Genomic DNA, 144179 nt, shown 5'->3' with positions numbered 1-144179 from the left:
AATTAAAAGTATTTTGAAGAAAAGCTAAAAAATAAAATAGTTTGAGATTGGCAGCGTTCCATGGCCTGAGAATTGCTTTGCCGTCCTCATCTTCTAAGTGGTATGCCTTCTTGCCAGCTAATCCGACCACTTTGTAGGGTCCTTCTCAATTAGGCCCTAACTTGCCATCTCCTAGTACTAAGGTGTTTCCCATTACTCTGCGCAGCACCCAATCTCCGATCTTGAATTGCCTTGGATGCACTGTTTTGTTGTATTTCTTGGATAACTCTTGTTAGTATGAGGCAATGTGAATCAGTGCTTTTTCTCTTCTTTCTTCGGCGATGTCAAGCTCCAATGCTATGGCTTCTCCATTCAAGTCTGGATCAAAATTTTCGCCTCTAATTGTGGGGAGGCCAACTTCCAGTGGGATTACTGCTTCCATGCCGTAGGCTAAGGAGAATGGTGTTTCTCCTGTTGATCGTCGAGGTGTGGTGCGGTAAGCCCATAAAACATGAAGAAGTTCATCCGCCCATTTGCCTTTTGCCTTTTCTAACCTTTTCTTCAGTCCGTCCAAGACAACCTTGTTTGATGCTTCTGCTTGGCCACTTGCTTGAGGATATACTGGTGTAGAATTGTAGAACTCTATCTTGTATTCTTCACAAAAGCCTCTAAAGATTCTGCCATCAAACTGGGTGCCGTTGTCTGATATTAGGGCTTTAGGTATGCCGAATCGAGTAATGATATTCTGCCAGATGAACTTCTTCACATCTTTTTCTTTGATTGATGCCAATGCTTCTGCTTCCACCCACTTTGTGAAGTAGTCTGTTGCTGCGAGAAAGAACTTCCTGTTTCCGGGCGCTGTTGGAAGTGGTCCTACTATGTCCAAGCCCCACATTGCAAAGGGACATGGGCTGGTCAATGGTAGGAGTTCTCTGGCCGGCTAATGAATTTGGTGTGCGAACTTTTGACATTTCTCGTAGGCTAACGATCAGTATCCTTGTGAAATGGCTCTGTAGGCTAACGATCTTCCTCCTTGGTGGCTTCCGCACACCCCTTCGTGTATTTCGAACAAGAATGCGTCTACTTTACTGGGGTGGACACACTTTAGATAAGGTCCTGAGAATGACTTTTTGTATAATGCTATAGATGGGGAGAGCCAAAATCGCTGTGACTTTGTTCGATTTTTGTTGGCTTCTTTCTTGTCTTCCAGTAAGACGCCGTCTTTTAAAAACAGTATGATGGGATCCATCCATGAGGGGCCTAATTCGGCGCAACACACTTCTTCTACTTCAGGATCCTCAATGCTTGGTCTTGGTAGGTAGTCAATTAGTAGTGGGTGAGGGATGGATGTATCTGCCATTGACGCAAAGCCTGCTAGTTCGTCTGCTCTGCTGTTTTCTTCCCTGCCAATCTGTTCTATCCTTACTATTTCAAATTTCTTGATCTCTGTTCTGACTAATTCTTGGTACTTGGCCATCCTGTCATCCTTTGCTTCATAGTCGCCAGAAATTTGGTTTGCCACCAACTGTGAGTCGCTGTAGATTATTAGTTCGGTGGCCTTCATGTAGAATGCTGATTTGAGTCCGGCAAGAAGTGCTTCATACTCCGCTTCGTTGTTTGATGCTGGGAAGCCAAGGTTGATTGCTTGCTCCACAACCCGGCCGTCTGGTGAAATGAGGACTATGCCAAATCCTGCACCATGCCGGTTGGATGCACCATTCACAAAGAGCTTCCACACCTCTCCAACAAACAACTTCCAGCAAGTGAAGGGGTCAGATGATGTCGTGGGATCAAGAATGTTGCTGGTGTTTTCTTCAAGGTCCATGCTTGTTGTCTGCCCCTCGCTATCTGATTGTACCAAGTTTTTATTTGTTGGTGAGTCTTGGCTTGGTGTAGTATGGTTTGCTTCTTCCTTGCTGTCTTTACTCTGGTCTACCATGGGGTCTGACTGAGTATACTGCATCAGGGGTTGCGCTATTCCGGCGTCAACTTCTGTCCCCAGTTCGGTTGTGTCAGTCAAGTTGACTGGGCAGATATGATGACTTCCTGGGGTAAATTCTGTGACAAAGTCTGCCAAAGCTTGGGTCTTTATCGCGGTTCTGGGTTGGAACTTGATGTCGAATTGTCCCAATTCTACTGCCCATTTCAAGATTCGCCCAGAAAAGTTTACCCTCTCAAACAAAGCTTTTAATGGGAAAGCTGTGAGGACGACTATGGTGTGGGCGTGAAAGTAGTGCGATAACTTTCTTAAGGCCATCATCAAGGCCAATGCCAGTTTTTCCAGTGGCAAGTACCTTGTTTCGGCACCCAGTAATGTCTTGCTGACATAATAGATGGGCAGATGTTGGATTCCGTCCGCACGGACCAACACTGCGCTAATCGGGTGCTGAGAGACCGCCAGGTACAGGAAGAGTTCTTCTCCAGGTATTGGGGTGACCAGCAGTGGTGGAGAAGACATGTATTCTTTCAAGCTTTCTAGAGCGCGGTCGCATTCTTCGTCCCACTCGAACTTGGCTTTTAACGCTTGAAAAAATGGTCGTAGTCTGTCTGACGATCGGCTAATGAATCGGTTGAGTGCAGCAGCCATGCCGGTGAGATGTTGTACTTCTTTTACTGAATTAGGTCTCTCCAGATCCTGAATAGCCTTGATCTGGGAAGGGTCTGCCTCAATACCCTGATTGGTCACTAGGAAGCCCAGGAATTTGCCAAATCCTACACCGAATGCGCACTTGGATGCATTCAGAATCTGGAACATCTCACCTAGGTCCCTTAGATGGTCATTCTTATCCTTGCTCTTGACCACCATTTCATCAATGTAAGCTTCCATTGTTTTGCCTAACAATGGTTCAAACATCTTGGTGACCATCCGTTGGAATGTTGCCCCTGCATTTTTTAGGCCAAAGGACATGACCTTGTAGCAATACAGTCCTCTTGGAGTTGTAAAGGAAGTGACCTCCTGGTCTGGTTCGTACATGGCGATCTGATGGTAACCTCTGTACGCATCAAGAAAGCTAAGTTGGTTGTGCCCCACCGTTAGGTCTACCAATTGATCTATCCGTGGTAGGGAAAAGCTGTCCTTTGGGCATGCTTTGTTGACTGTCTTGTAGTCGACGCAAACACCATTCTTTTTTGGTACCACAACTGTGTTGGAAATCCATCTGGGGTAATGAACCTCTCTAATTGCTCCTGCCTCCAGCAGGTTTCCCACTTCTTCTGCCACTATTTCGGCGTGGTGGAGTGCTGACCTGCGAGTGCGCTGAATGATTGGTCTGGCGGATTGGTGGACATTGAGTTGGTGACAGATGAAGTTTGGATCGATGCTTGGCATGTCGTATGGTGTCCAGGCCAATACTTCGATGTTAGAGGTCAGGAATTCCAAGACCTCTAATCTCTCAGTGCTGGACAACGATGAACCAAGCAAAAAGAACTTATCCGGGTTCTTATCATCTATCTCTACCTTTACCAAGTCTTCCACCGCTTTTTGGTCAGCTGCTTTGCCAACATCTGCAAACAGTTCATTGTTCTCAGGTTCTTCCACCGAATGTACATATCCCTTGGCAGCGCGGGTGTCATTAACCGTGACGAAGCACTGTTTGGACATAATTTGGTCTCCAAAGACCTCTTCAATTAGACCGACTTCATTGGGGAACCGCATTACTTGATGGTAGGATGACGCTACAGATCGCATGGCATGCAGCCATGTTCTTCCCAAGATTATGTTGTAAGTGGAAGGGACTTTTAACACCTAAAACTCCACTTGTTTTGTCACACTTCCTGCCTTGACTGGAAGAATGATTTTGTCGACTGGCCATTCTGGCATTGAGTTGAATCCGATCAGGGGGGATACAGCCGGTGCCAGGTCTTTGTCCTCAAATTTCAGTTGTTTGAAGGTGTCGTAGTACATTATCTCACACGAGCTACCTTGGTCTATCAGAATTCGCTTGACGTCATAGTCCTTGATACGGAGGGTGACGACCAGTGCATCGTTGTGGGGGCAATATATTCTTTCCAAGTCCTTGTCTGAAAAAGACATGACGTCCGTGGCCTCTGTTCTCCCCTTTTTGATGGTAGGTTGGGCACTTAGTACCTCCCTTAAGTGCTCAGCCTTCTTGATCGATCCTCTGAGCTCGCATACACGCTCAGGTTCGAATACCCCATGTATCACATTGATCACACCTTGAGGTAGGGCGTCAATTGGCATTCCATTGGGGTTATTGTGGTCCTGGGGGACTGGTTGCGTCCCTCCTTCAATGTATTTATCCAAGTGACCGGCTGCCACCAACTCCTCCAGATGCTGTCTAAATGGCATACAATTTTCAGTGCGGTGCCCATTTTCTTTGTGGAAGGTGCATCGTGACCTTTCGTCGTAGTCTTTATGTGCTTCTCCTAGCTTAGCTGGCCATCTGACGAAAGGTTTATCGCGTATTTCACTCAGAATCCGGTAGATCGGTTTCTTGAATACCGTGGTTATGGCAGTGCGGACTCTCAACCATCATTTATCTTGGTCCTCTCCGTTGTCTCGCCTACCTCGTTCGTTTTTGTTCGGACGTTCTACCGCGTTGATCTTTGCTGTGGTCTTCTTATCTGGTACTGCGGTCGTGCCAGATTTTGTTTTGGCACGGGCACCATCCTCTTCCACCTTGATGTGCTGATGCACTCTTTCCATCAAGGCTTCCATGGTGAGGGGCGGTATCATGGTGATTGAGTCCCTTAGTCTATTTCCGACTGGAAGGCCTCTTTTGTACTGTGCAATAGCGAGATTAGTGGGGCAGTCCCCAATCTGGTTGAATGTCTCCCAGTAGCGACTATTGTAGGATCTTAGTGTTTCCTTTTCGCCCATGTCGATGGAGAGTAACTGGTCAATCTCCACCGAGGTTTTGGTGTTCGTTCTGAACCTTGTGACGAACGCCTCCGCCAATTGTGCCCAGGAGGCCATGCTGCCTTCGGAAAATTTTTCGAACCAAGTCAAGCCTAGGTCACCAAGGCTTGATGGGAAAAGGATGCACATCAAAGCCTCGTTTCGCCGATATACCGCCATAATCTGGCGGAAGTGGCTTAGGTGTATATAGGGGTTCGTCTTCCCCTCGTACGTGGTGAATTTGGGTTGAAGGAAACCTGAAGGAATGGACGCGTTTTCAATTACCGGAACGAACGATGATGTCTGCAGCCTTACTAATGCTTTGTCCGTTGGTTCGTAGGCAGAGCGTGGCAACGGCATTCCGACCTCAACGCTTCCATACGTCCGAGGAGCCAACCACTGAAGGGCAGATACCCTGCGAGGGTTGCGTGCCCTAGTATCCTCCTTCCGTCGTGCCTTTTCTTCCAACATGTTCCGCAAATCGGATGATCTTGGTAACTCTGTCTGCCTGGATGATGTCTGGTGCGAGCACGAGGGTCGATAGGTACTTCCCTCTGTGTAAGACCTCAATGATCTCGTTCTCTCAGACCTGGAGAAACGAGTTCTGGAGGCTCTGGAATGAGTATCCCCTGTCCTGAGGCTTCTACTCTCTACTTGTGATTGTGTGGAATGCCTTTCATGATCTTCTGAGCGGCGAGGGGGCGTCTTGCTTTTGCGCCCCTCTCCTGTCGCCACTCCTTTTCCCTTCATCTGGCGCTTCAAGGCCTCCATGTCCGCCGTCATCTTCCTTATTAATTCATCTTGCTCTTTAACGCGGTCCTCTAGAACTTGAGGATCAATCCTCTTCCTTTATCTGTCAGGACTTCGTGAACGAGAGTGACGGGGGCTGTTAGTCCGCCTCCTCCCCCTTGTATCCCTCCTGGGATTCTGTCGCTGCGGCTCTAAGTCCGTCATGGGAGGGATAGAAGGTAGGCCTTCATGTCTTGCACCCCCCTCTGGTGTTTGTCCGTCAATGGCGGACTGCGGCAAATCTTCGTTGTGTGCCATTGCTTCTAAAGAGGAAAAGCTTGATCAAGAGGTTTTGTTCTTGTCTGAATTCCCACAGACGGCGCCAATTGTACGGGAAAGAAATAAACCTTCTCGTATAATCCTGTTGATCAAGTCCGTGTTCCTCCAAACGTTGTCGCTTTACTCCCTGAAAACACAAACGTGAGCTAACCGGCGGGTGTGTGTGCCAGAAACCCCTCCGATGCCTAAATCAGCAAAATAGACAAGTAGAAAAAAGCTCTGTGTATTCAGGAATCAAAGTTGTGTTACCTCTCCATAGGTGATGTTGGTGAGCTTTTATAGGTTCCGTATGGCACAATCCAAGTAGGACTCTTACTCCTCCATGTAGAGTCCTCCTAGGATTCATACTCCTAAAAGATAATGCCTATCCTTCAACACCCCCCTCACTGTTTAAACCAAGTGAGATGGTTTTACCATGGTCGGACTCCAATGTGGCCGAGGTACGCATGGCTATGCTTAGCCGTAGAACAGACCGAACTATCTTTAGTTTGGTTCATCCTTTTATTGCCCTTACCTCAGTTCCTCCTGTACAACCCGTGGTAGGTCTAAACGGAGCTAACTTTTAGCAAGGTTTAGACCGAGCTACCATACTGCGCCATAACCGGTATAAGTTTTAGTATGGTGACCGAGTTAACCTCCTTGGGACCGGAGTAACTTTACATCTCTCTTGGGCCGGAGTAACTTCATGACCTTTTTACTCAGCCCTTCGCATTGTGGCCCATAACGGCCCATTACCCAGCTCGGCCCAATTTTCATATAAATTACCCTCTCAATAAGATAATGAAATTGTTACACTATTAGAAGCGAGAATGCCTGTGTGATTATGTATGGTTCAAGAGTACGGTCATATAGTACTCTATAGTAGTATGATTGATGGAGAATATGAAATATTAATTATTTGTGTTAAGTAATTAAGAAATATGAGATGGCATAATAAATGATAATTGATGAAAAAATTTGATCACATGATACTCCAGAACTATTATATAATTTTCCCTGAAATAGAAGTGTCCACTGATAATTTATGTAGGGTGCAAGCCATTTACGGAATAAAACTGTTCACAAACATAATTTTAAGAATAAATTACACTTTGTCTCTTTATATTTGGTCACTTTTTTACTTGAGCTCTTAAAATTTATTTTTTTTCACTTTAACCTTTCATATTTGGAGTTTTTCTCAGTTTACTCTTAAAATTAATTTCTTTTAAAAATTAAACAAAAAATGACACATTGACAATCACGTGATATAAAAATATTTTATTATATATAATTCACATTTCTGACAAAAATTTAAAACATAATATAATCATATATATTTTTTATGTTATGTTACAGTTATTATGACATTTTCTATCTAATTTTGAACAGAAATTAACTTTAAGATTAAATTGGAAAAACCTTGAAACATAAATGAGAAAAATAAATCTTAAAAGGTCAAAATAAAAAAGTGATCAAATATAAAAAGGTCGAAGTATAATTTATCCTAATTGTAATACAAAAATTTGAATAGAACAATTTTGCAATAATATTTTTTAATGTTGTCAACGTCACTAATACTATTAGTATTATTACATTTTGAAAAATTTTTAGAACTCTAAAAGAAGAGTTTTAAAAAAGTTTTAATTTATCTTTTCTTCCCCTATGATTTGTCTTTTATAGAGTTTCATTTAGAGCTCTATACGCCGCGGCCACCACCATGATTTCTACCATTATCATCACTATAGCCATTGTCATCATAGGCATCACTATTATTTTCACTATCACCACCACAGTTGTTACTACCATGAAGTGCATCACTACTACTACAACCATCTGTCTAACACCACCACAACAACTGTGACTATGAGTTACCAGAACACAACTACACCACCACCATTACCAACACTGGAATATTTTGAAAAGTTGATAAAAAGTTAACTTTTTGATTTTTTAACTTTTTTGACAAAAAAATTAATATTTTTGGCTAAAATAGCCAACTTTTTGGCTAAAAGTAGCTAAAAAATCAAAAAAATTAATTTTTTTAACATCTTCCCAAAACACTCCACTATCACCAACACCAATATAAATAGTATAAGAGAAAAATCCATGAATTAGTAAACTTTAAATTTCAACTTCTTTTGCGTATTAAAAAACAACTTGACTAAAGTTGGGCACTTAAAATTATGTAAATATTAAACAGTTTCACATATTTTTTTTTTTTATAAATGACTACCAACGCCGATCATTAGTAACTCGAAACTCAAGTTTCCTAGAACGCCATTCTTCAAAATCGCAACACCTAGGCGCTCTCGTCCTCGTCAAGGATGGTTCGATCTCTTCAACCAACGAACAACATTCGATTGCAACAAAACTAACTTTTGAGCATTGTTTGGCAACAACCTTAACTCCCGATTTTCGTATCGAACAGCGAAGAAACGAAAGACTTTTCAACCTCGGAAGGTTGGTTGCTATGGCGGTTGCAGAGTCCTTGTCCAATGTAAAACTATTGACGTGGATGTGGAGGCTTTCGAGCTTGTTACAGTGTTTACCAAGTTGTCTGATAATGTCTATGCTGAAACCGCCATCGATTGGACCGATGATCAACAATTTGAGATGGGTCCAGTGAGTGATCGCCATTGTAAAGCTTGTTCCTGCTATTTTGCTTGTGTTGCTCAGGGAGATCATGGTGAGCCCTGGTGTTCTGTAACATATATCAATCACAATCATGTAAAGAATTTATTTAAGAAAAAATAAATAATATATGCAATAATAAGAGCTACTTGATACCAAATCCCCCTAATCAATATATACATATGAAATTCAGCATAATGATTCAATTAGCCGGTGATAGAAGGTTGTCTGACTTCGTTAGTAATTTTTTTTTTTTTTATAAAAATGTGTAAAAAAAGTAATAGAATTTTTTTTTTTTTTTTTTTTTTTGACTCAAAATGAAAGATGCTAGATGTGGATCTCACACCCATGTCACACATGTAGTAAAAATTTTAGACTCTCTAATAATACTCTGTCAAAATAGGCCATATTACTGTTGGCAATGTTATGAAAATAAAGAGAAACTGAGAGAGAGAATATATCTCTGTATATTTCAATAATTAATATGAGTGAATATAAGACTCCTTTATATAGGCGAAGGAGAAGCTAATATGGTATAATGCACAAATATGATAATGTCTAATATGGTAATATAGATATATGGTAAATATGATAAATAGAATATATAGTTACTATATTTAGCACCCCTCTCAACCTCAAGTAGGGGTACCAACTTGAGTTTGGAGAGATAAACTAAAATATAAAATAAAATGAAAGGCAAATAGTGTGGCACCTTGAGCGTTTACTTAAAAATATTTATAGTTATATATAATTGTGAGTGTATGTAATAATATATTATTAAATAAATAATAATAAATACATAATCTAATTTGGCATTAAATTATTAAATATGAGATTAATTAGGGATTATTATTTGAGGCCAAATTAACAAAAATATGAAATTATAATACTAGTTGGGCCAAATTAGAATTAAAGATAGTAAATAAATAAATATAAAAATAAGAGTAAATAAATGATAATATTGATAACAATAATAATAAAAATAACAACAATAATAAAAATAATAATAATAGTGGGTGTGGTAGTAACATAAATAATTAATTTTCTGTTGGTATACAATAAAGTGTAATTTAATTAGGGATTACTTTATTTATATAATTATGCAAGAAAACTGGGCAAAAAGTATAATTACTACAGGGCAAAAGTGTAATTAGCACAAACATTCACTAAAATAAGTATAAATCAATGGTTAGTAATGAGCAAATCCAAGGTGAGTTATGAGCAAATCCAAAGGAGGATTCAAGCTGGCCACGTGTTAGCCTGATGATGTTTTTACCTCCCTATAAATAGGAAGGAGTTGATCAAATTTGTGGGAAGAAAAGGAAAGGAAAAAGGGGCACGTAAGTTACTGAAAGTAGGAAACTTATAGTAAGAAGGTTGTGATAGTGGAAAGTAAGGCTAAGGGTCAATATTAAGGTGAGTTATATTATACCTTGAGTTACCATAATATATTTTACGAATGTTTTGACTTACTATAATTTATTTTATATAAGTTATGTTTTATAAATTATATTAATATTTTAAATTACGCGAGTTATTTTCTAAACTCTATTTGTTTAAAATGAAACTCATAGATATGTTTGTTTAAATTTTAGTATATATTTGAGTATGACCTTATAAATAATAATGTTTTGTAAGTACCACCACGGAAGTCTCATGTCTTGGAGGACATAAATAACCATTGGCCTCTGTTTGACCACTTTGTGGTCCTCTGTTTGTCATGGATCCATTGACCTCTGTTCTGACTGTTATTTCTGTGATCACTATTCTGTTCTATTCTGTACCGTGGTTATGGTTATTTATTTATATAATTTCTATATTTCAATTTTTGTCACTTAAATGATTTATTCACCAAATTGAGTTATGTAAATATTTTGGCCTAACTAACTATCCATGGTTATTTTATATTCTCTATACTCTTGGTATAATATTTCTCATTCTACTATGTGCTTATAGCTGTTACAATTTCAGGTGACGAGATGTAAGGGAAATCCATAGTCTCACGTAATGGAACCTGCATGAGGATTGATGTTGAACCATTATTTTGTCTTTTTTTTTTATATATATATTTTTGCTCCCTTTTGTTTCTACTCAGGGCCGGACATTGAATAATAAAATAATAAAAATCCTATAAATGTATTTTCTCTTATTAAAATAGTAAAATTGAGTAATTTCTTGTTTAATTATTTTTAGTTCCGCTTGCGCAGTTTAATTTGCTATGAATAGAATAGGTTAGTAAGTTGCGATTCCAACCCTATGTCCCTGGAGTTGGGTCGTGACAAATAGATTGCAAAGTCCGAACGGGAGCACAATGACACTTGAGATAGATCAGAGACTGGAGCTAATGTCCGGAGACAGTTTAAGTGTCATGTCTATGTCGGACCGTTGTAGAGACTAGATGTTGAACCATCAAGCGTGGCACACACATAACTTTATGATGTGGTGTTGAACGATGATGGAAACAGATGATTAAGTGCGCCAGGGAGCGACTTGGATGATGCGCCAAGGGGCGGCTTGGATGGTGCGCCAAGGGGAGGCTTTGGTGGTGCGCCAAGGAGACGGCTTAAAAAATGCGCCAAAAGGAGGCAACTTAGAGAGTACACCAATGGGGCGGCTTATAGAGTGCGCTAAAAGGAAGCGGCTTAAAGAATGCGCCAGGGAGTGGCTTAAAGAGTGTGCTAGGGAGGGACTTAGAGAGCGAGCTAGAGGGGGCGGCTTAGGTGGTTCTCATGGTATATCAGCATGCTCACCATGATATAGGGGGTGGTTTAGAGAGTGCACCAGGGAGCGACTTAGAGAGTGAACCGAGGGGGCGGCTTAGGTGGTTCACATGGTATATCACCATGCTGACCATGATATAGGGCTTAGGTGGTTCAGATGGTATGTCACTATACTCACCATGATATAGGGATAATATCCTCCCTCAAACTCAAATAGGTTTAAAGATAGAAACCTATATGAGGTTGAAACAGAAGGAAAGACAAAGTGGAGCAGAAATACACAAAAAAGAGAATTGCGGGTAAAAAAAAAAAATGATAGAGATATTTGTGATAAGAATAAACAGCGGACAAAAGGAAGAGACCACCACAAAGCGATACTAACAGGAAAATATGACAGTGGAATAGGTTGAGGTCCGGCGGGCGGCCAAGGCAAGGCGGTAAAGTGAAATTATTAGGTACTTAACCTAACTTTGATATCATGTTATGAGAATAAAGAGAAACTAAGAGAGAAAAAAAGAGAATATAACTCTGTATATTTCAATAATTAATATGAGTGAATACAAGACTCCTTTATATAGGAGAAGGAAAAGCTAATATGGTAATGCAGAATATGGTTATGCCTAATATGATAATATAGATATATGATAAGTATGATAAATAGAATATATAGTTACTATATTTAATAGGCAAGAAGGCAAAGGTTTTTTTTGCTATTTTTTTTTATGGATTTTTCCATTTTTTTTATAAAGAGATTTAGATGTTCCTGTCATTAAAATTTTAAGAATTTATTTTAGCCATGGTAAAAAAAAAAAAAAAAAAAAAGGAAAAGAAGATGAATCTTGTTATAAAACGTATTTTTATTTTTATAGATTAAAAATACTCAAAAAATGACTTAAAAGAATGTAGTCAAAAAGAGTATATATATTGTCAATTTAAAAGGTAATATGGTATAATTTAAAATTATTACAATTTAGAAATAGATAATGTATTCAAAACTATGCCTATTGAAAATTATTACAATTTATTTGAGTCGAGTAATACTATTCAAATTTAGTTTGATATAATTTAACTTATGAGGTATGCGTACGGATACAAATATTGATATTGGTATAATACGAGTATGTCAATATATAAAACAAGTAAGATATGGATACGATTTGATACGTTTGTAAACAAAATATTTATTTTTAATTTGAAATAGTGTAAAAATTGATTAAATGTTTAAATTCAACCTACAATTAACATTTAATGTCAAAAGTAAAAGTATAAACTAAAATTAAATGTCATTATATCAAATAATTTACAAACCACAACTTAATTTTAAAATCATACTAAGTATAAAATTAAAAATAAAAAAGATATTCGGTGAAAAGAATTTTATCTCTATAGTAGAAGAAACTACTGTTCAATTGGGATATATATTAAGTACGTTTGGGTACATCAAAAATTAATAAGAAAAAATTTAGATACATATTTCGTATACTAAGTATGTATATAATAAAATACCACACTCTAATCAAATGATGAAAAAATTTCATGATGCATTTCATGATATTTTTTTCATGATCCCTAATATTATTCATTTAATTTTCTTGAAGTTAAGTTTAAGTTTAACTTTATTGAATTCAATAGTCAGTCTCGAATGAATTTTAACCTATACTATTCAAGATGATCTAAATAAATATATTTTTTAAATTTTTATAAAAAGATGTGAAAAAAATAGAGGGATGATATAATCAAAAAAAGAAAAAATAAATAAAAAGTGAACACCCAATGTTAGAAAATAAAAAAGAAAAAAAAGAAGGTACACCTCTCTGCAATGTATGGAAGAATTCTATCAGAAACATGAAAGGAAGAAGGAAGCAAGAGTTGCCGAAGAGACTGACTCCAACCCTTTGCTGGGGTACCATATGCTTCGTTGCCTTGGAAAATACTTTGAATTAGTTTCATCGCTCTGATCTCCGTCTTCCAATACTCATCAACATCAGCAGGAGAAGAAGGCGGGCCTAATTTATCAGAAAACACTTCAAACTGTTGCAAATCAAAAAAATTCTGGTTCCAAAACATGACCTCCCAACATGCAAACCGCCATGAACGACATACCCACGACACACTCGAGCTCAAGTGCTCAATACATGTATTTCTGAATATTTTTGTGAGAATATTATGATCCATGTCACCCCATCCCCATGGAGAGCGTGGCTTCGTCACAATATCCATTGAATTCTTGTGTGTATGTATGTGAAAAGCATATATATATATATACATATATATGAATTATTGGTTGCTAAGTAGTCCTGACTATTATGCTAGTCTTCTACCAGAGTTCTACTTCTTGGTTTTTAGTATTTCATATGGAGTTGAATTCTATGTCACTAACTTCTTCTGTCCTAATATACTTCTCACCGTCATCTAAGAATCTCTAAACGCTTCTTTTATCTTAATACACTTCTATTCTAACTGTAAGATTATATGATAATTTGGAAACACAAGACTGTACAGATTAGGCCTATTTTTTTACAAAAAAGGGAAAAGAGTTAACACTTTGTTGCTAGAAAACAATTTTTGACGGAAAAACATTTTACAAAAAATATTTTCTGTTATGTTTGGTTGTGTTCTTTAAAATTAATGTATTAGTTGTTGTGTTAGTGGTAGGCCGGTGGTGGGATGATACCGTGGTAGCAAGCGGTTGTGGTAGGCATTGGTAAGGCTTAAGTTCAAAAAATATTTATTCAAATAAGTTTATTTTCTTTTGATTTTTATTTTTCTCTACCCGACACTAGAAATTAGAGAAAATATTTCCCACCTAAACAAATAGATTATTAAAAGAGTACAAAAAAGGTAGCCTAAAATTTATTTAAAAAAGAGATGTGTAGTATAGATTTAAACTAATGCGGATGACACTCAAAATCAATCTAATTTATGAATTTTACTTTATTGAATTTTTAATAATTTTTTTAAGCTCTTCAACATTGTTTTCAAACATATATAGTTTAATTCTTATTAATGGACTCAATAATGAGTACGTTTGATAATTCAATTTAATACTTAAAAATTGAATGTCAAAAGTATAGATATATAGTATATTTTTTATAATCACAATTTGTATGACTTAAAATCTCATGCACCGATCACTGAATATATGCTTCATGTGTTTAAAAAGTAGGTCATCGCATATACCGCTTGGTCAAGCTCAGTATGTACAAACACTTGGATGATAAGTTGATAACCAAACAAGCACTAACTACAATAATTTATAACAACAATGATTCATTCCACTAAAAACATCACCACTAATAGCACTAATGCATTAAAAAAGTAAAAAAAAATAAAAAAAAATACAACTCCAAGACCAAAACATCACATCATTAATGGCGGGACCCACTGCCACCTAATTAGTGGGAGCACTAATTAGTGCTCCCAAGCATTTTTCAATTTATAATTTATCTCCACACATGTTTTACATATATACATTTGACAAGTATCCATGTTTAGCAAATTCAAAATATTCAAATACAGTATGTTGGAACATTGGCCGGGTTATAGACGAAAGGTCTAACTGTGTGAGAATAACCTGATGGGTGATTGTAACCGAACTTGACACCTGAACTTCCCTCTCCCAGACTCGTGCAGTGTTCATGGAAGCTGCTGATAGGTCGTGCCAGGCAAGCATCCCAACGATCGCTTTCTGGCATTGTCTCTGCCACTGTGTACACCCCTTTGGAGTTTGTGAACGCCTGATAATTAAGAACTTCCCCGGATTTTGTTATGCAAAGAACAGCCACCTCAGCACCTGCACAAGAAGAACAACCAAAACTTCAGACAATATGCACCATAATACTTATTTATTTATTTGCTTCCAAATCTAACAGTATTGTTTTTCAGATAACATTTCATCGAAGAAATAATAGTCTCCATTTTGTTTTCCCAACGCAACTGAAGGCACAAGCCAACAACAACCATAATGTCAAACACATGACAAATAGCAGAGTAATCAGCAAAACATGTTTTCGAATAGGTGTAGAAAATTAATTATAAAATACCATAGAAAATTAATCATTATAGTACAGTAGTCACCAAAAGAGCTTGCTTGGTTCTAATTTTTCCAAAACACTTTTCAAAAAATTCTACTTTATTATTTTTCGAATTTTTTTATTTTTACTGAATTTTTTTTAATATTTTAAGCAATTTTTTTACTTTTTAGACACACCTAACATAAATACATCTAAAAAGTAAAAAAATATAAAAAAAATCTTTTAAAAATTCACTAAACACCAAAAATACAAAAAAAAAAAATACAAGAATTCAGTACATTTTTGTATTTCTATATATTTATTAATATTTTAAAATATTTTTTCACAAATTTTTTACTTTTTAGATACATTTAAGTAAGGTGCATCTAAAAAAGTAAAAAAAATGTTTAAAATTTTAAAAATATTCACTAAAAACAAAAAAATACGAAAACTAAAAAATTCAATTTTCAAAAAATTTAATCCAGAAAACTCAAACCAAACATACTGATTGGGATTCTACACAAGCAACAATTTGGGTTCCTTTCAAATCTCATGGAACAATATCAAATGTGAAGGGTATTTCTGGTTGTTCTTCCAATTATTATTATTTTTTAAAATTTTCCAGAAAATTTGTTTAGGAACTGTTTCCGAAAACAACAATCATTTTTAGGAAACATCAAAAGTTCTTGAATTTTTTAAAACTATTTTCGCATAATAATAAAAATGATGGGAGTTCGACTATTTTTGAAAAAGAAACGAAAAACAAAAACAAAAACACAACCAGACAGGCTATTAGTTTCTTCGTGCTCACCAATGCATTAACTAGATAAGAAGAAGCTTAATATTCCACATCAAACACAACATAGAGCCATGGCAAATTACAACTGGAAGGAAGTGGGCCGTAAGTGTCCATTACGCAGAAGGAGAGCCAAAGTGGTAGTAGAAGTAAAAGTGCATAATCCCCGATTTTGGAAAGACCTAAGAACCAGAGCACCTTAAGGATATCGATGTTAATGTATAAGCAAATCTTTTGTTTTTCAAAAATTAATTGAATTTTTACTTATGTCAATTTGAAAAATCATTAACCATACAATCCTCTCACTTAATCAAGAAAAAAAAGTTACAAGGAGGCTCTAGACAACAGCCCTTGGAGTTGGGGGCAATGAAATGATCCAAATCCCAGAGTGTGAATAAAGAATGGGGTTCAATTCAATCTACATAGGCTTCTAGACAAATAAGTGCCATTAGAAATTTAGAGTGCAGTCTTGGGTTTGTGATGAAAATGCAGCGTTTGCTTACGCCAAAACAATACAAAGACCTCAACTTCTGTAATGTAAATATTTTATTGCTTCAGTTCAACCCACATTAGGAGATGTAATAGGCTGATCATTTACATTTAAAATGAAAAATAAATGTTATTAAAAGTCAATCCTAAATGAAACCCCTGATTGGGGGTAGCAATTGAAAATTGAGTATGTGTGCAAAAAAAAAGATCAGTTCTTTACAATTACAGCACAGCGAGTAAAACCCAACATAGATATGGAGGTTACTTATAAAGATTATCATAAATCGCAACCAAAATCGTAAAATTAAAACAAATTAATGATAACATCAAAATCAAGGTCATTTTTTCCTATCATCATAATCAGTTCAATTATCTAATTCATCATGCTCACAAAACCCCTTTATCACAAGCCTCCCACATAAAGATACATGAATTGAGTAATCAATCAGCAGAAATCAGGTATTTTGATGGAGAGAGAGAGAGAGAGGAGTGACCTTGTAAAACATGATCTTCGGGGCCGATAGAAGAATCACCACAGAGATCACAGATGACTCTGCCATTGATTTCACCCGTCCAAGCTCTCACGCCACAAATCATCATCATCATCATCATGAGGATCGTATAGAGAAAAAGCGACACTGAAACTTTCTTCGACGACGACTCCATAGCTGCGCTTCCTTCACCACGCACTCTAGAGCTCCAGTCCAGCTTCTTCCACGAATTTATCCTAACCGGTAACAGGAAGTACCCGTAATATATCTTTAGATAAATTACAAATACACCCTAAAGTTTGATTAAAATACGAATCGCCCTTGTAATTTTAGAAATTATGATTTCTAATTTCATAACAAATTACCCTTTTTATTAATAAATCATCAAGTCAATTAATAATTTTTAATGATGTTAGAAATATGTTTTAATTAATAATTTGAATAATGCTATATGTACCAATTAAAATACATACTAGTGTACTAACAGATGATTTGGCTTCATTTGTCTGGTTTTAGGTATTTGTAACTTGTATAATAAATGTGATCAATAATAATATCATAACACTAGTTGGTATATTAGTGTGTACACTAATTGGTGCATATAGCACCACCGTAATAATTTAGGTAATTTTATTATTGTATAGGAAAACAATTATGAATTTTATTTTTTAGTTAATTCTTTTAAATAAAAATATTAACAAAGAGATATTTATAATTTTCTAAATCACAGGGGATAATTTATACTTTAAACAAATTTCATAGATGTATTTGTAATTTACTCTATTTATTCTATACATAAATTCTACAATAAACAAATTTAATTTTCATCATGCAGCCACTTAATCAAAAAAAAATATTGATGGATAAATCTGGATCCGAAACTTTCCCATTGGGGATAATAGCCTAAAAGATATTTGGTAAGAATATGTAAACACCTTCACTTAAATTTAAATTTGATAGATAAACAAATTAAAAGTAAGTTCTAATAACTTGTATCATGATTGAAAAAAAAATGCAATCAAAATAAACAGGTAGCACTCTTGCTAGAATTGCCAAGATGAATGTCATACTCGCCGACATCAAGTTCGGATCCTCTCCTTGAGGCCCCTTCTCCACATCCTGCTTGCAACGGCTCAAATCCAACAGTTGAGATTAAAAAAAAAAAAAAAATTTGTAATTTTGGTCGCTCTCCCGCCCAAACAAAAACACATCTCAAAGGTTATACAGATACAGAGCTTTCTCACACAGCACTCAGCACACACCCTTTCTCCTCCGTCGAACCCATCCTCACCGGCGGCGACCCACTGTTGATACAGATTCTGTCTGCTTCGCTGCTACGTTCTTCTCTTCCACCTCACCGAACCGTTCGCTGCTACGACCCAATCTCGACGCCGTTGCAGACCCGACGACGGAGAAACACTCTCGATGCCGTTACAGATTCTGTGTACTTAGAAAAAAACAGGGGTCTTTTATTCTGTAGTTGAAGTTGATTTGTAAATTTCTCTTTTTCTAATTTGTTTTCTTCCTTTCAAAATTTAGAGTTATTAAACAATCCTGGAATTTGAATTCTAATTATTCAGACGAAAACTTGGCCCCTTAATTTACAGAATAGAATGTTTTTTTAGCCTAAAGTTCAAATCTTTTTTGTCCAAAGAAATTATTTCTCTGGAAACAAACGAAGGTTTTTGATTATTAGCTGAGGTTGATTTGTGAATTTTTCTTTTCTAGTCCATTTTTTTTTTCCTTTCAAAAATTTATGAAAATTTGGTCCACTGGACTTGCTGTGGTTGTGAAACTCGCAATTTTGTTGTCAAGCCTGCAATTGGTCTTTGGGATTAGATTTGTGATTGATAGGAAGGAATGCTTCTCACACAAGGTTGAATACGATGGTTGTTTTTGGAATGAAGGATCAATAACTTGCTCAAAATGCAATGGTTTTGGATCTTTGTGATCAATTTTTGGTTCATAGAACAAGGCGTTGAAATTAGTTGTTTGTCGCAGCTGATGCATGTGATTGTTCATTGTGATCAATTTTTGGTTTATAGATCCGTCAAGAACAAGGTGATCAGGTATATCAGGAGTTGATATTAGTTGCCCGATGTTGGCAGTTTTCCTGCCAACAAACATGGATATGACTTTTGTAATTTTGTTTTCAGAATCTGTTTTCTAAAAATAATAAAAGCTAATTTGGTGAAAATAAACACTTAAAAATGCCTTATTAAAAATATTCTTGCACCCAAATAAAATGTAGTACAAAATTTTTTTATTTTTTTTTATTACCAAATTAGTTTCAATGTTTTTCAGATTCTGAAAACAAAATCAAATAATTGAATAGGATTTGTTTAAAAAAAAAAAAAAAGGTCCAAGAGAACGCATGAACCAAAAACCACTCCACTAATCAAATAAGTAAGACATGAGATGAGAACGAAAAAGAAAATCATAGAATAGTACAAGGCAGAGACAACAAACCAATAACCAAAGCTTCACATGATAATCCACCAAATCAGTACATATACATACAATAATGTAGTTTTACAACACATAAAATGGATTCAAGCAGCACCCATCATCAATCTACAGCTTCTAAAATGTGGTGGGAATACTATGAACATGTTCTTTTACTGAAGCTCTTGCTCAGGGAAATAGCCTTAAGATTCAGCATCCGGGGCTTGCATGCAGCAAAACCATTTTTTTTGCAAATCAGTTCGTCTTCCATATTAGCAAATAATAAGAAAACAAATAGCCCAACAATAACGTTCAGATGTTTCTTTTGTGTGCTTCAGAAGAACGTGACGACTCTGGTTTGCCAAGTACACAGAATCTGTAACGGCGTCGAGAGTGTTTCTCCGTCGTCGGATCTGCAACGGCGTTGAGATTGGGTCGCCGCCGGTATTGGGTCGCCGGTGAGGGTGGGTTCGACGGAGAAGAAGGAATGAGTGTGTTTTTGTGAGTGTGATTAGAAAGCAAAATCTGTATAGGCTCTGTTCTGTCTTTGGGCAGGAAAATGAAAATGAAAATTCACTTCTTTTTTTTTTCTTTTTTTAATGGTCGTTGGATCTGCAACGGCTGAGCCAGTAGGAAATGAAGGAAAGGGCCTCAAGGAGAGGATCCAGACTCGCCGACATCACCCAACAAAATCCATAGATTGAATTTTTTTTGATGAGTTATATTTTTATTAAAATTTAATGAAAATTTAAAAATAATAAAAATTGAAGAGAATTTTGTAATATAAAATTATTAAAACGTGTTTTAGTATATATACATGTCCATTGATTGATTAGGCCAATATGCACCCCTAAAAGCATCTCCAACGTTGTATTTTTTATTATATTAAATTTGAGTAAAATTTTAAGTAAAAAATTTATCTGATATCACTTACTCCAAAGAAGGATTTTGAATTTTCATCAAAATACAGGTCGATCGGGTGTACGACCGGCCAGTGTAATTTTTTTCACAAATTTTTACAAAGAGGTGGTCATCTGGTCGGACATCTGACTGGTCGTCTGATGGTGAAAATACAACCGCTATGAATAGTAAATTGATGAAAGCTCCCAGCTATCCTCAAGTTGGTGAAAGATTTAACATATCCTCGATTTGATGCTTTCTGGTGAAATGATTGGAGCAGCAAAAATGACCTTTTTCATCAAATTTAAATTTGATGAAACAATAGGTGAAACATTGGAGATGGTCTAATAGCAAATCAACTGGTAAATCTCATTATCCTTCTTACATCTTATAGCTGCATTGATTTTTTATTTTTTATTTATAAAAAATTTGACAAAAAAATTAAGAATTAAAGTGATTCATATGAAATGAAAATCAAATTTTTATAAAAAGTTAATAAAATAATTGGAGATGCTGACAAGAGAATTCAATTAAATGATTTTTTTAAAAAAAATTATTTTCATTAAGTAAGGTGCAAATTGTACGGGAAAGAAATAAACCTTCTCGTATAATCCTGTTGATCAAGTCCGCGTTCCTCCAAACGTTGTCGCTGTACTCCCTGAAAATACAAACGTGAGCTAACCGGCGAGTGTGTGCCGGAAACCCCTCCGATGCCTAAGTCAGCAAAATAGACGAGTAGACAAAAGCTCTGTGTATTCAGGAGTCAAAGTCGTGTTACCTCTCCATAGGTGATGTTGTGAGCTTTTATAGGTTCCGCGTGGCACAATCCTGGTAGGAATTTTACTCCTCCATGTAGAGTCCTCCTAGGATTTATACTCCTGAAAGATAATGCTTATCCTTCAACACTCCCCTCACTGCATAAACCAAGTGAGATGGTTTTACCATGGTCAGACTTCAACATGACCGAGGTAAGCATGGCTATGCTAAGCCGCAGATTAGGCCGAGATAACATTAGCTCGGCACTTCCATTCATTGCTCTTACCTTGGCTCTTCTTAGTGCTAACCACGGTATGTCTAGACCGGAATAACCAATACTCTGGTCCAAACCGGCATAACTTTTGCGAGTGACGACCGAACTACCGTAAGCTCTTTGGGACCGGAGTAACTTCAGGTCTCTCGCGAACCGGAGTAACTTTACACCTCCCTTAAGCCGGAGTAACTTTATACCTCTCTTTAGCCGGAGTAACTTTATGGCCTTTTTACTCAGCCCTTCGCACTATGGCCCATAACGGCCCATTACCCAGCTCGACCCAATTTTCATATAAATTACCCTCTCAATTGCCCCTTAATTCCATCTGCGCAGCATGATAGGGATTACCTGTCCCCAGCCGGGCTAAAAAAGTTTCTGCCTTTTCAGCCAAACTAAACCCCTTTAGTCTTTCCAGCTGAGTTAAAAACTCTTAAGCTCTTCAGCCGAACTAAATTCCATACCGGGCTTAGCTTGTCCGGTCAAAACGTCCCTTCAATCACAGCAATTGAATTGATTCTCATTTCAATGACACGTGGCACGCTCTGATTGGCTAAAGGCAGCTGTCATGCCGCCCTCGTACCTCGCGTAATTTGAACAGTTCCCGCCTTTGTCCCATCGTATCAAAACAAAAACTCTTCATTTTGGATCAAAGCACTGCACTATTCACTTCCTCTTCTCTCTCTCTCGTTCCTGAGCTTCTGAGCTTGCTGAGTTCTTCGATCTGTATTCGAAAAAGCTTCGTGGTTGTGCTGCCGTTTCTCTCATTTTCTCTTATCCTGGTAAGCTTACTCAAACCTGCCTTGTTTTTGTTATTTTTGCTTTTACAATACATGTATTTTGTGTGTTTTTTCAAAACACATTCCCCTCTCTTGTGTAATAAAACTTCTGGCTTGTCACGAATAAACTAAAAAATACTTTCATTGATCCAAAATCATAGTATAACCGAACTAAAAAGTCGTTTGTAGTTGATATTAGTCTAGCCGGACCAACCGACCGAGCTAATTTGCTATATTTGTAGTCCTAACAAGTCAAGCCTTGAAAATCTTAACTACGCCCGAGCTGAATCTAGGGGCTAAACCAGCCTTCCAAGTTCAGACCGAACTAAGAAAGCTGCCCCTTGAGGCTCAGCGGGGCTATCAAACACCTTGTTGGAACCAAGCTAACATAACCATTGCTGAAAACCGAGCTAAGATTCGTAGTTCACATAACCGAGATAGGACTTCATTTATTTTACCTTGATTTCTTTTTAGCACGGTTTATCGATCTGTGCATAATCCCTTTCTTTTTTCACTTTGCAGACTTAGGTTACCAGGCACTCTTTCGTACGCTCGACCGAGCTACTCAGCGTCATTTTTTAACCGAGCTATTACAATAAAATTATACATAACTTAAGAGTAAATGGGTAAATATAGGTTTTTAGTAGAAACACCTGGTGGCCTGGCCGAATTCCGAAGGGAATGTAACATTCCTAACGACGTCCACCTCACTTTAGCCGAACAAGACATCATACATTGGGGAAACCCTGGTTTTGTTCCCTTCACCCTCCTTTCCATTGTAGAAACCGGGCGAAGATTCCCTGTACATCCCTTACTTTGTGAATTCCTTAGGCAAACTAGGATATGCCCAACTCAGCTTTCTATAAACTTATACCGTATAATAAATGGTATAGCCGAGCTAAACCGCCAAGCTGGGATTAACCTCGGCTTAGCCGAACTGTTTCATCAATATTCAATAAGATCAAAAGAAGATGGCTGGGTCTATTATCTAAGGATACGCCGTCGTCGAGAGAAAATAATAACGGACACACCGGATAAAGACCTGAACGACGATGATTTCTTCTGGGTTTCTGGGAACTTCGAGGACCAAGAAGCCCACATTCCTGGTGACCGAATAAAATGGAATAAAGGGACCACCGGGATAATTACCTCGGCTCTATTGCATGTCTCTTTTTATTTCGGTTTCCTGTTCCTAAACCGAACTGACAGTTGTCTTCTTTATGCAGACTCAGCCCATCTCAAGTCACTGTACTGTTATCCTAACCTAAACATACTTCGCGCCGCACTACGGTATCCTGAGAGAAGTTGGTCCAAGCTGCTCAATTTTGAACCGACATACAGATACAGCAGTCAACGAAAAGCCAGAGTGACAGACTTTTTGTTGGAGGCATCGCCTGAACCGGATCCAACCTTGCCACAAATTAACCTGATTCGTACTACTACTGAACAAGAGATGGCGAAAAGGAACAGAGTGAGAGCCCTTCTAACCGAAACACACCCAGCCGAAGTACCACCAACCACCCATACTCACGAAACCGTGGTGGCTCTTCCATTCAACAACCCTCCTCATCTCGCCCCAACAAGCGTGCCCGGACTACCCAAACCGAGCAACGCCTTGTTGACGAAGATGAAACCCTTCTTCCACCAAGCCCTCTACCGAGCCCACAACCAGAGCATTCCGACAGGGCTGGCTCCTCCAAATGGACGCCCAAAATCACTTTTCAAAACTGAGCTATTCAGGACACTGACTCGGTGGTCGCTGAAAAGGATCACATGATGGCATTCAATCTTGCCAGGAGTGTTTGCCTCCCAGCAGACATGGAGCATCACAAAAATTTAACTGAACTAAAAGCCATTCGTTCGGCCACGAAATCCATGGTGCTTGTAAGTAGATTTTTCTGTTGATCTTTCTAATTTGCACAACTTTCATCTCGGTTTGATCACGAGTCTTTCCTTTTTTTGCAAGCCATGCAGAAGAGCCACATCGCCCATAAGCGTGTGCTGGAGCTTCGCAAAACAGCAAGGTAAGCCATGGCCGAAGTTGAAGAAAAGACCACCGAGCTAAAAGAATCCAAACAGAAGACAGCCGAGCTAGAGGCCGAGGTAGCTCGTCTAACCGGACTAGTTACCTCGGCTAATGCTGATAAACAGAAGGCACTGACCGTGATGAAGGATGAGTACCTTCGCGAGCTAGTCAAGCTCGAAGGAAAGAAAAATGCAGAGATTGCCGAGCTAAAAAAGAAGGCGGATGATGCGAATGTTGCAGGTTTCAAGGAGGGGGAGGCCCTCTACATGCGACAATGTGAGGCCGCTAAAGATATTTTCTTTAAATGCAGTTGGAGGGCAGCCGTAGTGCAGCTCGGTTGTGAACCTGAGACCGAGGTCTACAATCCTCCTCAGTACTTCATACCGAGCTCACGGGCGGAGTATGCTGCATCCGCTCAACAACAGTTTCTTGAGGGTTCAGATGATGATGGAACCGAGCCTAACGACACCCCGGTCGTCAATGATCCTGCCGATCAGTTAGCTCGGGCGGAGCCCACAGTGGAAGACCTGACTACTGAGCAATCAACTGATACCGTGCTTCCAACAGAGACCATACTTCCGATCGAAGCCGAGCTCTCGTCTGAAACCGGTCTTCGAATTGATGTTGAAGCTGATCTTGATGCCGAAATAGATGATCTTTTTAACTGATTCTGTACTTTCTTTTCTTGTTGCTTGTTTTCAGTATTTTCTTTTTCCCTTTTGGTCTTGTAACCGGGCTGAGGCCCCTCCTTTGTATTTGCTTTGAATTTGATCAATGAAAATCATCTTTTGTATTCAACACTTATTCCGGTTTTGATCTGTATGCTTGCATTTGTAATGAGTTTTTCGATGAATTCTTTTGCTCCAACTGTTATCTCGGTTTACTTTCCTGTTTGTGCTTACTTTCTAACTGCAACTTGAACGAAACATAATATTTTTCAGCCGAGATAATTTATTTTGGTCTTAGCTGAGCAATCTGACTGACCTTACTAGCCAACCACTCTTTTGCCGATATACTTACTTCGGCTGAAGAGTACCAAGAGTGGTTTAATTCAGTCAATCACTCTTCAGCCTAAACCCTTACTTCAGCTGAAGAGTAATAAGAGTTTAATTCAACCAACCTCTGAGTTGGTTTTGTCCAGCCAACCATTCTTTAGCCGATGTCCTTACTTCGATTAAAGAGTACTAGGAGTTGGTTTAGTCCAGCCAACCACTCTTTAGCCGATGCACTTACTTCGGCTAAAGAGTACTAGAAGTTGGTTTAGTCCAGCCAACCACTCTTTAGCCGATGTCCTCTAACTTCGGCTAAAGAATACTAGGAGTTGGTTTAGTCCAGCCAACCACTCTTTAGCCAATGTCCTTACTTCGGCTAAAGAGTACTAGGAGTTGGTTTAATCCAGCCAACCACTCTTTAGCCAATGTCCTTTTCTTCGACTAAAGAGTACAAGAGTTGGTTTAGTCCAGCCAACCACTCTTTAGCCGATGTCTTTTAACTTCGGCTAAAGAGTACTAGGAGTTGGTTTAGTCTAGCCAACCACTCTTTAGCTGATGTCCTCTTCCTCGACGAAAGAGTACAAGAATTGGTTTAATCCAGCCAACCCTTAAATTGGTTATTTCTGCCAATTTAGAATAAAAGTTTGGTTATTCCGACCTAACGTCCTGCAGCTTGGATCCTTATCCTGGGCTTAGGAGGGGTGTTGATTTTTCCAGCCAACCTTTAGATTGGTTTTTCAGCCAACCTAAAGTAAAGTGTTTGGTTATTCCGTCCAGCAGCCTGGATCCTTATCATGAACTTAGGAGGGGTGTTGGTTTTTCCAGCCAACCTTTAGATTGGTTTTTCCAGCCAACCTAAAGTAAAGTGTTTGGTTATTCCGACCAAACGTCCTGCAGCCTGGATCCTTATCCTTCTTACATCTTATAGCTGCATTGTTTTTTTTATTTTTTATTTATAAAAAATTTGACAAAAAAATTAAGAATTAAAGTGATTCATATGAAATAAAAATCAAATTTTTATAAAAAGTTAATAAAATAATTGGAGATGCTGACAAGAGATTTCACTAAAATGATTTTTTTAAAAAAAAATTATTTTCATTAAGTAAGGTGCAAACCATTTTTATTAAGTTTATTTAACCACCACATTTTCATTGAATTGATAATTAATTATCATTTTTAATAAATTGTTTTGTAACTTTTTTTATTTAATTTATTTGGAACATTATGTGGGTGTTTAGGAAGTGGGTTTTTATGTAGATTTTTTTAGTTGTAGGATATTATTGGATAAAATTTTTTTGGTGTTTGAGAAGATAGTTAGATTTTTTTGTAGTTAGATATGATGTTTGTGAGAGAAAAAGCGAAATGATTATGGAGTTGGATGTGATATTTTGTTTAGATTTATTTTTTTTTATTTTGAAAAAACTTTATCTTTTTGTAAAAAAAGTAAAAAAAAATCCAAAATCAAATCTTGCCAAACACGCCATAAGTATTGAATAAAAAGAAGATATCAAATTCACTACCTTTGGAATAGGATTATCCATGTAGCCGAACAGCCTTCTAAACTTCACCCTTCACTCTCTACATAAACCGCCCATCTCAGGCTTCTCTCTCTCTCTCTCTCTCTCTCTCTTAGGTTTTCTTTGTGTCTTGCTTCTGCCCTACTTTGCGCCGCAACTGCGTGGTTAACCTCAGGTGACCTCTCTCTCTCTTTCTCTCTCTCTCTCTGGTTTTCAGATAAGTCTCAGATTGGTTAGCAAAAAATGTTCCAAAGAAAATAAATGCAAAAGAATTCTAATCTTTAATACATGCCGAGTTGACAAGCCCAATATTCTGCTTCCTTTTCCTATTCTTTTGTTTTTTTTACCTGTTTCACTTCCAATCTTCTAAAGGACTCATTTTGAAAATATGGATTCAGTGCTGATGTTATTTTGTATTTGTTTGCTTGATTTATTTGAGAGAAAAACTGTCAAATAATTTTATCTTATCTCACCTTTTTTTTTTCTCTTTTTTTTAAATCATTACTTTTTCCTTTTTCTAGAATTATGCATTGCATCCCTGTGAGGAATGATATGAAAATTTAAAGTAGTGGACTGATCTCTGTTGATGAGCAACCAATTCTGAGGGATGTTGATATGAATTTACTCTAGTACAAATGATTCTCTTTTATGATTCATTTTCTTCTCATTCAACTTGCATGATTGTCAACTTTTTAAAGGAACTAGTTTTTTTTTTTTCTTGCTTAAGTTTGTCTATTGCTTTTTATTTATTATTGATGGTTTTTTTTTTTTCCTTTGTATTTCTTTCTCAAGCTATTGCATAGGGTGCAACTTGGGTGGGCTCAACTTGAGCAACCCGAGTCTAGTCCGAATTTTTTTTAGGGCTTGGACAATATATTTTTGAATTTGGTACGGGCTTGGGTAAAAATTAAGAAACCCCAATTAAATTTGGACGGGTTTGGGAAAATGCATAAAACAACCCGAGTAATCCAAAACTCAAATTATAGATATATAGATATATAAAAATATTAAATTTACATATAAATTATTAGTAATTACATGATATGGAAGTAATTTAGATTATTAAATTATAGGGTAAATTATAATTTAAACCCCTGTGGTTTACCCCCAAAATATGGAACCCTCTTGTAGTTTCATTTGTAACACTTAAACCCTTAGACTTTATAGCATGTTGTAATTTTTGACGGACGTAACAGAAGTGCACAAAACGACGTCATTTTGTGTACCGCCTGATAAAAAATAGAATAAAATAAAGAAAAAACAAGAAAGGAAGAGAGAGAGAGAGTGAGAGTGAAAGTTAGAGAGAGAGAGAGAGATTGCAACCAAATCCAGTTCTTTCTCAGCTCAACAATGACTTGTCTACTATGAAGCACGGGTACTCCAAAAATAGTGCCGTACGAGTACCGGGTACTTACCGGGTGTGGGTACGCGTACCGGTACGGCGGTACGCGTACCGGGTACGGCAAAAGAGGGTCCGGTACGTTTGGCTTATTCGGGTACGGCATGGGTACGCCACGGGTATGCCATGGGTACGGCGTGGGTACGCCAAGGCCATTTTTTTTTTTTTTTTTTTCCTGCCCTTGCAAATTAGCAATTATTATTATTTTTTTTATTTTTTTTGGTGCCCTTGCAGATTAGTAATTTTGATGTTTCTCTGTTGTCCTGTTTGTCTGTATAAATTGTAGAAGCATATCAACAAATGATTTTAATGTTTTTAAAAAGCAATTTGAACCAAAAAAAATAACAAGGCCTATAAAGGGTAGTTCTGTGTATGACTATGCATTATGCTTTTGCTTTAGATCCTCCTAGAATTTCTTTATAAAATCTTTAATCATAACAAACTTTTAAAGTTTATGCACAAAATATTAAAAATTGATACTGTATTAGTTGATTAGTAGTTGTTGGGAATGATGCAATTTTATGTATTATGCAAATTGCAATTGACAACCTGCACCAATTGAGAATTTTTTTCCTTTATTGTTGGTAATTAACTTTAAATCTTTCTTTGGTCTCCTGTTATTTCTTTGGTCTCACCCTATAAAAATAGCAAATTGATGAGCAAAAAGAAAGATTTTAAAAATAAATTATGATCACAAATTCACAGTGCATAACATATCAAAGTGAGAGATTTCACAAATATTATTTTTAACGCTTAATGGTTTTAAATTATAGGAAAATGAGTAGTTCTTTTTTTAGTTTTGATATTTAATTTTAATTTGTAGGTTGGATCCTTTAATCAAAATTATATTTAAAAAAAAATAAAAAAATATTGGCGTATCGTAGCCGTACCCGTATCGTACTTTTTTTGAGTTTTGCCGAATCGGCGTACCCGCACTCGTACCCGTACCGTACTCGTACCCGCACCCGTGCTTCCTTGCTTGTCTATAATGGCTTCAAGGGTTTTACCAACAACAACAACAACATAAGCCTAAACGGTGTTGCAAAGATCCACAACAATGGTTTCCTCCAACCTCGGCATCGATATCAATGGCATGATCTCCAATGATTCGGTGAGCGCTGGGTATTATGTACAAGGCAATTCGACAATGCAATCAATCAATCTCAAGAGTGGGAACATGATTCAGGGATGGATCAACTACGATTCTGCCAAAAACGAATTGAATGTCTCGTTTTCACTCTCTTCGACAAAACCCAGTTCTTCAATTTTGACATTTCAGATCGATCTGTCTCTGATTTTTGAAGACACCATGTATGTAGGCTTCTTTGCTTCAATAGGTCTGCTAGCGAGCTGTCATTATATACAAGGTTGGAGCTTCAACATGAGTGGACAAGCTCAATCTCTCGATCTATCTTCTCTACGCTCTCTTCCTGGACCCAAACAGAGAGGGCACACTGCACACACACACATAACACTCTCTCTCTCTCTCTCTCTCTCTCTCGGCAATGGGGGTGGAGTGAGGAAGAAGAAACACTCACACCACCACAGATACTCATTTTCCCCCTCCCAGCACAAGGCCATGTGACGGGTGGAGAACAAGTGAGAGACTCACACACACAAATGAGAGACTCACACAAGGTCAAACCAATCCCTCTCTCTCTCCTGTCACAGATAGATACACGCATACACTTGCTCTCTCTACCCACTGGCTAACAAGAAAAACCAACCAACCAACGAACCCATCTCTGAGACCGAGAGTTTCAAAGCCATGAAGTAAGGAGAAAACACAACACACACTCTCTCTCTCTCTCTGCGGGCTGAGTGGTGTTGAGAGTGAAGTGGTAAAAGATATATTTTGTTTAGAGAAAATGTTTAAAGAGAGGGTGGTTCTCGGTGTGCATGGGCAGGGGGCAGTTTTGAAGTCGAAAACAAAACAAACATAGATGGACACAACACTCAGGTTGTTTTGCTTGCTGGTTTGATGGTAATGATCAACACATATATCTTTCTCTCTCTAAACTCTCCGCCTCATGAGAGTAGGCTTCTCGGCCTCACTTCAGACCCGAGCTTCCTTCCCTTCAACTACGTTAGAGTTTCGAGGAACTGTGAGGGGATGATGATGATGAAGAATGTCGCTACCTTAACCATCATTTGCATGTCTACTGCGCCATGCTTGTGCTTGCTCTTGATTTGATTTTAATGTCAAATTCAAACTTTCACTCTCTTCCTTTTCTGTTTTTTCTTTTTCTTATTTTATTTTTAGGCTAATGTTGTTGTTGTTGGTAAAATCCTTGAAGCCATTGTAGACAAGCCATTGTTGAGCTGAGAAAGAACTGGGATTGGTTTCAATCTCTCTCTCTCTCTAACTTTCACTCTCACTCTCTCTCTCTTCCTTTCTTGTTTTTTCTTTTTTTTTTATTTTATTTTTTATCAGGCGGTACACAAAACGACGTCGTTTTGTGTACTTCTGTTACGTCCGTCAAAAATTACAACATGGTATGAAGTCTAGGGGTTTAAGTGTTACAAATGAAACTATAAGAAGGTTCCATGTTTTGGGGGTAAACCACAGGGGGTTAAATTGTAATATATATTATATACACAAGTAACATAAAATCTTACTTTTTTTATTCTCACTCATAAATTGTAAAGACTACCATAGCGCAGTTATCTTACATTTAGGGACGAAACTAGAATATCAATTACGGAGGGGCCGAGATATGAGAAAAAAAATTCTTTTATATATCAATTGTTATCTACTGTCATATTCAATTCAAAAATCAAAAATAATTAAGATTTGATATTAAAATAAGGGAATTGTTATTCCCATTCAACTTTATTTCAAATACACTCTCAACTTTATTTTTATTATTCATAGAAAGCAGTATATTTGGAATAAAGGGGAGTGAAAATAGTAACTATGTATAATAAAGAAAAACAATATAGTATATTTGGAGTAAAGTGGAGTAGGAATAACGACTCTCTTAAATAATACATAAAATTTATTATCTATTTAGTCTTCACATTATTAAAAAAGAAGTCATATCTACTCAACTTTAATATATAAATAAAAGAGAAATCATAAATTAGTTGATTCTTTGTATATGTTAACTCAATTATCTATTAAAGTGAAAGTAATTTTTTTTTTTTTTTTCAAATTTCAAAAGTTTTATTAGGTCTCATGTGAATCTCATTAATATGATATCAACATTATAAGTATGCTTCATGTGGTGTTAAACAAATTGTGATAAAATAATATAATTAATGTATTATTACTGTTAAATTGTGCTTTTATTAAATAAATTAAAAAAAAGATAATAATTCTATTTTTTTGGTGTTCCAATTCTTTCATACAGATAAACTTGTTTTATTAAGACACAGTTTTCAATATTCCTAAGGTAGGCAGGGGCCATTTGTAATAACAAGAAAGTTTTGGACAACATAGCATATCATCCCAATAGCATTGTTTCCTTTGAATAGGGGGGCCATAACCCCTCACTGTCTACAAATACATCCGTCCCTGCTTACATTATATAAATTATTTATTTTGATGTTGTTAATGATTTCCTACAAAAAAAATATAAATAGTCTAATTTTAATAAATTAACAATTTAGCTAGAAAAAAAAAATCATGCACAATTCGGGCAATTCATGTTTAACTCGTGTTGGGGTTGGATAGACAATTTCGGGTTGCAATTCGGGCATAGGCGGGCCTGAATAGGTCTCAGCACTACTTGGGCTGGGCTTGAACAACCTCTCAACCTGCCCGAGTTAATGACAGATGGATTAACAGTAGTGGGCTGACAACCATTGACAAGTATTGAGTTCATAGGGGTATAATACAAGTGTTGTTTATACTTCTATGCTATGCTGTCTTCATGAATCTTCCTCATGGAAATTTGATTCCCTTTTTTTTTTTTGCTGGATTGGAATTTGATTTTATAGTGCTGAAAGTTGTCTTCTCATGGTCGGCACTTTCTAAAGTAGTCAGCTTCAGAAACCTGAGGGCCTTGCTGCTCTTCATAGGATGTAGGAGAGACTAATAAATGAAATGGTACTTTAGGAATGTAGTGCTTCAAGTTCAAACAATCGGAATGTGATACTTTCTCCTTTGCTCAGGAGTCAGTTATAAGACGCTCTTAAGGTTTCTTTCCTACTCTACTTAATCAGTTTGTTTTTATTTATTTATTTGTAGGGTGCCAAGATAAATTTTCCAAAACAATTCATGCATAGAACCCGTCAATTTCTGAATGGAAGTAGTTATTCATGTCTCTGTTTTTGCTTTTACATCTGTTTGTGTGTGTGTGTGTGTGTGTGTGTGAATATTGTTCTGCATCCCTGTGAAGAATGCTTTGCATGATAAAAGTAGTGGACTGATCTTCATTGAAGAGTAAATGATTCTGAGGGATGGACTATTGACTAATATTCTACATGTATGTTGAACAAGTTAATTTGCTTTTGAACTTTCTAATGTGGTCTTAATGCTATGTATCTTATGCAGCGAGGATCCATGTGAATTCAAAATAGTCAAGTGGTTTCTATTGATCAATGACTAATACTAAGGGCTTAGGTAATATATATTTTTTAATTGAATTCTGTTATTTTTCTTATGGACGCCTTGTCGTTCTTCAGTTGGGTTCATTATTCATGAATGCTTATTTGGTGGTGTATCGCTACTGAAATTTTCCTCTTTGCAGGGGTTGGAAAATGAGTTGAAACTACCCTTGGGAATGAAGTGTATGGTAAATACTTGCTTATGGGTTCCTGAATGAAAAATCGAGTAGTTGTGTTTGTGTGTGTTTCTCCCTTTGCCCTCTCTTTTGTCTTAGAAATTTGTTGTGTTCCTATGAAAAATTATGTGACACTTTTTACTCGTATTAATTGATGTTTTTTGATTAGGAGGGATGCATAATTTCTTGCCCTTTCTGTTTTTCAGTATTTTATGCCACATGTAGGACGTTAGTGGTGTAGTGCTATAACATCAATTGAATTTCCTCTTGTCATAGCATGTTGCATTCAGTTTTATCCTTGCCATTTTCAATGATGGCAAGCCTTCAAACCACCTCTGAGGTATGAGATCTCATAAGGCAAGAAGCTCTAATAATCATATCTCATGCACTGCAGAATGAAGGTTGGATATAACAGGAATATTAGCTACATCACTACTTCATGGTTGCCGAAAAGGTTTGTCAACTCACATTGAACACAAAAGGCTGGCTCTGGTGAGAAGCCTGAAAGCTCTGGAACTTTTGACTTATTATTCAATTCTCTCTACAAGATAGTAGAGACAGCCCTGTTTGTAAGGCAGGCTCATTCCATTCAAAATTCTTTCTTGTCCTGATTGTTCTCCAGGAGCCCATCTACTCGGTTTTAATTTCAGTATCAGACGTGTATTTTATTGTTTAGTTTTTGGAGTGGTAGTTGCAAAATTTAGTCCTGACTAATGAGTTACTGTTGAAATTGCAGAGGACATGAAGAAGCAGCTAGGGGTTGTGAAGACTAACCATATATTTCACGAAGGAAATGGATGTGTGGATCGTTTGGCTAATGGACAACTCACCAGACCAGTAGGCATAGTTGTCTTTGTTGTTATGCCAGCTTGTATTGTTAATATTCTGGCTTCTGATTCCCAGGGGTTGGCTAAGGGCTGCAAAGGAACCAAAGTTCACCAATGGGGCATCTCTCCAATGGTTCCAACCAGGCAAGGATGTCCTTACTTAGCAGCCATCCCCCAGTGGCCCTTTCTCAAGAACTTTTGTAAAATTGCAAAATGTTAAAAACAGTCCTTAAGGATGTGAATCCTATCTCATTAAAATTTAAAATATTTTTTTGTCCACTTACTCCGTGCCCACTCAGCTTCTAGATTTTGTGTATCAAAACAAGCCAACTTTTGTAAGTTCTCGACATTGCAAATCATGTGTTAATAAAAATTGAGAAGATTCATTTACTAACGATGGTTTGGTAAGGAATTTGAAGAAGGTAGGTGAAATGCGATCAAAATATATTTATATTTTATTTTATTTCATACATTTTTTTTTTCTTTTTTAAATTTTTCTCTAAATCTTTCAATTAAACACAGAGTAAGGCCTCGTTTGGGAACAGGTTAATTTAGTAACTTTTTGGTTATTTGGTTAAAAAGGTAGGTAAAAAAAATTTGTATGTTTGGAATGACTTTTTGGTTAATTACGAAAAGATGTGCAAAAAGTAGAGAGAAAAGAGAATCTTTGACTTTTTGGTATGAATTGTTGGCTTTTTGACTAATTTAGTAATTTTTTGACTAATTGGCTAAAAAAGTAAGTCCCCAAACGGGACCTAAGGATTATTGGGGGTGGTTAAAGTGTTTTCTTATCAGACATAATGTTTAGATTTGAGTTTTATAGCTAAGAGCATCTCCAATAATTTTTCTTTATTTTTCTTCAAATTTTAGTTAAAAAGTATATTTCCTATTTTAAGAAATTATTTTTCAACTATTATCTCCAATAATATTTTTTATTTTTTCTTTAAAGATAATTGTTAAAAAGCTCAATTTAGCAATTGTGCAAGGCATTAGATCCAATAAATATTTTTTAGAAAAATGCTTCATACCACTAATTATATCACTAATGCACTACTAATGACATGGCATCATGTGGACTCCACTACTGATATGATTTGTTTTTTTGTTTTTTTCTTGCACTTGTCAACTCATTAGTGGTGCTTTTAGAGCTACTGATTTGGTGCTTTTAGAGCTGCTGATTTAGTACTCTAAATCGGAACTGTATTTTTTATTGGTGAAAAGTTTATCTTTTATGAAATAATTTGGTGAAAAATCTTATTGTTAGTTTTAAATGACATTTTATTTTCAACTTTATCCCTTAATTTATCTGTTGATTTTTTTTAAGTATCTATTTAAAATTATATCTATCTGTTCAAATTATTTTCTATCTGTTCAGATTTTTTATCTATCTATTTAAATTTTTTGTCTATCCGCTCAAATTTATGTATATATATCTATTCAAATGTTTTGTCTATCAATTTGATTTTTTCCCTCTATCTGTTTAATTTTTTTCCCCTTATCTGTTTAAATTCTATCTTTATCGAATTTTTATCTATTTCAATCCTCTATCTATTTAATCCTCCAAATCCAAATCTCCAAACTCTTTTCTTTCTTTTTTGGAGAACCGAACAAGGGATTATGAAAAAATAGAAATTGATTTTTCAACCAAAGTTGCAGAACCAAGCTTCATCATCATCAACAACAACGATCAACAACACCACAAAAATAATCTTTGTCCAAAGCCTAACCTAAAATTAGAAAAAGAAAAATAATAAATGAAGATCAACAACAACAACATCAACCAAAATTTTATCTGTACAAATTTAAAGATTCACAACCTCACTTTCTTCTCCTTTCCAAGTTTCTCAACAACCAAACAACACCCAAAAAAAAAATTGAAAAACCAAGAATTTCATAGGGAGATTTGTTTGGGCTTTTTTAAGCTAACTTATAACTTCTAGTTTTGAAAAAAACTATTTTAGACTGTTTGGTTAAACTTATTTCAAACAGCTTCTGATTCTAACAATTTATTTTAACTCAAAAAGCTAATTCTGAGAAGCTACTCACCCCTTACTTCTGATTATCAGTTTCTGCTGTGGACATGTCAATTTACGATTATACTCTTAGATTTTTTATTTTTTATTTTTTTAAAAATAGAAAAAGATCCAAATGGACTATAAATTATTATTATTTTTATGAGAAATGTAGACAAGTAATGAATAATAAAAAATAAAAGCTAATTAAAAAAGCTACTTCACAGCTTATTTAACAAACACTACTCACTAACTTAAATCTATAATCCAACAGTTACACTAAACAGATTAACAGCTTCTAATTAAAATTATAATCTATAATCTATTAAGGTATAATCTATAATCTGTTTTAACAACTACACCAAATAGGGCCATAGTACTTTGTACTCTTCGATGCTGTCCCAAACATCTTCGATGATCAAGCGATCTACACAAAACAAATCACAAAAAAGATCGATCAAACATACAGGTCGATACACATAGATATACAAATATAGAGATTTTAGAGAGAGAAAACGAACCAATGAACACCTCACAAACAATTGATCAACATACCAATCAGAGATAAACAGATAATTTGTCAAAAGTATGAACAATAATACATTGTGCAAACTACGAACAATCTGGATAGCAGATACAAGATCAAGAACAAGAATCAAGCATAACTTTATCCTTCAAGTATTAATTTATCTCTCTCTCTGTCTCTGTCTCTCTCACTCTCTCTTTCTCTCTCTCTCACACACACACATGCATGCACACACACACACACACACAAAAACAAAAACAAGCACATAGTCTCGAAAATAAGTTGTACTCTCTCTCTCTCTCTCTCTCTCTCTCTCACACTCACACACACACACATATACACAAACAAGCACACAGTCTCGAAATAAGTTTTACCTGATTGTAATTCAAAGCTTCAGCGCTAGGATCGAGAGTAACCAAGGTACCAACGGGCATTCCTTTTAAGTAGATGAACGGCTTCTTCAATCTCTCTCACGCTTCGTCCATCATTACGCTCGGTGACTGCTTCAACACCGACACCTTGTAAATATTCCCACTCGGCACTCCTCCATTAGAGTTGTTCTCAAACACTACTTTGCATTCTCACTGTCAGTGCGATCTGAGTATAAATCTGAGTGTGGGCTTCGCTACAACAGCGATGGAGTGAGATAACGAGGGAGGAAGCAGTGGTTGATAGAAAACTTTGCGGAACATAAACTAAAAACCATTAAGGATTCAATTCTATACATGAAAACTATATGAATTTCTACTACATAAATAAGTGTATACATACATTGATCCATGATAGTATGAAAACCTCTTTTGAGAAAAAGAAACCTTTAATAGAAGACCTTGATCTTCAAATTCTTTATTTGTCTAAGATCTTAAAACCGCTTCTCTCTCTCTAGGCGATGAGAGCCTTCTTGCGGTGACAACTTGAGTTTTGTGTTGGACAGTGTGGTTTGGGACCTTACACTATTTATACTAGTATTCTTCCCATCAAAGAATCCATTCATTCAATAAATTTCATTAAATAGATTAATGTATCTTTTACATTCATGATACATAATCCATTTTTTATATTAATGAACTCATTAGATAGATTAATGTATCTTCTACATTCATAATAGATACATAATGCATCTCTAAGATTCATTCATAATGAATCTATCACATTCAATGCATTGACACTATCTCTATTAGTCTTCTATACATTATGTATATACAGGTGCATTCATCAATAATTAGTCACCATCTAATTGATGTACATGTATCTTACTTAATGAGATGAATCTAGTATAATCATGTATAAGCCACATTAAGTCATATTTAGAAAAAATTCTTACAGTCCATGGTTTTGCGGTCGAATCACAAACTGATAAGGATCAATGACGTGTCAGTGGATCGAATGGCTCTCTTGAGGTGAACTCGTATTTCTTGTGCTACAAGACCTTTGCGGCGCTGTGACTCAATCCTCAGAAATGGAGGAACTCCGTGTTCGCTTAGGTTGTTCGCGACTGGGTAAGAAGGTGTGGCGTCGACGGCATTCGCAAGATCAGCGGAAGAGATCTGCTGCGACGGCGGTGTGAACAAGCCTTCGGCGACATGCTGATTCAATCGACGATTGTTCTTTAGGTGGTGGTGACGGAGAACGGTGGTGATGGCGAGGAGTCGAGGAGGCGACAGAGTAGGTTTCGGCGAGGAGATTGGAGGAGGTGGAGGAGATCAGCGACGAATTTGTGAGTGAGGAGAGAGAGAGAGAGAGAGAGAGAGAGAGAGGAGGAGGAGATGAAGAGAGATAGAGGGGAGAGTTTGGTTGTTGGATTTATTTTTTGGTGTGATCTAATAGTCTACATATTTTCTAGATTTTTATTTTATTTAGACTAGTTTCGATTTCACAATTAGATAAAGTCAATATTTGATATAAAGTTCAGTAATTAAAATTTTAAATATGGAATAATTACTCTTCTAAGATAAGAAGGAAACCTTGATGGGTAGGAATTCTTCTAATAGAATTTATCTGACCATCTTCTCTTCTCTATATAAGAATGAGTCACTCCCTTTACATAATATGAGTATTTTTCCATCACTCTAAGCTCTATAGTTATTCTAATTAAGAGAGACAGAGAGAAGAAGGGAGCCAAGAATTCAAGGTTCAACTATTAGGAGTATTTTCTCGACTTCTCTAATTCAATAGCTGACAAAGGTATGTTCGTTTTATTCTTGAGTTGTATTGAATTCAAGATCTTATAAAGTTCAATTCCGTGTTATTATTATGGTTACATGTACATTAATTCTTTACATGTGGTATTAGAGCCTTAGTTTTGTGAATCAATACACCTTGGGATAATAATATATTTATGAATATTGTTATTATATCATTATTATAATTATTCATGAAGTGTGGTCCCTTGCTTTTTTTTGATGTATTCTTTGAGGCATAACTATCTAGGGGTGCAACTCGGTCGGGTTCGGTTGAGTTGATAGATTGACCAAGCCTAGCCCAAGTTGTCCTGAGACCTACCCAGGCCCTCCTAGGCTCGAATTGTAACCTGAGGTTGCTTGCCCAAGCCCGACCTGAGTGAAACCCGAATTGCCTGAGTTACCCGAATTGTAAATGAATTTTAGTGTTTTTTTTTTTTTTTGCAACTGCATTATTAAATTATTAAAATTTGACTTTATTTACATTTTTTTATATTATAGAAAATCATTAATACCATCAAAACAAATAATTTATATAATGTAAGCAAGATGTCGCTATAGTAGTCTTTACAATTTATGAGTGAAAATAAAAAAGAGAATAAGATTTTATGTTATTTGTATATAAAATATATATTCAATATGATACTTTAATATCATGTAATAACTGATAATTTATATGTATCTATATATGTATAATTCGAGTTTCGGGTTGTTTGACGTCTTTGTCCAAGCCTGCACAAATTTAATTTGGGCTTCTGAATTTTTTCCCAAACTCGATTGAATTTGAAAATATCTTGTCCAAGTCCTAAAAAAATTTGGGCTGGATTCGGGTTGCTTGGATTGAGCCCGTCCAAGTTGCACTCCTATAACTGTCTGAAGCCAATTCACCTAGTAAGGTTAAAGAGGTGAGCAAGGCTATCGGCTCCAATAATGAGGGACCGAAATTGCATGATAAATGTGTAATATGCATGCTTCGATTTATTATTAATTTTAGCAATAATAATTTTTATAATCATTATCATATGACACTAAATTGAGTGTAATATTTATATTGTCTGCCGTTATGACAAAGTGCATAGATTAAAAGCAATTTGTTGAATCGTTCTGTCTATTAAATAAATATATTTATTTGACTCTATTATGTTAGAGAATTACATTTTTACCTTATCTGATTATGTGCACTTATTGTCTATTATTATAATTTGATATCATGATATAATTTTATGACATTAAATATTAAATATTGAAGTGGTTAATTCATATTAGGTGTAATTCTTGTTGACCATTATATGAAATATTCATGATTGTCATATTGCATAATTTTGATATATATATTCATGTTCGTCCAGAGTTATTATTATTATTATATTGGTAATTGTAATTACATAAAACAAATTCTAAAAATCATAAATAGTGATTTCATTAAAATAATGATTGAATTAATAATAATTAAATAACTCAAATTAGTGAATAGAGAATATTGTTAGTTAGTTCTGTATTCATAGGGTTTACTAATTTAGTAACTGCCAAAGTGGCATAGATTTGTTAAACTTATGAATATAGAACTACATAAAAGAATTGTTAAAAAGGTAATATTAAGATCAATAATATTCTCAATTGCAGTTATAATTAGGAGATTGAGACTAGCCCAAAAGAGAGTCACTTTCAAATAATTATGAACTAGGTAGGGTAATATAACTTATGTAATTTGACAGATTAGAATTGAATAGTCAAAGGTAACATGACTAACTGAAAAGTTGCATAAATTACTTTAGACCTACATAAGTGATTATTGACGAGTGGACAAAAGATATACCTAAGTTTTGCGCAAAAGAAAGACTTAAGTGATATCAAATAGTTCATCATTATAATTCTCAAAGCTTTAATATGTATATTGTTTATGGTATATTGTTTATGCCTATTTCCATGTTACTTATGAGACCTTGTATTAATACCTTTTAAGATCTGTCAAAAAGATAGTTTGCTATCTAAGGTGGTTGGACTTAGAAGGAAGGTTATATTGACTCCTCCGACCTTCTTGGAATCTTACTTGGTTATTGACCAAATGACTTTTTAGTGATGTTACCCTATTCCTTAGAGTAAAATTTAGGGCGTCATGTGTTCTATCTTATTTCAGTGACAGTTCCCACATCATTGCACTAACTTGCATCGGGCGTCCCTCTACTTACTGGCACTATTATGGCTGAATTGACAACAATGAAATATGATGGCAACCGAGGAGTTCATGATCACATCTTCAGTATGGCTGACAAAACTGCAAAGCTTAAAACTTCAGGGATGCAAGTTGATGAAGCTTTTCTCATGCAGTTTATTCTCAACTCACTTCCATTATAGTTCGGCGCATTCAAAATTCACTATAACACCAATAAAGATAAGTGGAATTTGAATGAGCTGACTAATATGTGTGTTCAGGAGGAAGTGAGGTTGAGGCAAGAAGGACGTCAAACTGCATTGGCTATAACTCATGGAGCTATAAAGAAAAAGAATGGGCCTGGGGAAGAAAATCAGGCTCAGAATGGTTTCACTGTCAAGTGCTACTTTTATGGCAAGAAGGGACATGTGAAGAAAGACTGCAGCAAGTGAAAGGCTTAGTTCAAAAAGAAATATAAGAAATTTTCTTTTGTTTGTTATGAATCAAATCTTACTAAAATACCTTCTAACACTTGGTGGATTGACTCTGGGGCCATGACCCAAATTACAAATTCCATGCAGGGATATCTCTCAACTAAAAAACCGAAGGAAAGTGAAAGATATGTCTATATAGGGAATCGTCTCAAAGCTGAAGTCGTAGCTGTAGGAACCTATTGATTGATCTTAGAGGCAAGTCATCAGATGGATCTAGAAGATACTTTTTATGTTCCTTTAATTTCTAGGAATTTAGTTTCATTATCCAAATTAGATCGTGTTAGATATTCAATTTTATTTAGTTGTGGATAACTCAATTTAATGTTTAATTCAATAATGATTAGTTCTAGTAATTTATGTGATGGTTTATATAAAATTATCTTAAATCATGAGTTTGCACAATCATTAGTAACTCTGTATTCAAATATTGGTTTAAAATGTGATCTAATTAATGAAAAATCCTCAATCTTGTGGCATAGACGGTTGGGGCATATCGCTAGAAATAGAATTGAAAAATTGGTAAAGAATGAGATTTTGAAAAACTTAGACTTCACTGATTTTGAGATATGTGTGGATTGCATCAAAGGAAAGCAAACCAAACACACCAAGAAAGGTGCCATAAGAAGTAATGAGCTTCTTGAGATAATTCATATAGATATTTGCGGCCACTCAACATCCCATGTCTTAGTGGTGAAAAATATTTCATCACATTTGTAGATGATTTCTCACGTTATGGATATGTGTATCTAATAAGTCTCAAACTGTTGACATCTTTGAGGTGTACATAATTGAAGTTCGAGAGACAATTAGATAGAAAGGTTAAAACAGTGAGATCAGACAGGGGTGGTGAATATTATGGTAAATATGATGAGTCAGGCCAAAATCCTGACCCATTTTCCAAATTCTTAGAAAAGAAAAGCATTTGTGCTCAATATACAATGCCTAGGACGCCACAACAGAATGGAGTTGTTGAAAGACGTAATCGTACACTTAAAAATATGGTTAGGAGTATGTTAAGTTACTCAATTGTACCCATTTCATTGTGGGGTAAAACTTTAAAGACTGCAATATATATCATAAATAGGGTTCCTCATATGGCGGTCCTAATAACTACTTTTGAGCTGTGGACTAGTAGGAAACCTAATTTGAGACACTTACATTTTTGGGATTGTCCAGCAAGGCTAGAATCTTTAACCCACAAGAGAAAAAGTTGGACTCAAGAATAATATCTGGATATTTCATTGGTTATCCAAACAAGTCTAAAGGGTATAATTTTTATTGTCCTAATCCCAGTACGAGGATAGTGGAGACTGGTAATGCTAGATTCCTAGAGAATGGTGAAATTAGTGGGAGTGAGAAAACATGAGTGGTGAATTTCGAGGAAATTAGGGTGGATGTGCCAACATTTGACCCTTATTGAAAATGTCACGACCCAAACCCACCCTTATAGGTTTAGCGTCGTAACCGGCCAATAATCCTAAGATTACCTATGGCCTCTGAAATAGAATCACAAAATAAGGGGGCTAGCGGAAGCAAATACATAAATATAATCGTTCAATAAGCTGTGTTGACTTATATGAAACAAAATATTTAAAACTATATATACATATCCAAAAATCATTCTCACGTTATACCCACACACTTAAGTATAGCATCATAAGTACAGCAAACGAAAACAAATCAAGTCTTATTTACAAAAAGTGGAATGGAAAGAACACTATGGGACAGATGCCACGTAGGAAAAAGAGGATGACATGCGACTACGCTATTCACATTTGTTTCTCGACGAAGGTAAAATAAGTTTGGAGGACCAAACTTCCTAAAGGAGGGAAGACTGTGATAACCTTGTTTAGTATTATACTAATTAATTTTTGTTATGAATATGATTATGTGTTTGATATGATTTTGAGTGTCATTTATATGAATATATGTGGTTTTGAATTTCTATCTGTTCACTGTAAGAAAATATGTTTGACTTTCTGCTTCGGAATTTAAATTGAAGGCCCTATCGGCCACAGAAACCGAAATTGACTACACCATTGTGATTAGCATAATTTTTAGAGTTTACGATGAAATTTAATTGAAAATTGATTCAGATCAAATTAAATAGATTAAATTGATGAAATAGTGCTCAATTAATTAGTATTAAAACAATGTGATTAGAGGAGCTTATATAAAGGGCCAATTATACTCTCATTTTGTTGTTTGGAGCTTAAAAATCAGATTTTACACCTTAGAGTGAGAGAGGGTCGGCTAGAGAGAGAGAGGGTGAAGGAAATTGAAGTTTTGATCTTGAAGCTTGAATAATTTGGAGACCAACTCAAGAATTAAGCATAAGTTTGGAAGATTAAAGCTCCTAGGTGAGTAATCAAAACTTAACTCATGAGTTTGAGTTGTGATTTTGTGAATTCAAGATTAAATGGTGAGTTAGATCATGAGTTGAGTTGATTAAGTTGAGATTGAAGTCCATGTGTGCATGCATGTAGAGAATTCCTATGAAATTACATAATCTAGCATGTAATATGTGAATTATGAAAGATTGAGCATTGAAACATACATGCAAGCATGGTTTTGTTGAGTTTCATAGTTATAAGCATCATTGGTGTTATTTGAAATGGAATTGGGGTTAAAAGCTAACATGCATGTTGAAATTGGTAGAGATATGAATTTGGTATGAAATTTGAATGCATGGATTTTGATCATACAAATGAAATAAGGATTATTTGTGAATAAGATGATGAATTTGAACAATTTGGTGTCATACTCTTATATTCTCATGTAATGTAATGTGTTTCCCTATTTTTGGTGCCTTAATTTGAGCTTTAAAGCCTTTGAATGTTGAATTTGAGCCTCAAGAACAGTTCTGGAAAATCCAGAATTTGGCATGTTTGCTCGAGCGGGGAAAGCGACGCTCGAGCGGGAAATACGAGCTCATAGAACTTTTTACAGACATGGATGTCCGCTCGAGCGGGGAGATTCATGCTCGAACGGGGAGCCATGTAATGTGATATTCAGCTCGAGCGTCTGAATTCACGCTCGAGCGTAAAAATGAGGTAACCAGTATTTTTGCAGAGCATGAGGGTCCACTCGAGCGGGGACCCCTGTTTCAGAAATTTTGTAAAGGTGTTCTGTGTTTCATTTTCCGTTCTCTTTCACTTCTAAGTACTCTTAGGCATGCATTGAGCATTATGAATGAATTAAAATGATAAGAAAAAAGCCTAAGAGAGATGTATGAATTAAAAACGGATTGATTCGTTTGTGGCCCATATGTGTTATGTAATGTGTAGGGTCAAGCTCCAAGGCAAATCATCCAGCCAATCACTGTGAGTAATATCTTAATAAAGATATTTTGAAGTATGTTATTTGTCCAATTACTTAATTCCCTATAAGTCTTATAAGTTTGTTAATTCGAATTGTGGACAAATGTTTGCTATGCCATATGGTTGGACCTGAGGCCGTCTGACATGAATGATAGTCTGACACGAATGATAGTCTGACATATCAATGAATAGGCCAGAGGCTGTTGGATATGAATGAATGGACCAGAGGCCGTATGACATGAATGAATGGGCCAGAGGCCGTATGACACGAAAGAATAGGCCAGAGGCCGCATGACATGAACGAATGGGCCGAAGGCCATTTGACACAAATGATTGGGCCAAAGGCCGTCGGACAAGAACAATTAGGCCCAAGGCCGTCTGTTGTACATTGTTATAGTGTATCTTCTTTATTCGATATTATTCACTGGGCTTTCGCTCACGCTCATTCATGTGTGTGTAGGTGAGCCAAGGGATATCCAAACCCAGCCTCGGTGAAATATGTGGAAAACAGTCAAGGTTTTGCAGAGTCAGTCCAACGTCTCACGTACGAGACTTGTCTTCGCCTTTTTTGTTCTTTTGTTATAGTTTTGTTAGGTTGGCGAAAACACTGGATCACTTTTGTATATAAACTTTGGGTTTGACTAACTTAGACTTGAATGATCGTTTATGTACAGTTTGTATGTTAACTTCCCTTTGATGTGAGTTATTAACGAATACTTATGTGAAATGTTATGATGTGCATATAAGCACAGCTCTATAGACAGTTTTAAATTTTGCTTCTGTTTGGCCCCTTTACTCTAATGACTTATGTCTGGTTTGGTTTGAGGCTGCAGGTAATCCCTTGAGTATTGGCCAGTTATGTCCTTAACCTAAAGGGGTGGGTTCGGGTCATGACAGTTTCTTAGTTTATTAATCCTTAATGGCTCATAAATCATTCCTAAGAATGCCCGAAAAGAGATGGGAGCGAAGATATGTACTTAAAACATCTTTTGAAAACATGCTGAAAATAAGCTGTTGGCTAAAGCCAGCTTTTCATGGCTAGAGCCAACTGAAGGAAAAAACTGAGCTAGCTCGAGCCACCATTTCTTCGCTCGAGCCAGCTTTTGCAAAGTTCAAAATACTGGGAGCTCGTAATGTTGGCTCGAGCCACCACTTCGTTGCTTGAGCCAGCTGTGAATTTCTGCGCACCAAGCTTAACAAAAATGGCTTCCAAACAACCTTCAAAACTTGGGGTCTTGCATGATTTGATCAAACACATAAAATAACTTTTGAAAACTCCAATACAAGACCCTTAAAACATCTTTTATTCAAAAACTCATCAATTCTTGAAAGATTTGAACCAAAACTCCTTCATGTAAGATTTTTCAACTCTCTTCATGGTTTTTCATAACATGCAAATGGTAATCAACAAACTCATGAATTTTTGAAAACAATGGACATGATTGAAACTCACATGCATGTAAGGACTTTAAAACTCAAACTCAAAATGATAAAATCAAAGATGATCTACCATGAATGTACATGCAAGCCATCTACATGTTCAAAGACCCATTTCCTTACAAATATCATGAAATTAGCTCAATAACTTGATGAACTTATAATGCATGGAGGATTTACAAAATGAATTAGTCATAGAATTCTTACCTAAATCTTTAGTTTCAGATATGTGAGATGAACCCTCCTAGTTTCTTCAATCTCTAGCACAAAAATGGGCTTCTCTCTCTAGAATGAGCTATCTCCCTCTCTCTCTCTCTCTATGATGAACTCTCTGCTCAAAGAAGTAGAAAGAACAAGAGGAATGTTGCCTACGTTCCCTCACATTTCAGCAGATATGCACATACACACACTTTTTCACAATTTGAACAAACAACACATGTACACACATGCACCACTCCAACGCACCCATATGAATTTATCATCTACACTTAACACCACCAAATGCACAACTTAGATTTCTTAGTACACCCACACATATTTCTCGGTACACACTCACTTAAGGATTTTAATCCTCTACACTCCACATTACAAAATGCCTCAGCACATTATACACTTAATCACATCTTGGATCATGAATAGGAGTAGATTAGGCATAAATCATGCATCATCTTAATTAAACACAAGTAACCTTAATTAATCACAGTTAGCACATGACTCAATTAACCCCCTCAACAGTTCTAATTAAGGCTCAATTTAATCACATGCGACTTTCCTGAACTGAATCAATTTTTAACAAAACTTCTCATATGGTTCCAAATATTCCAATTGGTCTCTCCATGTACTTAAATTTGATTTTTGAAAGCATTTAGGCTATCAATTTTGGATTCAAAACAGAAATTATGACAGATAATTCTACGAATACTAGATAGAAAGGCAAATAGCACACAAAATACACAATTAGAACATAATTCCATTCTAAACACTTAGTTAGCATTCTTAATTACAAATAAGTAGTTAATTACGGATCGGGGTTGTTATAGAAAAATTTTTGTTCCTCAAACTATTCCATAGGCTGAGGAAAACGAACAATGTAATGAAAATTCTTCACCACCTCATGTTTCACCACTTCATGAAGATACCACCATTGAAAATATTGTAGAAGCACCACAACCAGCAGTTCTGAGAAGATCTCAGAAGGAAAGAAAGCTTGTCATTCCAAATGATTACATGGTGTATTTACAGGAATCTGATTTTGATATTGAGATTAACAAAGATCCAATCTCATTTTCACAAGCCATAAATAATGATAATTCTACTAAATGGGTCAATGCTATAAATGAAGAGTTAAAATCATGGAACAGAATGGTATTTGGAATCTTGTCGAATTGCCTAATAATTGTAAAAAGGTCTGGTGTAAATGGATCTTCAAGACCAAGCGCAATGCAAAAGGCAATATCGAATGATTTAAAGCCAGATTTGTTACCAAGGGTTTTACTCAAGAAAAAGGCATAGACTATAAAGAGACTTTCTCTCCAGTATCTAAGAAGGACTCGCTTAGAATCATCCTAGCATTGGTAACTCATTATGACTTAGAGTTGCATCAAATGGATGTGAAAACTACTTTTCTAAATGGGAATTTGGATGAAGAAATTTATATGGAGCAACCAGAAGGATTTGCAAAGAAAGGTAAAGAACATTTAGCTTGCAAATTAAAAAAAAATCCATATATGGCCTTAAACAAGCTTCCAGGCAATAGTATTTAAGGTTTAATGATACCATTACCTCCTTCGGATTTAAGGAAAATACAGTTGATCAGTGCATATATTTGAAGGTTAATAGGAGTAAGTTTATTATTTTAGTGTTATATGTGGATGACATTTTGTTAGCTAGTAATGACCTTGGCTTATTGCATGAAACCAAGGAATATCTCTTCAAGAACTTTAAAATGGTCGATATGGGTGAGGCAAACTATGTTATTGGCATAGAGATCTTTAGAGATCGATCTCTAGGATTGCTAGGACTATCTCAGAAAGGATATGTTGATCATGTTTTAGAGAGATTCAATATGTAGTTTTGTTCAACCAGTGATACTTCCATCATGAAGGGTGATAAATTAAGTGAAAAACAGTGTCCAAAGAATGACTTGGAAAGAAAACAAATGAAGTACATTCCATAAGCATCAGCAATAGGGAGCTTGATGTATGCCCATACATGTACCATGTCAGATATTAGTTTTGCAGTTAGAATGTTGGAAAGACTCCAACGTAATCTTGGAATGGAATATTGGAAAGTAGTGAAGAAGGTTATGAGATATCTTCAGGGAACAAATGACTATATGCTCACCTATAGGAGATCAGAACAGTTGGAAGTGACCAGATACTCAAACTCAGATTTTGCTAGTTGCCTTGATTGTAGAAAATCTACATCAGGTTTTGTTTTTCTACTAGCTAGTAAAGCAATTTCATGAAAAAGTGTGAAGCAGTCCACTATTGCTTTATCTACTATGGAGGCTGAGTTTGTGGCATGCTTTGAGGCTACAAATCATGCTTTATGATTGCGAAATTTTATCTCAGAACTTGGTGTTGTTGACTTAATTGTCGGCTCGCTGAAGATATATTATGACAATACCGCAGCAGTTTTTTTCTCTAAGAATGGAAAGTTTCCAAAAACATGGAAGTAAAGTACTTAGTTATTAGAGAAACAATCCAGAAACAACAAGTGTTAATTGAAAACTTAAACACCTCTCTTATGATTGTTGATCTATTTACAAAGGGATTGCCACCAAAGACATAAAAGAGCATGTTATCAGGATAAGTCTTTTAAGCAACCCATGATGTGTATGGATAATCTTGAGTGCTTATGTTTTATTTGATACTATTTGCGTAATAATAATTTTGTTTCTATTTTTCATGTTCTAACAAGACAAATTACAGGGGCCTTTTAGACAAATAATTACATATCCCGATAATAGACTGGGTTAATGAAGGTTATCGATGGTGTGTTGCATAGAAGGAAATATGACATAAATGTTATATAACTGCTATCACTCACATTGGTGATCAAAAGTAATCACAATGTTATAGTTTCTAATATACCTAAACTTATTCACTATTTTTAAAATTTCGTAATCACGTGTTAAAGTTTTTAGTGTAGAATCCAATGAGTCAAAGTTTTACAAATTGCATATTTTGAAAAACCTCATAGTTGCATCATAATCAGTTTAATGGGCCAAGTAGGAGAATGTTAGATTTATTTTCTATTGTGACCTAATAGCCTACATATCTTTTACATGATTTATTTTATTTGGACTTCACAACTAGATAAACCCAATATTTAAGATAAAGTTCAGTAATTAGAATTTTAAATATGGGATAATTACTCTTCTAAGATAAGAAAGAAACGTTGATGAACATGAATTCTTCTAATAGAGTTTATCTGGCTCTTTTCTCTCCTCTATATAAAGATGGGTGACTCCCCTTACATAATATGAGTATTTTTCCATCACTCTAAGTTCTATAGTCATCCTAATCAAGAGAGACAAAGAGAAGAAGGTGAGCCAATAATTCAAGGTTCAACTATTAGGGATATTTTCTCAACTTCTCTAATTTAATGGCTAACAAAAGTATTTTCGTTTTATTCTTAAATTATATTGAATTCAAGATCCTACAAAGTTCAATTTCGTGTTATTATTATGGTTACATGTACATTAATTTCTTACATTGGTTTGTTATGTGAGTGGGAAGTGGGAAGTGAGAAGTGAGAGAGAGAGAGGGATGGAGACGAAGAGAGAGAGAGATATGATGGTTTCATTTGTTATGGCTGAGTATATGATTATTTGACCTACGAAAAGTGCCTAACTCGAATTGTTCGCACTTATTTGAACAGTTTCACAGAATTATCAAGGTCGGATGCAATTTAGAATTTTTTTATTTTGTAGGTTGAGGGCGGGTTGTGGATTTTACTCTTAACCGTACTCATCCGCCTGCATCTATATATAATATATAAAAAATGCTTGGGACCCCCACAACCCCCTATGGATCTCAACCATTAATGTATGTATGGGACCCACACTATCAATGGCTGAGATTCAAAAGGGGTTGTGGGGGTCTCCAAAAAAGAGAGTTTCAATCATTGTTGATAATATATATGTATATACATTTTTAAATCTGGACCATCAGATTTTTTTGTATGTTTTGTAAGTGTGTAACTATAATCTTCTCTTCTCTCACTCACTTTAATTTGATTATAAAACCTATAGGCTCTAACATTATAATAATATCACATACTATCTTGTTTAAAATACTTATTATTCAATTAGAATTTTTTCAATTTTTTACAAATTTAGTTATGCGATTTTTTTTTTCTATGTTAGTTTTTATTTAATTTTTATTCTAATTTTTTGTAATCCAATTTTTAATGGATGATACTATTGAATCTCCAACGATCAAAAATATTTGAAAAATGGAAAAAATAAGCTAAAAAATAAATTTTTAAAAGAGAAAACTCAATTTGCAAACCGTCCGCAACCGTTTGCACATCCGTGAACCATATCCACACAAACCGCAACCCGCATTATAGGCGGTTGCAGATTCAATTTTTTCCAAACCACAGACATCCAGGCGGGTCCAAACCGCAAACCGAACCATCAAAAATCAAACCACGAACACCCCTTTGTTCAGTTTCCACCATGTAGACCATATATATACGTAGATAATGTAGTCATTTTAAAGGGAGCTTGTCCTTATAGACAAAATATTTTAGAATATGAATCTTTGGACAAAGAAAATCCAAAATTGAATTTATGGATTGAGTGCCCTTTTCTTTGTATGTTTTAAAAAAATTTCTTTAAAATTTGTTATTAAAAATATCTTTTTCTCTATCTTCTTCCACCATTTGAGAAAAAGATGAAGGATGAGAGAGAAAGAATAAATTTTAAGGAGATTTGGTGATAGACCTCTCAGTGTCTAACTTGTCATTCAAAAGGACAAGAATTGTATAGATCCTTTTAAAACTCCCTAGTATTTTAAAATTTATTTCTTTTACTATAATACCCTCATATATATTTGTGTATGTGTACCATATTGCAATCACTCTCTCTCTCTCTCTCTCTCTCTCTCTCTCATCTCAATCTCTCTGTCTCGCTCTTATCACTGTTGCTCTTCATCGGTGTTATCAGCGCTCTCCACCGAGCGCCACTGTTGTTCACTATGAAACTCTTTCTCTACCATCTTCATCACCATCGTTATTTGTCGCATCCACAACTTCAAATCTGAGATCATTCACAGTTGTCGTCACCAGAAAATGACGATTTGCGACGGTTCACAAACCTCAAATCTGATATCCTTCACTCTCTCTCTTTGGTTCTGATGGTTCGTGCTCTCCCCCCCTTTCTCTCTCTCTCTCTATATATATATACATATATGTATGTGTACGTGTGTATTTCACTCACCATTTATGCTCTCTCTCTCTCTCTCATTTTATCTTCTTCTTCTTTTCTTAATCCTCTGCTTTCGAATTCTGTTTCTCTGTCTTTCTTTCTTCTTCTCATGATGCTCTGTTATTTTAACAGTAAAATTTTATTCTGGTTTATGATATAACACTCTTCTATAGAGCCATCCTCGCGGCTTGTTTCAGAGTAAAAATTTACTCTATAATAAAAAAAAAAAAGAGTAAAATTTTTACTTTGATTCATAGTAAAATTTTACTGTCGTTAAGTAGATCAGTACGTTGTTAATCATAATAAAATTTTACTGTTACAAAAACAGAGTACATACTAAATGAACGAATCAGAGTCAAATTTTACTTTTAGATCTATGAATAAACAAACAAAAAACTCTTGATTTTTTTCTTGATTTTTTTATTGTAATATCTTGATTTCTCATTTTTGTGTCAAATCTAAGTTTTTTTATTTTAAATCTCAGATCTAACGTTATTGATCTTAAATATGAGTTCGTAGGTATCAAATCTGAGATGGTAGTGGTTTGACAGTAAAAATGGTGGTTGCCGGTCAACAGTTAGATGAGCGAACACTAATAGACGATGAAGATGGTAGAGACGATGAACAACATCGAGTTGCTAAAAAGAGAGAGAGTGTTGTAAAAAAAAAAAAAAAAAAGAAAGAGAGTATAATGGTCAAATAAAATATTCAAATAATAAATTTTATCCTTCATACATTATTTTATAATTATGATGAGGTTTTAAAAGTACCATTTTTTTTTTGTCCTTTTAATAAAAAAAGAAAGATAAGAGAAGTTTATTACCAAATTTCCTTAAATTTTAATTCTAGAGAGTGATTAAATATTTTTCTAAATGTATGGAATCAAAAGTTCACTCCTATAAATATTTTTTTGCTTAGAGAAGGCTGTTGATATGATTTTTTTTTTTGGTTTGATTGCTTAATGCTTGTTTTGGATACCCCCAAAATAAGTAATTTAATTTATTTGTTTACTTAGATTGTATCACTTCTTTATTTTTTTACATATTTTTTTTCATAATAAACAAAAAAATTAAAAAATAAATCATACTAAAAAAATAAAAAGTAAGAATAAAGGCCTCATTTATTTGGTCACTTCAGTGGTCGGACTGGAGTAAGATTGTTGTGGGTCCCACTCACAGCATGTTTGGGATTGTTTGGGAAGGTTGGCTTCACAGTCTGCGCGACTTAGTAATTCCCCTCAGTAAGGAGATTAGCTTGGTTGGGAAACGAGTGAGATTAAAAAAATAATGAGATGTTTCAATCTATCCGGTCGTTCACCCGGATGTCTACCCAGATGTCTGCTACAGTGCAATTTTTTTTTTTTTTTACAAAATAGCTGGCCAACCAAAAAAATATTCAGTTGAACAAAAAAATAATTGGCCGACCAACTTTTTTTAAAATATTTTTTTTTACCCAAGTGTGACAACCCTCACCTCTGATTAGTGTTAAATTGTGGTTAAGCATGATAAGTAATTGATTAAGATGAAATCCTGAATTGATTGCATAAGTGTGTTGCTTTAATTGCATTTCTATCTGCTTGTCATTGATTGATCTGTTCATGTTTTGATTTCGAACTGCGAATTGAAAGCCTTATCGGCGACCGATTCAGAAATTGGTTAGTGTTATATGCTAATTAGGATTTATGGGATTTTGTGGTAGGTTTAATTAAAATTCAATTTGGAATGATTAAATTAGAATAAACAATGTTAAACTAATTGAACCTAGGTAAATTACACTTGTGCCATTGAGTGGATTAATTCAAGACCAACCCTTATTACACTTTACATATGTTTGATGCACCACTTTTCATCCATCTACTAGACCAAACGTGAGAGAGAGGGAATTGGAAGAAAAATTGAGTTCATCTAGATTTTGGCTTGAAATTAGAGGAATTGAAGGAAACTTGAGAAATTAGGCTTCTACACTTGGAATTCAAGACTTAAGGTAGGAAATTCATCCTCTCAATTGTGAATTTAAGTTGTTACATGCATAGTTCATGGAAAATTGGTGATTAGAGTCAAGAATTAGCTTAAAGTGTTGTATTGAGTAGCAATGTTTGCATGGATGTCCATATCATTGAGTTTTGAGATCATTTTCATGAGAATTTCCGCATGCATGCCCACATTTTGGTTGTACTCTTGAGATTCACCATGTCTTTGAGCTCAATCTTGCATTTGATCATATTTTGGAGCATTAGAGTTCATTAGAACTCATGCATGTTATGTTCTTGCATTGTTCTTCAAGTTTACATTACAAATTGTGTTCAATTGTCACACCTTTGGGCTTGATTTTATGAAATGATCTTTAAAACATGTTGCATTATGGGTTTCTAAGTGTTTTCCAGAAAATTAGCCCAGAAAAATCGAATTTAAAGCTTTAGAGGTTGAGTTTTGTACTTGAGGATCAATCTGGAAATTCCAAATTTTTGATCCACGCTCGAGCGGAGGACATCACGCTCGAGTGTACACTCTGAGTACATGCACTTCCGCTTGAGCGTCAAGAGTCACGCTCGAGCATGAAATGCATATGCCCAGAAGTTCATGTGTTTTGCAGTCCACTCGAGCGAGGTAATCTGCGCTCGATCGAGGGTCTGAGTCTCACGCTCGATCGAGGGTCGAGAGTCCATTAAGCGTGAAAAATGTGCAACTAGTACTTTTTCATAAGTTTGCAGTCCGCTCGAGCGAAGGAAGTCACGCTCGAGCGGAGCCTCTTTGTCTGCATGTTCGCTCAAGCGGGAAAAGCCATGCTCGAGTGAGACCCCTGTTTTCAGCAAATTTTGAAAAGTGTTTTAAAGTACATTTTTGTATCCTCATCCCATCTTAGGCATTCCTAGGCCATGTTTAAGGCATCTTAATGAGGATAATGTTTTAGAACTACACTAAGCCAATTAGGGGCTAAGTTGTTAATCCTGAGTGTGTAACTTAGTGTGCGTTCTTTCTGCAACTGTGTAGGGTTGGCACCCGAGGACGCTGACTGGCTTGTCTATAGCCCAGTAATCTATGAGTAACAATGTTGTAAAGATACATTCAATTATAATTATTTCTGAACGATTGACTGTACTGCTTTCTAAAATGACATTGTTTACTGAATGAATGTTTATCGTATTTGTAAACTGTACTCGTGGCATCCATAGCAACTTACTGTTACTGTTACTGCTACTGTTACAAAAATCTCTGTCAGTTCTAATGTTTGGAATTACTATTGTTTACTGTTTGATGGCCATCAACTGACTGCTTGGTCTATTAAGACCTACTGTACCGTTTTGCTATTGGATGTACCACATATGATTGTTATGATTTCTAATTGACTGATATGACATGAAATATGAGCCACTAATTGAATAACTGATCTACTGATGCAAATGATTGTTTTAATTACTAAAAGGACATTCATTCTTAACCTATTTACACAGTTGTTATTCACTGGGCTTTAGCTCACTGTTTATATTTATATATAGGTGGCCAGGCATCGGACCGAAGCTAGATGCGTCGAGTTAAGCTCACGTTTTGTCAAGCCAACCATTGTGCCTCACTTCGAGGTTCCGAGTCCGTTTAAGCCAAGGCTGTTTTTGGGGTGTTTCAGATTCACCATTTTGTCTCTGTTTGTAATGAATGCTCAAGACTTTTGACTGTACAGTTATGGTAAAAGGGATTGGATCCCTAACCGTATGTTATGTGTATCCGATATGTAAATATGTTTATGGTTGAATGCGGACTAGTCCATAAAAGTCTTTTTCCATTCATATTTTCACAGCTCATTGGACATCTTTTGTTTACTGTTTGGCTTCCGCCAGCCCCTTACTCTGTATTATTGTTATTACTGTTAAGCAGGCCTTTGGTAATCACGGATTACTGGCCGGTTATGATGTTAAACCCTTAGGGGCGGGTTTGGGTCGTGACACCAAATGCACCTTTTGTTTTAATATTTATTTTAATTTTTTTAATATAAAAATAAATTTTTAATTTATTTTATTTAAAAAGAATTTAACAATCCTATCATTAATCATCTCACACACTATTATTAAAACAAATACGCTTTTACTTAATTCTCTCACTAACAATGTTCACATTAACAATCTCTTCATTGATCATTCTCTCACTAACAATTTCATCCAACCTAATTCGCCAAACAAACATGACTAAAGAGACTATTTAAAGCATCTTTTTTCCCCCATCGACTTCCTCATGCCAAAAAGAGTAAAAATTCAAATAAGAAATAGGATAAATTACACTTACAACCCCTAAGATTTAGGTTTAATACATATCATCTCTTGATATTTGGAAAAGTACATTAATCTCCTTGTCATTGTAATTATTTAAACTGAATAAAGATATTGAACTCATGCACTTTCTCTTTTCTTTTTTTTGTTTTACTTCTTTTTTTTTTTCCATTTCCTTTGCTTACTTTTTTTTTTTAATGTGATTTTATATATTTTTTACTACAAGTTATTGTCTTTTATATAAGTAGAAACTGTGAAATGAGACTATTAATCACAAAAGTGTGATTGTAATTTTTAGAATGCCAAGAGATGAAATATAATGAGATCAAATCTTAAGAATATCAGTGTAATTTATCCTAAGAAATCTTACACAAAATAATAATAATAAAATACTATAAAAAATGTTATTTGTATAAATCTCAAATATTTTCCCTTTTTATCAAATATCTCACTTCACGTGAATCCCACACAAATATTTGATAAAAATGTTATCGCATTACTCATTTGTATAATATTATTATTATTATTTTTTAACAATCTTAAAAATCTGTGATCAAACCAGCTCCGTACACGACCCCGTCTGCGCATATTCATACGTTCCACCTTCCTAGGACACATGATCGACCTAACCCAACCCCCCCACCTTTTCAATTCTCCAATTTCAAAAATCGATCGTGCCTTTTACACTTATCTCTCTCTCTCTCTCTCTCTGTCTCTCTGTGTACTGTGTGTCACTACTGAGCTTCAACAATGGCGGATGAAGAAGAAGAACAGCAAACTCTGATCTACGAATCAAGAAAAACCAAAGTGGTGTCACCAAAAGATGGGGACTCCTCCAAATCCAGAGTGAGAATCGCTAGGTTTCTCAAACCCTGCGCAAAGCAAATCAACCAAGCAATCCCTGTTCCAAACACTCCTCTCTTGTCTGAAATCTTTCCTCACAGTCTTCAACAATGGCCCTCAAAAGTCCTCTTCAGAGCCTGGAAACAACCCCAGAGAAGATGGAAGGAATGGGTCGAAACATTAGCTGAAAAACATGGCGCCATTTGGAACCAAACTGGTATTTGCGATGCTATCATGAGTTCTATATACGAAGTTCGCTGCAACCCTGATTTGGTTCTTGGGTTGTGTGAGTTTTGGTGTTCTGAGACTAACTCGTTTGTGTTTCCATGGGGCGAATCCACGATTACCCTTGAAGATTTGATGGTTCTTGGTGGATACCCAGTTCTTGGAGAGCCTGTTACGAGTCCTCTTGATGAGGAATTGGTGAAAATTGAGAGAGAATTGGAAAAACAGAGAAGCCAAATGTTGAAAAGCAAGGCAAAGAAAGCAGATCACTCTAGTTGGATCAAGCATTTCATGGTTGAACAGCATGAGTTTGAGCATGTTGCATTTCTGTCACTGTGGTTGTCAAGGTTTGTCTTCCCTTCAATTGCTGAAGAAACCATTGGAAAACATGTTTTCGCCATTGCGATTCATTTGTCTAGAGGAACACCAATGGCACTTGGCCCTGCTGTTCTTGGGAGTCTTTATCGAGACTTGAGATTGTTGAAGCAACAAACTATCGATTCCATGGAGTTAATTGTTGTTAAAGGACCATTCCAACTAGTGCAGCTTTGGGCATTTGAACATTTTCCACTTATGGGTCCTAATTCCCCCAATTCACTCCTTCCTGGTGAGCCTAGAGTTGCGCGGTGGCACAAACTGAGCTTGAAAATTAACCTGCCCCTTGTTCGATCAGCTCTGCAACTTCCAGAAAATTTTAAGTGGCGGCCTTACGCTTCTAATTTGGAAAATTGGCGCCATCCGGTATATTATGAAGAAACTGAACAATGGTTATCTACTGATTCTAGTTTGGAGTTGGAGTTGCGGTCTTTCTTCAAATGCTTGCAGGCTTCTGAGCTGATTGGTGTAAATTGTAAAGAGAAGTATCTACCACACCGTGTGGCAATGCAGTTTGGGATGGATCAAGATCTTCCTGCTGATCCTTGTGGATTAAATTTCATTGGTGAACATGTTGGCTTCTTTGTCCCACCAAGGTCCTTCCAGCCAGGTGTTTCGGAGAGATATATCAAGTGGTGGAAGGATATGATGCTTACTCGAAATGGCGCAATCAAAGATGTTTTGGTGGAAAAAAGATATGCCAAGATCTCTAAAGATTTGTTACCCCTTGAGGCAAACAGGAATGGGGAAGATTGTCATGGCTCGGTTGCATCGGGGAATCAAGTTAATCCTATGTCAGTGTCACAACCTTCAACAAAATCTAGCAGTGAAGGCAGCCTTTCTTCAATAATTCCTGAATTCCCAAAATCTAGCAAGATGCAAAGATTTGTTGGAATTGAAGAGCAGGATTGGCCAACAATGAACCCCAAAATATCATCTTCTGTTCAGGCAAAAAAGATCAAGGGCAGTTGCCAAGTCTCAATCGCATCGAAGATTCCAAAGAGTGGTAGTAAATTACCTCAAGTTTCAACAAAATCAAACAAGGAACACATTCACGAGTCAGTCACTCCAGCCATTCCTTCTGGGATAAACAAGGGGATATCTTATGATTCAAGCGATGAAGACCATATTCCATTATCAATGCGTTTGAAACATAATTACAGTGATTCAAAAAGTACCAGTAGTTCACATCAAACCTTTTCACACTACCAATCCCGAAGTGTTGCTTCTTCAACTTCAAAAGTTGCCAATTGTAATAGCAGAAAAAGAAAGTTGGGTACCACAACAAAAGGGGGTGAAGTAACCACGAAACGCACTAGTGGTGTTGCTGAAGAAGTGGAGGTAAAGGCTGGTAAACGTAAATCTACCAATGGGACAAATGGTACTGCTAGAGAAGTGAAAACAGAGGTTGGATGTGTCAATGGGTTGATTGATATTGATGAACCGATTGAGATGAAGCAATATAGCAAAGAAGGCAGAGAATCACCGAAAGGTGTGGCTGAAGTAGGGAAGCAAAGAAAGACTGGAGAGTCTATTGGTGACCCTATAGATCTTGACCACTACAAGGACATTACTACAGGCAGATTTCAGAAAGTTGGAAAGGATCTAGAACAGAGGGTTGAGAAGCTGGAGAAAATGTTGGGCTTAAACCCGGATTGAAGACTGACTAGAAAGAAGAGAGAACAAGTTCATTATGTTTACATACTTGATTGTGGTGCAAATTTTTTGATGGCTCTGACATGTTCTGTTCATTTTTTGCATACTTGATGGATCTATGTTTTGTTTGCATATTTTGTTAAGTAATTTGTTGTTAACTAATCATCTCTGAGGCCAACGAGTGCATTAGAAAGACAGTGATTATATATTGGAAAATGCTGCAATCCTCACAAGTTGTATATGCACATTTGATCAACTAGTGAACTTGAAACCTTCCGTGATATGTATTCTCTACTCTAACTACTTCCAATGAAATTTGGAGAAAACAAAAGTTGTCCACAAAAACAGAAGGAAATTTGGTTTGAATTTTCTAGATGCTTTTTGTTTTTTGTGTTTTTTATTTTTATTTTTATTTTTAGTGAATATTTTTAAAATTTAAACTTTTTTTTTTTACTTTTTTTAGTTACACCTTACTTAGATGTATTAAAAAGTAAAATATTTGTGAAAAATATTTTAAAAAATTAATAAATACACAAGAATATGAAAAATGTATTGAATTCTCAGATTTTTTTTTTTTTTGTATTTTTTGATATTTAGTGAATTTTTTAAAGATTTTTTTTACAAGTATTATACTTTTGAAATGTATTTATGTTAGGTGTATCTAAAAATTAAAAAAATTGCTTAGAATATTTAAAAATTTTAATAAAAACAAAAAAATGAAGGAAAATAAAAAATTTTAATTTTTTGAAAACTGAATTATGAAAATCCAAACCAAACAAATGATCTTGTGCTTTCTCTTTTTTGATGTTTGGTAACATCTGTTTTTTCTGGAATTATTGAGTTATGAATGGCCAAAAGTCTTATATAAATCTGTCATTAACAGAGAGTTGAGTGGCAAACTATTAAATATTAAAGCTTTAGTACTGTGATTTTGTAATTATACAATGGCATTAGTTGTGTTCTGCAGGTAAAATGAAAGTCTAATGCCCCAGGGTGTAGTAAGTGTAGTCCAACAGGATATTCCATTGGAACTCATCGACTCTTTGTGATGATCATTAAGCAAACTTCTAGTGGCTGTTGAGTGATGTTTGTGGACTATTTGCAGATCATGTTCAAGATTTAAACATTTTCTGCAAGTCTACAACTTTACAGAAGTGTGTGAGGAACAGAAATTTGTGATGCATTGGTCAAAGCTCTTAGGCTGTGTTTGGTTGGGGGATAAGGGGGGAATTATTTACTATTGGGATTGTAATTTGGGGGAGGGCCTTTATTCGGCATTTATTTTTTTTTTAGTCTGCCGATATGGAGTCCGGCCAGACTCCTTATATCCCATATGGGGGACTATTGTATCCTAGAAGGGGTATGGGATAATTTTCGAGGGACTATCCACTGTTGAGATTAGGTGATGAAATGACCATTTTGACTCTCGACTATTTAATTATGTATTATATTTAATAAAATTCAATAAAATTTAAATGTCTCAATTTAAAAATAAAATAATTTTGTTTGACTTTTTATTGATGTTTTATTTTAAAATTTTGTTTATAATTCATTTAATTTCATTATTTGAATTTTAATAGATGTTTTATTTAATTTCATTATTTAAATTTTAATAGATGTTTTATTTAATTTCATTATTTAATTATTATTTTTAAAAATAAATTTATTTAAAATTTTAATTAAAAAAATAACATATATTTTTATTGATATTTTATTTATTTAATTTAAAAAAATAAATTTATTTAATTGTGTAAAAAATAAAATAAAATATTATTTAATCTAGCTAAAAAATTAAAATATCAAAAATATGTTTAATATTGCTATTACTTAGTAAACGATTTAAAAAGGGTAAAATAGTCCTTTGTTCATTTATCATATCCAGTCCATCCAACCAAATGTTGGATTCACAAAAAATAGTCCTTTCCAGACATCTAATCCCATGAAAAAACAAACACATGATACATATCCAATCCAACCAAATAGTCCGAGGATTCACAATCTCAAGACTCAAGTCCGATGGATTCTAATTCCCCCTTATCCAGTCCGTCCAATCGAACACACCCTTAAAGTCTGTTTGTTTTGAAAGATAACACCATGGGATTGGACTATTAGTCCGGATAGACTAATAGTCTGTTGTTTGATATGAATTTTTTTGTTCGGACTAAAAATCCCCCAGACTATTAGTCCCATATTTGTAGGACTATGCTATCCCATGGGGGGTGGAGTGGGATAGAAACCATGGGATAACTCATCCCATGAGATTAGTTACTAAAATTATATTTTTACCATCTGGTATTTAATTATATATTATATTTAGTAAAATTCAATAAAATTTAAATGTTTCAATTTAAAAATAAAATAAAATAATTTTATTTTATTTTTATTTTTGTTTTATTTATTTAATTTTTTTAAATAATTTTTTATAGATATTTTATTGATGCTTTATTTTAAAATTTTGTTTATATTTTATTTAATTTTATTATTTAAATTTTAATAGATGTTTTATTTTGTTTCATTATTTAATTATTATTATTATTTAAAATAAATTTATTTAAAATTTTAATTAAAAAATAACATATATTTTTATTGATATTTAATTTATTTAATTTTTTAAAAATAAATTTATTTAATTGTGCAAAAAATAAAATAAAAATAAATTTTTATTTAATCTAGCTAAAAACAATTAAAATATTAAAGCTATGTTTAATATTGTTATTACTTAGTAAATAATTGAAATGGATAAAATAGTTATTTGAGCATTTATCATTCTTCATAATATTCCAAACAAACATTAGATAACTAAAAATAATCAAATCCAGACATCTAATCTCATGACTAAACAAACATACGATACAAATCCAATCTAACCAAATAGTCCAGGGATAATATATCCCAAAACTATTAATCTGATAGATTACAATCTCTCTTATCCAATCTGTTCAAACAAACACACTCTTAATGGCAAAGGTGTCCTGATTGCTCATATGCCAATGGCAGAACTAAACTATTCTAAAACTTGATCATTATGTGTTACGTGACTTTCAATTTTTTTGATTTTTCTAAAGTTACTTTTTCTATATTTTTGTGAGATGTGTGACAAATGACAAAATGACTTTTTGATGGGCTAAAAAAATTAATCCTAAAATATGATAGTAAAAGACTCTAAAACTCTTTATCTCCGAGTCTTTTTCAATACATTTTTAATCCTTAGAATATGTGAAAGTTTGAAATTAATAATTATTATATTTTTTTTCTTACTAATAAAATTTTAGTATCTAAAATGAGACATTGAAAAATTAATGATTACCTTTTATTTTGTTGCCCTAAATAGATAAGAATTATTCACTTATATGGTTCCATGTAGGCCCAACATAAATGAAGGACTGTTTTATGACAATAGTATGTATGTTAAGTAAGGAATTGGAGATAGTCTGCACGGTAGTAATTGTTGCGCGGTGGAATGGGCATATTTTGAGATCAATTTTGATAATTTAAACTATTTATATTTTAAAATACATTGATAATATATGTTTGTAAAAATTAAATTAATCGGATATCGTTTATTTATTTATTCACTCATATTTGTATCTATAAAAATAAATAATAAATTAATGTTAAGTAAGGAATTGGAGATGCTGCTGCGTAGCCTGGGCAGCAGCAACTGTTGTGTGGCGAAATGGGCCGATCTCGGGGCTCATTTTGATAATTCGAATCGTTCACATTTAAAATACATCAAGTAATACATTCCTGTAAAAAATTAAGTTAATCGAATATCGTTTACCCATTCATCCACTCACATTTGTATTCATTTTAATATTTTAAATTATAATTATTATTTATTTTTGTAGATACAAATGTGAGAGGGTGAATGTGTAAACGATATCCGATTAACTTACTTTTTTTCAGACATGTGCTATTTGATGTATTCTAAAATGTGAACGGTTCAAATTATCAAAATGAGTCCCGAAATGGGGTCATTTTGTCATGACCCGCTCCCCGTACCCAAGGGTTAAGCATCGTGATGGCCAGTGACTGAAGTTACCTACGATCAATTCTTAAACAAATAAATGAATGCAAGCGGAAGAAATATTTCAGTAAGGGTACCAAAATAATCATTGGAGATTCTATTTTTATTACAAAAAGTATTGATCAAAAAGGCCGATTTTTACATATAAAAAAGTGCTATGTATGTCTATTCCGCAGCCTCGCATCTAAGACTTTCCAGAAGCTATTTCTGAATTGTATTGGTTCCTGAAAATTGGTAAACAACTATAAGCACATGGCAGAGTGAAAAATATTATACCAAGAGTATAAGGGATACGAAATAACCATGGATCGTTAGTTAGACCAAAACATTTACATAAACAAATCATTTGAGTAGCAGAAATTGCTCATTTAAGTAGCAGAACTGAAATACATAAATTATGTAAATATATAACCATAATCACGGTACAGAACAGAACAGAAGTCACAGAAGTGACACAGATTCAAGAGGTGGCTCGTATAGATTCTAGAGGTGGCTCCCACAATAATGTAGCACTTAGCTCCGCGTAGCACTTAGCTCCGCATAGCATTTTGCTCCGCACAGAACAGAGGTCAATGGATCAGAGAGCCACAAAGTAACCAAACAGAAGCCAGTAGTTATTTAAGTCCCCCAAGGCGTGGGACTCCTGTGGTAATACTTACAAAACATAATTTTATATAAGGTTATAGTCAAATATTCTTTAAAATATAAATAGACATATCCATAGGTTTCCTTTTAAGCGAATAGGGTTCAAAAGATAAACCACGTAATTGAAACTTTTATAAAACATAACTTTTGTTAAAAACATAACTTATGTAAAATAAATTTTGATAAGTCAAAACATAAATAAAATACATTTTAATAATTCAAAGTATAATAAAACTCATCTTAACTTTAATACCTTACTCTTTTTTTCTACTATTAAGAACGCTTTTAATTTCCATCATCTTTTTCTTTCTTCCTCTCTTTCTTCGTTTCTCTCTCTTTTCTTTTCTTCTTTCGTTTCCCTTCTCCAGATTGATCATTCTCCCTATTTATACGGGGCCGACGCCATTCATCCGCCAACACGTGGCCGAGCCATCTCTCTCCCTCCAGATTCGTCATAACTATATATAGATTCAAACTTATCCTAAATAAATATTTAAGATAATCACTTTTTAACCTAATATTTTAATATAATTATATAAATTAATTAATTCTTAATTAAATTACACATTATCACATACTAATAAAAAATTAATTATTTATCTTATTATTATTATTATTATTTTGACTCCTAAATTTTTAATAATTATATTATTTTATAAAATTACACATAATAATATATAATAAATTATATATTTTTCGAACTGAAATTAAATAATATTAGTATAAATTTTACAGAATAATTAAAAATTTGAGTTATCACACATTTCGCCCGCACAACAGTTGCGGATTACGCAGCAGCATCTCCAATTCCATTAAGTAACTCTTGGATTGAGTAAAAAAAAATGGAATAATATTAGGGTTCGTGAAAAAAATATCATAAAATGTATCATAAAAATCTTTCATCCGTTGATTAAGTGTGTTGTGTTTTATTATATGTCTAATCCAAAGATAAAAAATATTTTGTAATTATTTTCATGATATTTTTTTTATGATTACTAACATTACACTAAAAAATTTTGTTTTATCATTACTCATCTTGAAGATGATATTGAGAACTTTTAAATAGCTCCATGGATGGAATGTTTTGCTTACACTTTTTTTTTTTTTTTTTTAAATCTGGATTCTTTATAAAGATTTTTGTTAGAGTGGCTTTTTGAAATTTAATTTTACAAAAATTTAAAATACAAAAGTCATATAAAAAAACTGCTCCGAGTTTAATAGGATTCGGACTTTTTTTTTGCATATAGGTCTTTGACAGTTTAAAAGTAGTAGTGATGGCAATGGATAATTTATCCTGTAAGTATTCATGGAGATGCAACCCAAATATATGAGTTTTGCTTACACTTTTTTTTTTTTTTTTTTTAATCTGGATTCTTTATAAAGATTTTTGTTAGAGTGGCTTTTTGAAATTTAATTTTACAAAAATTTAAAACACAAAAGTCATATAAAAAAACTGCTCCGAGTTGATCCGGACTTTTTTTTGCATATTGGTCTTTGGCATTTTAAAAGAAGTAGTGATGGTAATGGATAACTTATCATGTGGGTATTTATGGAGATGCAACCCAAATATATGTGTTTTTCTCTTTTTTTCTTAGAGCATCTCCAATGCACTAGGCATATTATACTTGTTAGTTAAAATGCCTAGTGTGATTCACTTTTTTCAATTCCAACGCACTAGGCATATGATTAGGCATTTTGGCTCAACTCATATTCACTAGCTACATGTAGCTAGCCTTCAACGCTAGGCAAAATGTATTCAATCATTAGGATCATTTCCCTCCATCTTTGTTGTTGACGTGGCATTCTATAAAATTAATAGTATTTGGATTAATAGCTAAAATAAAGAGCATGGTTGGAGTAAAAACATAAAACAGTTGATAGGCAAAATAAAATATATACTTTATAGTAATATTTAGATAGGTAAAATGCCTACTACCGTTAGAGATGCTCTTATCCATTGGGTAGGGTAAGTGATATTCTTTAAATATCCACAGGAGATGGGTTGGGGATGGGTACCCACTAATTTTCCCATATGTTTTTTTTTTTTTTTTTTTTTTTTTTTAAAGATTCACAATCAAAACTAAATATACATTCAATCTTTTTTTCTTCTTTTTTTCTTTTATTTATTTATTTATTTATTCAGGTTCACAAAAAACTTTTTTTTTTTTTTAAGATCCACAACCAAAGCTAAATATACCTCCAATATTTTTTATTTTTATTTTTTAGGTTCACAACCATTTCTTCTTTTTTTTTTAAAGATCCACAACCAAAACTAAATATACATCCAATCTTTTTTTTTTATTTTTTAGGTTCACAACCATTTTTTTTTATTTTTTTTAAGATCTACAACCAAAGCTAAATAAACATCCAATCTTTTTTTTTATTATTTTTTTATTATTTTTTAGGTTCACAACCATTTTTTTTTTTTAAGATCCACAACCAAAACTAAATATACATCCAATCTCTTTTTATTATTATTATTTTCTATTTTTTAGGTTCACAACCTTTTTTTTTTTTTTAAGATTCACAACCAAAACTAAATATACATTCAATCTTTTTTCTTTTGTTTTTTTTTAATTTTTTTTTTTAATGTTACAACCATTTTTTTTTTTTAAGATTTACAACCAAAACTAAATATACATTCAATCTTTTTTCCTTTGTTTTTTTTTTTATTTTTTTTTAAGGTTTACAATCATTTTTTTTTTTAAGATTCACAACCAAAGCTAAATATACATTCAATCTTATTTTATTTTATTTTATTTGGCTCAACAATAAAATCAAATACACATTAATTAACATTGTCACATTATTCTTGTCAAATTTTATGCATATTTCGAATTTTTTAAATTTATTTTAAAAAATTAAGGACATTGTGTAGTGCAGGTTTTGGTTTGCTTTTCTATATTATTTTTTTTTGTTATGTATTGTAATTTTCAGAATGGTTTGCTTGTTCTGAAATTTCAATTAACGAGTATGAATCTATTTGTTTTATGTTATCACACAATTCATACAACATATATATATATATATATGTATTTGAAAATAAGCAAATTGTAGAGAATCGAAACAAGCATGAGTCGTGATTGGTTAGAAAGGATGGGTACAAAGATTTATTTGCCCGAAAAACAAAAAGGGGATACAAAATCTTACTAAATAATTTTTTTTTTAAAGTAAAAGAATTTTTCTTAGTTATGAACAGATTTAACTGAAATCAGCTTGTTTCTCAATGTTATGCTTCATTTATTTAGATAGAAAATATTTTTTAATGAAAAATATTTTCTATAAAAAAAATTAAAAATATATTTTTTTTTATTTGGTGGTGGTGGTGATGGAACGAAGGTGAAAGTAGAGACTGTGAAAATTTCAAAATTTTATAACTTTTTTTTTATGTAGATCTATATATGTATATTTTTTTTTTTGAAAAAAATTGAATCGTTTCATCAAGATCTATATAACAAGATTCGTGATGAATTTGAATACAAAATTCTAAAAGCAAAGTTAATGAAATTTTACTTTTTGGTGACTATTGTCTATTCTTTTTCCGGTGATTTTTCAGCAAAATGAAATTTCAGTGATTTCACTTTACTAACTCATCAAAATTTCCGTTGTTTGCAAACATAACAAATTTATATTAAACCCTAGTTAAGACACAGAGAAATTCACAAAATTTCACTAACCTATAAACGCAGAGAAATTGACGAAATTTCACTTACCTACAATCTCTCTACACTCATCCATCCTCTTCAAACACTGAGCTAACTCATAGCAAAATGGAAATGAAACAGTCGAGTAATTTTCAATTTGCAGTTTATAATTATTTCAAGAGAGATTGTGACATAGTGGTATATTTCAATTTGCAGTTTATAATTATTTCAAGAGAGATTGTAAACCTTAAAAAAAAAATTAAAAATATTTTTTTTATATTTGGTGGTGGTAGTGATTGGAACGAAGGTGAAAGTAGAGATTGTGACATAGTGGTATATTCAAAAAAAAAAAGAAAAAAAAAAAGAAAAAAAAAGAAAAAGTTGTTAACATTAAATATATTAAAAAAGAAAGAAAAAAGATTGAAGGTAAATTTAGCTAAAACCTTAAAAAAAATTTTAAAAAAAAGAAAAGTTGTTAACATTAAATATATTAAAAAAGAAAGAAAAAAAATTGAAGGTATACTTAGCTTTTGTTGTGAACCTTAAAAAAAAAAAAAAAAAAAAAAGTGATTGTTAACATTAAATATAAAAAATAAAAATAAAATAAAAATGGGGATTAAAGTGGGTTGGGGAAAATCTAAACCCATTAGGAAATGGGGAGGGGGAATGGGGATGGAGAATTAATATCCATCCCATTAACCCCCATTGCCATCCCTAAAAAGAAGGGGATTTCACAAGGTATTACGTATTTGTGTTGTTTAATTAATTATTTTTTAATCACTTAACATAATATTTTAAGATTTTTTATTAATAAATATTATTTAGGAGTGTTCTAACTTAATAAGTTTATGAATAAATTTTTTAACCTACTTAGTTCTATGTATTTATACTTTTATTCCATAAATTTTTTTTTCTTGATTTACATTATTTTCCTAGACTTTTATACTCTTATATTCAATACTGATATTTAATGTTGGGGGAGGAGAGAGAAGGGAAATGATCCATGCATAAGAAATTTCATACACAAATTAAATAATATTGATGTTATTATTTTATATTATTATATAATATGAATATATTTTTAATTGACAACACATTAAAAATAATGTGAATATTCTCTTTCATCTAATGTAAACGTTCACAACACCTTTTCGAAATTTTTTCTTTCATCTAATGTAGTGATATGAATGTTCACAACATGTTAAAATTCTTATTTTTAATTGACAAAATATTAAAATAACGTCCATTATATTTTTAATTGACAACACAATAAAAATAATGTGAACATTTTCTCTCATCTGATGTGAATATATTTTTAATTGACAACACATTAAAAATAATGTGAACATTCTCTCTCATCTGATGTGAATGTTCATAACACCTTTCCGAAAAATTCTCTCTCATCTAATGTAGTGATGTGAACGTTCACAACATGTTAACATTCTTATTTTTAATTGACAAAACATTAAAATAAAGTTCATTATATTTTTAATTGACAACATATTCTTATTCACAACATGTAGTAATGTGAGCATTCATAACATGTGAATATTCTCTCTCATCTAATATAATGATGTGAACGTTCGCATTCACATTCGTACGTTTTAAAATGAAAATTCACATCATGTAATTAACAACACAATGACAAAAAATCATTTCAAATTAATTTGAATATAATGATGTGAATATTTACATCATGTAATTGACAACATAATGATAAAAATTCATTTCAAATTAATATAAATATAAGGGCTTGGCTTCTGTGCAGTCCTTAATCGGACTGGGCCGTGCTGTTGGGCTCATGGAGGCCCGCCACGGGTCCCGTTTTGATAATCTGAACCGTTCAATGTGTAGAATTCGTCGAGTACTATAAGCCTATTAATCGGATATCGGTAGCTATGTGATCAAATCAGTTTTGTATAAAAAAAATAGACGGTGAATAAATTAACGATTGACAAAAATCTGATTTGATCACATAGCTGCTGATATCCGATTAACGTGATTTTTTACAGGCTTATAGTACTCGACGAGTTCTACACATTGAACGATTCAGATTATCAAAACGGGACCCATGGTGGGCCCCCACGAGCCCAACAGCAGGATCCAATCCGATTAAGGACTGGACAGAAGCCAACGCCTAAATATAATGATAGTTAACATCTTGATGCATGAGAACTACTAAAGCATAATGATAATTAATATTAACTATCAACATTAATAAGAGATAGAAGAGATTAAAGATATTTTATTATTCTTATTTTAAATAAAATCTAATAGAATAGTAATGTTTGGTTTGTGTTTGAGAGATGTGTTTTAGAGATAAAAAGTACGAAAACATGTTTGGTTTGGTTTTTTTTAAAAGATGTTTTGAAAAATTATTTTGAGATAGAGTTTTGGAAAAAGTGATTGATTTGATATGTGTGAGAGAGAGATTTGTTTGGAAAACTTGTTTGGTTTACAAGTTTTGAGAAATTTTTTTGGAAAAATTTGTTTGGTTTGATTATTTTTGAAAACTTGTTTGTAGAGAAAATTTCCCAAATTTTTTTCAGAAAATCAAACCAAACGAGCCCAATATGAGTTGAATGAAATAAAATTCTTAAAAAAGAGAATTTATTAAAAAAAAGACTTTCAATATTTTATTTATTTATTTTTTCAATTATAATATTATAAAATATTATGCCTCTACAGTGGAGGGTTTGATGATGATGCACAGCCAAACAGGCCAGGCTGTCCAGCTAGGTTTTTGTTCCTCTCTTTCTTTCTTTTTTTGCTCTGCCACCTTTTTGGACAATCCATAAACTCTCACTCTGTAATGGGTTTGCAACAATTTCATCCATGGAAATCTATATATAATTGTGTTCTTTCTCTCATACTATTACTTCCCAAGAAACCTTGAAGATCCCATTAATGGCTTCTTCTTCGTCACAAGACAAAACCATCCAGGAGGAGAGAGAAGAGCTTATGGTTTCACCCACTGGTGGAATCCCAACTTCCAGAACAGCCCATTTTCTCAAACCCACAGTAGATTCCATTAGAGCTGTTCCTTCTCTTTCTTTCTCCTCCAAACCCACTATTTCTGATTTCAAGAAAACCCAGTTCCTGTGTCGGCGATACCCAGCTGAAAAATGGAAGACATGGGTGGATCGCTTGCTTCCTCTGCACCACCATACATGGAAGAAAGCAGGTATATATGAAGCAATCTTGGGTTCTACTTACAACATCCAACGACACAATGACCTGATTATGAAGCTCGCAGAGAGATGGAATGTTGAGACCAATACATTTCTGTTTCCTTTTGGTGAAGCTACTGTTTCATTGGAGGATTTGATGGTTTTGGGAGGGTACTCTGTTTTGGGTGACTCTGTTTCAATCCCTCTTGAGACCAGTGAGTTGATTGAGATTGAACATAGAATGAGGAAAGCTCACAGAGAACTGAGATTAACTGAAGCTACTAGGGGTGCCAATCCTCATCGATGGATGGATTTTTTCATGGAAAGTGGAACTGAACTCGAGCACGAAGCATTTCTTGCCTTGTGGTTGTCGAGGTATGTCCTGTTGAGCAGTATTAATTACATAAGAATGGAGGTTTTTCCTTTTGCAATTCACCTTTCCAAAGGAACACAGTTAGCCCTTGCACCAGTTGTTCTCGCTAACCTTTACAGAGATTTGAGCTCATTGAAACAATACATGATTGATTCGAACAAATTGGGAGGTTCTGTTTCAGTCTCTGAATATGATGGTTCAAGGCTTGTTCTTCGTGCGCCTTTCCAATTAGTACAGGTTTGGGCTTGGGAGAGATTCCCAACATTAGGGCCACTACCCAATTTCATCAAATGTGGAGAGCCACGTTTGGCCAGGTGGAACGGAGTAAAAAAGGCGAAAGTTGAGAATGTGGGGTTAACCTTAGACTCTGCCGGTGAGTGTTTTCAATGGCGACCATATGCTACAGTTGTGAACAATGGGATGTTGAGTAAGTTTTATAGGGAAAAAGAAGAGTGGGTTGCGGTTGAATCTTGTGTGTATGAAGAAATTGAGTCATTTGCGCGATGCTTGAGAGTTAGTGAATTGGTTGGATTAGGCTGTATAGAACAGTATCTCCCTCATCGTGTAGCAATGCAATTTGGGTTGGATCAAGATCTTCCTGGCTATGTCCCTCGATGCAATGAGAGTTCTGAAGCTGCTTGGAGGAACTATAATAGGCCGATTAAAGATACTAAAATCTATATACCACCCCGGCTTTTTGAGTCTGATCTTACCACCCGGTATATGGAGTGGTGGAAACAATTAATGTTGGCTAGGGAAGATGCAATTAAGGGTGTTGTGAGGCAGTGCCGTTCAAGGACTTACAAAAGATTGCCACGGACTTGTTGGGGAAACAAGGAGGATACCTCTGCTCCTCCAGGTTTTCTTTCCAAAATTGATGTTGTGGAAGGTGGGGGCTGTGCTGAAGAAGATCATCTAACAGTACCTGAAATGTTGAGACGTAATAAGAAGCACGACATTGTTGAAAATGGATTGGTTGGTGAAGTTAAGCTGGTTGGCACTAATTTGCAAAGTTCAACTTCATCAGAAGCTAGTGTTGATGTTGCTGAGAAGATTGAGTTGCTGATGAAACCTGTAGAAATGAGTATGCCGAAAAGGGGTTCAGTGGGACGAACAAAGAGAGTCTTAGAAGATCAAAATATGGTTGGGATCAACAACAATGAAGAAGAAATCAGTAAATATGGTGGAAATGGATTGGTTGGTGAAGTTAAGCCGGTGGGCACTAATTTTCAAAGTTCACCTTCATCAGAAGGTAGTGTTGATGTTGCTGAGAAGATTGAGTTGCTGATGAAACCAGTAGAAATGACTATGCCGAGAAGGGGTTCAGTGGGACGAACAAAGAGAGTCTTGGAAGATCTATATATGGTTGGGATCAACAACAATGAAGAAGAAATCAATAAATATGGTAAAATTGAGACACCGGGATTGGAACTCGAGGCTCGTATTAGCAAGCTTGAGAAAGTGATTGCTGGGCTAAAAGCAGCAAAATTTGGGTACTAGTTAAAAAATATATTAAGAAAAAAGAGTCTACCATAGAAAGTCCTACTGAGCTATAATTTGGTTATACATGATACATGGCTGGTGCATTTGCGCAAAAAATAGCAGTAGTTACTAAACATGATTGCGGGAACAAATAGATTGTATAGCGGGAATTGCCATGAATTTTCTGAAGATTTTTTTTTTTTTTGTTAGTATTTAAAGTTACTTATTTACTTTGCCCTTTTTTTTTTTTTTTTGGCTTGTGAGATTAAGATCTGAATCATAACCATGTGGTTGTGGGATTTGATAACACCAGCTTCCATAGTTGACACTCACTTGAAATATCTTATAGTATAGGCATTGCAATCACATCCTAGCCTATTACTCAAATGTCATAGTTATTTTCCAAGAATTTGAATTATTTGTCTTCCTTAAACTACTAACAATTCAATCATCATCTAAATCAGTTTCCCATGCGCGCTTTGTTTCTTACCCGGTGGAGATGCATTCAGATTGGACTTAAAACATTTCATGCTTCTTGGAAAAATTCACTGATATATATCCCTCATAGGTGTTGTTTCCTACAGGCTTGCAGCTGATGCTTTTGTTCTTGGTACCGATAGAAATATGATATACATGAACTGAACGAATGATTCAGAAACTAGAGAAATAATTGGGGTTAAACTCAGAGTGAATATAAGGCCCGAGGGTATAAACAACAATAGAATTAAGAATTGTTGGTTTCTCCATCCATGATCCTCTTGCTTTCTTCTCCTTGTGATTATTTGGCAGCATCTTCTATTCGTTATTTGTATTTCTTCTTTGTCCCTATTGGTTTAGTAAGCTTCTCTTCCTTTCGATAAATAATTTAGTAGACTTGGGAAAATGGCAATACTCATGAATTAATGTGTCTGTCCATATGTGAACTGAAAATGTTGTTTTGGATTATTTCACTGTGAATTATAGCCTTTTTTTTTATTATTTTATTTTAAATTTCTAATTATAGTAATTTATAGTGAAGTAAAATTTATTTAGCCACTAATGTTGTTCCCTGACTAAGCAACTTCCATATATGATCATTAATAATTGTCATTAAGCTCGGATGCTGTTACAGTTTACAGATCCATATCATTACTGTTAATATTATAATAGTAGATAATATATGTAGATATTATATTTAATAATTTAATAGATAATATCTGTAGATAGTTGTTGCATAGTTGTATGCTTTCTTTTCTTTTCCTTTTGCTAGTTGTTGCATAGTTGGTGCTAGCACAGAGATGCTTGCTTTTCCTTTCCTTTTGCTACCTTTCGGTGGCTTCATATCATTCTGTCTTGTAAACCATCTCCTATATAATGGAGGTTCCATTTGATTGCTAAATACATCAAAAAAACATACAGAGCTAAATTGCTCTCTCAATCTCTCTCAATTTTCTTTTATGGTATCAGAGCACAGGTTTTCTGCCTAGCCTCTTCTGCCAACACATATTTTTTTTTTTTCTACAGATTGCATTTCATCTGTATCCCTTTTTCGTCCATCTCTGAAATACATTTTTCACCACACCAGAGCCTTCGTCTCCTCCGGACGATTCTAACGCCACCAATTTCAACCCCATCCGACGTTACACGCGCTCTCACGCGCCGCTTCTGTGACCGGCGCGTCGCCTGCCTCCGCCTTCCGCCACACACGCGCTCTACGCGTCCTCCACACTGTCCCGTGCTAACGTGCACCGCGCACTACCTTGCTAACGTGCGCCGCGTGTTTCTGACGTCAGCACACGTCAGCCCTCTCTGCTACCGTGCACTGCCTGCCTGTTTTTGCTAACGTGCGCCGCGCCTTTCTTGCTAACGTGCGCCGCGCCCCCTTTGCCTCTCATTTTTGTGCCTCTGTGGTCATATTTTGGGTCGTTTCACTCCTTTTCCCACTAATTTCGGCCTTCTGAATTCATTGGTAACCTCGGTTTTTTCAGATTCTACCGCCATTGTGCTATTTTTCCCTCATGGATCGCCCGGATTCCTCTAATCACCCCATTTCCGTTATTCTTGACGGGACTAATTATGTCCTTTGGGCACAAGCCATGTCTGGCTTCCTCAAAGGCAAGAAACTTTGGCGTATCATTACTGGGGATGTGTGCAAACCAGTCCCAACAACCACGGAATCCGCTGCCACGGACTCCGCTGCCACGGACTCCGCTGCCAAATATATCGACCGACTAGAAGATTGGGATAGTAAAAATTATCAGATCATCACCTGGCTTCGCAATACTTCTATTACATCCATCAGCCTTCAGTTTGGTAGGTTCCAACTTGAGTCTGCTTCCTCTCCAGCCAAGGCCATCTGGGATTTTTTGCAAGAACGCTATCAGACTACCGGTCTTGCTAACCAATATCAGCTTCTGAGTCATCTTCACCGTATGCGCCAAGAAAACACTCAGACCATTAATGATTTCCTCTCCCAAATGTATTATGTTTGGGATCAACTCGCTCTTTCTGAGCCTCCATGGCCTCATACTGAGGATGCTGCCTTGTTTACTACCTACCGTGACCAACAACGCTTGGTTCAGTTTCTCATGGCTCTCACTCCTCGTTTTGAGCCCGTCCGCGCATCTCTCCTACATCGCACTCCTTTACCTACTCTTGAGCAAGCCGTTTCTGAACTCCTGTCCGAGGAAACCAGGTTTGGTACTCTCCATCCACACCCTGTGGACTCTGTTCTTGCTACTCCCCAGATTCGGAGTTCTCCTTCACCACAGCGGTCCACTACCTGCAACTATTGTCACAACCGCAATCTTCCATCGACTCATCTTCTGGTTCATTGTCCCGTTCGTCTTTGTCGATTTTGCAACAAGACTGGCCCTGGTCATCTCCAACAAGATTGCTTCCGCAATCCTACCCGTGCCTCTCGCCATGGTCCTTCCACCGGGAATCTTTCCCGCAGCAACTCTCACCGTTCTGGGACTCCATTTAACAACATGCCTGCTCCACGCACTGCTGCTGCCGCCTCCGAAGATTCACCTTCTTCTGTCCCTGTAGATCCTTCCACTCCGGTCTTCTCTCATACCGATGTTGAAGCCATGTTTCAACATTTTTGGCAGCATTCCGGTACTCCTCCATCTCCTGCTTTGTCTACCACCGCAGGTAACACTTCCTGGTACTTTGACTCCGCTTGTTGTAATCACATGACCTTTGATCCTACTATTTTTACTCCTCTCTCTTCGACTTCTCATGTTCCTTCTATCCATACTGCTGATGGGTCTCTTCTGTCTGTAAGTCATGTTGGGTCTGTTTCCACCTCTCACTTATCTTTATCCCATGTATATCTTATGCCTGCTCTCACTTTAAATCTTATCTCCATTAGTCAATTATGTGAGCATGGTCTAACTGTTACCTTTTCCCATACTGGTTGTTTGGTGCAGGACCCTCGGACCGGGCAAACTCTTGGGATCGGCCGTAAGCAAGGACGTCTCTACGAACTTATCCATCTTCATGTTCCGGATTCCTCTCAAATCACTGCTCCTACCACTGCTACCACTGCTCCTCCTTTATCTCATTTTCAGCTTTGGCACTATCGTTTGGGCCATCTTTCTGTTGGTCGTTTGAAGTCTTTAATTTCTAGTGGTCATTTGGGTACTGTAAGTTCTGATGCTTTCAATTGTGTGTCCTGTCAACTTGCAAAACAACCTGCTTTGTCGTTTAATAAAAGTGATTCTGTTTCTCTTGCGCCCTTTGATCTCATTCATTCTGATATTTGGGGACCCTCTCCTACTCCTACTATGGGAGGCGCACGTTATTTTGTTGTTTTTATAGATGATTTTTCTCGTTTTACATGGTTGTTTCTTATGAAAAATCGCTCTGAACTCAAACAACTTTATTACAATTTTGCTGCAATGGTTAAAACCCAATTTTCTAAAACTATCAAGATTTTTCGCTCCGACAATGCCATGGAATATAAAGATTTTGACTTTCTTTCTTTCCTTAGGAGTCATGGTACTCAACCTCATCGTTCCTGTCCAGGTACGTCCCAACAAAATGGCCGTGCTGAACGAAAACATCGGCATCTACTTGACACTACTCGAGCCCTCCTTCTCTCTTCCTCTTGTCCCGAAAATTTTTGGGGTGAAGCCGCTCTCACTGCTGCTTACACTATCAATTGTATCCCTACACCAGTCATTCATAATCACACTCCATATGAGCGTTTACATGGCACCCGTCCCCCTTACGACACCCTTAGGGTTTTTGGCTCTGCCTGTTTTGTTCTTCTCCAACCTCATGAACGTACCAAACTTGAACCTCGTTCTCGCCTTTGTTGCTTCTTGGGGTATGGTATTGAACATAAAGGGTATCGCTGTTGGGATCCTCTCTCCCAGCGTCTCCGTATCTCTCGTCATGTGGTCTTTTGGGAACACACAATGTTTTCCTCCCTCTCTCAATTCCGTTTATCCGTTCCCTCACCCTCTCTGTGTTTTACTAACCCTTCTGCAGATCTGTTTTCTGATGAGCTTCCTTCACTGCCCATGCCTGACTCTCTTGAGACTGCCTTGCCTACTGGTCTTTCTCAAGCACCTGCCAGCTCTGATGGTCCTGATCTTGCTCCCTCGGACTCCTCACCCCCTGTTGAGTCTCTTCCTGTGGCTCCTCCTCCTCCTGCTCGACCACACCGGGTAATCCAACCTTCTACTCGTCTTCGTGACTTTATTGTTGGTTCTACTGCTTTTTCTACTCATGAACCCACCTCCTATCGGGAGGCTCGCTCTAATCCCCTTTGGCAGCAAGCTATGACTGATGAATTACAGGCTTTAGACAAAACTCACACTTGGGACATTGTTGATCTTCCTCCTGGCAAGACTGCCATTGGCTGTAAATGGGTATACAAAATCAAAACCTGTTCTGATGGCTCTATTGAGCGCTATAAAGCTCGCCTTGTTGCTAAAGGCTTCAATCAAGAATATGGTATTGACTATGAGGAGACCTTTGCTCCTGTTGCTCGTCTCACCTCTGTTCGCAGCCTCATTGCAGTTGCTACTACCCGCCACTGGGATCTTTATCAAATGGATGTGAAAAATGCCTTTCTTAATGGTGTTCTTCTTGAGGAGGTCTACATGCAACCTCCCCCTGGGTCTACTTATCCACCTCATAAAGTCTGCAAACTTCAACGTGCTTTATATGGTCTCAAACAAGCTCCCCGCGCTTGGTTTGCCAAGTTCAGCTCTACTATTCATGACTGTGGTTTCACCTCCAGCTCTTATGATACTGCACTGTTTATCCGCAAAACTGCTCAAGGGACCACCTTGCTTCTCCTTTATGTGGATGATATGATTATCACCGGTGATGATGTCAATGGTATTCTTCATCTTAAACAATTTCTTAGCCATCATTTCGAGATGAAAGACCTTGGTCCTCTCAGCTATTTCTTGGGTCTTGAAATCTTCCATGATTCCACGGGTTCTTTTCTCTCTCAGGCTAAGTACACATCTGATCTTCTCACCCGTGCTGGTCTTACCGATTGCAAGACTGCCTCAACTCCCCTGGAGCCTCAGAGTCGTCTTACCCCTCTTGATGGCACTCTTCTCTCTGATGCTACTCTATATCGTCAGCTGGTTGGCAGTCTTGTCTATCTCACTGTTACTCGTCCTGATATTGCCTATGCCGTCCATATTGTCAGCCAGTTTATGTCAGCTCCTCGTACCACACATTATGCTGCCTTAATTCGTATCATTCGCTATCTCAAAGGCACCATGTTTCATGGTCTTCATTATTCCGCCCGCTCCTCTCTCCAGCTTCGTGCTTTCTCTGATGCTGATTGGGCTGGCGATCCTACTGACCGCCGCTCTACTACTGGGTTTTGCTTTTTTTTTGGGTGATTCTCTTATTTCTTGGCGCAGTAAGAAACAATCTCTTATTGCTCGTTCTAGTACCGAAGCCGAATACCGTGCCCTTGCTGATACTACTCAGGAGCTTCTCTGGCTTCGTTGGCTTCTTGCTGACATGGGTGTTACTCCCTCTGGCGCTACTGCCCTCTTTTGTGACAATCACAGTGCTCTTCAAATTGCTCACAATGATGTTTTTCATGATCGCACCAAGCACATTGAGATTGACTGTCATTTTATTCGGCAACATGTTACTCATGGTACTGTCCATCTCCATCCGATCTCTTCTGTTGATCAACCTGCTGATATCTTCACCAAAGCTCATTCTCCTGGCCGCTTCATTGACCTTGTCTCCAAACTCAAGTTGGTTGATGTTTGTCCTCCTTGAGTTTGAGGGGGGATGTTAATATTATAATAGTAGATAATATATGTAGATATTATATTTAATAATTTAATAGATAATATCTGTAGATAGTTGTTGCATAGTTGTATGCTTTCTTTTCTTTTCCTTTTGCTAGTTGTTGCATAGTTGGTGCTAGCACAGAGATGCTTGCTTTTCCTTTCCTTTTGCTACCTTTCGGTGGCTTCATATCATTCTGTCTTGTAAACCATCTCCTATATAATGGAGGTTCCATTTGATTGCTAAATACATCAAAAAACATACAGAGCTAAATTGCTCTCTCAATCTCTCTCAATTTTCTTTTAATTACTATCGAGTAATTGTTTATGATGATCTATGAACAAACATTAAGCAAAAAACATCCTTGCAATTTATGATTATGCTTTTGGAGATGAGTGAGAGATCATTTTGCTGGTGTTTTGTATCCTTTTTATGCATTGTTAATGCTAGTTTCTCATTTGCAGAACAGCATTGGTGTCTGGTGCAGAAAATAATGTGCATTATCTCTCAATGTGTCTTCTTCTGATAGAACTGCTCTGCCCTGTGTTTAATTGTGTTTATAATGAAAGCAGCATGAGAGAGAGAGAGAGAGAGCTCTTTTTGGGTTACCATTTTTGGCTCCGTAGTCTGGCACCTACTTGAGGGCTGCAGGATTTACAGTGTGGGTTACAGGAAAGTTTTTCGAGTGGGAAAACAGACCAAAGAGGGACAAAATGAAAAAATGAGAGAGAATACATTCCTATTATTTCTCATCTTGTTCCTTCCTTTTACGGTGTCCCTTGTCAATAAAATACTATAAATGTTATTTTCAACATTAACCCACCATTTAATATAAGATTCTTCACTCATTAAATACCATCACGTGGTGATACGAAAGTTAAATGTTTGAAAAAAAGTTATAATTATCAAATTGATTTATAATAATTTTTATTTTTATTTTTTATAAATGATATAGTCAGAAGGAGGATTCCACAAAATTAACGATTTAAATTATTAAAACAAGATTTATGATGAGCCTCTCTAGTTCTCTCAACTTCAAATTTACACCGGAGAGAAACTCGGGTTTTTAATTCGCTAATATTTAGACGTTCTATCTACGTAAAAAAAAAAAAAAAAAAGGTCTTGTTTATAAATTAACAAAATCTAATTTACAATTAAAAAATCATTTAATAAAACAATTACAAAGAAAAAATATTAATTGAAATAATGTCAAACAAAAATTGAATCAATTACAACAAAGTACTAAATAAATATTACTTTTTTTTTATGTATTATTAATTGTGAACTTAGATTAATTACACCGGATTTTTATTTTTATACCTATAAGAGTTAAAATTAACAAAGGCCTCTCAATTTTGTTAAAATTCGTAGTCGACCCCGGGTAGCTGATCAGAGAATGGTATTTGTTGTATTTTCTGACTAGGGTTTAGGGTTTCAGTGTGTGAGTGTCACATATATAGAGTAGTTGAGTTGAGAATTTCAAGCTCTATAAATTTTTATTTTGCATTGTGGATTTGATTTCTCTTCTGTTTGTATATTTGGTTTGATTTGTTTCTATTCCTCTCACGAGAGCAAGAGGTTCAAAGAAGCAAAATTGGGCCTCAAGCTTGCTTAAAAATTACTGGATGAAATGGTTGCATTAGGTTTTGATTTGTTATGAATTTTTTTTTTTTCACGAGGCATTTGATTGAAATTTCCAATCTCTGTTGGTTATTTAATTAGAGTGAATCTTGAAATTGCAAAATGTATGGACCACAAATTCGGGTTTTAAGCCCTTAGTTATGAAGAATTCTTGCCCATCTGATCCATCACCATGAAAAGATTTGGGGTGGCTAAGAATAGCATAGGAGGGTAGAATTGGAGAAGGAAAAGAAAAGAAAAGAAAAGGAATGGACAGAGAAAAATATTCCTTATTTCCCGTTAATGGTAGTCTCCCTAGCTCAACTAACTTTTAAAAATGAGGAAGAGGTTAACTACTTATTGCTGAAATTAGCAAATTTGACTATGTCATATATGTGGCCGGGCACAAAGGGATGAGGGGGGTCATGAAGGAAGAGTAAAGCTGCAGAAATTTTCCTTAGTTTCCAGGGAGACCAGAACAGGCTGGTTTTTCCTGGGGCTAAGGTTTTTGATTTCTGAGCTGATTGAAATCTCCGATTTCAAAAACCTGCCCTTAAACCAGGTACCTCTTGTTTGTGCTGAGGAATGAATCGAATCACATGCTTTTATGAACAGCAGTGAATTCATCTCAGTTTGATTCAACATTTTGACAGTTTTGGAATTTGGGTATTGTTGGATTTATAAGCGATAAGAGACCAATGAGGCTAAGCTGCTTTTCGTGTTGTCAGACAGAAAGTCAGAGATCATTGAAGAAAAGTACTCGTGAATATGAAGACACGAAGGCTTTGGCCTCATTCTCTAACATCTCCTTCAAATCCGGTTAGTTTTCTATGTTCTGACGAGGCCACCATTCAATTTAACTCTCCAACTTCTCTCCTTGGTGTTGAAGATTTTTAATTTGTAATTTAGATGATCATAGAATATGGACTTAATTAGGCTCGGTCACTATGATATCAATCTGTCCCTCATATCCTTCCAACTTTTATTATTTATACCCAATTCTCTGTAACAGAATGGTAGTTTCATAAAAATATTCTTTCTTTAACTTTCCACTCTTTGTACCATTCAGCCTTATTTTTCATCGAGACTTGAATGCATTTCAAGTTTTTCTGTACTTTTCTGTATTTTTATGTTACATTGTATCTTTGTCCTTATTTTCATTAAGGTAAGTGTGCATATGTTTCAAATATTCGAATCTTTCAACTAAAATAATCAATAGAGATTTGATATAACCAAAATAATATTTGCTTTTGTCCAAATCCTTGTTTCCCAGTAGAAATTTGAACATGTTTTAACACACAGATAGCAGCAAGCGGAGGTACATTGCTGAAGAGATAGCAAAAGTCGGAAAAGGGAGTATTTCTGCTCAAATTTTCACATTCAACGACCTGAATGTCGCAACTCAAAACTTCAACCCTGAATCCTTGATAGGCGAAGGAGGTTTTGGCCAGGTTTACAAAGGCCGCATTGAAAACATAAATCAAGTACTCTCTCTCTCTCTCTCTCTCTCTCACACACACACACACACACACACACACACACACAACACATTGAATTATTGAAAACACATTGAAAAATTGTTTAGAAATATGTGTTCTAAAATCCATGTTAATGATCATGTTACTCAGGATGTTGCTGTTAAGCAGCTTGACCGAAATGGATTCCAAGGAAACAGAGAATTCCTTGTGGAAGTGTTGATATTGAGCCTTCTTCACCACCCTAATCTTGTCAATTTGGTTGGTTATTGTTGTGATGGCGATCAGAGGATATTAGTCTATGAGTACATGGCCAAGGGTTCTCTAGAGGATCATCTTCTTGGTATGCCCAATTCTACTTATGATTTTCAGTTCTACCTCTATTTGTTTTGACAGAAAATATTTTTTAGAAATGTATATTTTACATTTTCTGACACTCGGTATGACAAAAAATGAAAGTCAAAGGGGAAAAAAAAAAACGAAAAACAAATTTATTTGAGAAATGTTATATATTTTTCAATGGGGAAAAACATTTTCCGAACTAAAGTCTTACCAATGCCATTGCCACCACACTACCACCACCAACCCACCACTATCACCCTCACTACCTTGACCACCTACCACCACTTCCACCACTAAAAACCACCATTAATACACTACTAGCACGTTAGTTTCAAAGGCACAGCCAAGCATAAAAAAATCATAGAAAACATTTTCCTCCGAAACAAATGGAGTGTTAATACCTGAATAAATAAATGTTTGTGCATTACATGTCACTGTTTAAAAATTTGTGATCAGTGAATTGCAACCATTTCGAATTAGATGAATTTAACAGCAATGACTTGATTTTTGTTTTCTTTTAACATTTTAAATCTGCCCCCCTTTTTTTCAGACTTAGCTCCTACCAAGGAGCCTTTGGATTGGATCACTAGAATGAAAATTGCAGAAGGTGCAGCTACAGGACTTGAATACTTGCATGAAACAGCTAACCCTCCAGTGATTTACAGGGATTTCAAAGCATCTAACATACTATTAGACGAGGAATTCAATCCAAAGCTTTCTGATTTTGGGCTAGCCAAGCTCGGTCCAACCGATGGTATGACACATGTATCTACACGGGTGATGGGAACTTATGGCTACTGTGCACCCGAATATGCGTTGACAGGTCAATTAACAACAAAGTCCGATGTGTATAGCTTTGGAGTCGTGTTTCTGGAGATAATCACAGGAAGGAGAGTCATCGACAATTCAAAACCAAATGAAGAGCAGAATCTAGTTATTTGGGTATGTTTTAAAACAAAAAACACCTGCATTTCAATATGGGATTATCATAATAAGATTCTCAGTTTCCAAAAAAAGTTCATGTATAAAAAAGTGAAATTTCACAGTTTCTGCACAGTAATTACAAATTTCTCAGATGCTCGCAACACAAAAATGGCAACATTTCTCAGTTGTTTTTTTAAATGTAAGTTCATATCGAATGTTGACCTTGTTTTATAGTTCACCATGAGTAAATTAAAAAAAAAAATACAAATTTTATTAAAAACGAATGTATATAATGAAAGTGAAAACATTTAAAATAAAATAAAAAACAAAAAAAAACTAACTTAACAGCTCAGCACACTATCACGATGAGGTGCTGAATGTGAGCTCCATTAAGGGGCCAAAACAATCTGGAAAAAAAATTTAAATTTAAATTTGAAAACAGCACTTACTGTAATCCTGGACATGGCCAATGTGACCTATTGGGTTAAAAAATAATATGTGGGTCTTAAAAGCTGTTGGACTTGAAAACTAATACTGAACTGAGAACTTCAAAGAATTTTTTTTTTTTTTTTTTGATAAATAACCAAACTTTATTAAAAAGCATCAAGAAGATGCAAAGAATACAAAGACGGCCTCAAGAGCCCAACGAAACTAACAAATTAAATTCTCCACAAATCTGTAAAAGCCAACACATCTGGATTCTTGCCTTGCACTGTTTACTATGGCTGATTTGGCTGGAGCGTAACAGGCGGGTGTTTCATGGGGTGGCTCATTCCATAGTAAACAATGCAAGGTGAGAACTTCAAAGAATTTAACTGTAGGATTTCAAAGTCAAACCTTTTGATAAGTTGTGTGGCCTGGCTTGGTAATTTAGTCATGTATGTTACTGTTTTGTAGGCACAACCTCTCTTCAAAGATAAAAGCATGTTTACATTAATGGCCGATCCAAAGCTAGAAGGCAACTACCCTACAAAGGGTCTGTACCAGGCTCTTGCAATAGCGGCAATGTGTCTCCAAGAGGAAGCTAGTGCTCGACCTTTGATCAGTGATGTTGTAACTGCTCTTGAGTTCTTATCAACAGGAAAGACAGTAGAGGCAGATGACGAAGGAGCAGAAGAGAAGATGAAACTAGCTCCTTCTGGTAGAAACATAGTTCTAGAAATCGAAAAAGACGCGCCAAGTGGTGCTTGGGAAAGAGACTGATGAGAAGGTGCTAAAGAAGCTGTATCGACTGTGATTGCGACACCAAACTCCCTGTTGTTTTAACTCTCTTTTTTCACTCTCTCTTTTTCTTAGTTGGTTTTTTTATGAGATCTTATGGATTCTTGTGGATTCAGAGATCCAAATTTTGAAGAAAGAAGGGACGAAGATTAGGGGAGCTTTTTGGTCCAGCATGAGGCGTGTATGGTAATTTTTTCACTTCTATATATATATATAATGTTAATTGTGAGGGTAAGAGAGTAGGACAAGTTCTTGATGATCTTGGCATTATCCAAAATGAAAGCTTACCCCATCATATGTGAAGAGGTTTTTTTGAGTTTTGTAATGTTCATTTGCAATAAAGCTATTTTAATGCATTCCATCCATGGTGTCATGTTGCTTGCTCATGAAAATTTGTTAATGTTAGATTGATAGAAGGGTACACGTAACTTGGTTTAAAATATGGACAATATGACTGTTTTAATTAAAATTTGAAGTAAAATTCAGTGCAAAATGTACTGTGTAGGCTCTCTACTCCGAATGACAGTTGTGTTATTTTCCCAGCTTGTTGGCCTCGATTAGGATGAAAAATAATGTTTTAAAATTATAGAGGAGAAGGGTAATTAGAGTTGCAACACAAATTTGTCGCACACCTTTTTCTAATTACACTTTCTATATGTAAAATTTTGAAATTTTAATTTTCTTTTATTGCACTCACAATAATATTAAACTTTCCCTCATCTTTACACCCAACGACCATCTTCCACCGCCACATTCAACCACCACACCTACACCCACACTCAACCACCATTGTCGCTATATCCTCTCCCGAGGATCCCTCTCAACCTCATTCTCTCATTGGCGAACCCCTCTCTCACTAGCAAGTCTCTACTCTGACTTCCCTTTAACCAACAACGAACTCCCATTGCGAAGTCTTCGTCTTGGTCCAAATAAAAAAACCAAAGATTCTCATTCTCTCTCTCTCTCTCGCGCACAGTGGGGGAGGTAGGGATGGATCGTGATGGAATGGATTGTTGGGAAATTTTCAAAATGGTTTTTAAAATTTATAGTTTAATTTTTGGGTGTTTTCAAAACTTTCCTTGTTTTTCTTTGGAAAGTATTAATTAAGCTTGGGGACTTTGTCCCACATTGGAAAGAGAGCAAAACATGGAGCACTTAATAAAGTGCTACATGAAATATTCTTTTGAATAATGAATTATGGGATGAAAGCTAGCGTGCATGCACCCACACCGCAAGGATGGTGTTCTGCACCATCCGCACACGCGCGCGTGTGGCGTTTGATGGCGCACTTTGCACTTAGCACGTTGGCGATGAGTCAACCAACCGATCAAACGGTTATGTGTCCGATCTGGAGTGGGTTGATCATAGCTGTTGATTGGAGATGCCTGCGATCGTACGGATGAGATGGCACCCAATCGTGATCAGGTGTGATTAGTCAAGGCATCTATTTGGTGTTAGAATGATCTGCACTATAGATTGTCGATCCAACGGTCAAATCTGATCGGATGCGATCAAGGGACATGATCATTCGATCAAATCCATTAAGGCCTATAAATAGGCTACGAAATTAACCATTTCATTCCGTCCAAAATCCTGAAAAGCATTCCTGCAATTCTCTCTCTCCCTCTTGATTTTGAATTTTCAATCAAGAGTTTCTTAAGCAAATTTACGTTTTTCTTATTGATAATCAAGTTCTGCAGATTTGATTATCAATATCTTGGTTTCTTGATTATATGAAGAGTATTCTGATCTATTGTCGTCAGTGCAGACGCCGATAGACTAGATCTTTAGATCAGGCTTCATTGTATCCTGGAGGCAAATTTGTTGTAACCCCCTGCACACCTTTTGGTGGGTACAAATATTGTCTTTAGGAAAGCAACTTAGTAACGCGACTTGAAGCACTAATTTTATGTTTTATATAGACAAGGTCATTGCCAAATTTTGAAAACTCGAAGACCACCATTTGAAGAATTCAAGACCCTTTGTTCTAACAATCTAAAGACAATATTTGGATATGGCGATATCTATTAAGAAAATGACTCAAGATTTCATGAAGCTTGATCGTTTTGATGAAGGAAATTTCTGACGCTAGCAAAAGAAGATGCATTTTTTGCTCACCACTCTCAAAGTGGTCTATGTGCTAACTACCCCTTATCCGACGGAGCAAAAAGACGAGACTGTGGAGCAAACCCGTGCCAGAACCAAATGGGAGAATGACGACTATATTTGCCGAGGACACATTCTGAATGCACTGTCAAACTCTCTATTCGATGTGTATCAACATCTAGAAAACGACAAAGCAACTCTAGGACTTATTACAGTCAAAGTACCTTATTGAGGATGCCACCAGTAAGAAATTTCTTGTTAGTAATTTTATGCATTTTACAATGAGTGATACAAAGCCCATTATGGAACAATTCCATGAGATCCAACATATTCTGAGTCAATTTCGACAAAACAATATAAACATGGATGAGTATATTGTAGTTTTATCTATAATAGAGAAATTACCATCTTCTTAGAAGGATTTTAAGAAAACTCTGAAACACAAAAAAGGAAGATCTTACTTTAGAGGAATTGGCTCAACACCTTCGAGTTGAGGAAGAGTCAAGGTTACTTGAAAGTAAAGATAACCAATTGGTTCAGACGTCTAAGATCCACATGGTAGATAATGGTAAGAGATTCAACAAAACAAAGCGTAAGCATAAACCCTAATCCGAGAAAAATGCTAAGAAGCCAAAAGGCGCTTGCTGGCATTGTGGCAAGCCAGGGCACTTCAGAAATGAATGTCGGTCATACAAGAAGAAGCCAAAAGCATCAAATGCCAAAAACAAGTTCGTGGTTGTTGTATTCAAGGTGAACATGCTCGAAGATGCTGGTGATTGGTGGATTGACTCAGGAGCAACAAGGCGTGTCAGCAACAATAAGAGTCATTTCACTACTTATGAACAAGTGAGTAATGGAACAGTTCTCTACATAGGTAACTCTTTAACTGCTGCTATCAAAGGCAAAGGGACGGTAGATCTAGAGTTTACATCTGGAAAAGTCCTAAGTCTTAATGATGTTTATCATATACCTGATGTCAAGAAAAACCTTGCATCTGGAAGCCTACTTAAGAAGCATGGTTTCAAGTTAGTATTTAAGTCGGACAAATTTGTCTTGTGTAAGGGTGGGATTTTTGTTGGGAAGGGCTACATGTATCAAGGAATGTTCAAACTTAATCAATAATACATCTATTTCTGCTTATATTGTTGATTCTCTTTCTTTATGGCATGCTCGTTTAGGTCATGTTAATACTAGGAAAATGCATAATATGGTATTTAGATTTAATTCCTAAGTATAATATTGATATGTTTGGAAAATGCAAAATTTGTGTACGATCTAAAATTACTCGCGTTCCATTTCCTAAAATAGATAAAATCACGTCTTTGCTTGAACTTGTGCATAGTGATGTATGTAACATGTATAGTACCCCCACTAGAGGTGGTAAGAAATATTTTGTAACATTTATTGATGATTTTTCTAAGTACTGTCATATCTATCTTTTGCATTCAAAAGATGAGGTGCTTGATAAATTCAAGATTTTTAAGACAGAAGTAGAAAATCAGAGTAATGTCAAAATAAAGAGACTTAAGTTTGATAGAGGTGATGAATACAAATTTTCAAAAAATATTGTGAAAATGTTGGTATTATTCATGAGAAGTTTGCACCCTACACACCACAACAAAATGGAGTAGCTGAAAGAAAGAATAGGACATTAATAGAAATGATTAATGCTATGCTTTCTTACTCCAGTTTAAGTTCTGGTTTTTGGGATGAAGCCTTACTCACTGCTTGTCACATACTTAATAGAATTCCTCTCAAGGGAAGAAATATTACTCCTTATGAACTTTGGAAAAACAAGAAACCTAATCTTGGTTACTTGAAAACATAGGGCTATAGAGCAATAGTTAGATTGTCTGAACCTAAAATGAAGAAATTATGTGAAAAATGAATTGAATGCATATTCCTTGGCTATGCTATACATAGTAAAACATATAGGTTTCTGGCAGTAGAGCCCAATGGTTTAGTAGAAACAAATACCATCATTGAATCACGTGATGAGGTATTTTATGAGAATCGTTTCACAACCATTCCAAGGTTGGATTCTAATCAAGGAAATAAATCAACTCCTTTGATGTCTATAGAGGATAGTGAACGACATGAACCTATTGAGCCTAATAAACCTAATAAGCCTATTGAGCTAAGGAGGAATAAGAGGGCTAGGACTGAGAAGTCATTTGACCTTGATTTCATTGTTTACCTTGTAGAAGGAACTAGAAAAGCTTATTATAAGCAAACAATGATTTCTTTGAATATGGATTCAAATCCATTAACCTTTAAGGAAGTAATGAAGTCTTAACATGTTGCATTCTGGAAAGAAGTAATAAACGATGAGATAGATTCTATCATGGGTAACAATACATGGATACTTGTTGATTTGTCACCTGGATCCAAACCCATTGGTTATAAATGGATTTTCAAAAGGGAAATGAAAGTTGATGGCACAATTGACAAGTTCAAAGCAAGATTAGTTGCTAAGGGTTTTACTCAAAATGAGGGTATCGATTATTTTGATACATATGCTCCGGTAGCTAGAATCGCCACCATTCGAGTGTTGATTGCCTTAGCCTCAATCTATAAGCTTGAAATCCATCAAATGGATGTTAAGACCGCTTTCCTAAATGGAGAGTTAGATGAGGAAATCTACATGCAACAACTGGAAGGATTTGTTATACAGGGTCAAGAGCACAAAGTGTGTAAACTCATGAAGTCACTATATGGACTGAAACAAACTCCAAAACAGTGGCATGAGAAATTTGACAAAGTAATAGTGTCAAATGGCTTTAGGATACATGAATCTGATAAGTGTGTGTACAGTAAGTTTACTGGAAATAGAGGTGTAATCATATGTCTGTATGTAGATGACATGCTTATTTTTGGTACTGATAATGATGTCATTGAAAGTACTAAAAGTTTCTTGTCGTTTAGCTTTAGTATGAAAGACATGGGGTTGGTTAATGTAATTTTGGGTATTAAGATCAAACGAGAGGACAATAATTTGATTCTAACCCAGTTGCACTATATTGAGGAAATTCTTAAGAAATTTAATCAATATAATTGTACACCCATGTCTACACCTTTTGATTCAAATTTGAAATTGTATTCTAATACTGGAAGAGCTGTTGATCAGCTAGAATATCCAAGAGTAATAGGTAGCCGGATGTATGCCACGACTTGCACTAGACCTGATATTGTTTTTGTAGTAAGAAAACTTAGTAGATACACTAGTAATCCCAGTAGTGTGCATTGTCATCGTGTTAACCGAGTACTTAGGTACTTGAGGAAAACAATAGACTATGGAATAGTCTATAATGGCTATCCAGCAGTGCTGGAAGGATTCACGAATGTTAGTTGGATAATTGACCGTAAAGATCACTCGCCCACGAGTGATTGAATTTTTACTCTTGGAGGAGGAGCTATCTCCTAGGGTTCTATGAAGCAAACATGCATAATAGACTCAACCATGGCGTCAGAGTTTGTAGCATTGGCTTCTTGTAGCAAAGAGGCAAAGTGGCTAAAGAATCTCTTGTTAGAAATTAAGATATGGCCAAAACCTATCCACTAATATCTTTGCATTGTGATAGTGAAACAACTCTATCACGGGCCTATAACCATGTCTATAATGGAAAGTCCAGGCATATAGGACTGAGACATAGCTGTGTTAGGTAGTTAATCACAGAAGGTGTGATTACTATTAGTTATGTAAAGTCAAGTGAAAACTTGGTTGACCCCTTAACAAAGGGACTTACAAGGGATTTAGTGTGGAAAACATCAAAGGGGATGGGTCTCAAGCCCACTTAACATAATCACTCCTGGTAGAAACTCGACTCAACGCTTGAAGAAACATCAAGTCTTGAGTTCAATGAGCCCAAGTACACTATACGTCGTGATTGCAAGCACTTAGTTTATTTCATTTTGATTCCAAGGTTGAAGTGCTTGGTACCTGTAATGTTAAAAGAAAATGATGAGGTAGCAAACTCTTAATAAGCTTACAATTGGGTTGTTAGGGTGCTGTAAATTACAGGGGTACTCTCAGTAAGCTTACCTATGTGAGTGTAGGAAGTGGTGCCTCTTCCTATGAGTCCAAGGGCTTGACTTTAGAGCGCTCATGAAACAGGATATAGACACAAGGCCAATCCACGTGTTGGTTTGTTTGAATACTTGAGGTAACCTGTACTATGCGTGATACATGTCCGATTAGTCGTATAAGATCGCTAGTTCAAAGACAAGTCTACTATGCTATCTTGACTAACTTTGAGATGTTTTCACTAAGTGAATGATTCAAATCGTAAGATATCTTCACCTATGCATAAGGCTGCCAAGTGAACCAAGGGTCTTCATCTGGTATTTTGAAAATGGTGGGGCAATGTTGGGGAATTTTCAAAATGGTTTTTAAAATTTATAGTTTAATTTTTGGGTGTTTTCAAAACCTTCTTTGTTTTTCTTTGGAAAGCATTAATTAAGCTTAGGGACTTTGTCCCACATTGGAAATATAGCAAAACATGGAGCACTTAATAAAGTGCTATGTGGAATATTCTTTTGAATATGGAATTATGGGATGAAAGCTAGTGTGCATGCGCCCACACTGCAAGGATGGGCACCATTCGCACACGCGCGCGCCCGCGCGTGGCGTGGGCAGTGGGTTGTGTGGCGTTTGATGATGCACTTTGCACTTAGCACGGACGCATCGGCACAAGGCACCATGAGGGCGCTTTCCTATTTGCATCGGACAGGTTTGAGCGATGACGTGGATCCAACGTAGCATGGGTGACGGGGAATACAGTTAGCTCCACCTGGTAGTGACATGTCATCCATTGGCGATGAGTCAACCAACTGATCAAACGGTTATGTGTCCGATCTGGAGCGGGTTGATCATAGCCGTTGATTGGAGATGCTCGCGATCGTACAGATGAAATGGCCCCCGATCGTGATCAAGTATGATTAGTCAAGGCATCTATTCGGTGTTAGAATGATCTGCACCATAGATTGTTGATCCAACGGTCAGATCTGATCGGATGCGATCAAGGGACATGACCATTCGATCAGATCCATTAAGGGTTGGTTTGGAAAGCGGGTTGGTTTTTTGGCTTTTTGGTTTTTTTGGCTATTTTAGCCTGGGCTAAAAAGTTTAGTTTGGGAATGATTTTTTGGCTTTTTGGCTTTTTTGACTTTTTTTTGTGAGAGAATAGTGTAATGATTATGGGTTGGGTGTGATGTTTTGTTTTTTGTAGCTAAAATAGCCTATTTTGTCTTTTGTGGCTAAAATAACCAAAAAAACCCCATATTCTTCTTCTTAAACTTAGTCTAAGGCCTATAAATAGGTTACGAAATCAGCTATTTCATTCCATCCAAAATCCTGAAAAGTATTCCTGCAATTCTCTCTCTTTCTCTCTCCATATTGATTTTGAATTTTCGATCAAGAGTTTCTTAAACAAATTTCTGTTTTTCTTATTGATAATCAAGTTCTCTAAATTTGATTATCAGTGTCTTGGTTTCTTGATTATATCAAGAGTGTTCTGATCTATTGTCGTCAGTGCAAACACCGATAGACTAGATATTTAGATCAGGCTTCATTGTATCTTGGAGGCAAATTTGTTGTAATCCCCAGCATACCTTTTGGTGGGTACAAATATTGTCTTTAGAAAAGCGACTTAGTAACGCGACTGAAGCACTAATTTTTTGTTCTATATAGACAAGCTCATTGCCAAATTTTGAAGACTCGAAGACCACCATTTGAAGAATTCAAGACCCTTTGTTCCAATATGAATGAGGTTGTAAAGGTGTGACAAAGAGAAAGTTGTGATGGGGAATGAGACAACAATGATGGGTGACGAAGAGAAGGTTATAGGCGGGAAAAAGCAAAATGAAATGTGTTGGCGAAGGGCGATGTCAACGACTGAGATGGGATGGTGACTGACTTAAAATTGGTTTACGAAGAGAAATTAAAATTCGTTGAATTGTTTCACCTAATGGATATAAGTGTCATTTATTTAGGTCATATTATTTCTTTATTTTTTTTATGTATCTTTTTATAAAATGTCAAAAAGTATACTTATTTAGACCATCTCAAATAAGATAAATTAACATTAAAAATAGAAATGATACATTTCTCTAATTTGAGAGCTCTAAAAAAGCACTAATGATGTGGAAAAAAAAAAAAAGAGGCCAAAACATCATAACATATGGGACCCACATACCAATTAGAGCTATTAATTTAGAGCTCTTAATCTTTTTTCATATAAAAAATTAAAAATGAAATAAAATACCCTTAAGATTTAATTTAAAATACAAATTACTTCATATAAAATTATAAATATTTTATTATCAAATTTTTAATTTAATAAAATTAACATAATAAATAAAATTCTTAACTACTCTTCCTTACAATAATAAAATTATTTGAATTGTTAATTGAGATATATTTCTAATAATACAAAATGGTAGAAACATATAAACCAAACACAAAATGGGACATAATCCTTTCATAAAGGGTGGGTTCCACATGTAGTTTTTGCACACATATATTTACTCTTTCTAATATCATTAAAAATTATTAATTGACTTAATGATTTATGAATAAAAAATGTCATTTATTATATGATTAAAAATTTAAAAGAATAAAATACAATTTTCAAAATTATAAAGAATAATTTGTATTTTAAAATATTCTTTGACAACTTTCAATTTTAATTAAAAAATTATTATAAATTATCATATTTATTTTTTATTTTCTATACATTTATTTATAAAAATTTTAAAAATTATTAAAATAATTTGTGCTAAGTAAATGTTTGAGCGTGTTTGTTTGGAATTTAGCCAAACAAAATAAACAGAGACCTATTTGCCGCGATATTGGGGTTTTGTTTTGTTTTATTCAAAGACAAGGGTTTGACCTTAAAACTTCTGCTCTCTCTCTCTCTCTCTACAATCCCCCTCCCTCCTTTGCTTCCCACTCAGCTCAGCTCAGCTCCACCAGTTTGAGACAAAAAGCCTCGTATTTAGCGTATCAAAACGGCTCCTTCTTGTATCGGTAACCCTGGCTGTAAGCTGGGACGAGCTGTCTCAGAGGCCATGGCTATGGGTCTTCCTTCTCAAACCTGTCCTTGCAAGTCTAAACCCTCTCGCCCTCCTCTTTTCTGGCAATCTATTTCAAGACCTCGCTCTTCTGCCATGCCTCGTCACTCTTCTCGCTCCTTTTGGGCTTCCTCCAGAAAAGCCCTTCGCAGGTTCGTTTTCAATTTCTCTCTCTCTCTCTCTCTCTCTCTCTCTCTCTCTCAAGTCTCAATCTTTAACCTTTTTCTTGTTTATTTTGTGGTTTTTGTAGTTTATGCACTGCAATAATGTGTGGTTTTTTCGATTTTTCACATACCCTTTCATATTTTGTGTATGGGTTTTTGGGCCTAGGACAAAACCCCAAGGTTTTGTTGCTTTTCCTTTGAAAAATCGGCAAGTTCATTTGGCATGTAGTTTGAGAATTGAAAATGGTGAAACATACAGAATTATGTGGCAGTGGCAGTGGCTGGGCTGAGTAGCCAATCATCATGGTTGTATGATTTCTTGCAAAACTGAGACATTGGCAAATTTGGCCATTCTTAGGATTGGAGAAATGTGTTTTATGACTAGACATTGGCAAACTAAGTTTCTAAGATAAGGCTTCTCTTTCATCTTAGTTTTATACAATTTATTGTGGAATGCACGAGTAGTGGAAGCTATTGTGTTCTCTGTGTTGGTTAAGATGCTTGTAGTTGTTTTGTGTTTGTTTAAAATGAATCTTACTAGGGGGCCCTGCCGCCCCAACCAACCCAATAAAAAACAATTTATCTTTCTTCGTTGTTTTAAATTACAGGGAAGGCAAATGCAGACTCCACAGTGGCAATGGTTCATTTTCTAATGTGATTGGTTTTAGTAGTTTCCCTCATGTTAAACGAAATTCAAGTTGTAATATCATGTCATTTAGTGAAAACTACAGACATTATTATAGGACAGACAACACTTGGAAGCTTGAAGTTCGTATGGAGGCAAGGAATCCTTGCACTTCATTTGCTCGTATGGTTCCTCATCTCCCATCTCAGATTAATTATCAAGGAAAGCTCATCTCTGGTAGCCCACGATTTATGGAGGTGGAAAAGAAACAAATTCAAAAAGATTTTCGAATAGACAGTGCTTCAAATTTTGCTGAAATGGCCTGGAAAAGAGAAAAAGATGAACTAAGGAACAGTAAAGTAGCAGCTTCTGGGAATAGCCAGAGTAGTTTCATGAGTTATAGCATTCCATGTGCAGAAACTGCTGCAAATAGTGTGCAATATGATCTCACAGATGAGCAAGATAGCAGTGTATATGCAGATTCAAAATGTTGTACAGATTCTTTTAACAATACCAGCAAAGAAAGAATTTTAGGAAGCCCATTTGGCCAATGTTACATGGATATGCAAACACATACACTGGACCGTGAATATTTTGTGAAGAACAAAGGAAACCCAAGCTTGGAACCTGTCTTGATTAAAATTGATCCTGTTTCATGTCCTCCAACTTCAAACAGCAATGCTACCAAAACATCCCTGGAACAGCATTCAAAGAACACTGGTCAATCTAACAGCATCGAGCCTAATGGGTCATTGTCAGGGAAACTCTCAAGGGAAATGGAGGAAATAAGTTCCAAGCCATTTAATGACTGCTCCACTGGAGAATTACAACATTTTCACCAGTTCCATCTTCGTCAGAGGCTTGCTCGCGTTTATGACAAGGTTCTTCTCATTGATAATATCAACATGGCAAGGGAAACTGTCAAGATGCTTACAAACCAATACAGGCATTGTGTTTATGCATGTGATACAGAGGCATGTCTCATACTTTAGTTACATTTATATGTTCCTTGATTTATTTTCTTGTGCATGCAAAATGGAGGCATGCATTGTACTTAAATGCTACTATTTTGATTCACACGCGTTTGCAAACTTGTGAGCTTATTATGGCCTCATCCTGGTTACATACAGGTGTCCAAGATTGATGTGAAGCAGGAAACACCTGTTGATCATGGAGAAATAATATGCTTCAGTATTTATTCCGGACCAGATGCAAATTTTTGTAATGGCAAGTCTTGTATCTGGGTTGATGTTCTTGCTGGGGGTGGCAAGAGTATTTTGGCTGAATTTGCTCCATTTTTTGAAGACCCATCCATTAAAAAGGTAAAATTTCCCTTAGTGATCAGGACTGGTGAATTTGTAGGTTATCATCATTTCTTGGTAAAAACTGGTCTAATTTTGTATGTTGTCTTAAAGAAAGTTAACTGTATCATTTTTTGGCTGAATTTGCTCCATTTTTTGAAGACCCATCCATTAAAAAGGTAAAATTTCCCTTAGTGATCAGGACTGGTGAATTTGTAGGTTATCATCATTTCTTGGTAAAAACTGGTCTAATTTTGTATGTTGTCTTAAAGAAAGTTAGCTGTATCATCTAGCATAGTTTTTCTAATGATTTGACATTAGAACAAGGGTGTTCTTCCCTTTGTATAACAAGAAATGGTGAGGTGCTCTGTCTTTTCTATAGGTTTGGCACAACTATAGCTTTGATAATCATGTTCTAGAGAACTATGGGTTCAAAGTTTCTGGTTTTCATGCTGATACAATGCACATGGCTCGATTGTGGGATTCTTCAAGACGAACAGAGGGTGGGTATTCTCTAGAAGCACTTACAGGTGATCCAAAGGTGTGCCGTGATGCAACCTTGATTGGTAAAGTATCAATGAAAACCATTTTTGGCAGGGGAAAGTTGAAGAAAGATGGATCTGAGGGAAAAATTATCAACATTCCGCCTGTTGAAGACCTTCAAAGAGAGGAGCGAAAATTATGGATTAGTTATTCTGCCTTAGATTCAATAAGCACACTAAAACTCTATGAGAGCTTGAAAAGTAAACTATCAGTGATGGAATGGAAAATTGATGGACATACTGAAGGAACAATGCTTGAGTTTTATGAGAAATACTGGCAACCTTTTGGTGAGCTTCTTGTGAAAATGGAAACTGAAGGGATGCTGGTTGATCGAGACTATCTTGCTGAGATAGAGAAAGTAGCTAGAGCGGAGCAGCAGGTTGCTGCTACTAGATTTCGTAACTGGGCATCGAAGTATTGCCCTGATGCTAAATTCATGAATGTGGGAAGTGATGCACAGTTGCGCCAGCTCTTTTTTGGTGGAACTGTAAACAGGTATGATATTTTAATATTTTATGTTTATCTGGAGCCTAAACTTTTTGGGACAGATAAATCTTATTTTTCCATTTTACTCTATGAAGGGCCATACTCTTCTGGTATATGGGTGCGAAAAGTTGTTTATGAGCTAACTAATTTTGAACTTCACTGGTTAGCAGGCATTCTGTAGCTTTGGCCCTGTTGGTCACACATTTTTTGTACTCTAGATTGTAGTTCACTGCACAAAATACTTGACATATTATGACTTAATGGTCTTGCTTACTCCAGCATCAGTGAGTTTGTGACATGAAAATCAATAATCAAACTCATAACTGGTAGATGAGAAAGCAAAGGATCTCACCTCAAGTAAAACAAGTCTTTAGTCAAGAAGCCCTTGGGGCCATCCCAGGGATTCATCCCACTTATTACTTATGTTAAGGCTGCATATTCACAAGGTCTATGGTGCTCTAAGAGGCCCAGAATCCTTGTTTATGATAAAAAAAAAGAAAAGAAAAAAAAGAGTAATAAAATAATCAATGCAGAAAGAAGTTTTGCTTCAATACAAATGATTACTGTCACTTGTTAAAACCCCTTTCATTATCATGAGAGCTAAGTGGAGGAAGCAAGAACATGATGTGTTTTCCACTTGGTCAAATGTTAATAAATTTACGCCCAGTTTAGTCCCCCATTGGGTGGGTTGAAGTCAAATGTCACTGGAAAGAAATACAGGAATTATAGTTTCATAATAGACAAATCTGGTTCAACTCTTGTTTGAGAACCACGAACAAGCTAGGAGAATTCATGTTTCTTGTGAAATTTGACATGCCTGCCTTATTTGATTGGAAAGGTGCTTGAGTCGTACAAGACGAAGTTGCTCTGCGCTGCCTTGCATTTTCATGCACAATTTAAAAATTACTACTTATCTGCATTTTCATCCTATGCAAAGAAGAGTGTCCCAAGGAAGCTGTATATGGAATCTGTTCACTTTTTATCTTATTTTCTTTTTGCAGAAAGGACCCTAACGAGAGCCTTCCAAAGGAGAGAGAATTTAAAGTTCCTAATTTTGAGAAAGTGATTGAAGAGGGCAAGAAGATTCCCTCAAAATTTCGCAAAATTAAACTGCATAAGCTTGGTGATGAGATACAAACTGACATGTACACTGCGACCGGCTGGCCCTCCATTACTGTAGATGCTTTGAAGACACTTGCTGGGAAGGCTTCTGCCGAATTTGATTCTGCAGATGAAGCTGATCAGTTGGAGTCAGATGACAGTATTGAAAATTTGCCTGGAGCAGAGGCATCAGAGATGAAGGGAAGAGCCAGTGACGGCAGAGAATCTGCTTATGGAACGGCTTATGCTGCCTTTGGAGAGGGGCAGGAGGGGAAGGAGGCGTGCCATGCCATTGCTGCTTTATGTGAAGTTTGCTCTATAGACTCTTTGATATCCAACTTCATACTCCCCTTGCAGGTAATTATGCTGCCAAAATTTACTGGTTACACAACATGAATTTCTAACGAGGGATGGCAGTTTGATCTGATATTTGGATTACACAACCTGTGTCTCATGTATTGGGACAGTTATGGAGGGGCTTTGCATTCGGGGTAGGGATGGATGTGGGGACAGCTGTCAAAACTTGAGTCGGCTTTTAGGATGGGTTGAGATTTGATCAAATCTGCCTTCCTCGCGCAGCATGTACTGGGAATTCAAAATAATTCTGTCATTTTCAGTGTCTCTATAAAAGATAATGTTGGTTTCTTTGTGCTGTGGCTTGTACAGCATAACAAGCCATCTGGCTTTTATGTGGCTTGTGGCTGAATTGAAGTTACAGAAGTTTAGAACATGGTAGATGTTCTATACTTGTTTTCATAAATCTTCTGCTTTCGTTGTGCCACCTCACCCTATTTGGTAGAAAATCTAATAATATTAGCCTTGACAAGTTACCAACCTGAGTAAAATCTTATTTGACTCTGCCTCATTCTGCTTCTGTGTCTGGGACACATTTGGGGAATTTTTAGCATCCCGGGGAAGGAGGATTGAGGAAGGGGGTACCCCATCCGAAGCCCATCTTGTTGCCTTTCCTATTTCTTTCCCTGTATAAATGTTTTGTATTGATTAATGAAATGTGACACATCTTTGTAGGCTTATAGTTCAAACATCAAGCCATTATTTTCAGAAAATTTTTGGGCCTTTTATTGGCCTAGTCTCTATTGAAGAAACATGTAATTGTGGTGACTAGTGAGGCTTGTGTATGATGTTTTGCTTTGAATGTGTCTTGTCCATAAAGCATGATAAGTAATATTCACTCTATTTTCTTAATTTTGTCTTTCAATAATGTGCATGTTCATGAAACATTAATTGTAGCTTTGCAATTTCTGTGTTTTTTAAATGCTGTGCTCCCCATAGTTGTACCTTAGTCATTACATCCAGACATGTCCAGACACTTATGTATTTTTGTGGGTTCTATTTTTTTTACTCATTTATGATTCAAACCATTTATGCAACAGAACATATGAATCAGAATTGCAGTTTGTTGTTAGCTCCAGTTTTCTATATTGCTTTCAGTTTTTGAATAGGTTACGAGCATATTTCTGGTTATCTATGCACAACCATGTAACTATTTGATTCAAAGTATCTATTCTGTAAAAAACAGTAAACTTATTACTTGAGCTTACAAGCATATATTATTATCTTAGGGTAATTTGAAAAATTAATCAGATGGACATTTAGTCTGCTAGATAATTAAGTCCAGCCAATTTTTCAATTGGACCGCGAAGATAAGAGTGGGATTTTTTTTTAATTTTTTTTATTTGAAGTGTTCTGTGTAGCAGATCATTCATAAAAGTAACCTGATTAAATTATCATGACAACCCAGTCTACAGTGCTTTTGTGGAATTTCCAGATGGTTCAGCAAAAATTGTTGGATATTGTATGGTTTTATGCCCAATTATGAGCTCACTCTTGTTTGGGTCTTGGCTGTGATTCTCTCCTTTTTGCTTTGGCCCTTCTCATATTCTGGATGTGGCTTATATATATACACATATGTTGTCTGGCTGTGGTTCGGTGTATCATAAACCATGACTTTTCTCCTGCATGAAATGATGTGCATGGATGACAGACATTTCTTCCCCTCCCCAAGGGTGTTTCTGCCAATGTTTCATTGTTTTAGTTAATACTTCTTTATGTTAGAGTTTTTTAATTTCAAATTCTTGAGAAGAAGATGATTACAATTTACGTTGGTTTCCATCTACAGGGCAGTCATATATCAGGCAAGGATGGGCGTATCCATTGTTCGCTAAATATAAACACGGAAACTGGGCGCTTATCAGCAAGGAGGCCTAATTTGCAGGTTCGAAACATGTCTGGGAAGCTAATTATCTGCTGTATAAAAATCCTTAGCATTTTGTGAGGCTGCTGTGCTACTGATTTTCTTTATGCTTGTTAGCTGTTGCCATACTACAGTTGTACACCTAAGTTTCAGCAATGGAAGCCATTTTCCATTGTCTTTCACCACAAATGTTCAAAGACGTTAATATTCCTTTTTTCTGCAAGTCAGAATCAGCCTGCTCTAGAGAAAGATCGCTATAAAATCCGCCAGGCATTTATTGCTGCGCCAGGAAACTCTCTTGTTGTTGCTGATTACGGGCAGGTAACTGAGTGCAACTATTTTTCTATTCATACGCAGTTCTATCTGATTTTGTGAGTGCAATTTTCTCCGTATGAATTCTTATTGTTGATTAAGAGACATTTTTATAATTAGCTGGAACTTAGGATCCTTGCACATCTTGCCAACTGTAAGAGTATGTTGAATGCCTTCAAAGCTGGTGGAGACTTCCATTCAAGGACTGCAATGAATATGTATCCACACATTCGTGAAGCTGTTGAACAAAAACACGTGCTTCTTGAGTGGCATCCTCGACCTGGTGAGGATAAGCCTCCAGTTCCTCTTTTGAAGGTAAACTATCAAAATTTCCTCTTCGTTTATTTATTAAATTTCCAAAAATAGCAGCTCAATGTTATCAGCAGGTTAAGTGGATTTTGAATTTGAATTTTTTTTTTTTTGCCCTTCCCATATGCCAGAGACTATGATTAAAAAGAGCATAGCAGAAAATAGGCTGTTTGGTTAATATCATAATAAGCCGTTCTTTTGTAACAAAAAAAGAAGAGTTCCAGTGAAATAGTTGGGAACATCCTATTTAAAATAATAATAATAATAATATTAAAACAGATTGAGGTGCTTTGTAGGTTGATGATTGAATTAGATTGATATAGATTAGCATCTATAGGAATTAACTTCACCCTTGCAAAGCATCAAGTGCTTGCCTCCTAAAGTTGAATCCATGATCTCCATCTTGGGATTAAGCCCTTAGGAGAGTCATGGTGGCCAACTAGGTTAGGCCTAGTTGGTTAGATTGATGTAGATTTATTGTCCATTAAAATTGTTAGGATTGCGTTTGGTTTAGTTTTGGAATTGTGATTTTCTTTTTAGAGTTATGATTTGAGTATGGAATTGTGAATTGAGTTTTGAAAAGAGAAAATTTGTTTGGTTATGAGTTTTGAAAAGTGTTTTTGAATTGAGTGATGCTAGACATCTCAAATAATCTACCAAATTTTTTACTAAACCTCTTACATGGGTGTGGGACCCACACACGTGGGTTTGTGTGGGTCCCACACTCATGTGAGAGGTTTGGTAAAAACATTGGTAGATTATTTGGAGTCTATAATATTTTCCTTTTGAATTTTGAAAAGTTTTTTGAGTTTTGAAAAGAGTTTTGAGTTTTTGATTTTTGAGTTGTATTTTGAATTTTTTGGATATATTTTTTAAAAATATTAAAAAATGTTTAAGAAAATTTTATTTTTTTATTTTAAATATTTTATTATATTTCGTAAATATTTTAATTTTTAATTTTAATATTTTAAACTCTAAACACAACTCCACACTCAAATCGTAACCAAACACATAGCTCAAAATTCATAACCAAACACATAACTCAAAACTCCACACTACTTTCAAAACTCTACACTTAAATCATAACCAACACATCACGAAAACAAATTAAAATATTTAAAATAAAAAAATATCTAAAATAAAAATTATATATTTAAAATAACAAAATAATTTTTTTAATATTAAAAAAAATACAGCACATAAATATATGAAATATAGTGCACATTAAAATAAATAAATAAATATTTAAAATATAAAATATTTACCCTAAGAAAATTAAATTAAGAAATTTTTTAAATATTTTAAAAAATTAAATCCAAAAATTTTCAAAATACAACTCAAATTTTTTTTCAAAGCTCATAACCAAATAAATTTTCTTTTTTCAAAATTCAATTCAAAACTCGTAACTCAAAATACAACTCCATACTCAAATTATGATTTTAAAAATAATTTTTTTAAAAAAATAAAAAAAATATCTTTTTGAATTTTTCTTTTAAAATTGAGTTTTGAAAAAAGTTTGGTTTTGAGTTTTGAAAAATGTTTTGAATTGAGTTTTGAGTTGTGTGTTTGGTTATGAATTTTGAAAAGTGATTTGAAAATTTTGCCTTTGGAATGATTCCAATGGCAAACCAAACACAGCATAGAAGTTTTCTCTGGCTAGTGTTTGAGTTGCTTAGCTGATTTTATATTGTTTCTACAATTTAAGAAGATTTATGTTGAACAATTTCAAATATTGCTCTTACACTTTAATGCTTTATTTAGCGGCCTACTAAGAACATTAATTATGATCACATACTCTTCCTTTGTGTTTCATATACAAAATGTAACCTTCATTTTGCTTTAGGATGCTTTTGCTTCTGAAAGAAGGAAAGCAAAGATGCTCAACTTTTCCATTGCATATGGAAAGACTCCAGTGGGGCTTGCCCGTGATTGGAAGGTACCCTTGTGTTCTCAAATCTGTAATAAGGAACGGCTCTTCTTTCAACTGAAATAAATTAATCTGCTTAGGCATGGTAATTTCCATCTCTGCCCTCAGGTTTCTGTGAAAGAAGCAAGAGAAACAGTTGATCTTTGGTACAGTCAGAGACAAGAAGTGCGGGTTTGGCAGGAAGAGCGTAAGGAGGAAGCATGGAAGGACAGATGTGTTCACACATTGCTAGGACGGGCCCGCTGTTTCCCTTCAATGGATAATGTTACTCCCTATCAAAAAGGGCACATTGAACGAGCTGCTATCAACACACCTGTACAGGTTATTTTATCTCAATTCCTCAAATGTCTCTCTCTCTCTCTCACAGGTTTTGATTTATACAATTGCAACAGGGTAGTGCTGCTGATGTTGCCATGTGTGCAATGTTAGAAATATCAGAAAATGCACGTTTGAAGGAGCTTGGATGGAGGCTGCTTTTACAGGTCAAGTTCATCCTCCACCCACAAACCAAATAAGTGATGATAGTAAATAAGAAGGAAACACAACCACCCGCCACCTGCCAAAATCAACCTGCAAATGTTTTCTTGTATATGCACCAACACCCACATTAATTTTTAAGTCACATGATAGAACAAATATCCAAGTGATACTGTAATTAAAATATCTTGCACCAACATTGTTGGTATCATTTCAATTTATCTATTTACTTCTTTCCATTTGTAGGTAAAATTTTATGAAGAAAGACACCACCTTAATATCCAAAAGTGATAAGTGGAGAAAATAATTTCAAACTCACTAGATTTGTGCAAACGAGTTTCATTACTTTCATGAGTTTGAAATTCTTTTCTCCACCTCCACCTCCACCTCCGCCTCCAACTCAACTTTTTTTTTATTTTTTATATTCCCCCTTTGTTTAATGGTTTAAAACCTGTGTTTGATAGCTGAAAGGACATTCTTCCTGGGAACAGGTTCATGATGAAGTAATCCTTGAAGGACCAACAGAGTCGGCTGAGGATGCCAAGGCCATAGTTGTTGATTGCATGTCCAAACCCTTCAATGGCAAGAATATTCTTAACGTTGACCTCTCTGTTGATGCCAAATGTGCTCAAAACTGGTATTCTGCCAAGTAAATAATCGGTATGATTGCCAGAACAGAGGTTCTGTACCACAACCCCCTTGTGGCTAGAAGTTGTGTGTCCCACGAGAGGGCCAGTGTTTCAAAGTTTCTTTGCCCCTGGACGATGGAGTTGAGCACCCCCACTGTTTGTTTGCCTATGCCGGTGCAATGACTGCATCCAACTCATTGGAGTTGTTTCCATGAGAGATGGTTCTTATATTTCATGCTGACTTGGAATTTTCCAATTAAGTCCTCTGACAAGTGTTGCATGTTGTGATTCGGATGGGAATTGGGTAAGTAGTGGGGTGGTTGCTTCTTTGGTGTCAATTTCTGTAATTTTTTAGTCCGCGTGAGGTATTTAACTCGTGTATATAAAAGTTGTTACTATTCTTCCAGAGGTTGTGTATTTTCTGTAATATTGAATTTCATCAAAAATTTCTTGGGTGTATTCATTTGTTGTTTGCAAGTCTCAGCAAAGAAGATGCCTATTATCTCATGGCATATATGTGGTATATGCAACTCTGAAGTTTCTTCAAATGTGTCAATAGCTGAATCAGAGACTCCAGAGAACCTCGTACGGCCTCTTTTGGCAATTAGGTTAAAAGCTAACTTATTGGCTTTTTAATTTTTTTGGATGACATTACCTTTTTATTTTTTTATATGTTTTTCTAAAAAAATTTCAAAAAAGTCAAAAAGTAAGCTTTCAACAAACTTCCCAAAATAGTGTTTGAAGTATACAACGTGCAAACAACATCCCTACACGCAAATGAGACATGTGACGAGCATTTTCCTGCAGTACATGGAATGAAACATGTACACCGTTTTGACTACCTTATTGTCACAAGAATGGATCGTCTAAACTCCACAGAGAGATCAATTCCAGTTTGAATGAGCAGGCTATTATGGCAGGTCCAAACAGTAATGTTGGATTTCACTGAGGATCAGATGCAACAACAGAACATGTTAGATTTACCTTTTTGGAATAAAATTCACCATGTTGCAAAAATAACAGAATACAAGTAGACAAACATTGTCATCTGCTACCCTCAACAAATATTAGGACACAAAAAATATGTCCAGTTCCAATTTCAATCAAATCGGTATTACAAGGTCTACCTACATTTTCAACAATATGGTTCGGTAGCTAATTCACCTCATCTATGTAAATACATGTTTTATACCAAACACCATATACCAAAACTCAAAACACACAATCCAGAATCCAGCCGGCTGTAGAGCCAGGTGATTACTTCTTCAGCTGTTGCTGATCAATTCCCCTCGCAGATGCCAATTGCAACAAACTGGTAGTTCTAGTTACATTTTCAACAACATGAGCTAATTCACCTTATCTGTGTAAATACATGTTCATCACAATCACCAGAAGCCAAAGGTCATAAAATACAGAATCCATAATAACCCAACACTGTAGAGCTAGTGATTACTTCACCAGCTGTTGTAGATCGATTCCCCATGCCGATGCCAACTGCAACAGGAGTTGGCCAGGTGCCAGACCTTCCCAGTCCTCTGGTGGGTCAATTGATGAACACGCTTCATGTAAATTTAGCAGAAGTTCGTTTTGAACTTCTGTTGGAATGCCCAAGACATTGGTTCCATTTTCTGTCACGAGGTCTGCCAACTGCAGAACAGAAGCAGAATGAAGTAACAAAATATGCAAATCAGCATGCGTTAACGATCTTTCCAAGTTACTGATAATGTTTAGGAAGAAGGAAACCATAAAAACAGGTTACAGGACAGTTTTTCAAATTATGTCCGATACAATTAAGGAATATCCAACTCAACTATTATAATGTCATGTACTGCTCAGCTGTACTCAGCTAGATGATTTAGCATTTCAGACAATGATGACTCTACCCTATGTTCCTTTATTGATTTCAATTGCTTGCATTAAAAACAAAATTTTATCGTTAAACTTTTATTGTTGCAGAGAGACAAATAACATCAGGTTTCTTGCCAAGATTACGAACGCCAAAGGTCATATTCATGGTGGTTTTCTGATACAAGGGCTTTCGATTTAAAAAAGTATAGGTGTCTCCCGACATAGTTCCTTATCTTTCTTCTCCAATGAAAATGAAATATATATAATTTAGCATTTTCAGACGATGACTCTATTCTATGTTCCTTCATTGTTTTAATTGCTTGCATTAAGGACAAAATTTAACCATTCAACTTCTATTTCGCATTTCCTCCTCGTCGGGACAGTTGCAAAGGAAACAAGCATTTGTGGAACGCATATATAATTGCCTGCAAATGCTAGCCAAATGAAAACAGTAACTTTTCCAGTTATTATGAATTTCCCTTGACAAAATTTCGATTTGATGAGTGAAAATTAATTAAGAGATCTAGTGCAGATGGACCAGCTTGAGATGTCTATAAAACCAGAAAACGAAGAAATACCTGTTGAATCCAAGACAAACAAATGTCGAACAAGTTTGGCTCCTGTAGAAACTGTGCAACAGCATGCAAAACCTCGCTTGCTACCTCGTGTGAGAGTTGATCAACTACAGCTCCTGATTTGTCCATTAGTTTCACTAGCAAGAAATCATCACCTGTAGACAAAACTTCAGCATAAGCCGAATCCATATCGCCTACATGAATCGCATCCATTGCATTACTCCAAGAAGTCCATATTGGGTCCCGCTCTGGCACACTATTGTCACCCCCCAAAGCTTCTGCAGTCATTTCCGGAATAGCTACTCTTGCATTTCGAGCAGTTCCAGTGTCTTCACCAGCTACCCGAATCGCTTCCAATGTCGCTTCATCCTTCGAAGCTTGCCACACGCTTCTTGCAGAAGGCCCTTCACCGAGCCTAATAGGTCCAACTCCTTTATCCCAAGCTCTCGTGCCACCAATCTGGTCACTCTCATGGTCTGACTTAGGGGACCTACCATCCACCGGACCACCACCCATGACTCTCCTAGATGCCATCTGTCCATTTTTTCCATATGTGTGAAAGTCCCAAGTATCAGGAACGTCAGATCTCCAAGCAGGTCCTCTTCCTCTCATTGCTGACAATATACTATCAGATGCAGTATACCTCTCCGCAAATGGGGTCCACCCATCACCGCTTCTCCCCATCTTAGCACCAGAGTAGTCAGGGAAGCCGTTGTACTTGCCTGAAGGCCTATTAGAAGATCCCTCAAATCCCATCATAAAATTACTACCTCTTCGACCTGAGGATATTGACAAGTCGCGTGCCATGTCCTCGACAACTCTCTCTAGACCCCGTACTCTGTTCTCTAGAGTAACCATGCCGTTATGGGACCCACCCATGAAATCCTGCGATGCATGAAAACTGGAGTGAGATAAGCAGATATGGGAACCAGTGCAAATAAATTTAACAGACCTGCAGCATATTCATAAGATGAGCTTGCTGTCTCTCCAGTTGTAATAACTGCCTCTGGATAGCCAACCAATTTGTTTTTGAGTCTCTTCCATTAGCTCTCTCTTCAGCCCATTTATCCCGGGTAAAGTCATCAAAATCTCGCTGTCTAGGAAGCACACCAGCAGTTTCTTTCTCCGTGCTACGATACTTGATGTTGGCAGATCCATCATCTTGCTGGGAGTTCCCCTTTGACCTTCTTCTTGAATCTGTATCATTTGGTTCTGACTCTCCCTCATTCTGTGTCTTTGCAGAATTTAAACATCGACTAGGGACAACCACCTCTACGGGCAAATCATCTGAATCTCTTGTTTCAAGTTTCTGGAAGAATTCTGGGTTCAATTCTTTGTCAGTTAGTGCAGGTGCCTTCTTCTTCAATATCCCAACTGCTTTGTCAAAAATGTTGCCCCCCTTTACTTTGGAAGCAGAATCAGTAGGAGGTGATCCATAGGATGAATCCATTGTTGATGTCTCACCATAATTTGGAACTTTCGGGTCCTTTTTTCCTGAGAACTCACCTGGTTCAGAAATTTCACCATCTGAAGGAGTGACAAGAAGGAAACAGTAAGTAATGAAGATGTCATAAGAAAATCAATCAGCTAACTGAAGGAGCACTCTAACGAAGAATAGGTACTGCTAAGCTTACCATGAGATGAAGCTTTCCGGTCATCAGAAGCTCCATCCCCTCCTTTTGCTGAAATCTTCTTCCATAGCTGCAGTGTCTCTGTCATACTATCTCTGACAGGTTTAATCTGAAAAATCAATTAATCATGTCAATTTTCATGCCATAGGTAAACCGTAATTGAGAGTTGTAAATTCAATGAAATATCGAATGGGACTGGCATACAATAACCTCAAGCAATTGCTCCAATTTTATATACTGAAGCTAATTTAAAGCATGTATAGAACAACATTAGCAATAGAAGTTAAGAGATTATATTTAGAACTGCATAAGCACTGACGAATTGCCAGTTAAAACAGACAGACAAACAAACTGCAAGTGTCCCTAATAGCTTGAAGACAAAACTAGTCCCCCCCTCTATCCTCTCAACCCCCCGCCGCCCCCCCCCAAACACCCTTCTGGAGCTTCAATCATGCTCCCTTCTACCTTCAACCATGCTTTTTAAACATTAAAAAGTACAGTATATTGGATATTTATGACGCATCGTCTCGCCTCTCATATTGATAGAACCTAAATCAGGGTCCATATAACAGAACAAGAAGGATTTTAACACTCACTTACCTGAGATGTGACAATCATTCACATTGCACAAAGAATAAGAAAGGTGAAGCTACATTATGGCGGTGTTTGGGAACTTGGTTTTTGGGTTTTTTTTTTTGTTTTTTATCACTACAAGACAAATGTTTTACAAAACCAAAAAAAAAATAAATCCAAACAAGATATCACATCAAGCCCCATAATCATTTCACTTTTTCTATCACAAACATCACATCCAACCATAAAAAAACCCAACTATTTTCCCAAACACAAAAAAATTTTTCTCCAATAATATCCTACAACTAAAAAAACCTACAAAAAAACCCACTTTCCAAACACCCACTATGTATCCATATTTTTTGCACAGTAAGATGTCTTTGGCCTATACAATAATCTTAACATGCTGAGATTCACCATTATGCATAAGACTGAATTTGTTTGGAGATTATTCCTTCTTCACCAGTCTACTATCATATACATGCTCCGAGTTCAAGGATTAAGAATGACAAATATAAATAGCTTGAAAATAAGGATAAAATTCAAAATCAAACATTCCAAATGGCCCACCCTCAGGTGGGAGCCCTCCCTACCACCCAAGGACCTCTACCAGAAGAGAAGATGAAATAGCCTCACAAACCAAACCAAACCAAACCAAACCAAGCCTTAAGTCCCATCAAATGGGGTCGGCTATGAAATAGCTTCACAAACAAGGTGAAAATGAAAAATGTAAAATCAAGTGCATTTTTAGAGTAGGGAAAAAAAAAACACTGATGTGCAGGCAAGGACTAATTATCTTTCTCTTACATAATAACTGTTTAGAAGTTCATATTCTAGATTCTCTTGTAGGTCAGCAAATGCCCATGAGAAAATATTCAGCATCTAATCTAAGATTCTTATTGAATAATATTTTAAAAACCCACTGAAGAAAGATCATGTAATAATGCCAAAAGCAAAAATACTGTTTTTCATGTGTACAAGATGCCAGGCCGGCCTCATGACACCATAAAACTGAAATGCAATAACCAATGAACCATAGGTACTGTAGCTATAGACATGGACATCATGCTGGTGCCGAATGCAACAGAAGGCTCTAAATTGGATTGCTATCTAGAGGAAAGATTAACATAAATACCTTGTCAAAGCGGCAAGCCTCGAGCACTGTCACTGTGGAAGTAGCACCATCTGTAATCAAGTTACTCGAATGTAATGCCAAAGCACTTAATGTATCAGACGCAGCTTTACGTGTTGCCCAATCTGTACTAGCAAGGCATTCATGAATGCTTTGCAGCAATGCTTCCAAGCTTTGTGGTGCAATAGCCCCTACCTGCAAGAAGTGTATAATAAAGAAGTTTTTATATCTGCTCCTTTAATTTTTGAATGAGTTCTGATATCTCACAGGTCTAGTATACAACCTAGGCTACTCATGAATGTATTGAGTTTGGAATGAGTTTTAAATAACTTTCGATATCTCATACAAAATAGACATGGCAGTTAGAAACAAAAGAATCACATTTATAAAAAATCCAAGAGAATTACTCATTTCAACTCAATAGGCGAAGTCATCCCCTTGACCTGATAGAGGTTTGCACACATCTTGCTCATTTCTGATCAAGCAATCAAAATTATTCATAAGATTCCACAAGCCTCTCAAAACTGAAAATCCTCTTGAAATATATCATTCCAATACAGGATCAAAGCATGATCAACTATAAATTACAATTGCTTTGAAAGAAAGAACCCTAATACGGAATAGTCCTTAGATATTAATGAGAATTCATAATACTTCAGTTGAGGGGGGAAAAAAGATAGACATGTAAATGAAAACTTCAAACTTGAAGCCAGGCCATGTTTTGTTCTCTTTCCCTGCATCTTCTCAGCAACCAAACATTGTATAAATTTCAATTTATTGTAGAATCAGATTCATATCGTGATTATCCCATGGTTTCTCAGCACTCAAACATTGCAAAACACAGTTGAATCGTCAAAATGGGACACAATTCATGTCAAGAATCCAATTCACTTTCTTCTAGTACACCACAACCGCAATTACACAAAGCATAGAAGTTCAACCACAATAACAAACATAAGATTGTTTTCAATTGAATCATATACAATTGACAACAGTTATGCACAGATTCCATCCTCTTTTCCTTCAATTCGTTGGCAATCAAACAAAGTCCAAAACTCAATCAAATCACAAACTTGACACAACAGAAGCATCAAATTTGAAATAGAAAAAAAAAAAAAAAAGCATTTTATAAATGCACAAACATTGAAATAATCAAGCATTTAACAAACCTGAGACAAACTTGAGACCACTGGCAACAGAGCAGCCTTGGCTAAGAAATTCGGACTGTTGAGGTACTTGCAGATCTTAGGACAAAGCTTCTGAAACGAAACAACAGGTGGGTCCGAAGCACACTCCACCATCTTGGCCATACACATTGCCGACCCACCTTGAACCCACTTGTTCTGCTCATTCATAGCCTCAAACAATGGCTTCACGAACAGCGAAACCACCGACCCAAGACCCCCATTCTCTCCCTCGTCCTTCAAATACTGCGACGAAAGCGCCCCAATCGCATCGCGACACGAGTCCCTAACCCCCGAATCAGAGTCCTTGAGCCTCTTCACAATGTGGGCAATGATTTTCGTCAAATGGGTCGCCGTGGAATCGCCATGGGAAGCGCAGAGCACGGTGAGGAGGCGGAGAGACTCTTTCTTCACGGCGGGTTTTGGGTCGTTGGTGGATTCGTAGAGGCAATTGAGGAGCATCGAAACGCCATCAGGAGAGAGGTTTTGGATGATCTTTTCGAGGTCTTCAATGGCGATCTGGTGGGTGTCTCTGTCGGAGAGCTTAGAGAGAGAAGTAAGGATTCTTTGCTTCAGCTCAACCATGGCGAGGTGAGAGGTGAGAGAAGAGAAAGGTGATCTTGAAGGTTGGTTCTGGGTTTTTGAAGATCTTGAAGATTTGGGTGCTTGTGAACTCATTGTTGTTTGATTTTTTTTCGTTGATGACGAATCAGAAATGGGGGTGGGGGGGTTGTGAAGATTGAATTTGGGAATGTGGGTGAGATGGGTTTGAAGATAGGACTTGTTGTGGACTCATTAGTTGCAGAAGAAAGTTAAATCACCATGAAAACAAAATCGAAGCTACTTTACAGAGAAAAATGAGATCTGTGAGAGTGAACCACCAAGTACATTTTCAAAATAGAGATCTGATGATGATGATACAAAGAAATTGGATTTATATTATGTATATACCCAATGAAATTAGATGACTTGATCTTGAGAGTAGACTGTGAAAATTATGAAATATGAAAACAATAATGTCGCCCCATCTTTTTAAAAATAATTTTGTTCATCTGAATTAAATCCTCCCTATGATCTGTTAATCCAGTAAGGTTGACACCATTTTTATTTATTTATTTATTTTGAATTGATATATTATGTTATAATGACATTTTTAATTATAATAAAAATTAAATATGACATGTAATTAATAAAAAATAATAATAATTTTTATTATTTTAACTAATTAAATATCTGAGTTAGTGACTTTTAGAGCATTTCTAACGGTTCAGTATTTTTTTTATCAAATTTGAGTAAAAAATAGCTCATTTTTTCAATTTAATATCAGTTGCTCTAACAGTGCATCAAAATCCCGTGGGTCAACCGGTTGGTCGACCGGTAAGGTTGAATATTTTTTTTTTTAACCTTTTTGAACTGTTTAAACCTACCTATGTGAACTGGGCGAGGGGCGACCGGTTAGTCAACCGGTGGGTCAATCGGTAAGGCAATTAATTTTATTTATTTTTTTTGTTTCCCTCCATTTCTGTTCCCAATTCTTTTCCTATTTCTTTTTCCCTCCATTACATATATGTCATTTTGGTTTACCTCTAATAATGATTTACTTCTAAAATCTCATATAAACACATTATTCATATGCCAGACAATTCCACACAACTGATACGATCATAGCTTAAACAAAACAGAGCATAATGAATACCTTCAAATCCATGATATTGACTTCATTTTCATCATCTTCTTCTTCATCCTCCTCTGATGATGAGTCTGATGATGAATATATGATCACACTTTTACGGGTTTATGAGCAGAATAATAGTAGTATGCTTCAGATTCTTAAGTCAAGTGATAGCTCAAAAAAAAAAGGTGGTTCTGTTATAGGCCATAGGTATATACGTAGAGATAGAAGGCAGGGTCATGACAGATTATTTGCAGATTATTTTGCTGTAAATCCAGTGCATTCACCTACAATATTTCGGAGACGTTTTTGAATGCGTCGTCCTTTGTATTTGCGAATTTTGAATGCAATCCAAGCACACAATTTATATTTTGTTCAAAAACAAGATGCAGCTCATGTAGCTGGATTATCTCCCCTACAAAAAATGACTTCAGCGATGAGAATATTGTCATATGGTGTCACAATAGATGCAGTTGAAAGCACTGCAATTCAAAGTTTGCAACAATTTTGTAATTCAGTGATTGAAATCTTTGGAGTAGAATATCTGAGATCTTTGACACCAACTGAAATTGCTAGATTACTTGCTATTGGGGAGGTTTGGGGGTTTCCTGGTATGTTGGGAAGTTTAGATTACATGCATTGGGAGTGGAAAAATTGTCCAAAGGCATAACAAGGTCAATATGTAGGCCATCAAAAAAAGCCAACCATTATTCTTGAAGTAGTAGCATCTTATGACTTGTGGATTTAGCATGCATTTTTTGGAATGCCTGGCTCACACAATGACTTGAATGTGTTGGACCGATCACCTTTGTTTTCTGATCTTGCGTAAGGTAAAGCTCCCCCTGTCCATTACACTATTAATGGACATAGTTACGATATGTGTTATTACCTTGCTAATGGTATATACCCTCAATGGGTAACACTGGTTCAACAATTTCTTTTCCCCAAGGAGCAAAGAGACAATATTTTGCAATAATGCAAGAGTCTGCCAGGAAAGATGTAGAGCGGGCATTCGGAGTCCTTCAATCTCGATTCGCAATTATAGGTGGTGCTATACGTTTTTGGAATCTGAAAATGCTTGCCAACATAATGAAGAGTTGCATTATATTACATAATATGATTGTCGAAGATGAAAGGGAGGAGCACCTTGATTTCGATTATGAAATTTCATCAACCAACACACCAGTGCAACTTTCCTCTACTCCTACCAATGACTTCCAATCATTTTTGTCTCGTCATTTAGGTATTAGAGATAAGGATGCATATCATGCCCTCCGTAATGATTTAGTAGAACATATGTGGCATCTTCATGGTGAACACTAAATTCACGACATCAATACATGTAATTTTGTTTATAGTTTTGGAATGGAAGGTTGTCTTGTTTGTAATCTTCATTATGATGCACTATATTAACCAAGTAATTCAGAAGTTATGTAATGATGTGCTGTTGTAATGATCCAATCGTTAATATTCAGAATTGTTCTGTGTTCAATTAACGAGAATTACAAATGATAATAATCATGTCTTAATCAGTTACAAATGATAATACCACATAAATTTAATCATCATGTCTTAAATTCTGTGTTCAATTCAGTATTGATGTGCCACAAATGATAATACCACATCCATTTATGCACATTTAATAATCATGTCTTAAATGATAATTTAATAATAATGTCTTAAATTACTGATGTTCATGTGTATAATCATAATGTCTTAAATTACTGATGTTCATGTGCATAATCATAATGTCTTAAATTACTGATGTTCATCTGCATAATCATAATTTAATAATAATGTCTTAAATTACTGATCTTAAGTTAATAATAATGTCTTAAATTACTGCATAATCATTATTTGTGCATATACAAATTTATACAAATTTATTGATGTGCCATGCATTTACTGATGTTGATCTTGCCATTCATTTATTGCCTCAGTTGAAATGCATTTAACATATAGAGTTAAAAAATACTTAATAATGTTGCCATTCATTTAGTCAGTGGATAAATGCATTCCACCTACATTCATGGCATATTACAGACACTGCATACGTTTGAACCACCTACCATTCATTTTACACACACCACCTACCACTCATTGAATTCATTCCACCTACCATGCCTCATTTTACACACACCACGGTTGTTGAGTATTAATTTTCTTACCACCTACCTCAATAATTCACCCTCTATATCAGCTCAAGATTGTATACAAACCTGTCATCAAAAAATTCACTCTATTCACTGAATACCTCTGCCCACAGATTGCCTCTATAAGAACACATTCACTGTATTCCCTCCACCACCACCTTCAAATTCGGCTTAACCAAATTCTAATCCCAAACTCTGCATATTCACTATATTGTAAGTGTAAATCCACAGAATCAGCAAGGCAAACTATCTGAATCAAGAAAACCAACATCAGCAGGAACAAGAAGGAAGCATCCAAAACAGAGTAGGTTGCATGGCACGGGTCAACCGATTGGTCAACTGGCCCTTTGTTATTATTATTTTTTTTTTGCCTTTCAGTGTGCATGCTTTATTTGTTCAACTTTATGCTTTATTTGTTCAACTTTAACCTTCTCAAGAGTATAAAATTCATGTTTTAATCGAACTACATTCATGTTCAATATTTTAAAAATTTACTTCTGTGATACAGAACACATTCGCTGGCATATGATGATTTTTAGTTTCAGTATGCACTTCTGAACAACAAACACTGCATAACATGAAGTAAAAATTAATGTGCCATTAAGCATACACCAATTAGTATGCACTTCAGTATAAAAATGACATGATGTAAAAACACTTTGATATTTTGTCTAATATTAAAACACTATAATATAAAAATTAATGTGTCATTCTAAGCATACACCAATTACTGCATAACATGAAGTAAAAACACTGCATAAAAATGCTTTCCATTTCAGTATACACTTTATTAGTATGCATTTTCCATTAGTATGCAAAACCAATTAGTATGCATATTAAATGCTTTCATGTTTTTCCATTTTAATATGCATTGTAATATTAAAACTACATTCATTTGAATTCCAAGTTCATGTTTGAATTCTATATTTATATTCAGCATAACACCAGAAAAACACCAAGCCAACTGTAATTCAGCTTTCATATGTAACACATATTCATTTAAATTTAACAGATATTGACATCATGCCTATAACTAAAAGAGCGAGACCACAAGTTAATGAAAGTTCCAACCCTCCACGACGCCAAGAACAACAGCCTCAAAATCAGTCATATCCTACCGATGATTTTCTCAGTGAAAGTCATGAACTAGCCTTTTCAAACTTCTCCAGCCGACCTATTGTAACAGAGAGGACGGTAAATCTGCCACCTCAATATGATGCACTATTAGTTAGTAAACTTGAAGCAATGGGATGACTAAATTTAATTAATTTACCCCAAAAGGTATATTCACGGCTGGTATCTCTATTTTATGTTCACCTAAGAGGTACTCAGGAAGAAAATGGAAATTTTACTATTTTATCATATGTGAAAGGAAAGAGTATACAATTTGATATTCCTACTTTGGCAAGCATTATTGGAGTTGAGGTAGGTGATGAAAATATCCATTTCAGAGTGAGGCTGAGTTAGCTAATATTGTTGGTAATGCTACCGATGTATATACTACTATTTGTCAGAACAGATTTACTGGGACTAGTTTACAAGCAAGACATTTAAAACCTTATCTTTGGATTCTCCACCGGTGGATTGTAGAAAATGTCACTCCAAAAAAAGGACATCATGATGCGGTCCCATATTTTAATGCCTATTTGTTATACTGTTTTGAAGTTGGCCATAAGTTAGATGTGTGTTACATAATTATGAAAGAAATGATGTTCGCAAATCAAGCTCAATTCACGGGCCGGTCATTACTGTTTGGGGCACTCTTGACAAAAATTTTCAAACATTTTAGGGTTCGCCCTGTAGATGAAATGGAGATCAAAATCCATTCACCCATTAATCAGTATACAGTGACCCGTGCTGGTGCAGCCTCCAATTTAATGGGAAGTGTTGATGCTCCAAAAGATTCAGAAGATGAAGTCCCACCAGATGATTCTCCTACCAATGTGATGCCATCAATTGAACAACCTCAATATTGGACTGAGTTTTTGGCCATGGAAGAACAACGTTATAATCAACGCGTTCAATGGGAACATCAAATGGCTAATCAGGTCAATTCGTTGGGTACTCAGTTTGATACATTTGCCACTGCGCAGAACTCATTAATTTAACAATTTGGTGACTTCCGTGTGGACATTGAAAGACGTCATGAAGTGGCAAACAATCGCATAGATAGGATTGAGCATCGCGTAAATGACATATACCATCACTACTTCCCTTCTCCACCACCACCACCAGATAATGACTGTTGATGTGTTTGACTTTATATATTTGCATGGTTTTGTATTTTGTTATTTTAACAACCTTTTGTTAGGTCAATTTGTTAAAGAGGACGAGGTTATTTAAAACCTATTCAATTATGACATTGGCCTATTCAGTTATTACCACTTCATATTGTAGTTTTTCATTTTAATGCCTATTTGACAAAGGACATGATTATGTACATTCTAAAAATGCTACAAAAAGGTCATTATTTAGTTATGATTTTCTGGTATAAATCATGCTATAGTAGTCAATGGCCTTCACTTGAAATATCATTTTAAAGAAGACAAGGTTAATTAAAAAAAATCCACGTTGAACTACAGACCAAAGATCTCCAAAAAAAAAAGCATGGCAACAATTACATGTTGAACTTCAAATATGGCAAAAATCCATGGCAAAAAGTCATAAAATCTGATGTTTCATAAAATGTGATGTTTAATAAAAATCCATAAAATCCATAAAATCTGAACTTTAGATATGGCAAAAACTATGGCAAAAATCCATAAATCCACATTGAACTTCAAATATGATGTTTCTGATGATTTGCTCTATTTTTACAGGTTCTTTTATGCCTTGCTCTTGCTGTTTCTTATGTATTGTTTAATTAAAAAAGGAATGAATAGGAAATATCCATAAATCCACATTGAACTTGAAATATGATGTTCCATAAATCATTATGTTCCATTTAATAAAATTGTGATTACATTATTACTTATCACATTAATAATTCCAATAAAACTAACCAATACAAGTTATATACTACTATTTTTAAATAATAAAACCAATAGATGAAACCCACTAATACAAAATCTTTCAAGGCAATCTATTAGTTGTTCGAAATAAAATCTGTCGTTGAAGATCTTCGTAGTACGCCCTTTACATAGGATTTAAAATTGTCATGTCCATTGACATTATTTTATGATCTTTATTTCGTTGTTCTCTTTCATTCATCATAGACAGGAGTTTTAGTTGTTCCTCCCTATCTTCGGCCCTTCTTCGACGCTCTGCAGCCTTTTGCTCACGGTCTATCGCCTTTTGTTCATCTCGCTCAATAGTTCTAGCGGAGATAGTTGATAACACTTCAACAATTTTGGATTGGTTGGCAGCCATTTCATCAAATCTACTATCGTGCGTTTTTTGATTCTTCAACTTCTCTTTCGCTGCCTTAGTACCAATTGGTCGTGTTGATGTATTAGATGGTTGTTCGTGCACCGCATTATTCTGGTTGGATTGAAATGCGTCATATTTAGTTGGTGGATTCGAAGATGGATCAGCATGTTGCGTGCTTCTTTTGGGTTGTGATCGAAATTCATCCCACTTACAACTTCGGCACAAAATATCCCAACATGTATCAAATGTGAAGTGTTTTTTCTGTATTGCATGATACATCCGCTTCGCTTCAGCGACCTACAAAAAAAAAATTACAAACATTTCAATAACAAGTATACATTTACAAAAGAAAATTGATATTTAATAACACAAATAAATTTTACCATGTCTGCCTCAGTTGTTCCACTTTGTTGCCTCAGTTGAATTTGTTCAAGAAAATCACAGAATTTATTAATTGCCTTTTGCATGCCAGACCAACGGTGAGACAAAGAAATACGGTTTCGATTTGATTCACCGCTCAATTGTGAATTAAAATAAACAAGTACTCGTTCCCAAAATATAGCCATAGTTTGACTATTACCAGTAATGGGATCTTGAGAGACTGCTAACCAAGATCTACATAAAGTTTCATCTTTTATAATTGTGAACGCTTTACCATGAGAAACACCAGAAGTTTCTGAAATAAAATGATTATCACTGTTCTGCGTGTTCTGCTCTCGTGAAGTTTCCGACATAAAATTAATATCAGTGTGCTCCAACATTTATGATTCCTCAAACATTTCAAAATCTTCCATAGTTTGGAAAAAATACAGTACATACAATATCTAACTTACTGAAAAATATTAGAATGATATACACGCAACCTCAGAATCAGATAATTTAATCAGATAATATAAATTAAAATTTCAAGGGAAAAAAATTTCTAATGACACAAAAGAAACAAAATTCACAGCATATAATGTAATGCTATTCTGAAAATGAAATACTCTGTCAGCTTGATATACGAAACAGATATATTTTATAGAGCACATTATCAACGGTAAATTTTCAAAATACTCTGTCCATCCAATGGTAAATTATTAGAACAGCTAGTTCTGAAATATGTATATGAGAAACAAATATATTTTATAGAGCACATCATGATCGGTAAATTTTCGAAATACTCTTTCCAACCAACGGTAAATTATTAGAACGACTAGTTCTGAAATATGTATATGAGAGGTATTATATTTTGAAGGGAATTTAAATTTATATGACCCTTGAAATGATTCATAATCCACAAAATAACCTAGCTCAAAATAAACCAGTTCAAACCTGTTCATTACTGTTGTCGCAGAATTGATCAACCCGGTCGACCGGTTGGTCAACCGGCCGGGCCACCGGCTAGTTGACCGGTTGATCTCCAACGGTCACACACACAGTAAAGCATTTCAAACAAACCAGTTCACAGTTCAAACCAACCAGTTCAAACCTGTCACAGAATTGATAAACCGGTCGACCGGTTGGTCAGCCGGCCGGGCAACCGACTGGTTGACCGGTGCCTCTCCTCCAACGGTCACACACAGTAATTTGCTGAAATCTGTACCTTGTTCTCAGTTTAATGATTTTTTTGTTGAATTCTCATTTTGATACCAATTTGCTGAAACTGTTGGAGCACTAAAAAGTGACTTTTTCACCAAAATTCAAATCTGATGCCAAGTTTGGTTCACTGTTGGAGATGGTCTAAGAGCATCTCCAACGGTTCAGTATTTTTTTCATCAAATTTGAGTAAAAAATGACTCATTTTCTCAATTTGATATCAGTTGCTCCAACGGTGCATTAAAAATCCCGTGGGTCAACCGGTTGGTCGACCGATAAGGCTGAATATTTTTTTTTATAACCTTTTTGAACTGTTTGAATCCACCTATGTGAACTGGGCGAGGGGCAGCCGGCGGGTCAACCGGTAAGGCAATTAATTTTTTTTTTTTGGTTTCCCTCCATTTCTGTTCCCAATTCTTTTCCTATTTCTTTTTCCCTCCATTACATATATGTCATTTTGGTTTACCTCTAACAATGATTTGCTTCTAAAATCTCATATAAACATATTATTCATATGCCAGACAACTTCATACAACTGATACGATCATAGCTTAAACAAAATAAAGCATAATGAATACCTTCAAATCCATGATATTGACTTCATTTTCATCCTCTTCTTCTTCCTCCTCATCTGATGATGAGTCTAATGATGAATATATGGTCACACTTTTACGGGTTTATGAGCAGAATAATAGTAGTATGCTTCAGATTCTTAAGTCAAGTGATAGCTCAAAGAAAATAGGTGGTTCTGTTATAGGCCATAAGTATATACGCAGAGATAGAAAGCAGGGTCATGACAGATTATTTGCAGATTATTTTGCTGTAAATTCAGTGTATTCACCTACAATATTTTGGAGACGTTTTTGAATGCGTCGTCCTTTGTATCTGCGAATTTTGAATGTAATCCAAGCACACAATTCATATTTTGTTCAAAAACAAGATGCAGCTCATGTAGTTGGATTATCTCCCCTACAAAAAATGATTTCAGTGATGAGAATATTGTCATATGGTGTCGCAGCAGATGCAGTTAATGATTACATACGTATCGGGGAAAGCACTGCAATTCAAAGTTTGCAACAATTTTGTAATTCAATGATTGAAATCTTTGGAGTAGAATATCTGAGATCTCCAACACTAACTGACATTGCTAGATTACTTGCTATTGGGGAGGTTCGGGGGTTTCCTGGTATGTTGGGAAGTTTAGATTGCATGCATTGGGAGTGGAAAAATTGTCCAAAGGCATGACAAGGTCAATATGTAGGCCATCAAAAAAAGCCAACCATTATTCTTGAAGCAGTAACATCTTATGACTTGTGGATTTAGCATGCATTTTTTGGAATGCCTGGCTCACACAATGACTTGAATGTGCTGGATCGATCGCCTTTGTTTTCTAATCTTGCGCAAGGTAAAGCTCCCCCTGTCCATTACACTATTAATGGACATAGTTACGATATGGGTTATTACCTTGCTGATGGTATATACCCTCAATGGGCAACACTGGTTCAACAATTTCTTCTCCCCAAGGAGCAAAGAGACAATATTTTGCAATGATGCAAGAGTCTGCCAGGAAAGATGTAGAGCGGGCATTCGGAGTCCTTCAATCTCGATTCACAATTATAGGTGGTGCTATACGTTTTTGGGATCCGAAAATGCTTGCCAACATAATGAAGAGTTGCATTATATTACATAATATGATTGTCGAAGATGAAAGGGAGGAGCACCTTGATTTCAATTATGAAATTTCATCAACCAATTATGAAATTTCATCAACCAACACACCAGTGCAACCTTCCTCTACTCCTACCAATGACTTCCAATCATTTTTGTCTCGTCATTTAGGTATTAGAGATAAGGATGCATATCATGCCCTCCGTAATGATTTAGTAGAACATATGTGGCATCTTCATGGTGAACACTAAATTCACGACATCAATACATGTAATTTTGTTTATAGTTTTGGAATGGAAGGCTGTCTTATTTGTAATCTTCATTATGATTTACTATATTAACCAAGTAATTCAGAAGTTATGTGATGATGTGCTGTTGTAATGATCCAATCTTTGGTATTCAGAATTGTTCTGTGTTCAATTCATGAGAATTACAAATGATAATAATCATGTCTTAATCAGTTACAAATGATAATACCACATAAATTTAATCATCATGTCTTAAATTCTGTGTTCAATTCAGTATTGATGTGCCACAAATGATAATACCACATCCATTTATGCACATTTAATAATCATGTCTTAAATGATAATTTAATAATAATGTCTTAAATTACTGATGTTCATGTGCATAATCATAATGTCTTAAATTACTGATGTTCATCTGCATAATCATAATTTAATAATAATGTCTTAAAATTACTGATCTTAAGTTAATAATAATGTCTTAAATTATTGCATAATCATTATTTGTGCATATACAAATTTATTGATGTGTCATTCATTTACCGATGTTGATCTTGCCATTCATTTATTGCCTCAGTTGAAATGCATTCAACATACAGAGTTAAAAAATACTTAATAATGTTGCCATTCATTTAGTCAGTGGATAAATGTATTCCACCTACATTCATGGCATACTACAGACACTGCATACGTTTGAACCACCTACCATTCATTTTACACACACCACCTACCATTCATTGAATTCATTCCACCTACCATGCCTCATTTTACACACACCACGGTTGTTGAGTATTAATTTCCTCACTACCTACCTCAATAATTCACCCTCTATATCAGCTCAAGATTGTATACAAACTTGTCATCAAAAAATTCACTCTATTCACTGAATACCTCTGCCCACAGATTGCCTCTATAAGAACACATTCACTGTTTTCCCTCCACCACCATCTTCAAATTCGGCTTAACCAAATTCTAATCCCAAACTCTGCATATTCACTATATTATAAGTGTGAATCCACAGAATCAGCAAGGCAAACCATCTGAATCAAGAAAGCCAACATCAATAGGAGCAAGAAGGCAGCATTCAAAACAGAATAGGTTGCGTGGCATGGGTCAACTGGTTGGTCAACCGGCCCTTTGTTATTATTATTATTATTTTGCCTTTCAGTGTGCATGCTTTATTTGTTCAACTTTATGCTTTATTTGTTCAACTTTAACCTTCTCAAGAGTATAAAATTCATGTTTTAATCGAACTACATTCATGTTCAATATTTTAAAAATTTACTTCTGTGATACAGAACACATTCGCTGGCATATGATGATTTTTAGTTTCAGTATGCACTTTTGAACAACAAACACTGCATAACATGAAGTAAAAATTAATGTGCCATTAAGCATACACCAATCAGTATGCACTTCAGTATAAAAATGACATGATGTAAAAACACTTTGATATTTTGTCTAATATTAAAACACTATAATATAAAAATTAATGTGTCATTCTAAGCATACACCAATTACTGCATAATATGAAGTAAAAACACTGCATAAAAATGCTTTCCATTTCAGTATGCACTTTATTAGTATGCATTTTCCATTAGTATGCAAAACCAATTAGTATGCATACTAAATGCTTTCATGTTTTTCCATTTTAATATGCATTGTAATATTAAAACTACATTCATTTGAATTCTAAGTTCATTTTAAGTTCATGTTTGAATTCTATATTTATATTCAGCATAACACCAGAAAAACACCAAGCCAACTGTAATTCAGCTTTCATATGTAACACATATTCATTTAAATTTAACAGATATTGACATCATGCCTAGAACTAAAAGAGCGAGACCACAAGTTGGTGAAAGTTCCAACCCTCCACGACGCCAAGAACAGCAGCCTCAAAATCAGTCATATCCTACCGATGATTTTCTCAGTGAAAGTCATGAACTAGCCTTTTCAAACTTCTCTAGCTGACCTATTGTAACAGGGAGGACGGTAAATCTGCCACCTCAATATGATGCACTATTAGTTAGTAAACTTGAAGCAATGTGATGGCTAAATTAAATTAATTTACCCTAAAAGGTATATCCACGGCTGGTATCTAAACTTCCCAACATACCAGGAAACCCCTGAACCTCCCCAATAGCAAGTAATCTAGCAATGTCAGTTGGTGTCGGAGATCTTAGATATTCTACTTCAAAGATTTCAATCACTGAATTACAAAATTGTTGCAAACTTTGAATTGTAGTGCTTTTCCCGATACGTATGTAATCATCAACTGCATCTGCTACGACACCGTATGACAATATTCTCATCGCTGAAGTCATTTTTTGTAGGGGAGATAATCCAACTACATGAGCTGCATCTTGTTTTTGAACAAAATATGAATTGTGTGCTTGGATTGCATTCAAAATTCGTAGATACAAAGGACGACGCATTCGAAAACGTCTCCGAAATATTGTAGGTGAATACACTGAATTTACAGCAAAATAATCTGCAAATAATCTGTCATGACCCTGCCTTCTATCTCTGCGTATATACCTATGGCCTATAATAGAACCACCTATTTTCTTTGAGCTATCACTTGACTTAAGAATCTGAAGCATACTACTATCATTCTGCTCATAAACCCGTAAAAGTGTGACCATATATTCATCATCAGACTCATCATCAGAGGAGGAGGAAGAAGAAGGGGATGAAAATGAAGTCAATATCATGGATTTGAAGGTATTCATTATGCTCTGTTTTGTTTAAGCTATGATCGTATCAGTTGTGTGGAGTTGTCTGGCATATGAATAATGTGTTTATATGAGATTTTAGAAGCAGATCATTGTTAGAGGTAAACCAAAACGACATATATGTGATGGAGGGAAAAAGAAATAGGAAAAGAATTGGGAACAGAAATGGAGGGAAACCAAAAAAAAAAAAAAAATAATTGCCTTACCGGTCGACCCTCCCCCAGTTCACATAGGTGGGTTCAAACAGTTCAAAGAGGTAAAAAAAAAACCAACCGGTCGCCCCTCCCCCAGTTCACATAGGTTGGTTCAAACAGTTCAAAAAGGTATTAAAAAAAAAAATATATTCAGCCTTACCGGTCGACCAACCGGTTGACCCACAGGATTTTGATGCACCGTTAGAGCAACTGATATCAAATTGAGAAAATGAGCCATTTTTTACTCAAATTTGATGAAAAAATACTGAACCGTTGGAGATGCTCTGAGTGGTTATTATCATATCATTTCAATCAATAAATTAAATTTTTATGACACCTCATCACGTTCATAAGTTTAAAAAGATTAGGGTAACTTTCACACCTCTTCAAATTTTTATTTAATATAAATTTTCTTCTCACGTTTAAAAAATTACACTTACTCTTTTGTTAAATTAAAATAATATATTTGTTCCTTAACTTTTATACATATAAAATAATAAAAAGATATTGATATTTTATTCATATCATTTCAAGAAAAATAACAATCATCTTATTTGGTTTAACTCACACAAATAATTAAATTTTTTAATTTTTTGTATTCTTTTATTCTTACTGATTTTTTTAATATTTTAAATAATTTTTTATTTTTATTTTTATAAATACACCCAATCTAGATATATTTAAGAAATATAATATTTTGTGATTTTTTTAATTCACCAAATACATAAAATACAAAAATATAAAAATTCAGTAATACTGTAATAAATGTGAATGATGGTATTTCGTAATACTGTAATAAATGTGAATGAATAAATGAGAAAGAAAAATGATGGTGAAAATACAAATAAAAAAATTATATTTATATGTAAAAATTTATACAAAAAAATATCGTAAAATTGTTATAATAGTGATATTGTTGTAAATATAAATAATGTTTATAAGTGTTTTGTTTTAAAGTGAAAGGTCACCATTAAGTTATATCATTATATTTGAAATTTTATATAAAATTTATATTTGTATATCATTATAATTTAATGATGAAAAATTGTAGAATGTAATCATGATTATAGGAAGAAGAAATTGTAGGAAAATGGACAAAATGGTCATTTAAAAATTTTTAAAACATGACATCAACAATTCAGGGACAATTTGTAATAAGATTACAAACATCAGGGAGGGAGGAAAATGTAATTTTTTAAATGTAAGGGGGGAATCTGTATTAAATAGAAATTTTAGGGATTGTTAGTGTAATTTACCCAAAAGATTAAGCGTTCATTTTTTTATTTTTTTATTGGTTACATTGGGAAAAAAAAAAACTACAAACAAAGGGCTAAGCCCGCTCACTAGAGATTCCAATCATGTCCCTCACCAGCAATCCTCTAATGTAGCTGGCGGTTCATTCACCACCAACATTCCATCTGGTTGTTCTACACCTAGATTAGCTGGAGCGTTTGCACATAAATTTCTTTCTTTCCAAATGTGTTAAATTGTGCATTCACATCATTTGAAGAAAATTTTTGCATCTTCCACCAAGTTTCTAAAGGGGCATTTGTCCCCAGTTTCTTTCTCCATTAGCTTGACTACTTGGGTTGTGTCTGTTTCTATCATCACATTATTTAGGTCTTTTTGTAGTATGATAGTGAGGCCTTTGTACAATGGCCACAACTCTGTTTCTAGGCTTGTTCCTATTTGCATTTTGCCATAGTAGCCCCATACCTAAGCTCTTCTTTCATCATGAAGTAGACTTCCAAAGCCTCCTTATCCTCCAACTTTTTTGCACCCATCCATATTAAGCTTTATCTTGCCTGCAGGTGGTAAAACACCAATGGATATGACTATAAGATGGTCTAGGATTAAGGATTAAGTTGAGAAAAGCTTGGTGGGTATCTCTAGAGTAATCCAAAATGAGGGTTGGTTTGGCATGTTTGAAAAAAGTTAAAAAGTCATTATCCTATTTAAGTCACATCATCTTATTTAAGTCACATCACCTCTCTCACACATCACTTCAAACCCAACCCAAACCTAACCCATATTTCATAAAAAGTCAAAAAGTACACTCATTTAGATCATTCCAAACAACCCTTGAATTTGACACTCTCTTGGTAATTGGTATTTTTGCTATAAAAAACAAAAGTAATTTTATTTTTCCAAATTTTCCATAAAGCCACAACAAACACAGTGTACCAAGAGATGTCTTTACTAAAATGTTTTTTTTGTTTCTAGCATTACTCTTGAGCCAATCCATCCAAGGTTTCCTCAACATATCCAAGTAGCAATTCCTGTCAAAAGTTACAATCCACAGTTCCTTAGCCTTATAACAATCTCTAAACAGATGGTTAATATCCTCAACCCCACAACAATATGGGCATATAGGATCATTGGTAAAGCCCCTCTTCATTCTTATGTGATTAGTAAGCAACTTTCCATGAAGTATATAGTCCACAAGAAAGCTTTAAGCTTTTGTGGGAGCCTAAGCTTCCAGAACCGGCTCCAGTGCTCCTCTACACTTGGATTTCCTTGGATTAGATCATAAATAGATGAAAACAGTAAACACACCATCAGGTGCACCTTTCCACAAAGGAGAATCCATGTTAGAACTACTAGGAGGAGCATTATTTGGAAAAAAAATTTTTTTTTTTTGATTTATTTGATTAATTTAGCTTGGCTAAATTAATTTTATTTGAAAAGAACTTTTTGATTTTTTTTACTTTTTTGTGAGAAAAAAGTGAAATTATTATGGTTTGAATATGACATTTTGTCTTATTGACTTATTTAGCTTATTTTATTTTTTTATATTTTTTAATTCCAATCTAAACCCAACTCACTTGCCAAACAAGACTTAAGATTTGTTAGCTGAGTTAAAAAAATAGAGAAGATTTATTAATTTGTATAATGTTATATATATTTATTTATTTGAGAAGAAGGCTTTGCATGGGTAAGTGTTTAATTTAAATTTTTTTAAAAAATAAAAATAATAATATTTGTGCTATTGGAACAGAATTTACAATGGTCAAAAGTTCAGTACTTGAGCCATCCGATCATACGAGTCCAGCGACTGAGGAGTTCTAAGCCTGCAATGTATCCTGATTGGGCTAGAAGATTGTGTGGCCCAATTTTTAAGCCTGTTTACATTTTGGGCCTGACCTTGTATATATATATATATATTATATGGATATCGATTTTAAAAAATGAACAAATAGTTACAACTTTTTTGCCTAAAAAATATTTTAAAAAAAAAGTTCAGAAATTTTTTTCTCGAAATTACCCTTAACCGTAGATGCTGAGGGCAATCTTGGAACAATCATGAGAGAGTTCATTAGATAGTAAAAATTGGTGTTTAATTCTTTTAACATAGATTTTTTTTCCCAATAAAAATTTGTTAACACGTGCTTTAACAAGCTTCAAATAATTTTTGTTTTTATTATAAAAGTGAGTTTCGTAAAAAATATATAATTATTTTAAATTTTGTTATTCAATTAAAATACTCTGTTAACAAATTTTTTTGTTTAATCAGGATTAGTTTTCTCTCATGAGTTATGTTGGCATGAAAATCCTTTTAAAAACACAATTGGCTTTGACTTTGTTTCACCTCACTATGTGAAGCTTAGGAATTGAAGCCTATCCTATGGTCAATGGGAATGAATTGTAATTTAGTGTGTGATTTCATATCATTAGAGAGATTAGTCTTTAGATTTGATGACTCTAACATTTTCTTCAAAGAGATTAAAGATTCAAGTATTTTTCTCTATTTATAATATTATAATTTTTTTTTAATGAATTGGTCAACCGCCTCAGCTCGATTAGGCTAACATTTGGACCAAAGTTGATGTAATAGTATTAAAGGATGGCCACTGAGTTGATTTAGGTGACATGTCTATACAAGCGATTATAATTAAATATCGCTTTTGGGATATACATATGCATGGCAGCTGACGAGAATTTGGGATCATTAAAGAATATTTGGATGCCAATCTATATACAGGACTTTAGTAAATTTTAGTAAAGGTATACACTTAGGCTGTGTTTGGAATGATTTCTAAACTATGATTCTATTCCTATATTTTAATATGATGTTTGGATAGAATGTTCAAACTATGATTCTACCCCATTTAGAAAACTTTGCAAAAAATTCTGTGTGAGGCGCGATTTTCAATTTTTTTTTTTTTGAAATTTGGCCTAACTGGTCGTCCCACCGGACGTCCCATTGGTTATCCAGTCGGTTGATCGGAACAGTGCAATTTTTTTTTTTTTTACAATTAATATATGTTAATTTTTATATATTCGGAAAAAATATTTTTTGAATTTTTTAAAGTTTTTTATGTGCTTTAATAAAATTTTGAGTTGTATATTTGGTTATGAGTTGTAAGTTTTCGTATCAAATATTATATATCACATTAAAAAAATTTCACTCAATTTAAAACTCTTTTACCAAACAAATTTTCCACACTCAAATCATAATTCCAAAACTCACAAACTCAAAATACAACTCCTACTCTCAAATCATACTTAAAAAACTTTACCAAACGCAACCTTAATATCTTATTCCTAATTTTTGTAGGTATCTTTCAAGACAAAATCCAATAATGATAGATGGTATCTCAACAGTGCATGCTCAAGGCATATGACCAGAAATAAAGCTATATTCGCCATACTTCAATCAAAGGATAGCGGATATGTAACCTTCGGTGACAATAATAAAGGAAAAATCATTGGTGTAGGTAGTATTAGTAAAAGTCCTTCTTATATTATAGAAAATATTTTACTTGTTAAAGGTTTAAAACATAACTTGCTTAACATTAGTCAATTATGTGATAAAGGTAATAGAGTTATTTTTGAAAAACTCACTGCACAATTGAGAACACCAAAGATAATAAAACATTGTTTATGGGATATAGATATGAAAATGTATATGTGTTTGGTTTACATAACTTGTCTTCTCATTTTGATATTAAATGTTTATCTGCAATAAATGAAACTGGTTGGTTATGGCATAGAAGATTATGATATGCTCATTTAGATTTAATTTCAAAACTTTCAAAAAATGAGTTAGTCATTGGTTAGCCTAAAATTAGTTTTGAAAAAGACAAATTTTGTAATGCATGCCAACTAGGAAAACAAATTATAATTTTTTTAAATTCAAAAATATTGTTTTAACTACTAGACCGCTTCAACTCTTGCATGTTGATTTATTCGAACCATCTAGAACATTAAGTTTAGGAGGAAAATTGTATGCTCTTGTTTGTGTTGATGATTATACTAGATATACATGAGTATTATTTTTAGCACACAAAAATGAAGCTTTTTATAATTTCTCAAAACTTTGTAAAAGAATTCAAAATGAAAGAAATCTTAATATTTGTAATATTAGAAGTGATCATGGTAGAGAATTTGAAAATGATGATTTTATTATGTTTTGTGATAACCTAGGAACAAATCATAATTTCTCGACTCCTAGAACTCCTCAACAAAACGGTGTGGTTGAAAGAAAAAATAAAACTTTTAAATAAATAGCCCGTACTATGCTTTGTGAGAATAATTTACCTAAATATTTTTGGGCAGAAGTCGTTAACACTGCATGCTATGTTGTAAACCGTGTTATGATTAGACATACTCTTAAGAAAACCCTTTATAAACTTTGGAAAGGTAGAAAACCTAATATTAGCCACTTGTGTGCTTTTGGTTGTAAATGCTTTGTATTAAATAATAATAAAGATAACTTGGGAAAATTTGATGCTAAATCGGATGAAACTGTATTTCTTGGTTATTCGAATTCTAGTAAAGCTTATAGAGTATTTAATTAAAGAACTTTACTTGTTAAAGAATCTGTACACGTCGCCTTTGATGAATCTAACAACATTGTTTCCAAGAATCTTGTAATTGATGATATTGCACAAACAAATCCAAGAATGGATAGCATTTACACAACAAATGAAGAAAATCCATCTCCTGAACAAAAAGAAAAAATCACAATGAAAAATCTTCAAGAGGAATATGCTTGTCCAAAAAAGGAATCAAATTTACTAAAGGAATGAAAATATGCTCATGGCCACCCTAAAGACCTTATCATAGGTGATGTAGCAGAAGGTATAAAAACTTGTTTTTCTATTAGAAATATTTGTAGCAATTTAGCATTTATTTCACAAATTGAACCAAAATCGTATTTAGAAGCCGAAAAAGATGAAAATTGAATTTTAGCGATGCAAGAAGAATTAAACCAATTTGAAAGAAATGAAGTTTGGTTGTTGACCCCTCGACCAAGGATCATCCAGTTATTAGTACAAAATGGATTTTTCGAAATAAAATGGATAAATTCGGAGTTGTTACTAGAAATAAAGTTAGATTGGTAGCCCCAAGGTTATAATCAAGAAGAAGATATTGATTTTGATAAAACTTTTGCACCAATTTCTAGACTTGAAACTATTAGAATGTTAATTGCTTTTGCATGTTTTAAAGATTTTATATTATATCAAATGGATGTTAAAAGTGTTTTTTTTTAAACGAGTACATTCTGAGAAAGTTTATGTTAAATGGCCTCTCGGTTTTGAAAATTATAAATACCCGGATCATGTTTTCAAACTCTGAAAAGCTTTATATGGTTTAAAACAAACTCTTAGAGCATGGTATGAAAGATTGAGTAATTTTTTATTTGACAAAGGTTTTTCTTGAGAAAAAATAGATACAACTCTTTTTATAAAAACCAAAAAGGAGGATATGCTAATTGTTCAAATTTATGTTGATGATATTATTTTTCGTGCTACTAATGAAAATTTGTGCAAAGAATTTGCTAAAGATATGTAAGGTGAATTTGTAATGAGTATGATGGGGGAGTTAAATTACTTCCTTTGTTTACAAATTAAACAAACAAATGATGGACCCATTTAAATCAAACGAAATATATCAAGGATCAACTCAAAAGGTTTGAATTGGAATCATTAAAGCCTGCAGCAATTCCAATGAGCACATTAATAAAAATCAACAAAGATGAGCAAGGTAAACCTATAGATGAAGAAAAATATTGAGGTATGATTGGTTCCTTACTCTATCTTTCTATAAGTAGACCCGATATAATATTTAGTGTTTGTATGTGTACACGTTTTCAATTCGCACCGAAAGAGTCACACATTACTGCAATCAAACGTATTTTCAGATATCTTTTTGGTACTCCAAATTTGGGATTATGGTACCCTAAGAGAACCACTTTTGAACTTTTTGGTTACTCAAATGTCGCCTTTCTGGGATGTAGACTTGACTGAAAAAGCAGTAGTAGCACTTGTCATATTCTTGGACAGCCTCTCATTTTTTAGTTTTGCAAAAAAAAAAACTTGGCGGTTCTGTCAACTGCCGAAGCAGAATACATTGTCGCCACTAGGTGTTGCGCACAATTACTTTGGATGAAACAACAACTTCAAGATTTTGGACTTCACTATGATCATATTCCTATAAAATGTGACAACACAAGTGCCATTAACCTTTCTAAAAATCTTATTTAGCACTCACACACTAAACACATTGAAATAAGGCATCATTTGTTTAGAGAGCATGTACTCAAAGGTGACATTGAACTTGAGTTTGTGCCTACACATCGTCAATTAGCTGACATATTTACCAAGCCTTTTAATAAAGAACAATTTTGTTATATTAGAACTGAACTTTGTATGTTAAATACTCTTATATAATAATTATATATAATAAATAAATAAATAAAATTTAATTTTTTTTAAAAAAAAACATTTTTTTTTATAAAAACCTCTCTTTCTGCTCTCTCACTCTTCGTCCCATTCTCACTCCTGCTCTCTGTTTCTCTCTCTCTCTCTCTCTCTCTCTCTCTCTTATTATCCAACTCTGACTCCATCACCACCATCATCCACCCAAATCCCTTACTGATCTACCAAGATCCATCACTGCTTAACACAAAACCTTCATCACCGATCTTCGACATCATTTTCGATTTGTCAAGATCAATCACCGATCCATTACGATCCGTTACTGATGTAGGCCAAAAGGTACCACATTGAGGTCACTTAAGTTACATTTAGTCTTTCAATTTTGTTTATTTGGTGGAGATAATGTGTTTTGTGCACTTGTACAGATTTGACAAGTAACACGCAAATTTCATCAAAAAGGGTGCGAAAGTAGATTCTCCTTGCGAGGAGCGGAAAATCCCAGCTTGCCACCTCACTGTAAGTGCGGCCAAGCCCCACCGCACGTGCGTGAAAATTTTAGGCTTTTTTGTTAGGAATAAAAAGAAGAAAAAAGGGCTGAAAGGGGTTTTGAAAAAATTCAAGGAGAAAGAGATGGTTAGGGTTTTGAAAAAGGCGATTCTCAATCTTCAAAGCAAATTCCCATGAAGGGTTCCATCTCTTCTACCTCTTCCTATTGGCGCCGTTGCCAGGGACTTCTGGGGAAATTAGTTAATTTAAAGTTACATTCCTATTTTAAGTTTTAGTTTGGGATTTAATGTTTTTATGTTGCTAAGTGTGCAGAGCGTTTGAAAGTGGAGCTATCACTAAAGTGCAAGCGGGGCCAACTGAGTTTTAAAAAAAAAAAAAATCACAGCATTAAGGTGCTAAAAAAAAGAAGCAAACCCTCGCAAGCAAAGCACCAAAGTGCTAAAAAGAAAGACAAAGCTCAATTGGAGGTTGGAGACAATGTCTACACGTCAAGTACCTGCAAGACGAGTAAAGTGTTTTCGTTAAATTCCTGTGAGTATTTCTCCCTTTGGTATTTTGCTTTCATAACTTAGTGCACAGAGTCGGAACTTAGTGTGTGTGTATGTGAGTAGTGTATGCACGGGCGCCATTCTTGTCGCCTTGAATTGTGAAGTTTGGACTTTGAACTAGAAAGGACTCTTAGGAAACTTAGAGCCTCTACCCGTGTTCCTAGGCCCGAATATTCATATCCATACTTTGAACTAATAGAGATGGAAAACCTAAATGGCTTAAATGGGCCCAACTAGACCCTTTAGGATTACTTCACACCCACTGCATACACATCACCATCATGCATCCAATTACCCGACAACACTGCTGCTCATTATGAGATTAAGTCCAGCACCATACAAATGCTCCCATCATTCCATGGACTAGCTCATGATGGTCCTTATAAACAAATGAGGCCTTGATGTTGCGATTGTTCCTATTCTCATTAAAGGACAAAGCCAAACACTAGCTGAATTCCTTACCTGCTAATTCTATCACAACTTGGGACTAATTACAGCAAAAGTTTCTGGAGAAGTACTTCTCATTGGTAAGACTAACTAACTTAGGTGAGCCATCACTAATTTTTCTCAAATTGATGGTAAGTAATTTCACGAGACATGGGAGAGACTTTGTGACCTTCTCCAATAGTGTCCCTACCACCAAGTGCCTGATTGGCAACTTGTTCAGACCTTTTACTATGGCTTAACTGAGGCTCACCACCAAATGGTGGATTTATCTTGTGGTGGGACATTCATGTCCAAAAATGACGCCGAGGCATGGCAATTATTTGAGAACTTAAGTGATAATTCCCTTCACCATGCCTCCGCAACCCGGCAAGTCCAGCAACCAGTAGTTGGAGCCCCAAAAAGAGGGGGCATTTATGAGGTCAAGCAAAACCTAGAGTTAGCCCAACATGTAGAGGTATTGTCCAACAAAATGGACCAATTATTAGTTGCGAGACATGCTCCTACACAGCAAGATCAGCCTCAATTTCACGAGGCATGTGCTATTTGTGTGAGCCCTGCTCATGACTTGAGTGAGTGCCCTTCGGCATTACAATTTCTGGAGTTAGTCCAAGAGCATGCGAATGTGGCTCAAGGATTCTCCAACCCAGGTAATGACCCATATTCTAATACATATAATCCGGGATGGAGAAATCACCCTAAAATTTCATGGAGACCTCCTTCACAAGGCACTTCTTACAATCCTCCACCACCAAGGCAAAATTTTAATAATTTTGCCAACCAATCTTTCTACCGGCCACCACAACCTTATTAACCCCCTCAACCTTACCGACAACAACAACTCCCACCTGTTCCTCAAGGCAACTCGGCACTTGAGACTTAGGTGTTAGAAGTTCTCTCAGAACTTAAGAGGTTAGCACTAGTAGTTCACTCCCATATTCACTCCATCGCCAAGCTAGAGGCCCAATTGGGTCAAATGGCTAATAACATGAATAGGAGAGAGGAGGGAAATTACTGAGTCAGACTGTGGTCAACCCTAAGGGTCAATATGGAGTAGAGGGGTCGGGTGGGATTAGAAAGCATCATGAGTAAGTGCAAGCAGTGATAATTTTGAGAAGTGAGAGGAAATTAGAGCCTCGGCCAGTTGCGTCTAATGCAATTAGGGCTAGGAAGGGTGACCATGGTGGTACACCCAATAAGAGCAAGGGTAAGGGAGAAACACCTAAGGGGGATGACTTAGTCCCTAGCACTTCACATGAGCCTAAGGCACCATATGTGCCAAAGGCACCCTTTCAGCAATGCCTTGATGCACAGCCCCCTTTTAATTATCTCCATTCTCAATCCCCTCTATATATGGCTTCAGTCTTTGGCCATTCACTTTGAAAGTGTGGCCATTCTTTGGATCTTGCACCTCAACGACGCCATGAATAAATGCCTCTACAACCACAAAGGGATCATCCTATCTTGATCTAAGTTTGTCCGGAAAGAGTCTCAATTTTGAGTTAAAAAGCCACACTTTTTGGCCGGGTTCAAAGGATTTTCTATTAATGTGCTTGTCATGGAATTCCTTATTCCGAGCTTTAAAAATTTTCGAACTCTCATATGCATTATTCCGAATTTCTTCAAACTCATTGAGTTGCAATTTTCGATTGAGCCCAACTACGGCCATATCGAAGTTAAACTTCTTTATGGCCCACAACGCTCGGTGCTCAAGTTCAACCAGGAGATGGCAAGCTTTGCCAAACACCGCCCTATATGGTGACATCCCAATGGGTGTCTTATAAGCAGCGCAGTAGGTCCATAATGCATCAATCAAATGTTTTGACCAATCTTTCCTATCTGGCCTCACTGTTTCTCTATTATGTGTTTCATCTTCTTATTTGAGACTTCCACTTGGCCACTAGTTTGAGGGTGGTATGGTGTGCCAACTTTATAAGTAATAGAGTATTTCTTAACTCCTGACTCAAAGAACCAATTACAAAAATACGTACCCTGATCACTTATTATGGCTCTAGGAAACCCAAAACGACTAAAGATGTTTTCATGCAAAAATTTGATTATTACTTTATGATCGTTTGTTTGGGTGGTTATCGCCTCCACCCATTTAGACACTTAATCTACTGCCACGAGAAGATACTCAAATCCAAATGACGATGGGAAAGGTCCCATAAAATCAATCCCCCTAAACATCAAAGATCTCTACCACAAAAATAGGGGACATTGGCATCATGTCACGCCGAGATATCAAACCCATTTGCTAACCGCACAAACAAGTTTTACAAAATTGATGGGCATCTTTAAAAATGGTGGGCCAATAAAACCCGCTTTGGAAAACCTTAGTGGCCGTTTTATGCCTACTAAAATGACCACCACATGTAGAAAAATGACAAAATGTAAGAATGTTATGCACCTCACTCTCCAGCACACATCGTCGGATCACTTGGTCGGAGCAATATTTAAATAACTCCGAATCTTCCCAAAAATAATACCTAACCTTCGAAAAGAATCAGTCTTTGTCTTGCTTGGATCAATTTTGAGAATTTTCCCAATGGCCAAGTAATTCATAATATGTGCAAACCATAGGGGGCTCGCTTGTGACACCACAAGAAGTTGTTCGTTCGGAAACGAATCATGCAAAGTTAAAGGGTCACTATTATACTCAACAAGGACTCGGGAGAGGTGATTCGCCACCATATTCTCAGATCCTTTCTTATCTGAGATCTCTAAGTCAAATTCTTGAAGCAACAATATCTATCTAATTAACCTTGGTTTGGTCTCTTTCTTTGATAGTAAATACAGCAAAACGGCATGATCAGTGAAGACTATGACCTTGGAGCCTAGGAGATAGGACCAGAATGTATCTAAAGCAAAGACCGCAGCTAGCAACTCTTTCTCGGTAGTAGTATAATCCAATTGTGCATCCGAGAGAGTGCGACTAGCATAGTATATAGCATATGGTGCCCTATTGACCCTTTGACCCAACATAGCCCCAACAGCATAATCTGAGGCATCGTATATGATTTCAAAGGGAAGCAACCAATTCGATGATTTCATGATTGGGGCAGTGGTAAGGGCTATTCTCAGTGTTTCAAAAGCTTTCAAACATGCCTCATCAAAGATAAAAGGTGCGTCCTTAGCAAGTAAACTACACAAAAGACGTGATATTTTACTAAAGTCTTTGATGAACCTATGGTAAAAACCTGCATGCCTTAGGAAAGACCTAATTTGACGCACAGAATTGGGTGGAAGAAGACCTGCAATGAGGTTAACCTTAGCTTTGTCAACCTCTATGCCTCGAGGGGACACAATGTGCCCCAACATTATACCCTCACGAACCATAAAATGGCTCTTTTCCCTACTCAAAATTAGGTTTGTCTCCACACAACGAATAAGGACTTTGGTTAAGTTCTTGAGACATTCCTCAAAAGACGGCCCAAACACGAAGAAGTCATCCATAAAAACCTCTAAAACTTTCTCCACCATGTCAGAGAAAATGGCCATTATACACCGTTGAAAAGTCGCTGGTGCATTACATAGTCCAAAGGGCATATGCTTGTAAGCCAAAATGCCAAAATAGCAACTGAATGGGGTCTTTTCTTGGTCAGCGGGGTACACCGGGACTTGATTATAGCCCAAGTAGCCATCAAGAAAATAGTAAAAACTCTGCCCTGCTAACCTTTCAAGAATTTGATCAATAAATGGCAAAGGAAAATGATCATTCCTAGTCATGGAATTCAATCTTCTATAATCAATACACACTCGCCACCCAATAGTAGTTCATGTGGGGACCAACTCTCCTTACTCATTCTCTACAACAGTGATGCCCAATTTCTTAGGCACCACTTGCGTGGGACTCACCCACTTGCTATCCGAGATAGGGTATATAACACCCATATCCAACAATTTTAACACCTCCTTTTGCACAACCTCCTTCATGTTGGGATTAAGTCTCTGTTGCATTTCACAAGAAGGTTTGGCATCCTCCTCTAAATGTATATGATGCATGCACACTGAGGGATCTATTCCTTTCAAATCGGCCACCGACCACCCTATAGCACTCCGATGTGCCACAAGAACACTCATTAATTGACTTTCCTGTTCTGCAGTTAAGTCAAATGCAATGATGACAGGTAAAGTATCTTGAGACCCTAAAAATACATACTTAAGTGTGGTCGGGGATTGTTTTAACTCAAGTGTAGGTGGTGTGACTAAGGATAGTATGACAGGCTCTTTAAACAGAGGTGGAAGACCCCATGAAAATTTCCTTTAAAGTGGCTAGGTTATTCTTTTCTAGGGTTTTGATGAAATCCTAGCTATGTAATTTGGTTTTCTTTTTGGTTTTTGATTATGTAAAGGTTTGAACAATTGTATGGTGTTTATGAAGTTTCAAACATATATTTTTCATTATCTTTTTAAATATTATGCTTTATATGATTGTTGAATGCTTTCCATACAATGGCTTTCTATTCTTTCATATTTAAGGTATGAGATGAACCATACTACGAGGGATGAACCATACTTCACAACGATTCGTACACTTGAGATGGTTCATGCCCGTATATTAAACGTGATGATTTTCTTGATAAATGCTTCGAACTTGTGGTTGCGAAGTATTATTCCATTCGAACTGAAGCATAATTGAATTCAAATTGAAACCTTATTTACGTAACTAGTGGTGAACTCATTGCCCTAGGTTTTTCCCCAAATTAGTAAATTCATCTTTATTTATAATTGCTAGTTTATTCGCTTTATTTAATTTAATTATTATTAGTTTATGAATCCCTCAATCTTTTTATCAAAATTAATTTAGGAATTTAGCATTTAAATTAGTTTAATTTCACAATTGTCCTTGTGGATTGATACCTGGACTTACCATTATTCTAAGAAATTTGGTATAGTTTAGTGTTTAATTTTGGTGTGTAAAACGACCCATCAAATTTTGGCGCCATTGTCAGGGACTTCTGGTGAAATTGAGTAATTTAAAGCTACATTCCTATTTTATTTCTTAGTTTAGGATTTTATATTTTAGTGTTGCTAAGTGTGCTGGAGTTTTTTGCAAATAGAGCTATCATTGAAGTGCAAGCGGAGCGCAACTGAACTTTAAAAACAAACCGCAGCACTACAGTGCTTAAAAAAAAAGAAGTAAACACTCTCAAGCAAAGCACCAAAGTGCTAAAAAGAAAGACAAAGCTCAATTAGAGGTTGAAGACAACGTCTACACGTCAAGCACCCGCAAGACAAGTAAAGTGTTTTCGTTAAATCGTAGTGAGTATTTCTCCCTTTGGTATTTTGCTTTCATAACTTAGTGCACAGAGTTGAAACTTAGTGTGTATGTGAGAGAGTAGTGTATGCACGGGCGCCGTTCTTGTCGCCCTGAATTGTGGAGTTTGGACCTTGAACTAGAAAGGACTCTTAGGAAACTTGGAGCCTCTGCCCGTGTTCCTAGGCTTAAATATTCATATCCATACTTTGAACCAAGAGATAGAAAACCTAAATGGCCTAAATGGGCCCAACCGGACCCTTGATGATTACTTCACACCCATTGCATACACATCGCCATCATGCATCCAATTACCCAACACCACTGCTGCTCATTATGAGATTAAGTCTAGCACCATACAAATGCTCCCATCATTCCATGGACTAGCTCATGATGGTCCTTATAAACATTTGAATGAATTTCTGGAAATTTGTTCTACAGTGAGGATCCAGAATTTCACAAATGAGGCCTTAATGTTGCGATTATTCCCATTCTCATTAAAGGACAAAGCCAAACACTGGCTGAATTCCTTACTTGCTAATTCTATCACAACTTGGGACCAATTACAACAAAAGTTTCTAGAGAAGTACTTTCTCATTGGTAAGACCAACTAACTTAGACAAGCCATCACCAATTTTGCTCAAATTGATGGCGAGCAATTTCATGAGACATGGGAGAGACTTTGTGACCTTCCCTAGGTAGGCCGCACGTGCGGTCTATGTTATTATTTTGTGTGTTTTCAGTGTGGTGTGTATGCACCAAAAAAAAAAACAAAAAAAACAAAAAAAAAACACAGACTGCACGTGCGGCCTACCTGGGTCAAGTTTGTTTGTTTTATTTTTATTTTTATTTTGTGAGAATCAAGGCTACTTATTTATTCTTTTCTACAACACTAGCAATTATCAATGATGTGGCCCAGGGATTAGAATAGAGAGGTCACTACTATGAAAGTGTGTTCATATGAATCAAAGCATACTCCTGACAAGTGTACCAATATCACAAACACAAACAACTCTCCTAGTGCAAACATCATAGGCGAGGATTGACCCAATAAACCCTTTTCATACAAGTTCACTATGTTCCCGAATTAACATATGCTTATATCACTACCATACTGGCACAAAGTGAACATCAAGTGAAGTGGCGCAATCAAGTTATGAGCCAAGTAGAAGTACACAAAAAAAATATATATATATATATATATATCCTCATCCCTTAACTTGAATATGACATTGGCCTCAATTGAAACAAATGCAAAGTAAATATTGAAGAGAGAGAATATTACTAGACATTATAGGTGCACATCTAGCGAGGCAAATGCAAACCAAACACACACCCACATATTTCTTTCTTTTCTTTTCTTTTTTTTTTGTGAGGGGGGGCGCACGTGAGGTGAATTATGGGCCGCTCCAGCTGCTGTTCAACAGTAGCCGAATTGGGATAGGCCGATCCATCAAGATCCATCACCAATCTACAAACATTCATTCCCGATCTTCTCTATTCTTCCTCATCATCAGTATCATCGCCGATCAACATGTTAAAATTATTTTTGCAATATGTGATATTTTTTATATGGTTGTATGTGCTCCAAACTCTCTTATATTTAATAACAATTGCTTCTACCTGGTATGAAGAAATTATTTTTATTTTTATTTTCTCTTTTTATGTTAGTGCACTCGGTGTAGTTGTTTATGGCCAGATCTTAATAGCCCTTGGTATTATAAATTGGTAATCTGTTTCTTACAATTTGTGTAATTTTTAGTGCATTAATTTAGTGGGAGATTGTAGACACCCCATTTTTAACCGACCTTAAGACTCAAACGTCATCGATTGAGCGCTCGGTGATAGTGCATGTTGTGCTCGTTTTGAGTTTCTGGAGTTTTCGGTTGAGTGCCTTGCCTCCGGGCCTCTGAACTCTTTGTGATTTGGCTCGGTTTGTGGACTAAGCCTTGTTTTCCTTGCCTGGAGGGGAGAGAGAGGTCTGTAGACCACTTTCTGTGGTCGTAGACCACTTTTCCGTCTGGTAAGCCAGTTTCCGGTTTCCGGTTTCCGGAGCCTTTGGCCGAGCGCCTTGTCTGGCTTCCCTTTTGGTTTGGTTTCGAACTGAACCTTGTTTTCTCTTCCCTAGAGGGAGAGAGAGGTCTTGTAGACCACCTTTTTGTGGTCGTAGACCACTTTTCTCGCTTGGAGACTAGTTTTCAATTTTCGGAGCCTTCGGCCGCGCGTCTTGTCTCGGGACCGCTTAACGTTCTCCGTTTGGCTTGGTTTTTGAACCATGCCTTGTTAACCTTGCCTAGAGGGACACTATGGTCTGGGAGACCACTTTTTGTGGTCGTAGACCACTTTTCCCTTGTAGACCGTTTTTGGTGCTCGTAGACTAGTTTTCGAGGCTTCCGGCTGTGTACCTTCTCTCCCGGACTCTTGTCTTGCATCCTTTTTGGTTTGTTTTTGGCACAAACCTTGTTTTCCTTGCTTGGAGGGTGGAATGAGGGTGGGAGACCAGTTCTTTCCCTTGGAGACCACTTTTCCTGCTTGCCAACCAGTTTCCTAGTCGGCCAACTGGTTTTCTTGGTCTTTGGACCACCAATAGTGGTCGGCCACCACACCACCACCTTAGGTGGTCAGTAGATTTCCAGCACCTTTTTGGAGATCTTTACTAGCCAGCTGTGACAGTTGGAAGGCACAGAAGTCATCCTCCATACACGTGTATGGAGGAATGGCTTAGAGCCTCAAGTGTGTTCAAGAAGCTTGAACTTTGTTTTTCTATATAAGGGAACCTCCTCTCTCATGCCTTAGGGTTCATAAAATCTTGCTTGAGCTGTACATATCATCTATATCTATACTTCTTCATTTCTCTCTTGTTTTGTGCTTGAAAGTGCATTTTCATCATACTATTGCACACAAACACACACTCAAACACCACCCTTTTGTTGTTGAGGCCCTTTAAGGTTGGTTTTAAAGTTTTTGGACTGGTTTTGATCAAAAAAAGCTACTGGAGTTGTTGCTTTAAAGGGATTCTACAAGGGTGAGCTTTTAACCTCTTAAACCCTTATTTTTGATTAAGCTTTTGGACCTATTTGCATGCTTATTTTGGGTTGGCTTTCTACTGCAAAAAGTTCTGATTTTTAGTCCTTAGCATGTTTGTTTAAGGTCTCTTTGTGTTGGGGGTGGTCTATCCCCTTCTTGTGCCTTGTTTGGCTTTGTTTTACACCATCACTTTAGGCCCTTGAGATCACTTTCTCTTGGCCTTTTAACCACTAAAATCCAATGGATTTTCAGTGTCAAAACTTGTGTTTTGAGGTCTTAAATAGGAGAGGGTCATCCCCTTTCCTTGTGTTTTATATGCTTGCTTTGTATGCCTCATGTTTGAGCATGTTTGTTAAGCTTATGTTGGCTCCATCTTTGCATGTATTTGGGGTTAGTTTGACATGGCATACCACTATTTTGATTTGGTTTTGTCACCTCATGCATGCTTTATACACTTGTAGTGTAAATTTTGCAAACTAGCTTTGTGTGCCTCATGAAGTAGCATGTCTTTCTAGCATGTTTTGAGTCCATCTCAGTAGGTTTTTGGTATTGTTTTAACACACCTTAGATCTGTTTTGGGTTGGTTTGATGGCCCCATGCACGCTCCATGCACTTGTAGTGCAATTCCATTCAATAGCCTAATGTGTATCATGTTTGAGCTCATCATTCTAGCATGATTTGGCTTAACTCCGAGAAGCTTTTGGCCATATTTTACCATGCTTAAGGTCTGATTTGTATTGTTTTGGTCATGCATACATTGCTTTGTATAGCCATGGTTCAATCTAGTTCACTAGCTTTGTGTATTGAGTCCATTAGCATGCATTGCTTGGACTATTTTCATGATTTGGAATAATTTGAAATATGATTTCAGTACATGTAGTGTGGTCATACACTCGCATTTGTCACTCTATCCATACTTTGGAAGGTTCATGCTTTATGCCTTAAACATGAGCCATTGTGTATGCCTTCATGCCTAAGCTTGTGAGCTATCATTTCAATGCATTTTTGGGGTTATTTTACCATGATATAACTCTGATTTTTTTTGGCGAAGCCATCTCATGCTTGGTCTTAGTAGGTGTAGTGTAATCCTCCATTTTGGCCTTGCATATTTCATGCTTCATGCTCACCATGCTAGCTTACTTTGGCTTTAGTCCATGCATGTTTTAGTATCATTTTGACATGTTCTAGGACTATTGTGGGTTGTATTGGCTATATGCTTCATGTATTGCATAGCTGTAGTCCAATTGGCCTTGCTAGTTTCAAGCTTTGAGTCTCCTAGCATGCTTCATTTGTAACATGTCCAAGATTTGGCATCATTTACCATGTTATTTTAGAGCATATAACATTGCCATGTTCCCATTTCTTTCACCCTTTGAGTGCCTCTAAGGGTTGTGCATTATTGCCTTACTTATGGCCTAGTATGTATGCATGCATGCTTAGACATTTGAGCCTCCATCTTAGCATGTTTTGGTCATTGTCTTGATCAATTTGAGCTCTGTCCATTCTTGGTTCATTCATTTGTGTCATGTATTGCATGCCTCTTGTGTAGTCCTCTTTGCTAGCTTTAATGCTTAAGGACCCTAGCATGCCATGCTTGTATTGTTGAAGTGATTTGGCATCATTTCATATCTGATTTCAGAGCATTTAGTGTTGTTACACTTCCACATTTTTCACTCCTTGCTCATGTTTGAGATTTGTGATCTTATGTCTAGTTGAAGAGCCATAGCATGTACATGCATTTGTCTTGCATTTCATGCCATCTTTCGTAACATTTTGGCCACTGTTTTGGCATGGCTGAGGTCTGTCCATATGCAGTTTAAGTCCATTAAGTATGTGGTTTGCATGTTGTTACATGCTTGGTGTATTGCATGTTGTTGTTTGCTTGCATGCATTGCATTGTATTTGGCATATTTGTGATGCATTGTGTTTGGATTAGGTGTTAGTCTAAACACGGGAATCGAGGGACGTTTCATACTTGAAGTGATGAAACGTGCCTCATTTCTCGGTAGCCGACCCTCTTGATCAAGCATGATAGAGGTTAAGGCATTTATGTGTTTTGTGTGTATTCATTTCACATTGATTTGTGCAATCTTGGCTTCTCGGTCATCATGCATCGAGATGCGTGATTGATGGCCCAAGGATCGAGAACCGCGCTCACTTAAGCTCATGAAATGATAGGGAGGGCGGTTGTGCATACATATGTTGCAAATACATTGTCATGTCCGTTCTTGTCCTCTGTTGCAGTAAACTGGAGAAGTGCAGCAAAAACTGGTCGGCAGACCAGTAAAAGTGGCTGGCCGACCACTTTTTTTGGTTTGCAGCAAAGAAAAGTGGTCGGCAGGTGGTTGGCACCACCAACAACTGGTCGGCACCACCAACAACTGGTCGGCAGCCCTCTTGAGGGTCCCCAAGGTGAGTTAGAAGCTATCTGGAGCTTGGTGCAAGGTTCTGAGAACAATTGAAAACAGAGGCAAGTTGGGGCATCGTGACGGATTTCCGAACAAGGCGACCGAGCATGCATGCACTCTTCTTCCTCTGAGGGCATCTCTTTACTGCTTTACTAAGCTGATTTGATTAGCTAGTTATGCTTTGGTTTTGTACTTAAGTAGTTAATGCGTTTAGCTGCTTATTTGTATTGTAATAACTAGTTAGTTAATTAGCTTTATTTTGTAATAATTAGTTTAATTAGCTTAGATTAGCTAGTTAGCTTCTTATTCAGACCCTTCGTTGAGAGGGCACAACTGTTGTAATAAGGGTGCGCGTGTGTGATGCATGTCTTCCAACCCCCATTTCTTTCTCCTTTTTACTTATCCGCTTTTAGTGGTTAGTTTTTGGGCATATTTCAATTAGCAAACCTTATGCTTGCATGCGTGCATCATTCATCTGTTTTGTATGCACCGGGCTCGGCGCATCATACAAACTGCATCATATTTCAATACATTTACTTGAATACGTGTTCAACAGCATGTTATCAAGTTGCATTCACATGACATCTTAAGAATAGCCGAGCCTATCTTAGTTGCATTTTTGCATGTGTTGCATTAGGCATCTTAACATAGCTAGGATCATGCATTGATTTCTAACATAGCTTCTGTTTTGGCTCGGAGTACACTGTGAGTGTTTATGCTTTAGCATCCT

At 35.7% G+C, this 144179-nt stretch overlaps 8 protein-coding genes, 1 long non-coding RNA gene and 2 other non-coding genes across 14 annotated transcripts; 7 read left to right on the top strand and 4 right to left on the bottom strand.

Annotated features, from left to right (window-relative positions):
- Positions 1-7987: 7987 nt before the first annotated feature.
- LOC114321791 (F-box/LRR-repeat protein At3g48880) lies at positions 7988-13635 on the bottom strand. Its single transcript, XM_028269007.2, has 2 exons — positions 13046-13635; positions 7988-8585 (listed from the first exon to the last, which is right to left on the bottom strand). The coding sequence occupies exons 1-2, from the start codon at positions 13501-13503 to the stop codon at positions 8114-8116; spliced, it is 930 nt and encodes a 309-aa protein (XP_028124808.2). The 5' UTR covers positions 13504-13635; the 3' UTR covers positions 7988-8113.
- An 822-nt stretch (positions 13636-14457) lies between these two features.
- Positions 14458-17266, bottom strand: LOC114321797 (Pollen Ole e 1 allergen and extensin family protein). The gene is made up of 2 exons (XM_028269019.2): positions 17028-17266; positions 14458-15028 (listed from the first exon to the last, which is right to left on the bottom strand). The coding sequence occupies exons 1-2, from the start codon at positions 17197-17199 to the stop codon at positions 14745-14747; spliced, it is 456 nt and encodes a 151-aa protein (XP_028124820.2). The 5' UTR covers positions 17200-17266; the 3' UTR covers positions 14458-14744.
- A 9451-nt stretch (positions 17267-26717) lies between these two features.
- LOC114321782 (uncharacterized) lies at positions 26718-33942 on the top strand. Its single transcript, XR_003650405.2, has 5 exons — positions 26718-26885; positions 32608-32676; positions 32804-32848; positions 33231-33290; positions 33573-33942. It is a non-coding gene; the product is annotated as an uncharacterized LOC114321782 (long non-coding RNA).
- On the top strand, positions 27244-27320 carry LOC114321955 (small nucleolar RNA R21). Its single transcript, XR_003650494.1, has one exon. It is a non-coding gene; the product is annotated as a small nucleolar RNA R21 (small nucleolar RNA).
- LOC114321960 (small nucleolar RNA R21) lies at positions 32440-32516 on the top strand. The gene has a single exon (XR_003650495.1). It is a non-coding gene; the product is annotated as a small nucleolar RNA R21 (small nucleolar RNA).
- Positions 33943-79671: 45729 nt separating the features above from the next.
- On the top strand, positions 79672-84066 carry LOC114321225 (putative serine/threonine-protein kinase PBL23). The gene is made up of 5 exons (XM_028268425.2): positions 79672-80622; positions 81106-81287; positions 81432-81621; positions 82171-82562; positions 83442-84066. The coding sequence occupies exons 1-5, from the start codon at positions 80502-80504 to the stop codon at positions 83745-83747; spliced, it is 1191 nt and encodes a 396-aa protein (XP_028124226.1). The 5' UTR covers positions 79672-80501; the 3' UTR covers positions 83748-84066.
- Positions 84067-92719: 8653 nt separating this feature from the next.
- Positions 92720-103494, top strand: LOC114321763 (DNA polymerase I A, chloroplastic/mitochondrial-like). Of its 4 annotated transcripts, none has more exons than XM_082884381.1 (12): positions 92720-93094; positions 93715-94705; positions 94862-95053; positions 95415-96070; positions 97063-97519; positions 99303-99398; positions 99606-99698; positions 99810-100004; positions 101842-101934; positions 102034-102240; positions 102318-102407; positions 102894-103494. In XM_082884381.1, exons 1-12 carry the CDS (start codon positions 92940-92942, stop codon positions 103053-103055), a joined length of 3387 nt encoding a protein of 1128 aa, XP_082740507.1. In that variant the 5' UTR covers positions 92720-92939; the 3' UTR covers positions 103056-103494. The 4 variants fall into 4 exon arrangements, with proteins under 4 accessions (XP_082740507.1, XP_082740506.1, XP_082740505.1 ...); XM_082884380.1 differs by having other exon boundaries at positions 102034-102246; XM_082884379.1 differs by having other exon boundaries at positions 99495-99698.
- Positions 103495-104016: 522 nt separating this feature from the next.
- Positions 104017-111051, bottom strand: LOC114321771 (microtubule-associated protein TORTIFOLIA1). The gene is made up of 6 exons (XM_028268986.2): positions 109960-111051; positions 108794-108985; positions 107089-107194; positions 106407-106981; positions 105458-106339; positions 104017-104678 (listed from the first exon to the last, which is right to left on the bottom strand). The coding sequence occupies exons 1-6, from the start codon at positions 110650-110652 to the stop codon at positions 104481-104483; spliced, it is 2646 nt and encodes an 881-aa protein (XP_028124787.2). The 5' UTR covers positions 110653-111051; the 3' UTR covers positions 104017-104480.
- Positions 111052-112070: 1019 nt separating this feature from the next.
- LOC114321434 (uncharacterized) lies at positions 112071-112969 on the top strand. Its single transcript, XM_028268602.2, has 2 exons — positions 112071-112257; positions 112596-112969. The coding sequence occupies exons 1-2, from the start codon at positions 112071-112073 to the stop codon at positions 112967-112969; spliced, it is 561 nt and encodes a 186-aa protein (XP_028124403.2).
- A 6347-nt stretch (positions 112970-119316) lies between these two features.
- Positions 119317-120297, top strand: LOC145798362 (uncharacterized). The gene is made up of 3 exons (XM_082885890.1): positions 119317-119605; positions 119735-119916; positions 120070-120297. The coding sequence occupies exons 1-3, from the start codon at positions 119317-119319 to the stop codon at positions 120295-120297; spliced, it is 699 nt and encodes a 232-aa protein (XP_082742016.1).
- Positions 120298-122734: 2437 nt separating this feature from the next.
- Positions 122735-123376, bottom strand: LOC145798361 (uncharacterized). The gene has a single exon (XM_082885889.1). The coding sequence runs from the start codon at positions 123374-123376 to the stop codon at positions 122735-122737; it is 642 nt and encodes a 213-aa protein (XP_082742015.1).
- Positions 123377-144179: the final 20803 nt, after the last annotated feature.

Source organism: Camellia sinensis, chromosome 8 (assembly GCF_055761805.1).
Source record: "Camellia sinensis isolate YWXY chromosome 8, ASM5576180v1, whole genome shotgun sequence".
Lineage (NCBI taxonomy): Eukaryota > Viridiplantae > Streptophyta > Magnoliopsida > Ericales > Theaceae > Camellia > Camellia sinensis.
The sequence above is the reverse complement of the archived record's forward strand: the minus strand, read 5'-3'. Positions and strand labels throughout refer to the sequence as shown.

Coding starts and splice junctions, on each gene's coding strand:
- LOC145798361 (XM_082885889.1), bottom strand. CDS start 123,376: ATGATATTGACTTCATTTTCATCCCCTTCTTCTTCCTCCTCCTCTGAT.
- LOC114321434 (XM_028268602.2), top strand. CDS start 112,071: ATGACTTCAGCGATGAGAATATTGTCATATGGTGTCACAATAGATGCA. Junction 112,258..112,595: donor GGAGGTTTGGGGGTTTCCTG/GTATGTTGGGAA, acceptor CTTTTCCCCAAG/GAGCAAAGAGACAATATTTT.
- LOC145798362 (XM_082885890.1), top strand. CDS start 119,317: ATGAATACCTTCAAATCCATGATATTGACTTCATTTTCATCCTCTTCT. Junction 119,606..119,734: donor ACCTACAATATTTTGGAGAC/GTTTTTGAATGC, acceptor AAATGATTTCAG/TGATGAGAATATTGTCATAT. Junction 119,917..120,069: donor GATTACTTGCTATTGGGGAG/GTTCGGGGGTTT, acceptor TTGTGGATTTAG/CATGCATTTTTTGGAATGCC.
- LOC114321225 (XM_028268425.2), top strand. CDS start 80,502: ATGAGGCTAAGCTGCTTTTCGTGTTGTCAGACAGAAAGTCAGAGATCA. Junction 81,288..81,431: donor GCATTGAAAACATAAATCAA/GTACTCTCTCTC, acceptor CATGTTACTCAG/GATGTTGCTGTTAAGCAGCT. Junction 82,563..83,441: donor AGCAGAATCTAGTTATTTGG/GTATGTTTTAAA, acceptor ACTGTTTTGTAG/GCACAACCTCTCTTCAAAGA.
- LOC114321791 (XM_028269007.2), bottom strand. CDS start 13,503: ATGTATATATATATATATGCTTTTCACATACATACACACAAGAATTCA. Junction 8,586..13,045: donor CTTCCATACATTGCAGAGAG/GTGTACCTTCTT, acceptor TATATGTTACAG/AACACCAGGGCTCACCATGA.
- LOC114321771 (XM_028268986.2), bottom strand. CDS start 110,652: ATGAGTTCACAAGCACCCAAATCTTCAAGATCTTCAAAAACCCAGAAC. Junction 108,986..109,959: donor TGGTCTCAAGTTTGTCTCAG/GTTTGTTAAATG, acceptor CACTTCTTGCAG/GTAGGGGCTATTGCACCACA. Junction 106,982..107,088: donor CCGGAAAGCTTCATCTCATG/GTAAGCTTAGCA, acceptor TCACTCCTTCAG/ATGGTGAAATTTCTGAACCA.
- LOC114321797 (XM_028269019.2), bottom strand. CDS start 17,199: ATGGAGTCGTCGTCGAAGAAAGTTTCAGTGTCGCTTTTTCTCTATACG. Junction 15,029..17,027: donor CGAAGATCATGTTTTACAAG/GTCACTCCTCTC, acceptor CTTCTTGTGCAG/GTGCTGAGGTGGCTGTTCTT.
- LOC114321763 (XM_082884378.1), top strand. CDS start 92,940: ATGGCTATGGGTCTTCCTTCTCAAACCTGTCCTTGCAAGTCTAAACCC. Junction 97,520..99,302: donor ACTTCATACTCCCCTTGCAG/GTAATTATGCTG, acceptor TTCCATCTACAG/GGCAGTCATATATCAGGCAA. Junction 99,399..99,494: donor CAAGGAGGCCTAATTTGCAG/GTTCGAAACATG, acceptor TATGCTTGTTAG/CTGTTGCCATACTACAGTTG.